The 144,179-nt window shown below is 39.2% G+C and overlaps 4 protein-coding genes across 6 annotated transcripts in view; 2 read left to right on the forward strand and 2 right to left on the reverse strand.

Annotated features, from left to right (window-relative positions):
* The window catches only part of shroom1 (shroom family member 1), a 32,631-nt gene extending 14,277 nt beyond the window's left edge, over nt 1-18,354 (forward strand). For 2 of the 3 annotated variants that reach the window (XM_062432676.1, XM_062432677.1), the window contains exons 2-9: nt 6,042-8,993; nt 9,083-9,257; nt 9,572-9,624; nt 10,078-10,755; nt 10,948-11,547; nt 12,191-12,299; nt 12,945-13,217; nt 15,529-18,354. In XM_062432676.1, coding sequence (XP_062288660.1) covers nt 6,268-8,993; nt 9,083-9,257; nt 9,572-9,624; nt 10,078-10,755; nt 10,948-11,547; nt 12,191-12,299; nt 12,945-13,217; nt 15,529-15,783 — 4,869 coding nt within the window. In that variant the 5' untranslated portion in view covers nt 6,042-6,267 and the 3' untranslated portion in view covers nt 15,784-18,354. The remainder of the gene's footprint in view (nt 1-6,041; nt 8,994-9,082; nt 9,258-9,571; nt 9,625-10,077; nt 10,756-10,947; nt 11,548-12,190; nt 12,300-12,944; nt 13,218-15,528) is intronic. The other variant, XM_062432678.1, reaches the window with a different exon arrangement.
* Nucleotides 18,355-22,872: 4,518 nt separating this feature from the next.
* On the reverse strand, nt 22,873-24,343 carry LOC133993540 (ankyrin repeat domain-containing protein SOWAHB-like). The gene is made up of 2 exons (XM_062432531.1): nt 23,801-24,343; nt 22,873-23,758 (listed from the first exon to the last, which is right to left on the reverse strand). Exons 1-2 carry the CDS (start codon nt 24,328-24,330, stop codon nt 22,873-22,875), a joined length of 1,416 nt encoding a protein of 471 aa, XP_062288515.1. The 5' UTR covers nt 24,331-24,343.
* A 1,883-nt stretch (nt 24,344-26,226) lies between these two features.
* septin8a (septin 8a) lies at nt 26,227-57,837 on the forward strand. The gene is made up of 10 exons (XM_062432686.1): nt 26,227-26,395; nt 36,075-36,189; nt 36,502-36,697; nt 39,359-39,545; nt 45,022-45,183; nt 47,115-47,211; nt 52,610-52,778; nt 52,975-53,107; nt 53,923-54,092; nt 56,324-57,837. The coding sequence occupies exons 1-10, from the start codon at nt 26,366-26,368 to the stop codon at nt 56,325-56,327; spliced, it is 1,263 nt and encodes a 420-aa protein (XP_062288670.1). The 5' UTR covers nt 26,227-26,365; the 3' UTR covers nt 56,328-57,837.
* A 1,356-nt stretch (nt 57,838-59,193) lies between these two features.
* Nucleotides 59,194-69,069, reverse strand: ccni2 (cyclin I family, member 2). Its single transcript, XM_062432687.1, has 7 exons — nt 68,779-69,069; nt 67,663-67,819; nt 66,528-66,662; nt 65,870-65,944; nt 65,614-65,754; nt 61,545-61,832; nt 59,194-60,860 (listed from the first exon to the last, which is right to left on the reverse strand). Exons 2-7 carry the CDS (start codon nt 67,774-67,776, stop codon nt 60,525-60,527), a joined length of 1,089 nt encoding a protein of 362 aa, XP_062288671.1. The 5' UTR covers nt 67,777-67,819; nt 68,779-69,069; the 3' UTR covers nt 59,194-60,524.
* Between the last annotated feature and the right edge of the window lie 75,110 nt (nt 69,070-144,179).

A 144,179-nucleotide genomic window follows, 5' to 3' on the forward strand; every position in this document is an offset into this window, starting at 1 on the left:
GCCATGACTAGATCATATTGCAAAGCCCCCCGGGGGGTCCTTAATAAAAAAGTAATTGTCTTTTCAGCAGCAAGTTTGAAAGTAATTTCAGGAGTTTATCATTTGCAGGCCTGTGTTCTGTTTTTTTCTTTTAAACCAAATGCTGCGAGGCATGATGTACTTCCTGGTTAATGGTTGACTGAGGAGGACGTAGAATGCTTGACTGGAGTTTTTTTTAATTTTTTTATAGTAGATAATTTTATGATTATACTATTACTGGCTTGGTTATACCCACATACAGCTGTCAGGCCTGTTAGTGATTTGCATCCCTGCAAATACAGAAGAAGCAGTGTTGTAGTTAATTGCACATACATGCATTCAATGTTCACTAGTGAAAACATCCAAATGAAGTCAAGTAGACTAAATGTTAAATATGTTCAAGTGAAGTATTTTGGCCAGGTCTGGGCAGGAATGCAGAGCTTATTAGAGTGTGACAGCTTGTCTTGGTCAGCTAGAGATTTTCGACACCGTGGCGAGCACTGCCCAGCAACATGTAGTTTCTCTCTCCTGCACTCACAGACACGCTGAATCTGTCTCTATTTAAACACACATCCAGGAGGAATTGCTCTGCAGGTGTGGGTCCCAACACTCGCATGGCAACATGGCTTTTCCTTTCCCGCTACTACACGCTTTGCTATGTCAGTACTGAACACCGGACCACTTCCACCTTTTCAAAAACAGCTTCCTGTCTGCTGCTGTTTGATCAGAGACAATGGGAATGATGTCTTTCAGGTCCTGTGGGAGCCTCACTGTCCAGAAATGAGTTCACTGTCGAGCATTTGTGCAGTTGTGACGCTGCCGTTGTGCTCGCATGTTGCAAAAGAAGGTTGAAATTCAGATTTGCTGATAAGTTAACAGTTGCGGCTCCTCTTTATTCAGTCTATAAAAATGATATGATAGTTAAGTAAGGAAAACAACGCAACGCCATCATGGCCCAAAACGCCAGTGGATCGATTTTAATCCTGTCAAAAAAGTATCTTAAATAATTTATATTGTGAGCAAGAGTGACGCCTCCTGACTAAGATTTACAGTAGATTGGCAACAATAAGTGGATTCATTTATTTTAGTCTTTTTTTCTTTTCTTTTTCGTTAACAATCAGCTGCTAAACTTAAACCTAGAACGCGGCCATTGTCAATCTTATCAATTACACGTGGTTTTCCTGTATGTCTGCACTAAAAAAAAAAAGTCTGTTTGTTGTTTTTAAAGTCAATTTAAAGTCTTGTTTTTGTCACACACACCTCTGATTTAAAGCAGCAGGGCTAACAGTAGTTTTTTTAAGGACACTGTCTTTATCAGCAGACTTAGCAGGGACAGCAGAGCCAACAGGGCCAGCAGGGCTAACAAGCTTAGTGGTTGTGGCTCGCTACTTGGTTGGTTGGCTACTACAGCACCAGGTGCTAAAGTCCCCGACCTGGCGTCTTCTCCCATCTGCATCTTTGTTACACCTCACCTGTCTCATATTTGTCTTCTATGTCATCTCTGTTTCCAATGTTACCCTTTAATTCTTGCATCTTTTTACCACCCTGTACTCCCTCTGTCTCTAATTCTATATCCTTCTATTGCTCTCCTGCCTTCTCAGACGCCTGGTGGTCCAGTCTCGTGGCTGCATGGTGAAGGTCACATTGGAACACACAAGCACTAATTAAAGAAAAAAAAAATCTGAAAGAATTTAAAACCCCTCCTCCCATCGTCCATTCCTCCCTCTCCCCATTAGCCTCCCCCTGAGCGCTCTCTCTCTAATCAAATCTTTGTTAAGATAATGTGTCCTTGCTTGACACTGTCCACCATGTTGGATTTTTCTTTTCTTTTTTTTTTTTAAACATATGGTCTTTAAATTCTTATGGCTCTTAAAGCTTACTCTTTCCTCCCTCTACCGTGATAGTAGTACTTAGCTCTATTGCCAGGCAGAAAAATGATCATGAGCTTATCCCTGTTTACATGTCTGTATTTAATGTTATGAATCATGTGTGGAGAGGAATTTCAATAAGTTAAAATCAAATTGACTTAATTTGCCACATCATGAGCAGGTTGCATTTACTTTACATTGTGTCCATATTTTACTGTCTTATCTGTGTGTTTAGGTTAATATTTGATTATTGGAACAGATATTAAACTTGGCAAGTGTCAGACTCAGTAAAACAAATAACAAAGTGAATTATAATCAATAATACCAATATCTGGCTGTAGTAAGCGCATGCATACCGGATTTCCTTTAATGTTGCACCAAGAAAAATAATACCAAAATGCTAATCATCATCATATAATCTGGTTCAAATGTCCTTCTCTGAGCCTTATATGTCCATCACAAAGAAATGTTTTATTGCCACAGAACATAAAAGATGATCAAAAAATGTTTTTATTTTGTACAGATCTCCACTAAAATCACAACATAATCATATTATATAACATAATATGTTTTTACAATGAGAATGAGAATAATGATGTAAATATTATCATTCCTTTTAATATTGTAAATTATATTGTAATTGCAGTATCAGTCAAAATAATCTTAATTAGATATTTTTTAAAATAGTTCAGCCCAAGTTAACAGTAGCAAAAAAGCCTGTGTAGCTGAGCAGCAGCACTGCCAGCCAAAATAGAAAAAACAATAGAGAGAGCAACAAGGGTCTTCGTCTGTCATGGGATAATCACAAGAGAGATTATAAAACTGATGGTGTCATTGAAAGAGAGCTTGACCAATGGAACAGTCAGATCAGTGTTCAAGAATTAATTTAAATGCTTGTTATGTTTTGTTATGGCCTGTTTATGTCAGGAAATCTTCATTTTGTTGTTAGTTTATCTTTGTACATTTCGAAAGAAGCCAATGATTGCTGGTATGAAAATTACCACATGAAATTAAAGCAAAGTTCTTGAAGTGAATTTTGGTAATGATGACTTTCATATCAGTGGAATATCTTACTTGCAGTAGTAATGAATAATGACTAATAGGTGTTAGAAATAAGAGAGAAAGGAAACTGAGGGTGATGGTGGGCGATAGTTAGTCTTTGTAACTGTGACTGTTGTTTCTTGGGTGGAGGCTTGGGAGGTCACCCGTCCACCCACCAGCCTCACCATCACCACTACCCCCTCCCCTCTTCTCTCCTCCCTCCTGCCTTGGCCAGTCTCCATGTGCCGGGCTCAGGGCCTTGGGAATGAATGGCGCCCGGCTCTGCTCCGTCTTTGAAGCCAGCCAGGAATGCGAGGCCTCTTTTTTTTTCTCTCTCTCTCTCCTCTCTCTCTGTTGTTCAGGCGGCCGGCAGCACTAGCAGCTATCTGCTGCAGTGAAATATTCCCTCCGCTGCGCTCATTGTGCACCGGAGAGCCGGACGTCATCGGCTGGCCAATCAGCGCACCAGCTACGCAGCCTCAGGTCTTAGAGGGGGGGAGAAGGGACTCGCTAGAAGTCTTCCCTCTAATATCTGGCTCTCCTGGTTACTTAGTCTGGTCCCTCTTCAGTGGACAAAAGATGTTCCTAAATGAGAAAGAAGAACGGATATCATTTGATTAAGTTGAAACTTAGGAAACTTATTTCTCTCTCAGATGGATATCAGGAAGGTCAGCGACTTAGACTCAAAGTTTGGGTGAGTTTCACTCTTCTTTTTCTTGATAGTGGTGCTCTCTAAAGGTCAGAAACATTCATTCAAGTCTGCAAGTAGTTGATCTCTGCGTGGTTCCCAGACTCCCTCACCATTGTGGCCATTAATCCAGTCTTATAACTTGTGTTCAGTTTTCCTGCTGTCATTGTTCGCTTCTCTGGTCTCTTGTTGTTGTGGTTTGCGTGTGAGGGTATTTGTCTGGACCGGTCACCCTCTGCCTCACCCTCCCTCTCTCCCTCTCTCCCCTCTGTACATTTTGTCACTGCCTGTCCCCTCCATCACTTCCACTTGAGCGCTCCCCTGTTTGGGAGCCTCTCTCGGTTCGCAGAGGGAAGAGGAGGGCTGGAAACCACACACACACACACACACACACACACACACACACACACACACACACACACACACACACATACACACACACCACAGATCAGAAGGCCCTTCATAAACACATGGAATCCCCCTTAATACTGTAGTTTGAAAGGCTTTTGTGAGGTGGGTTTTGTGTATATGCAAAACGACCACCTAGGATCATCTTTGATTCAGGTTTTTCAGCTTGGCGAACAGTTTTCAGCTGTCAGTCTGAGTTACTAAATGTTTATTTACTTCAGCATTTTTATATTTGTTGGTTAAAAACACAAAACACAAAATCAGTTGATTCATAATGTGCACATTTCTTGCAGTTCTCCCCAGTGACGTCCAACTTCAATACTGCGTCTCTGAGTTGATTAACTGGTTGGTTTGTCTTTGTTTCATTTGCAACATCGACCTTTATTTTAGCTTGACAGGAATGTAGCTTCAGCTTGATGACAAAGTCGTGGAAAGACACACACGTGATCAGAGAGTAACCTACATTTACTGTGTTATTAGACTCCAACAGAACTCAAACCTGTCATTAACTGGCAGGGGCGGGATAGCTGAGGAGGACAGCAATTGGTTTTACCACAGAGGACAAATGAGTACAATCTGCTTCACATTGCAGCTTCTATCACTATATGATAGACTGTAAATGTTTCTCTGATCATCTGATTATGGTCACAGTCATAGCGCTTGTGTGGTGAAGTCAAAGTTGAATTTTTTGCAAATTGTTAGATTTTACAATTTATGGATAAAGCAAATTCCACAAGAATTATAAGGGGAAAGGTAAGACTACTTTTACAGGCCACAGTGCTTTATAATAAGGCATTATCCGTCTGTCACATGACTAATCTGCCCATGTTTCTGTAGTTCAATATGGAATTCCTGACATTTTTTCATGTGTGCGCTGCAACGTGCGCCACCAACCTCAAGGCCCTTAATTAGAGGCCTTGTTGATGCAAAACGGCAGATAGACTCCTTCAACAGGTAGTTGACTATACTGACCCACAAAGCCAAGATGCTTTAAACCTTGTGAGCCATGGAACCTATAACTTATACAACTTTATGTTTGCAGGGGGAAAAAATTGCTGTTAGCAGCGAATTTTAAAGCATAAAATCAGATGAAGTCGCTTTTGGTTAAATGAGATCTAATGATTAACTTTAAACCAGATGAGAACGTTACTGCTGTCTAGTGAAATAAACTTTAAATTCTACATTGTCATCAAATTACTCAACATTGTTGCACTTTGGGTTTCTCTAACTTACTCAATTTCATATAGCCCTAAAATTAAATGTTTCTGGCTCTTCTAAATACCAAATGAATGAAGAATAAGTTGTAAAATAATCGTAAGTTCAATCATGTCTCCCTGGTTCAGCCATGTACCAGCACATCCACTCTGAAGGCTGGGCATGAACATTTTTAACTGACTACTGTAAGTTCACTACTGGACAAAAAGCAAAATAAATTAACATTTTTTTCAGTGAAGGGGTGTATGATTTGTCTTTACAGCATGTAACAGATGGTGTACACTGGAGGAATTTGACCTAGAAATGCCTGGCAATTATTTTTACTGGTGACTAACTGTTTTCTTGCACCTTAGTAGTGTTTGAATAGGATGCACAAAAATTGGCCCTTTTTTTAACAAAACATGTAGCTTTTAAACAATTTTTCTTTCATGTGTACATTGTCGATGAGATATAAAGATGTTTTTATTTTCTGGGGGCAGAGTAGCTGTGTGTGAGTGGACACGCTAAGTTGACAATTTGCCACAAACATGGGTGTTTGTGTTATACTGTCACGCCGTTGCAAAGCAGTCAAAATAGCTATGATTGTGAAGACAACACAAAGTCATGTGATGTATTGAATACAAGTCATTCACTGAAAGTTTCTTTTACATTTTCAGTTACTGTTTAAACATATATTATCATATATCATGTGAATGCATTTCAGCCTTGAGCAGTTATTTTCCACAGATCTATGACTGAGTTCTGAGCTAAGATTTCAGGCTGATAACATGACTGTGCTGTGTTTGTGTTTTGTTTTTCCCCAGGAGCTTCTGAGCAGACTGTTTCAAGAGGCTTTGAATAAACAAAAAGGAGGCAGGAAAATGACCTAATTAGCCACCAGTGTGACGGACAACCTGGTGCAAATGTGTTGGTGGTGGTAATTTCCCCGGTTTCACCCACAAGGCAAACACATGCATCAGCGCACACACTTGTACGGCACATTTACAAACCCTGCCCTTCCCTTCCTGCCACTATCCGCCCCAGTCCTCCATGGATTCCTACAACTTCCACTTTGAGAGAATGAGCAACGTGGACCTGCATCCTCTGAGCCTGCCCGTCAGCCGGCTCTCCCCAGCCAAGTCCAACAGCAGCATCGTCGACCAGTTTGCCCACCACCAACACGGCAAAGGAGACTCTGCCTACAGCTCCTTCTCTGGTGGGTCCACTGCCCCAGACTACCCTTCTCCCTTCCTGCCAGATGACCTGCAGTCCAGCTCCTTCAGCCACTATGCTGATCTTAAGTATGTAAAGTCCATTTACCACCCCACCCAGGTTCTGCAGTCTGACTCAAAGGCCATGGACCAGCTCTGTCGCTCTGTGGAAGCTATCTCACAACAATATCGCAATAATACCAGCAACAACGTAAACCACCACAACCACAATAGCAACGAAAATTACCATACCAACAACAAAGTACTCTCTAAACAAGAGGTGCCTTTGGGGGCTCCATCCCAAGGTGCTTACCCTGCTGTCTATCCTCCTCCAGTACCTGCACGCCTGGATAGTTTCATAGCCACAAAAAACTTGGAGAATAGCAGGGTCCACCACCATGGTACTGAATTTCAACCACAGCAGCCACAGCAACAGCTCAGACCCCACAATCGATCCCATGCACAGTCACATGGTCTGAATGCTCAGAGGACTGAGACTGCAAACCCAAAAACAGGCAACTCTGGCTTCAATTCTGAACCAGTGTATGCAGTTTGGAAGGGCTCTCAACAGCAAGAGCAGCAGCAGCATCAAGCCCGGCAGCCACCAGTATACCGCCTTCACCTCCAGCCTCATGATCAGACCAGGGCACCGTTGAACCCAGACTACCTTTTCATCACGGATAACAAAGCTGCCTCTGAGCAGCAGAAGTCAGCCAACATTTTAATCCGATCACCTCCCCGAGGCACAAGCCAGCCTGAGCACCTGAAACCCAGACACTCATCAAACAGTGATGGATGCAATGGAGACCATCATAACAAGCCCAGTGGTAGCACCGGCCATTTTGAGGGTCAGCGCAAAAGGGTGCACTCAGCACATGATTGGCTTGGTTCAGAGCCAGCCCGAGCCACTAGCCCCTGGAATGCTGGTCAGAGCTTTACCAACAGCAGCATCCAGCATAAGGGTCAATTCTACTTTGTCAAAGGGGTGTGCAAGCAGTCTGAATCTGGTATGAGGACATATTCTGCATCAGTTTGTGGGTCTGACGCTGGTAGTGAGAGCTCCACTGTGATCGAGAGACACCGGCTTAGAGAAAAAGAAAGATGCCACAGTACGATGGATGATTTGTTTAGGCCTCTCAAAGATAGTTCTCGCTCCTCCAGTGATATGATAACAGATGGGAGAGAGGCTTTCACTTATGAGAACCAGAGCAAGGACCTAATCTCAAGGAGCCAGGATCAGGAGAATCACAAGCCATCGCTCTTGATGCAGTCCTCTCAAAGCTTTGAATCCTTAGAGGACATCGACATGATGCATAGTCTAGAGATTGGCCGCCACACTGCCAAAAACCCTATATTCTACTGTGGACCTGACAGAAACTGCCCCCCACATTCAAGCACACAAACAAAGGAAGTCACATCACTGATCAGCAATGAACAGCCCAATGACCACAAGAGAGAGGAGCAGGCAAAGAGAGGGAAAAGGCAGCCATTGGGGGATGTAGCCAGCGAGAGGATAAACAAAGAAACAACTCCGCTTCTGTACCACCTCACTGGAGCCAGCAGGGCAGCATTACAGCCAAAAAAGGATACTGATTTCAGTATAAAAGGCAAGGAAGCAGTCCCAAACAAAACGGGTCATGGAGATGTGGCTTTCAACGATAATGACAGACCTCAACAAGGTGACACGAGCAAGAACGATAGAGAGGAAGTGATCTCTGTTGCCTGTAACACCCTGGATGACTCATTTAAAAAGTACTACAAAGAGAAGCTGAAGGATGCCCAGTCTAAAGTCCTGAGGGAGACTTCATTTAAAAGGAGGGACCTGCAGCTGTCATGGCCGCACCGAATCAGGCAAAAACCTGAGCTGCGGCCTACAGTGATTCACTCTTTCTCCTCATCACAGGACTCAGAGACTCTCATCCCCTCTGTGACCTCTGAGGAGACAGAGAGGGGGAGCATAAAGGAAGAAGTAAGGGAGAGTCAGAAGGAGATGGACAAAGAGACCGAAAAAGAAAAAGGGAGGCCAGCTAATGTGGCTCAGCCCCAGGTGGCACGCATCGGAGGCAGGAAGCGTTTAACCCAAGAGCAGAAGAAGATGTGCTACTCTGAACCAGAAAAACTCAACCAGCTCGGTGGTGCCCCCAAACACTCTGCTTGCCGCTCCTTTGGCAACGAAAGTGAGAGCCTGTTTGCAGTCGAGTGTGAGGGAGAGGAAGATACGCAGCAAGGAGAGCAGGGACTGGTTGCTGCACGGAGGAAGATGTTTGAGACGAGAGGTCGAGCCCTTTCAGCCTCTAGCGCCTCAAAGACAAACCTAAAAAATCTGCAACACAAGGCCCTGGTGGACTACATGGAGCGCAAGACGGGTCAGAAAGTGGCTGAGCCCCAGCAACCAGTGCCTCACCTACCGCCTCCACCCAGACAGAGACACTCTCTGGGTGAGAAACCATTTGACTGGGGTCCCAGACCTCTATCAGCATGTCCTGATGGCAAAAACACCAAGAAGAAACTCCACAGACCTCATTCTGCAGGACGCATCCTTGACTCCTCCACCAGCTCCATCAGGTACAAAAGAGTGAGAAAAGTAGTTGGATTCTGTTTTTGTGGTATGGTTGCAACATTTTAAGTATTGCATTTTCATTTTCACAAAACAGGTATGCCCAGTTCTTCTCAGCACAGTCTTGCTCTGGCCAGTCGAGTCAACCCGGATGGAGGGAGAGCCAAGGTCCATCTCAGGGGAAGTCTGCGTCAGTGGAGAGTCTCTTAGACCAACCAGAACCACCTAATTTCTTCAGGAACAGATCCACTTCCACACCACATGCATTTGAGGTAACTTTTTCACTAAATGCTACAGTTCTGTGGTTTATTTAATTGGGTAAAGTGTTTATGAGCTTTAGATTGGAAGTATAGTAAATAAACTTTCCATTAGAAAATGCATTTTCGTGCATCGCAAACTTAACCTTTATTCAAGCAATTTGAAGAAAAAATGTAATCAAAGAAAATAAGATGTTTTATCTGATGTCTGGTTATTATAGTATTTCACACTCATTCCATATTATTTGCTATTGAATTCAGAAGAAAATGTTTTTACAATATGAATTTAATTCATGTTTTGCCCTTTGGTTCCTCCTCTGTGTCTACAGGCGCATGACTATGAGACAGATCCATTACCAGCTAATACTATGGAAACCAGGAGGTATGTACCAGTGCAGCAGACAAATTGGGACATTTTACTGGGTTTTAGGTCAGGAGAGTCTTAGGTCAGTAATGTGTGCGCTGTGGCACAGACTATAAATCTTAGCTTGATTCATTGTGGCACTAGAAAGTCAACACCCACCTGCTCCAGCAAACCCACATTCCTTTCAAAAGATTTATGTATGAACTATTAAACCAGAATCATTGAGTAACCCCTTTTTCAAAGAGTTGGCCTATTTCTTGAAACTATGCTGTTATTTATAGCAATATCAGATCATTATTGCCATTCTATGATGCATTTGCCCTCAAAGAAATTGCATATGAAAAATGTAGCTTCAGCAGTTTTTGTTTTCATTCAGAGGCCAAGGCTTTTTGTCCCAAACCAATCATAGTTTATATGAATTGCTTAGCTCAGGCTACACGTTTTAATATAATAATGAAATGTCAATTTCAGTCCCCAGAAGAATGCGACTGAGGACCCTGTAGTAACATCAGTCCCTGAGAGCCAGCAGCGTGTCCGTGTGGTTGCACAGAGGGGGAAGTCCATGGAAGAGCTCGGGGCATCAAAGTTAACAAGACCATCAGCCATGAGTAAAAGTTCTGAGCAGCTGGATCAACTGTGGAGGCATTCGGGTGGACCAGGAGGGCCAGATAGAGATAGGAGGAATGTTTCATTCTTTGCCCAAGTCAGAGAAGCCCAGGGGCAGGAAAGAGAGAGTAAGAAACAATATGTGTTGGATCAAGCAGTAAAACAACCCGAGATCATTGGTCAGAAAAACACTCAGGGACAGACACAAATCCATACTCGGAAAAAGTCCCCGATAAAGCAGAACTCAGAACCAGCACTGGGTAGTGTGGAGGATACCGGGCCTCTCACCACAGTAGGAACAAGGAATTCAAGTAGATCCACCTCTCCGGCCTCCTGCTCCTCGTCTCGGGCCAGGGTTCACTCTGCATCTCCTGGTTTCCATGGCTCCGTCACAAATGAGATCAGGTCTAGTAGGCCGCCCAGTGAGACTTCTTCTAATCCACCTTCCCCTAGAGGTCAAGAAACCAGTGAGAGGGAGATCAAATCCACATCGTCAACCCCCATCCAGACAAAGCTTCCTTGTGAAAACAGGCTGAGCTCCAGGTAAGATTAGACACCAAAGCAATGCAACATATGTTTCCTCATTGATAACAACTTCCATTCTTCACATTATAATTTGAATGAATCACATTTTCTGCACCTTACAACACTAAAACAAACTATTACGGGTATTTCTAAGTCTAAAAATACGATTTCACCCCGTTGTGACTCGTAACCATAATTTGTTTATTTCAGTAGAGTCAGTACTTCCCCTTGTGTAACTGGATTGGAACGAGAGCAGTCAGTGGATGAACTGAGCAATGAGGCCCCACCATTTGATTCAAACCACGAAGTGTCTCTGAGCTGTGGTGTAACCACAGATCCATCGCTGTGGATACTCCTTCCAGATGAAGACATCAAAGAAGAAGTCCTGAATCTACCGCTGACAGACAACGTATTCGATGACGAGTCTTCAAGCTCAGCCCCTCCTACGCAGACAAGCGAAACCTCTGTGTCTCCCTGCACCTCAGTCTCTGACGCAGACATCAGTCAGCAGGTGGAAGAGGAGAAAAATCCAGAAATGGAAGATGAGAAGTTGGGAGAAAACCAGGAGATGGAGGAGAGGGGAACACCAGAGGGAGAGACAGAGGGCTTGGACAGGCCCGTCGAGAGACCTCAGTGGGAGGAGCTTGTAAAAGCGGTTGTCAAGGCGGATCAATCACTGACCAGAGTACTGTACCCGCTGGCTAATCGTAAGACGGCACTGATGCTGATGGAGCAGCTGCTGTCAGAGGACACGCTGCTGATGGAGGAGCACTACAAGAAGAAACAGGAGCAGAGGGGCGCTGTAGAAAGGTGAATATTAATGTCCTGGAATATTACACCAGCTGTGGTAGTCACAAGTAAAATCTCACTAACCATGACATGAAGTTTTACTGACCAACTGAGAGCAGTTTACTGCCTGAGTTAGAGGAGACAATGATGAATGTGATTTCTTCACAGAAAATAGCTGTAAAATAATGGAAATAGGCTTAAAAGTGGAAGATATCTTAATAGATTTCTTAATTCTTGTCTTTTCACCTTTCATGTGACTACATAATCTTGTAAGAGCTGACTCTAGCGTTGAGAACGCATATAAATCTAATTAATTAGGATTCCTAGTTTAATGTTTCCTCTATGAAACTTTATACTGTTTTCTAATGGCCAAAAAACTGGAGTCTACCAGGGCTGTGTTACCTAATATTGCACCACATGCACAGACACACCTGGCTATCTGCTGTCAAGCACTCAGATTTCTGCCAGTGTAAGCACACTTCAGATACAGAGAGAATGTGGTTGAGTTTTTATGCTGTGTAAATAACAAGTGGGGCATTACTCAGAATATACTGGTAATGATACTGGCACAGCTGAATCAAGAATTAAATTTGAGCATTTTTTATCTTATATTGTGATAACAGGGACCAAGTCAGCTTGACCTAAAAACCTCTTTCTCTCTCAGCACTGAGACCTTCGAAGCGGCTGAACCAACTTCCTGTCCTTCTGCTCCTGACAGCCTTAAAGCTCAGAGTCCAGAGCTGCAGAGCAAAGCTGATGTCACTGAGAAGAAGGTAATTATTAATTTATGCAAAACAGTGGACGGTTTTCATCTGAAGTACTTAACAGTACAAATAATGAGCCACTGTATGTAAGCTGATGTGGTTAAAATGTATAACTTTGGTCACGTCTTGCAGTGATGATTTTGGATCATGTCGCCTTTTGTTTTTTTAAGTAAATATGACAAGAAACCAGACAGGACAGCAGAGTAAAAAGACCTTTCTGAGCTGTAGTCTCCTTCTGTTTTTCCTCTTAATGGTGGTGATTTCATATTAATACCATCTGGATGCTATTTGGCCCATTTCAGGCTGATATAGTTGTGTCTCTTATCACATGATGTACTGTCTGCCTCTTATCAGTATTTCCCACTTGTCTAGTGTTTGGCTTAGCAAATAGCCTCCCTCATCTTCCTGACTGCCCTCAACGTTCACTCTTATTACTGTTATCTATGTTAGCATTGCAAAAACCTTAAGTATTGATCATTGGAAAAATGGGATACTACTCAACACAGAGTTTGTCACTTTATGTGAAGGAAAGAGGGATAAAAATGTTAATGAATGGTAATCCACTTTCAATATCTGGTCCTTGAAAAACTAATTTCTCCCACCACTGTTTTGTATTGTAAATGCCTAAAATTTCTTCTCTACTTGAATTTACAGCGTCTGTTAGTGTCCTTCATTGAGGATCGTCTGCGTTCACTCGAAGAAACACGTGGCGCCCTCGAAGCAGATATTCAGGAGAACGTGTCCAGTGGTGAGGCGCTGGAGGTGCTGGTCCAAGAGCACTGCCTTCCTGTGGAGCTGGAGAGGTACAACCTGTTCATAGGAGACCTGGAGAGGGTGGTCAGCCTGCTTTTATGCCTCTCTGCCCGGCTGGCCAGGGTACAGAACGCCCTGAGCACAGTGGACCAGTACACGGACGCTGAGGAGAAGGTGAGGAAACTTTTCTGACAGAGTGGTGTTAAATGTCTTGAGGCAGTAACCTCTCAGCACTTTGGAGTACTATCTTCCAGACAGCCTTTGTTTTCCAATTATTTCTGTATGCTGTGGAACAGCTTGCAAAGACCTGAAACTTGCCCTGAATGAGTACTTCACTGCAATTAAGAATTTATTGCATCTTTGTTTTTGGCAAAGTTGAATAATTATCTGGTAATAATGCAGTTGCCAGCAGGTTGTAGGTTCATTTAATGACCCTATAAAATCCAAGAGTTCTGCAGCCAGAGATAAACCTTTTTAATAAAATTCACATAAGCCTTTTAACAATTCTTTTCCTTTTTTTGCCTTTTGTTTGTTGTCTGGATTTGAATATCTGACAGCATGGCCTACAAGTGCAATGTTTTAAGCAGCCAGTTTTTGAACAATAATAATAATTACCATTGATTATTCATCATCTTACATCTCACAAGTTATTAAAAGCATGAAGCCAACACTTAAAACAAATAATTTTTCTAATCTAAATGTATCAGTTCCCCGTGTCCCCTGTGTCTGGACCTTCTCTCACAATAGTAAGCCCTAATGTATCATATCATTTTTAAAAATGAATATCATGATAATATGATAATATTGTGATTATGACAATATTCTAACTTATTGACGTAATGATGTTAAACCGATACGCACAGCAACAACATTCATGGCTGAAAATGTAAAGTTGCTATTGGCTCCATAACAACGAGCGACTTCAGTATTGTGGAAGTGGTTTGGTTACAAAAAATAAGATGTACAACAAACCACAGTAATATTTAATAAGGGCAAGAAGTCTAACAACGAAAGGGGGCAATACAATAAATGTATTTCACCACCTGAAGCAGAAGCACTAAGCTGAGAAAAAGGAGGGCCACAAATCCTGCGAGAACTATTTTTTCATATTGTCAAGAATATCATTATGGCAGAAATACCCTGATATTATTTTAGAGCCATGTCTCTCATGCACCTGTAGTGAGTGCTGCTATTGTGAATGAACCTGAGGCACACTCTTAATGGGGTTACAGGTCAACTGAATCAGTTAAATAAGATTTGATAAAAAATCAACAGATGTATTATTCTCCACCTCCATGTGTTCACATCCTTTTCGCCCTAAAGGTGTTTACACATACACACTAACGCATGTGTGTCAGCGAATGCTACTCGGGGTGGGGGGTATTATGTCATAAGACCAGAGCAGATCTCATGATTCACTGCAGCTTGAGTAGAGCTTCTGGCCAAAATGACTACCATGAGTGTTAGCAGTGCATGGCTGCTCCCATGCCCTCAGCTATACTCTCATTCTGTTTACTTAAGAACAGCAAACACACTGCTTGGGAAAAGTTGAAGGACAGCTTCAATGGAGTCAAGGTTTCTCACTGTGTGGAATTCAAAAAATGTCGTCTGGTTTATCTTTTTTTAATAGCCGATTTTTGGCTCATCTGTATTTGAATCTAATGATTAATGAGGCTATTGTAGATAATATTTGATAAACAGCAGCTTGATATCACTACAGTTTAAGAATTTGTTTTCACATGGTTTGTAATAATTACTCGAATTTTCTCAAGCTGCATTAGAGCATTTATTAGGAAATGTTTAGTGTCACAGGATCTGACTCAAGCCTCTGTGCTCTGCTTTGTTTCCCCCCTCTGAATATCCTGTTTGATTATGTGTTGCAGTATTTTCAGCATCAATTTATGTTTGCATGGATGCATTAGACATCTAGATTTATTGCTGAAAGGGCCCTTTGTGAGTTTGTCCATCTGTAAAAGCCTGGCTCAACGTGCTGCACACTGAGGGCTGTGTTGGAAGCTCATTTGTTTTCCTGCTGTTATCAGCAACACTGGTATTTACACTGACTCACCGAAACTCCAGCCCAGTTTCGATGACATTTGTATCTACCCTGCCCTCTGTTGACATAAGGAAACACTGCAACTCCTGTCCTGTGGCTGTTTGAAATGGTTTACCTATCACATATTCAGCATATTGACATGGTAAACGTAAATTAAAACAACAATATAACCATAAAATATGACATTTGTGGTTAAAAAGTAAAGCCTGTGGACATGATTCATTTTCACATTTCCTAGTAGAAGCCTTATGAAGCTTGCATTGGATATTTTGGACATGGGTCTAATGTTCTACAAGGCATCAGCTTCAGATTTCAAAACCAGGCCTGACATATGTCTTCAACTTGATTATGTAAGATAGTGAGGAGACATAATCTATGATCAGCAGCAGGTATAATATATTATCTTCACCCTTTCTCCTCTGTACTCAGCAATCTCTGGACAGTCGCCATCGTCTGCTGTGCAAACAGAGGGAGGATGCCAAAGATCTGAAGGATAACCTGGACAGGAGAGAGAACCTGGTTTCCACATTCCTGTCGCGTCAGCTGTCTGCCGAGCAGCTGCAGGACTACCGGCGCTTCGTGCAGACCAAGGCCTCGCTGCTCATTCGGCAGAAGGACCTGGAGGAGAAGCAGAGGCTGGGAGAGGAGCAGCTGGAGGCCCTTTCCAACAGCCTCCATCTTTGAGGGGAGGAGAGCTAAGAAAAAGCAATAATGGATTCTTCATTCTTTCTTGACTTGCCTTCAAAAAAAAAACAAAAAAAAACAGAGTTTTGACTGTACTTTTCTGGCTCAGTGTGCCACCTAAAGCCACAGGACATGAATGTTAAGTGGTCCAGCTGATATATTACTGTCAAGACTTGGGCTTTTGTCCTTTTAGGCTATACATGAGGAGAGCTGTAAAGACTGTTGAGACTTAAGCTCCTTGCCTATCTGTCATCTATAAAGCAGATTTGTTTTCAAGCCAGGGTGCCCAAGAAAGCTCACCCAAACTCCGCCCTACGCCGTTCTTCATCAGCACAGTCTGCATCTAAAGACTTGTACATGTTTCCTTTGACTTCAAACAGACCACTGAACTGTTTTTCTGTGTGCCTTGACATTGGTGTTGCTGTGGAACCGTTAGAGCTGCTGTGTGGAAACTTTGTGTCCCCCGCTAGCAATTCAGCAACTGTCCTTCACTTTTCTTTAAGTTTGTAGTGCTACAGCCCTTTATCTGCACCTGTGGAAACCTATTATAAGCTTTAAGATTGTATTTTGACCAGTGAGAAGGCTCTGGTGAAAGCGAGTAGCCTGAAAGAGGGGCGGTGTACTGTATTATGTCCGTAAAATGTACAATAGATGTAGTAAATTTAATCTTTTTTTTTCTTTTAAAAAAAAAAATGTACTTATTTTTAAATGTGTTTCAATTAAGGCACTAAAAACCAAAAAAGGTGAATGAAAAAAAGCACTTTGTAATGATACATAAATGCACATTTCTTCAAATCAGATTTGTTTTCAAAATCATGTTTTTTTCCATTTCAAGTGAAAGCCTTACTCCATCCCGTTAAACAATGTTTCTGTTTCATTTCTTTTTGTTTGTTTTTGTCTGTGATTTTGAATAGAAATGTGGAAAAAATGGTTTTTTTAAAGGGTACACGAGCACACCCAGGAACACTGATTGTGTACAGATAAGTTTCCAGCTAATTTCATAATTACGTCTTGATTATTTCATGCTGGAGCAGTTCCCCATATGGAATTGCCCAACCTCTAAAAACCAGATTATAAATAACAATTATATCAGAGTATTTTTCTCCCCCCATCTTCCCTTTGTCACAGAAGTGACACGTGATACTTGAAATGCTTTATTTAAAGAGGAAAGTCCACAAACTTCACTTCAGGTGTCTTAAACTAATTTTATATTCTCTACCTCCACATGTAGCCCCTTTTGACACACATAACCTTTAAATGTATTGAAATATACACAGTAATAGCCCTCAATCACATATAATGAAAACAAACTCTTTAAACATCTTTCCCCCCCATTTTTTAAAGGATCTCATCTTTTTCTAACTGTATTAATTTCAACACATTTTTCCTTTTCAAGAGCGATGTGAGCTGTTGCCCTACATCAGAATATGTGTTGTGTGTGCGTATGCTCGAGATTATGTATAATTGTGTGTGTGTGTAGTAGAGATTAGTTGCTGAACAAAAAGACAGAACTCCTCTTGGTGTTTGCTGTGTTAGTTTTCCAACCAAACTCCTATGAAACTTCATGAAATGATCAAAACGTTATCGTCCCTCAGGAAATGACCTGTTGGCTGTATTGGAAAAAGAAACTTATCCATATGTAAGTGAATGTGATGGCTGTTTTGTATATGATATTTATAACAGTGATCACACAGAGGAAGAGCATCATTAGCAGCCGGTACACATAAAAAGAATAATTTATTCACAAACTCAAAATGTCAAAGAAGTGGACAAAGTAGTAGTAGTAAGTTACTACAAACTGTTTTTTTCCCCCGGGAAATGGAAACAATTCCATGCTGAAAGATATTTCCAAGTTTTTTGCTAAACAGTTAAACATTTCTCCGGAGATTTACAGCTCTCTGTTTCAGTTTGCTAAACAAATGTATGTTTGTTTTGGCCTTAGTGCTGACGCAGGGCTGAAGGGTTTGAGGGACTCTCATGTTGTTCCCTGCAGCCTGCTGGAATTCCTAAAGTATGCAACGTTTTGGAAAAAGAAAGACGGGGGTAGAAAAAGAGGAAAAAGTGAGAAAATTGTTCCCACAGAGGAGCAGCACATGGACAAATTCCCACATTAATTCTTACTATGTGTATGTGTATGTGTGTGTGTGTGTGCGCGCGTCTGTGTGAGTGTGTGTGTGTGCATACAACAAACATTTGACAACTTCCTAAGTCATTGCTCGTTTCTGTCATCAATCAGTCAAAATAGTGTTTGGTTGTGGTTGCAGGAAAGGGGCCTGCTTGCGGAGTAGGATTATATTTGTTTAGTTGGGGATTTTCTTTCAAATACTCGAGGCTTGTGTGACATTGATAGGAACAGAATCCGTTTTAAAGCCAAGAAGGAAGGACATATTTCAGTCCTCGCCGGTGGAATGACAGCAGACATTTCTAAGCCCACTTTCTTTTTTTTCTGCTATATTTCACGTCTGTCTTCTGTTGAGAGTTTGAGCTCTGTCTTTCTTTTTTTTGTGCCTGTTTGGAGTTGTACATTCCATGATGTTTGTAATATTGTGAATAAATTAAGCTCTCCCTCTCTTTCTTGTGTGCCACATTTTTTTCAGTTGTCAAAATCAGAAACCAGGAGCAGTAAGCTGATGCGGATACATGCATCCAACCCGAACAATAACAGTTAATCAAGTGTAACAACAGAGAGACTATACATAGAACTACAAATATAGGCTACATGAAATATTTATGGGAAGAGAAGCATATGTTTGGTTCTACTATTGCAATATTCAAGCTGTGAGAACAGTGAAGAATGGATATTTTGTCATATAAATTAATGAAATTCAGTTATTTATTATGTTTTGGCTTTCCTCTACTAAAAGCCTTCTGTTTCCTCAGTGTTTGAGGCTTTAGTTGTTCCTCTCAGAGCTCGTCTTTGCCCCCTACAGGCAAATCAACACACTGCTTCAAAGAGTCCACTAATTTACCATCACTTAACCATCCTGGAAGAAGGAATAATGGTACATCAGTTTCCTCACACTACATTTTCAGATTAAACACTGTATTGAAGCCTGATTGTCCAAAAGAAAAATGAAAAGGGGGGGGGGGGGGGGGGTGAAATGTGGAGAAATGTGCCTCTCATTTGAAAGAATATTGTACAAAACTGGGTCATCTCTCTGTTTTTGTTTTTGTGAACTGGATTGTGTGAGCGTTAAAACTGAATATCAGGAATATTCCCTTTAGTGTTTAACATAGTATAAAATAAACAGTATATATTAGAATTACAATGTTTCATCAAAAATGAAATAATGTGTTAGTATATTCAAACAATTGGAGATATAATCCTAGAGAATGACACTAAATCTTTTGGTTGGTTTTAAAGGAATAGTCAGAGATTTTGGGAAAAACACTTATTTTCTCTCTTGCCAAGATTTAGATGATGTTTGTACATTCAATATGAATCTAGATTCAGCCACCATCGAGTGAGTGCTATTCTTTCTTTTTAAAGAAACAGGCTAGCTTATTCCACCTGCTTCCACTCTTTATGCTAAGCTAAGCTATCTGACTGCTGTTCCAGCTTCATATTGAACGCACAAATACAAGAGTGGTATCAATCTTCATATCATATAATTCTCAGCAAGACGGCGTGAGAGTGTATTTCCTGACGTCTGACTATTCCTTTAAGAAAAACTATAGATTTGGGGGCTCAGAATTAGTCTAAATATTTTCAGCAGCCAGTTCTTGTTTACTTTTTTGCCTCTCTGCCTTTGTTCGCTCGGCTTCAGTGGAATGCCGTCCAGTTTGTTTGTCAGCAACAACAAATGCTTTACAAAAGGCAAAGAAAGAACTGAGAGAAAAAATGGATTTCACATTGGCAAGTGGCAGAGCAAACCCCAGGAGGACAACAAGAGACACAACCGAGAGCACTTTACAAAGTTAAAGCACTTTTAAATCAGATTCCCACTGAAGGCAGCAGGGACATAAAACACAACTCAGGGATTTCTAAACAAGCGGGATCTTTGTCAGACACTAATTGCATGGTAATTTGGTTTAGCATCGTTACAAGGACAGTGTAAGTGCTGGCGTGTTTGGGTGCACGCTCAAGGCAACAAACAGGAGGGAACAGGATGGCCTGAACACTGCAGCAGCCGTCCTGTCACAGTGCCGGATAATGAGGAGCTTCAGCCACATGATAATCACTCACTGTGTCCTTCTATCTCAACACTGATGCAGAGGAAAACAAATAAATGATGGATTATGTAAACTCCAGTCAGGAAGCAACATTACATCAACATCTACACCTCAAAGGGGCAAAAAGTATACTTTTTTTATGGCTTCACGCTAACAAATAACTGTGTTAAATTGATTGTAATATGCAGTGCCTCCAGGAAGTTGGGAGGGGTTGTTTTTCCAAGACTGATGACTCAGTGATTACTCTACCAGGTGCTCAGGTTAGTGGCTTCAAAGCTCACTTTTCAATTTGAACTTTGAACTCTCCGCCCGCAGGAATTTCAGCAAACCTCCACCCTCTGACAGTTATTACACAGCTCAGTTATGATGAACACTGACCTAGCCTTGTTGTCAAGCTGAAAAAGCTAACTGTAAATCTACAGGCTGCACTGGTGTTACATCGTCATGATTTATAGGCCGCTCACTACAGGGGATGTTTCTGTTGGACAAAGCTTTGACAAAGCTAATTTAAACTGTGCTCTTAAGTATTTGACACACACAGGGGAGCAACAGTTTGTACTGAAAATGTATTTGAGACCATATACCTCCCCCTGGCTTCAATTAGTGACAGATCAGAAATTTGCAAGTTCATGTGGCACTAGCATCCACAAGTGTTGATAAAAGTCACTTATCACCTGGAAATGAGGAGCTCAACATTTTGGGAAAAATATGCATATTCTGGCTCAGAGTTGGAGCAGCATTCAGCATTCAAAAAAATGTAAAACTATTCCTTTAATCATCCATTAGTCTGATACAACATGCTATAGTGGTATTGGAAATATTCTTGATTGTTTTACCTCCACCACTTTAAAACAATGTTGCCATAAAGTAGACTTTTACCTATGTTTTTTTGTGGACTGTAATCCACCACATTACAGATAATTTACTGTTAGGTCACCTTGGAGTATTTAATGACTGTAGATTAGCATTTAATTGTTACTTTGCTGGCTTTTAAAAACGCATGTGGAATAAACGGTTTCAACCACCCAACAGTGTGGACAGATAACAGCATCAACAATCATAAATGGACCGATTTCAGTCTTCACTTTGATACTTAAGTACAATTCACTGGTCACACTTCTATATTTTCATTTTAACAAACACTTAACTGCACAACAACTTTTCTTAATAGTGTAATTTAACATTGTGGTATAGTGTTGCTTCTTTTATCTGAAAGATTTGAGGCCTTTTACACATTTCTGGTTGTAATTCCTGACCTTCTGTCAGCCTTTCGCTTCGCAGCGGCAGTTGCATAAAACAACATTTGCCTAATAAAACCCTTCTGGCTTGGAGATGAGACACTGTCATGACGTAAAGACAATGCACACTGCTGGAGAAGTGACATCATGAAAGAAACGGAGGGAGACGACCTGAGGCGGGGACAGGCAAACAGCGGGAGGATGAGGCTGACCACACAGGATGCAGATCATCTCTAAACACTATTTCTTCTTCTTTGATTCTTTTATGACCCAAACAAACTGCAACCTAAGATCATCTTGACACTCTCAAAGCCTCCCCACTATTCGTCTTTTGTCGACACACAGTCATACGCATGAACACAGCTCTGTTTTCATTTGCTGTGATTTGTCTTCATGTTGCTGCTCAGCGTGCCAGGGCCAGTGATACCATTTAATACGCACTTTCAGCCACACACACACATGCAAACACACTCTCTGCCCCAGTCAGCTGCTTATCAGGTTGAATCACAGCTGTCTCAACAAGCCAGAAGGTGGATCCAAACCACATTTCAGATAAGTTTTGGCACGTACAAAGGCTGTAATGATTTATTGAGCACCTGCAAACATCTTTATTGACACAACCTTTACTTTTATTTAATAAAATATGTTGTAATCCAGTGATGCATTATTAATCTAATATAAAATTCTCTTCAGAGGGACAAATATTTCAGAATTGTTTATTTATTGACATATTTAGTTGCCACTAGAGGTGTTCATTCACCCACAAGTCAACACAACCTCACTTTTTAGTTGAGAGCAGGTTTTCCTTTAGACTTACAGGAGGACGGCCTTACTGCTCTTACTCAGACATGAGCAGAGGAAAACAGGTCAAGTCTTGATCCCTCTCTAACAGAGTTTCTTTGTTTTTGGATTCCTGGTAATTCTGATTCTTTTTGTTTTTGTTTAAATCAAAAAAGAATTAAGAAGGATTATTTGAAAGAAAACAATTTAAGTTATCCATAAAAAGAGGAATGCAAAACATTGTGAAGACAATAAGAAGAATAGTGGGATATCTGATTTGATCCTTATGTTAGTGTGCACTCCTTTTAAAATAGAAATACAGAAATAACTGAACTGAAATGCTTTAGTGGAAAACAAAAAATTGTCTTAATTATGAAAAATGGTAAATGATCAATTAAACAATATAATGTTCAATTAAGCTCAGTTTTAATTTTAGAATTTGACTCTCTCTTTCAGCTGAGCCTCAGAGAGACAGACTGAAGAGACGGTGAGTAAGAAGACAACTCAGCACCTACTGAGACATTTTCTGACTCACGGCTGTAAACGATACCTTAAAACACAGGTAACATGTCCAACTAAACCACTACTAACTCAGAGTCAATAAACCAGGGTGTTCACCTGATGACATCATCAATTCAAATCTTGACTATTTCATTTTCCATTTTTTGAAAGAGACATCTGTTTTTCCAGATGTTGCTTTTAGTCTCTATAATCACTTGAATAGTACTGCTTGATTTTCCCTTTGACCCCACAACCAAACTACCTGTTATATCTAATAAGAATAATCATTTATGTCAGAAGATATAAATAAATCATAAAAACTATTAAGGAGTGTTTTTGTCATTGCTGAAGAAGGCCTAAAATTAGTTGGTGTGATTTTCAAGACAGACTTCTGCCTCTACATAAAAACATCTGATAGGAGTTTGGGTCTGAATATGTTGCTGCCGTCCTCTCGTTCCTCATTGGGGTCATCGCTGTGGGAGAACAATCCCGGCCTCTGCTTGTTCTTCTTCTTGTGGGCTGTCATGTGTGGCTGGAAGAGACGGCTTATTGTATGCAGGCCCTTGGTGAGATCCGGGAACAGTTCCAGCTCATCTTTCTCTGGCAGGGCCGTGTCCTGAGCCTGCTGGACTTTGGGTTCACCAAGCATCTCTCTCACACTCCCACAAACACCGTTGTGCAGATAGTGGTAGGCTTTCTTCCCGCAGTTATCCCTGATGTTTATATCAGCCCCGTACTCCCCCACCAGCATGGTCAGGATGTACTCCTGGTCGTGCAAGGCTGCGATGTGCAAGGGAGTGTATCCGCCGTGTGTTTTTGCGTTAATGTCAATGTCAACCCCTCCTTTCTTGGCTACGTCCATAATGTTAACAAGCATTTCACTCTTTCCACACTTGGCAGCCCAATGCAGAGCGGTGAACCCTGACATGAAGTCCCTCTTGTCTGCCAGCTGGTTGTCTCTCAGCAGCAGCCCGTAAACCTGGCTCCAGTGTCCTGCCGCACACTTGACCAGCCATTCATGCTCTGACTGCTCCAGGGGAACCATGGAGGAGACCTTTGTCTCGTTGGGTTCTTCTGACGCCTTGGTGCTCTTCACCAACCGCCTCAGCTGTGGAGAGCCCACAGTGCTAACCGTCTCCACTGAAGGCGGCCTCCTTTTGTTCCTGAAGGCACCTAATTTTGGACTTTCAGGAGGCTCATCCGGGTCCCCTTTAAGTTTTTGGATCTCAACCCTGGTGGTGGGTGGCATTCTCAAAGGCAAGGCGTATGGTTTACTCTGGTGGCTGGTGGGGGGTGAGTTGAAGCGCATTGAACCCTTTCTTGACCAACTGTCTGTATTTGTGTCCTGACGTTGGATCTCAAAATTCAGCATTCTTTTAACCTTAATATCTGTACTTTTGCTCCTCTGCAATGCCAGCTGTATAGCAGAGAGTATTTCTGTGGGATTTTCACCACTTTCACTTGCCTGTTCTTGATCAGCTTCAGAAACAGATGGGCTCCTTTTTTCTTCATCCTCAGAGTTCTCTGTCCTCTCTGTGCGCTCAGGTGGGCGCTGCTGCTCACCTGCCGGCTGAATGTCTTCATCTCCCGTCTTGTCCACAGGGCTGCCGTCAGTCTGGACCCCTTCCAGCGAATTATGATACTGTTTCCTTACGACAACATACCGTTCACCGTCGATTTCTTTGACGAAGGCGACTTTGTTGACGATGGTCTTAAAAAGGTGCCTGTTCCGTTGTCTTTCTTCGGTATCGTCGCATTCTACTGAATCTTTGAATTTCTGTACAAAGTCCGCTTTCTTTACTCTGCCCCCCTCAGCAATCAGCAAAGATAAGACGGATTGTTCTGTCAGTACCATTTTAAAAACTGTGTTAAAATATACAACTTCTAACACCGCGCAGGATCCTGCCGCACCTTTGTTCTGGTGTCAGCATGCAGCCCTTACCTGGCGGCGCCCTACTCTCCACCCCACAATGATCCTCTTTCCGGGGACTGTGCAAACGTGGACACAATTTGAATAATATATTCAGACCTTATCGGTAAAGTGGCTGTTGTCAAAAACACTTATCAGCTGCCAAAAGTGGATCCAGCTGCAGTTTATTCTGTCACAGACAAACATGAGTGACTAAAGATTCTGGTAATCCTGGATAAAAACTAACCTAAACTATTATTTAGAGGCTGGATGTTAAAAAAAATTATTTGAAAGACGTAATTTACATTGAAATCATTTGCATATACCTTTCAGGGTTATTAGAGCTCACGTGAAGAGTTATATAAGATATATGATAGTTGGTTTATTTGCTTTCTGCGGCTTGTGTGTGTGTGTGTGGTGGTGGTGGTGGTGGTGGTGGTGGGGGGGGGGGGGGGGGGGGGGGTTGGGAGAGAGAGAGAGAGAGAGAGAGAGAGAGAGAGAGAGAGAGAGAGAGAGAGAGAGAGAGAGCACCTACTCACAGTTTTGGTCACAATTCTTTAATGGCCAATTTTAAGAGATTTAAAATAATAATAATAACTCTTTAACTCAAAGCTTTACTTTTGGTAAAAAAAAAAAACTACAAGTCCCTATGCATCAAGGGCAGAGCTAGGGGATGGTTTATAGGGCTTCAGCTCTGAATGTTTTCTCAAAAGCCCTTAATCTATTAAAGAAAAAAAAGTCACTTTTTCTGAACAGTGACTTCAACCAGTTGCTGACCTAATCTAAGTGAGTTTATAACAATTGTTCTTAAGAGCGATACTTCTGAAGACATGTCAGTTGAGGCGTGTTAGAGAGTGAAATTAAAAATGGAAAGTATTTTTGTTTTCCTAATTCCTTACTGTTTTTTTCTATGTGCATTGTGTTTGGAAAATTATTCATAAGGACCACAAACAAATCTACTACTGTTACTACTAATGTTTACAGTAGTCACTATAAATACTATTTTGTATTTATTCATTAGAGTCCATTAGTAACAACAATAATATGTCTTGCTCTGATTGGCAGGTGTCACATTCTTGTTAACCTAATCTAGCGACCTCATTATTTCATTTAAATAACAATGCACTGAACTCGACACACCCACAGCAGACTGGGCTACACGCTGAAGTGATGATGGGGTATTTCAACACTGACAACACATACTTCCACACTCGCCCTGTCGCTCGGCGGTGCTGCTCGCTCCTGTCCTGGCTTGCAGTGTGTACAGCGTGACATTCCTGGACTGAATGGGAGCTCCTCACAAGTGGCCATATTGTAACGTATCTGTCCTGGACAAAGATGTCACCTTCACGCCAAGATAGTTCACACCCTGCTCTACCGTTGACCGTCAGAAAACCCAGAAAAAATCTTTCAAGACGACTTTTCAAACACTCCAAATTCAGAATATAGCAAATATCTATAAATAAACTTTAAAGTCATTAATACAAACAGAAGATGATTTAAATAAATTCAATGTTACGTTAAAGAAATTACACCGGCGCAGTGCGCATGCGCAACACAAGCCAAACCACCAAACTGTGAACTTGGCTAACGTTATCTATCCCACACTTTATATATATTTTTTAGCTAAATCAATGAAGACCTTTTTGAACTTTTAATTTAATCCCAGCCTAAGTAGAAACGAAGTAAATGAAACGCTTCAGCCTTCCCGAAGCGAAGCAGGCATTAACGTAGCAGTGAACTATCTTGTCCTTGAGCTCGTCAGTCAGTCAGTTGCCTCCGTCACCTCACCTCCCCTCACCTCCCCTCCCTCCCTGCACAGCTTGCAGCTCCTCTCCGTCTTCTATCCCTCTCTTCCTATCTCTGTCAAGCTCGGCTCAGTCAGTAGTTTAGCAGGCCAGCACAGAGAGACGAGGGCTGCTCCCTTTCGCCCTTTCTCAGTCTGCTCAGCACACCAACCAAACACCACACATTCCGCACCATGGCTGCCACCGACGTTGACGTATTTTCGGTGAGTAAACGCCACGACGGTCGTAATTTAACCATCTTTTTTCCTCCCTCTCTCTCTCTGTGTGTGTGTGTGTGTGTTATGGAAGTAAAAACATTGCAAGTGCAGCCACGGGAATACTTGGTGGTTATGTGTGTGTGTGTGTGTGAGGGAGGGAGGGAGGGGGGTATGTTAGCTATGAAGCCTCCCCCGCTTTTGGAGCCTTAAAATGTGGACTCACATTTGAGATGTGGAAGTGATTTCTTAAAGACACAAAATGAAGATGACGTTGCTCTTTGGTGACTGATTGTGTTTTATTGTCGTGGGCCTGTTAGTTTTTTTTATTTAGCGGTGGCGTTTCCACCCATGTTTGCGTTGGTGAACATATGGGGGGGCTGAGGGCGGTAGTAGTGAATGGCACTATTACACCACAGTAGAAGTGGCAGTAAACACAACACATTTAGGAAGGAGAGCCTTAATTTATCACATCACTGCTACTAGACTACACAAGATTATAACCTCTGTTAGCTAGCTAGCAGATTAAAACACCACAAAGTAGGAGATGGTCGCAGTTGTGAGGCAGTGACACGCTTGAAATCCTTATAAAAGATGTATAAAAAAGAAAAAAGCAAGAAGTGATCCTTTATTGTGTTAAACAGCAACACTGTTATGAATTAGCGGGCACCACTGGCTATTAGTGAGTCCAAACTATGTGCTGTCATGTGGTTTCATTTTAGCTTCCTGTTCAGGGATGTAAAATTAAACTTGTGGTTCACTTTTCTTGACTCACAATGTGATATTTACAGCTAAGGCTAAGGTCTGTTTTGCCAGCTAGATGCTAAGAAGAAGCTCTGGCTCCATTGCTTATGGCCTGTACTTCTCTATTCTCATATCACAGTTGTAGGTTGGGCTTTTTTTTGTTGTTGTTGGATGAATTAGATGAGAGGAATGCATCCTAGGCTATTGTCATAGTGGCAAACCCTGCTGTAAGTCAGGTGTGACCCTGCAGGTACAGTTAAGAGAAAATAATCCACTCTTTATGTCAGAGTTTATTATGAAGACTTGACACAGAAAGGGATATGACAATGCAGAAACAATATGTGTAGTGACAAGACAAATGCACAGGAGGGGATTTAAAGAGAGTGATTAACTTTTCAGCAGATGCCTGAAGAGATCTTTTGCTGTGGTGAATTGAACAGTAAGCAGCACAGAGTTGCAAGGATAAAGAGATTAAGAGCACACTCCGGGCGCCACTCCTACCACTTATTGGTGTAAGACACGTCTGTGAAGAATGGAAAGGATCCAAAGAGAAGTAAAGACATTTCAGAGGATATTGCACACTTGGCATTTCACAAGTTTTATAGGAAGGTGTCCAAGAGAATAGGGTGCAGGTTGCAGAAGATATTGCCGACTGGCGATTCTTCTTAAACGTCCCTTTTTGGAATACAAAATCGGAGGGGGGGGGTGGGGGTGTTGATTAATGAGAAAAATACGAAGAACGCAGTAAAACAGGCCAGCGTGCTGCCTGCCTGACTTCCTGTCTAACTTTCTGAACTAAGTGAGACCATATTGAACAAACTGACGTCCTCGCATGGCAGTTTTTGGAAAGGGGGACGCTGTTAATTATGTGCAGCTATTGATAGGGATGTGTGGTCGGTTGCATTGTTGGCACACGTCAATCCTGTCCAATGGAGACCATCGCTTAGGGGATACCTTTCTAGGCCACAGTCACATGAGGTGATCAATCTGATCCAACTACCCCAACAATTGTTTTCACTCATTGATTTGCACTAGAGTGAGCGTAGCATATACACACAAAGAGATGCAGTTCATTTAAATGGTTATGTAATGAAATGGCCTACAATGTATTTACCATGCTTACTGACCCCGAAGAGTTTCTCCCGTGAGGCCTGCATGCATCATGAAATTAGCTTCATCAAGTGCTTAAAGGCAAGAGACGTGGAATGTTGCATTATGGGGGCAAGTTGCTCGCACTGTAAAGCTGCAGCTAGCGTGTTTGTGCAAACAGTGATGTTAACTTGTGAATACATTATCGACATATGTGCTGCCAGATTTACAGATTTATGTAATGAATTCAGACTATTTGTGTTCATTATGTTCTAAGGACTTAAAGGACCAGTGTGTAAGATTTAGGGGCATTTGTGGTTGGAAATATTGGTGGGAATTGGATAAAATATTCATAAGTATGATTTAAGTCGTGTGAAAATGAGAATCGTTGTGTTACCCTAGAATGAGGCCAGAACAGACAAGCCAAACTCTGAATTTAGAGAGGGTTTTTCACGTTTTTGGCAGTTTCACGGCCACTGTAGGTTTGTATTTGTAATCTGCAGCCTCACTGCTATTTGTTCATTCTAAACACATTCAAGGTCTTAAGGGACCAGTGTGTAAGATTTAAGTGGATCTATTGGTAGAAATTGGATTTAATATTCATAAGTATGTTTTAAGTTGTGTATAATTCTGTGCCCTTTATATCTACATAAGGAGGGGAGTCCTTTTAACGAGCCCGCCATGATACACTGCCATATTTCTTCAGTAAGTGAGAACAGACAAGCCAAACTCTGACTTTAGAGAGGGTCTTTCACGTTTTTTGCAAGTTACATGGCCACTTTAAGCTATTTTATGCTCCCTTATTTGTAATCTGCAGCCTCACTGCTCGATGCCAATAATCCCTACATACTGGTCCTTTATAAATCACCTTTGTTCAAACCTCAGCCGGCATCTTCAGCTGTATGTTGTTCAGGTCAGATTGCAGGTCGAGTGCACAGACTGTTGTGTATAATATGTGACGTTGGCTGTATATAGAACATACAGCCCAGAGCTGCCTGAAGCCGACCATGTCCAATCCAGTGTTGTGGATGAATAATGACAGCAGAGCTGCAGCTGCTGAGGTGATGAGTCAATATTCATCTATAGAATAGGTCTGACTTTCTTAAAGACGGGGTTTACAATCTAAAACTGTGATGCATTAATATCGAAATAGCTTTCCAAATAATGTTGACATAAACTGAATGGAAATTTCATGCATGCTTGTTTCGATGTTGTAACCCCATCACGAATGAAGGAAGGATAGTTGAAAATATGTGGTCCACACTGAGGTTAGAGACAACCTGTAGGTCACGTTTGATCGAGAGACTCCATCAGCAGTCGCAGGCGTTGTTGAAAGTTTGGCTCTAGGGTTCAAAGGGTCCTAATTCGAATGTTTTATTTGCTTCACATGGGGATATCGATGTTGTTTTTCATCAGTGTGGACAATAAGAAGGCTGCACACAGTCACATTTTTTCCTGATCTTCTTGGCCACATGAATATTTGGATTGTGAGCTATGCAACTTGCACGAGGCTTGTATGTGACTGCTCAAATCCAGAAATCCAGTCCATCTTGGCTCATTCACCCCCCCTCGACTGAACTGAGCCAGTGCTGCCAGGCAGGACAGCGCCACAATGCAGAAAGTAAAACAAAGGAACGCTGATTTATCTGATTGTCTTTTACGTTAAAACGCCACAAATTCAGCTGGTAGTGACGTCTGTAAATGTCAACGAGGAAAGCTGGAAGCAGAGCAGGTTTCCTCAAGTCAGAACTGACTGATCAGTCCTGTCTCCAATGTGCAATAATAAGTCATTATGCATAAACTATGTTTTATCTTGTATTTTACACTTGTTTTTATTTAGTTTCCCCATTTTAAATATGTTTTTACTTTTATCCATTTTTACCTTTTTCAATGTTTTTATTTTTTTATTTAATTTTTTAACCCATGTTGTTTATTTTAACTTGCTCTACTTGTTTGTCTTCGTTTTATTGCTCTAACTGTAAAGCACTATGAGCTGCATTTTATGTATGAAAGGTACTATATAAATAAAGTTATTATTATTATTGTTATTATGAAAGGACACAAAACAGTAACTTCGTCTTAATTCTCAGAGATGCATATGTGACGTTTCCGTAGTAGTCATCAAATCAAGTTTGCTTCCTTGATGTTGTCTTTACCATTAGAGGTCACGCAGAACTGGTCTAGACCTTGAAACAGGAGTACTTCATTAATTTACTTTACACTTTATCAGCATGTGTGGTAGATTTTAGATGCATGGATGCGAGAGAGAAAAACTCATCAGATCCAGACGTTTAACCTGTAATCGGTAAAGAAAAGGCAAATGTTTTAGCTTTGTGTGTTCTTTCGCTCAGTTCAGTGACAGTGAGGGGAAAAAACGCTCTGTAAAGAAGAGTGTACTGTACATCTGTCTCGTAAAATAGTTCCTGTCTCCTGTCCTGTCTTTCCTGTTGAGCGTCAGTTGAGTGATGAGGCCGAGCAATTGTTGTGCCTGAGTGCGAGACAAGAGGGAGAGTGAGAGTACAGATAAGGTTTAAAAAAAAAAAAAAAAAAAAAAAGTGTTAATGTCCGTGCTTGTTGTTTCATGTTGTATGTATTGTCATAAGTCAACCATCAACATTTTTTTACCACATCCTTGTGAGCACAAGTGGCAGCAGGAGAATAATTGCACTATTGCAGCACACCAGGGTGAAATATGTAGGTGTGGTTAGAGCTGACGACACTGCAAAAAATATCTTCTTCCCAAATATGTTAATAGTTTGATGAGTTAACATTCACAGGACGGGATGGACACTCCTTTATTCATTATGAAACTCTTTCAGATGTCACTGTAGAGGACGTGAGATGCTATATTAGCACAAATCTACACGGCTGTTATTGGACAGGAAGCACCAGTTACCTTATCGAAGGAGTGTGACTTTTTGTGCGTGTGAGTTTGACATTGAGGTTTAAATGTGGCCTCCGCCCTTCACACATGCTAAATTGAATTAGGCCAACGGAAGCCCCTGAAAAGGACATCTGCTCTTGACACCAAATAAAGTATTTACAGGCTTAAAACTTCACAAGTTGCTAATCACTCACAACAGGCTAATGTGATGAGTCATCATTAAAAAAACACCATAAGTTATTTTTTTAAGTCGCAGATATACGTCATTAGTTTCATTTGATGGGTGCGTAAGGTTCATTTTTATGTTTTGAACCCCAGGTTAGAGGTGTGACTGTCAGCTTAGCTCCAGTCCTCCTGATTTTACTGTGTACTGAAGTCACATAGAGAAGTCGATGTTATTTACATGTAAAAAATGCCATGTGATGCGTTCAAAGACATAAAAATAAATCACTTTGTGAAAATATGGAGTACCACACTTCAGCTGTTCTTTCCCCCCTTTTTAACTATAATTTAGAAACACAACATTGAAAGCAAACCTGTTCACCACCTCAAGTCATTATAAAAATTTGAAGCCTTTTCATAGCCCTTCCCTCGGTCTACCCCTCCACCACACACACACACACAAACACACACACACACACACACACACACACACACACACACACACACACACACACACACACACACACACACACACACACACACACACACACACACACACACACACACACACAGCATCAGCCACAGCTGTGTTTGTGTGTGTGTGTCTCAGTCTGTCAGTTTGCTGCTGTCTGTCAGCTGACGGCTCACTGAGGCAGACTCAAAGCTTCAAAGTTAAATCGGACACAATTCAGGAGGGGATGGAGGCCAGAAGGCAAGAAGGAAGCTGAGGAGGGGATAGATGGACAGCAGGGGGGGGTCTGGAGGGGGGAGAGAATTTAAGGTTATATTTAAATGTGTTTTAGTGACGTGTTGGATGCTTTTAACAGATCCTGGTTTCAGCGTTTGTTAAAGTTTGATCTATGTCACATATTTATTTAACCTTTTCAGAAACTTGTGTGGAGTTTTGTAGCAGCTGATGTTGAGAGTCGTATGAGCTTACTTGCATGCTGACAGGATATTCACTTATTTTTTGTGGTGCTTGTTTCTGTTTGTATTGAGTTGCTGTAAGGATTAGTGTCACTGATTAATCATTTAGATCATTTGTTAAGCATAAACAAAAGTGAAAGTTTTCTCTAGACAGTTCTGATGGGAATTTTTCACTATTTTCAGACATTTAATAGACTAAACAAGCCTTAATTTAATCAGAAATGTAACACCAGTTATTATATAACACCTGTGGCTTTCTATGTGCTTTCTGTGAAAAGCCGGGTCACATCAGCTGGCTACAAACACACATTTGCGAACTAGCCTATATGGTTTGCGCCTCATTTCACTTTGAGCCACCTGGGGCCCCCTCCGTTCAGCCATTTCCTGTTGGCCTGGCGATACGGTGGCCTGGGAACTGTGTTGTTTCCTCACCCTGGGACACTTAACCAGAGGCTTTTCATTCCTGTCATACTTCATACTGCTGCTGGTCTTCTCTCTTCTCCTCTCTTCTGTGAAGTAGCTCGGGTGGACGGACAGATGCCTCACAGTTTCCCTAATAGCACTACCCTGCTGGTTATACTGTTGTTAGCTCGTGATGGGTGTTGTTATGCTCTTGTCAGTTAATGTAAATGTTTTAGGAATTAAGACAGATTTACTTTTTAGCTTTGGCAGTGTATTGGATTGTTAAATTAATCCATGTCTGTTTTATAACAGCACTTCAGAGGATGGAAAAGTTTGCATTTACAGTAACTATGTGATGTTTCAGCCAAAGTCAAAGCAAAAGCCAAAAATGGAGATAGCGGTATAAGATTTTTTACAGGATGATGTAGCTCTCACACATCTGCTCCAATACATAGGACTTAAATGTCAATGCTTCAAAGGCAAATATTGTAAATTTTTATTCACTAAATTTTTACAATTATATTTGTAATCATTTAATTTTTCATTCAAAACATAAAACGTCAGCTTCTGTAACAAGATGCATTGTTCAGTGCACAAAATCTGCTTCTTATCAAGTCATCTGATTCTGTAAGTCCTTAAAGTCTTACAAAAGAAATCTGTTCATGCGGACAGATTTTCAAGTTGTTTTCTAAAATAAAGTTTCATTTTTTATAACACTAATGCAGCGACCTGCCTCATTCATTCTTGTTTCAAGTGACAGTCAATTCTACAGCACTTTAAACAAGGTATTTAAAATAAAAAACAAGAGGCATCATATCTATAGGCCTATATTTAATAGACATCTAATGATTCACCATCAAACAAGCATTTTTCTGCTTTCTTTCTAATTTCATTATTAGTTTTATCTTTGATGCTGTGAGTATATTTAGCTGACAATGTCTTTGTACTTATTTGTACTTACATTTTACTTCACTTAAGGATCTGAGCTCTTCTTCCAGCACTGAGCCCCCCCCCCCCCCACACACACACACACACTCATCTGATCCTCAGAGATAACACTGTTGGTCAGGTCTCAGTCACAGGCACATCTGCCTCTTGTGTTCCCACACACATGTGTTATGTTGGTTTGATTCAGTGTAGGAGGACAACCAAGAATTATTTATGAGCCACAATCGTTGTTGTTTTTCTAAAGCTGAGTGTTCATTATTGTGATTCCTTAAGTCTGGATCAATTTCCACAGTAAAAAAAGATCTCCTTTTTAAGACACAAGAGAAGTAAGCCTGTGACCTGAAGTGTAAATTCCCAGACTTGCAAAAAACCCATTCTTACTTATGTTGTCAAGGTGCTTTTAAGCAAGTATCTCATGCATCAACTGTATACAGTGAGGCAGCTGCCATGTAAATGGATATGAAATGGGGTGTTGATGGAAAGCGAGCATGTAGGCCTGTATTTATCCTTCCCTGGATAAATAAAGGCTAATATAAATTGTCGAGTTTTCCTTTTTTAAACACCACTGAGGAATCCAGAGAGTCATTGCTCCGGTTTCCTTCCAGGCCTGATACCAGAGGCCACACCCTCCCCCTGCAGCAATCTATCCGAATATCTCCACAAGTTTCATTCAGCAGGCTGAATACCGGAGGGAAACATTAATGTTGTTTAACAAGCTCCGAGTGTGCAGTGATTAAATTAGCCTCATCCTGTTCCTCATCGCCGTCTACCTGCTTCAGAGTACCATTAACATTACATTACATTCATTTAGTGCATGCTTTTCCTAAGTCACTTACAATAAGTGCATTCAGACACAAAAGGAACAACAGATGTCATAAAAAAACTGGAAGTGCAACCTCTCTAGATAAACAGATGAAAGTGTGTTATAGAGCTGGAGCTTTATATGTTATTTCAGCACTTTCTTTATTATTCACACATCCTCACTTCCAGATCTATGAACACATTGTTTCATAAAGAAACCAAAGCAGTTTTGACCGTGACTATGTTGCCACCTGACTCATCATGAAATACATATCTTCAGCGTTCCTGGATGTTTGACAAAGAACATTTTACAACATTTCAATCACAATTACAGCTCGTATTGATTTTTCTTTTCACTGAACACAAGTGTTAAAGCAATAAACTCACAGCCTGACACAGCTCAGCTCAGTATTGCCGAGTTCAGCTCACAGCAGATTACTCAAGCAGTGCTGCCTGACGCTAAGTCCTGTTTCTCTTTTCCCCCCCTCATATACACACACACACACACACACACACACACACACACACACACACACACACACACACACACACACACACACACACACACACACACACACACACACACACACACACACACACACACACACACACACACACACACACACACTGCTCATCCTTTATTGTGCAGTTTAGTCAGGTTTATAACTTCTCCACTGTGTATGCAGAGCCTGCCTCCTCCTCTCCGTTCACTTCGGTCTGGTTGTGTTCAGCTGAGCTCTGCTCTGCTCTCAGGCTGCCTGCGTTCAGTGACATCAGCCTTCAAGTATGCAGTCCTTCGTGGCTGAGCCAGACGAGCTCGGTGGCCCCATTTATCTCAAGGTGCTGTCTGTTTCCCCGTTTACAGCTCTGACATGCTCTCTGTGACTGTCTCCCCTTCAGTCTGATGGCGAGATAAGAGAGATCAAAGGTTAAAATGCTTACAACTTGATTATTTTGTCTGTCTGTCTTTTTAGTGCGTCATATATGGGTCATTTTTGGGCTTCTAGTTGCAGGTTAGTCTCTCCTAAATGCAGATTGATTACAGAGCAGCTGTGCACGGTTTCTACAACAATTTACTGTTGCAGTTATGATTGGAGATCATTTTTGTTTTTGTTTACAGGTTCGTGTAGCGCAGTTTGTAGCACTAAATCTGTAACGGGGGAGACATGAGAATAGAGCAGCTTAATTAAGACAAATGGTTTTCCTGGCATTTATTCACATTGTTTATTGTGGCTGTGGTGATCCATCAGCGCTGAAGTCATAGAAAGGAGAAGCTTTGAAATGTGTAACCTGTGATTAAAACAACTTCTAGCTTTTCATGCTGGTGTAAGGCTCAGAATTTTCTTTTTTAATTCCCAACTGAAGATACTGGTGTTTTTTTTGCCATACTTCATATTAAATCTCTGAACGAGTTCTTTTCTCGCGTCTTTTAAAGTGCGTCTTTTAAAGTGTGTCTTTTCCCTCTTTGTAAATGTCTGTACTTCTCATGTTTCTGAAGGATTATTCTTGAAGCTCATCCTCACCGCAGGCCTCGATTACCTAACTCATGATGTTAGGCGGCGGGTTTTATATCTGCTGAATGTGTGGAGGGTCTTTTTCTGTTCATTTGCATAGGAATGTAAAGGCTTCAGCTCTTTCTACTTCTGACTTCTGTCTTTCCAGAATGTTTCTATGTTTCTGTCTATCCAGTGTGTTATTCTCACAGGTTTTGTTTTGTTTGTGTTCTTTCAGAATGAAGAGAAGCGTAACCTGAGTTTGGGCGGCCATGTTGGATTTGACAGCCTCCCTGACCAGCTTGTCAGTAAATCGGTCACACAGGGATTTTGTTTTAACATTCTCTGCGTAGGTAAGTTTAAAAAGACAACGTGTGCAGTGTGTGTGTGAGAGACAATGTGTTAAATGTTTTCAATCAGCAACTCACAAACGTGATTTGCCGTAACTACTGAACCAATCTCTACTTGATTTGTTTCTTTCTAAACACGTTTAACTACAGAAAAGCAGCAAATTAACATGTTTTCCCTGACATTAAAGAAATGCACAAGCCTCCACTTGTGTAAGAAGTCGTGTCTGAAAGCTGATGAATTACTCCCCTGTGACCGAGTTCTTTAACACTCTCTCCCTCTCTGTCTCATCTCTTTGTACTCCCGTCTATCCACAGGGGAGACCGGCATCGGCAAGTCGACGTTAATGAACACGCTCTTCAACACCATGTTCGAGAACGAAGAAGCGAGCCATTACCAGAACGGCGTGTACCTGCGGCCGAGAACATACGACCTGCTAGAAAGCAACGTCCACCTCAAACTGACCATTGTTGACACCGTTGGCTTCGGTGATCAGATCAACAAAGAGGATAGGTGAGGATGGTGAAATGATGATTTGATCAGTACTCATTTTTATGTCATTATCCTAAATCTCACTCCCCCTTGTCCTCTTTTACTACTGTTTACAGCTGGATTAAGCAAACTCTTGTAACTTCACAAACTTTTTAATAGTGATCCATGTATTACAATGGTGGATGTTCACCTGGACAGCCACTGATATAAAAACCATGAGGCAGCTGTTTGAGTGTGAGAACTTTGTCATGCCAGAATATTCTAGCCAATGAAAAATAAACTGGCAAGTATTTTAATTTATGTTAGTTGATGTCAGTAACAGATTTAAACACAAACTTCATTCACATCAGGGCATTATAATTCTTCTAACAACTGTTTTTCATCAACGAGGCCTGGACTGCTCGCACAATTTCCAAGAATGAGAAAAATTGATGAATGTGATGAGTTCTCTTTAAAACCAATCATGTGTACCATTTATGAACAAATCTGTTAGTAGGTGTGGCTCTTATGTGAAGCCCGTTGCATTGTCCCCTGAGGCAAATTCAGTTTATCATGCATAAAACACATGTCTTAGTTTGTTTTCCATTTGACTCAAGACGTTGTAATGATAGTTTTTCCTGTCAGTCCGTATATAAACCCTAGTATCTATTTGCAAGGGGACAACACCACAGATTTGCCCAAATTAGGTCCATGTTGCCAAGGGATACAAACGAGAGAAACAGATTCATTCTTCGATTCATGCACATTTTTCTTTTCTCAGTAGGATGGAAATAGGATGAGGTGGGACAGTAATAAAGAGGAAACAGTGGATTTTTTTTATTTAATAATTTTTTTTAAACATTCAGCTGTGGTATGGAGTGTTCATGTTGTGACCTAGCCAGCAAGCAGCACTCTCACGCCCTTTGATAGGAGCTTTCTCTGAAGGCCATATAAACCAACATGCTGAAGGAAAAACCCTGCAGCGAACTGCAAATGCACACTGAGAGAGCTCCAAAAGGTCAGAGTCGGTGCATTCCAGAGAGAAGATTGAAGATAGATGTGAAGGGAGAGGACAGATGACTGTAAACACGGTGTTAGTGGAGTATGCAGAATAGATTCTTATGTCTCACTCTGAGTTGTGAAATAGAATTTGGGAAGAGTCTGTGTTGAGATTTTCACAAAAGCTCCAAGTTTTATCTTATCTGTTAATTTAAGTGATAGATTTCAAATACTGCGAGATTGACTGGTGATGTTACTGTAGCAGACACTTCTTGACCCAATCTTGTAGGTGGCATTTCAGTCACTTGAAGCACTGGGGATCCCTGTGACTGATGTGATGTAACGAGGTGTATCAGATGTTTGATGTTGCTCAATCCACAATCATTTTTAAGCACTTTTGCTCATGGGTCCTTGAGTGAGAACTGGAGGAAATGTGCAAGCAGGAGTGACACCAGCTGGAACCAGTGAGGCTCAGGAGGTTTGTGGAGTTTCCAAATATGGCAACACAGCATAAGCAGTGCACATGTTTGTTTGGGAACTACAGCAAAGTCTGTGTTCTTTTTTGTGGCGTAATTTGGATGCAAATCTGGTGGAATTATGAACTATACTACAACTGCAAGACTTTTATAGATAGCAACGAATAAACCACCAGCTTTCCACTCGAAAAAGTAATTTCAGGCAGCTATGACACTGTTAAGTATGTGGCTGTCCTCTAATTGTCTTAATTTAGCAAGTCAATGCCGTAAACATCCGCCCCCCAAACAAACTTGGTGTAAATGTGGCCGAAAACATCTCAAAACTTTCTCATGATCCACCATAATCAGACTGGTGACTGTTTGGGGGTTGACAGTCATTAAGAATAGCTTGTGTGTTTTGTTGACTCATAGCCAGTTCATGTATGTTACAGTGCATTGTAACATCAAAAAATTGACATGAAATATAGGAAGTAGCAATTTGTTAACGCCATGTGAGGATTATTTACTATAGTAATCTAATTTAAAATGATGTATACTATTTTTTCAGTGCAGCTGTCTGCTCATTTCTTTGTAAGGTGAATTATAATAGATTACAAAAAGTTACAGCGAGTTAGGCAGATCTGCTCCAGCATAGACGGTTTTGTTGTCTAAAAAATTAATCAGTTTTTATCCTTGAGTATCAGACAATGTCAGAGTTTTTCTCCTCTAGAAATGCAGCTCATACACGCTGTTGTGGATATCCAAGACACGTGGACATTGCTTTTGACAAATTCCTATTAATCCATAATTGTGTTAAATTTGACGTACCTCTGTAGTCTTGCTTCTGTAGCTGCACATATGCACTCATGAGTAAATACTACCAAACATTGATGTTTTCAACTCACACATTCCTAATTTTGACAGATTTTTTATTGGTGATACTGAAGGCTACAAAGGCCATTACAGCACTGTGAGAGAGGACAGGATGTTTTGCAGCCATCGTGTTCTGTTTCAACCAAACTCCCACAAGCTGAACACAGATTTCATGCAGCACTATGCTCATACAGCTCTAAGCTGAGATCTTGGCATCAAATCAGATCGCACAGTTATTGAAAACATAACTGTCTCGGTTCATTTCCCCAGTGACAAGTCCATATTTCCTTTTGTATTCATTGTATGAATAAGAAGACAAACATTTTTGCTCTTACCCACAGACATAAATCTTTACAATATCTCTTTCTCTCCACAGTTACAAGCCCATCGTCGACTACATCGACACCCAGTTTGAAAACTATCTACAGGAGGAGTTGAAGATCAAACGCTCGCTGTTTAATTACCACGACACCAGGATCCACATCTGCCTTTATTTCATCGCCCCGACAGGACATTCGCTCAAGTCTCTGGACCTCGTCACTATGAAAAAACTGGACAGCAAGGTACACACACACACACACACACACACACACACACACACACACACACACACACACACACACACACACACACACACACACACACACACACACACACACACACACACACACTCTCCCGGCCCTTTCCCATTGTCTGTAAGTAAGTATCAGTGTTGCTGAAATCCTGCCTCCCTTTCACTGTGACCGGTGTGCATTTCACTGAAACGTGGAGATCCCTGATCTTTTTGCCAGAGCGTGGACTCTCTGTGCCCTGAAAGAAAAAAGCTATAAGAAACAAACCTGAAAGCTTCCATTTCAACATGCAGGATTTCAGGAGAAGTTCACATGGCATTCTTTCGTATTGAACTTATTTGGCTGTTTCTGTGGAAAAAGGATTTAGACTTTCTGCAGCTCAGATTTTGGGGGGGGATCTGCCATATATCAGCAGTGTCACACTTAAAAGCCCACATATTTCTTCTATTACAGTGATGTAATAAACAAAATAATGTAAAAATGCATCCTCATCACATTCATCTTACACATTCTGAGCTGTGGTTTGACATATATTCAGTTTACAGGTCAACACACAACAGTCAATAATCACATTCAGAACCCCATTGATCTGTGGCTGTTTCGATGCTCTTGTGCGAGTATTACAGCACAGATTACTGGTCAGTGGATCAGTGTTTTGCCATACATCCAATGAATGCAGCTCGCTGGAGACACAATCACTGGCTTGGCCTTAATTAGACCACTGGTGGAAAAAATCTAATCACAACAGCACTCGGAAAGAAATGTGTGGGGGGGAGGGGCAGTTAGTGTGGGAGTTAGTGAGGAAGGAGAGTCAGAGCCCTGGAACCCTGATTTATTTGTTATTGTTTTATTATTCATACTTTATTTGGTGACAAGTGTTCATTGCATAGGTTTTCCTTCTTTAGCCGGCTCTTTAGCTATTTTGGCTACTGCTATGTCCTCAAACTACAAGATCCTCTTTTGTGTAATCTAAAGAAATGTATCAACTCTCATAATCAACAAAGATTTTCTGTAGAACTGTTGATATACAGTACCAGTCAAAGGTTTGGAAACACTTTCTTATTCAAGGGGAATGAGAAGGTGTGTCCAAACTTTTGACTGCTACCGTAAAGGTTTTCTTTCTGCTTGATAACATATTGATGAAATGTTTTTGAAAACTGTCCAGTGTGAAAAGCAAAAGACATCGTAAGGTTTACTGATAGAGTTTTGTGGCATCAGCCATATTGATTTACAGCTATGACCCCCAGCGGTTTTGTTTACAGCCTACCCAGTAGTTCAGTTTATGGATATAACCACTGACGACATTATTGTAGAAGTGACTACATGGAAGATTTATTCCTGTGTGTGCAGGTGTCTGGCGATGCAGCGATAATAAATCCAGAACAAACCAGATGGTCAGCTTGTGACCAGAACCTGCTGTCTTACTTCAGCCAACTATCAATGCATGGCTGCAAATCTCTGCCAAATGTCTCCTGGTACTATTCAGAACAATGATTGGATCCCTCAACCAATTGTCGCTCTTAAGGGACAGTTAATAGTTTTATTAGGGCCTCAAAAAAATAATTTTGAGCCCCAACAAGTTTTGACAGGCACACCTAAATCCACTCAAGTGTTGATTTCAAGTAACCCAACCTCCTAAAACCTGAGGTTCAGATGGGCTCAGAGCGCTGAAACAAACAAACAAACAAATGCATCCCATAATACATTTCACAGAAGGATGACATCATCTTAAACATGCTCACGTCGCATCTGGCTCTAAAGGGTGAAGCACACAAATATTGCACCCAGTCTAAAAGGGATTTACAGGCAAGTGTTGCATCCGATGTGTAAAGATAGAAAGGGGAAGTTTTCAATTGTTTTCAAACCGTTTCAATTGTTTTACGTCATTTTTAACCCATCCTTACTACTTAGAATACCCAAATTTTGCCCAAGGACCATCTGTGTGTCTGTGACCAAACTTCTGCTGTTTCACAAACCACAGAAAGGGCTGAGATCCAAATTCTGGACTTCTCTTGCTGTGAGGCGACAGCACTGACCACTGAGCCTCTGTGCTATCTTTACCAGCCAACAGAGCGATCAAAACCTGGCACCCTGTGTTTGCCAACTGTCTCCTGATAACATGCAAACCACCACAGCACACACAGCCAACTCTCTGCACTCCCTGCTTTGAAGAAGATATGGTAGCTTACCTGAGCTAAATACAATACCTCTCTCACAGTACATGATCCACAGCGAAGCAGTTAACGTGCGCTACATGTATTTGTTAGGTGCTATACCCGTCTCTAATAGGAGGAAAAGCAGCTTACTATAATTAAATCTCACTTTTTATTCATATGAACGAAACTCTTTCTTGTGACCGTCGGGGACATTTTCACAGGCCTCTTTTAGTTTCACTGCGCCAGAAAGTGTTGAAGGTATAATATAACAACAATGTTGGCAGCCCCTTTTGTACAGAGTGATTTACAATACGGTGAGCGCAACAATAGATGGAACCACTCTGTTTTCGAGTGAGTGGGTGGCCACGGTCACCAACATTCTGACCTCAGAGGCTCCGTCCCAGACATCTTTCCACCATGTGAAATACGAGCACTGTTTCATTTGAAAGCAAGCCAGTGATGAGTGACCACAGTGTGGATGTGACACTGTTTTGTTTTACAGGCTTAATGGCCTTGTTTATGCAGTGGTCACATTTTACATAGCGTAGTTGCAGCAGCTACCATCTACACATTAAGTAGATTTATCTCTGTGATGTCTGAGCTCTAGATGCTTACATGTTGACTACAGGAAGTGCTTGTGTTGCTTCTGTAAGCTTAGACAAGAGCCCAATGAAGTCATAAATAAATGAGGGCTTCAACTGATCATTTTTTCAATGTTGATTAAATTACAGGTTATTACTGAAATAAATGATTTAATGTTTAGTCTGTAAAATGTGAAATATTGAAAAAAGTGGCAGCTTCAAATTATTGTTTTGCTCAACCCACACTTCACCACAAAAATCAAACAGTTTCAATTAATAATGATATAAAACTGAGAAAATGAGCGAATTGAACTAGTGTTTGTTTGGCTTTTTTTCTGGATAAATAAATAACTCAGATGAATTGATTAGGATTCATTTCTAAAGATTAATTAATCAACTAATTATTTCAGCACTAAAATAAGTTATACAAGTGATAATTCTCTTTATGTTTGAGTTACCACCACTCACAAATATCTTTGCAATGGGAGACATTTCATCGCGGGTTCCTGCTTTATTAGAGTAAAGTAATGGACTACGTTCACATTTTGCTTTTTGTGCTGAGTTAAATTCATGTGAAGAGGGGGGGGGGGCTATTAACTTTTATCTGGAAACCAGAGATAAATGAACATGACTGCCCTGTCTGGCAGATAGGACATAGACAGGAAAAACTAGGGAAGCAGACCAGAAACAGATTTTCCTTCAGTGTGTACATTTCGCTGTCAAGGCCAGACAATGGTGTTTTTCTTGTAAATGTGGTACGACTCTCTCCCCTCCCTCCCTGCAGAGGATGGTTGAAGGCCCTGCAGAGTGTGCTGGATAGAGGCAGGAATAGAGATAAGAGTCTGATAGAGGTCTCCTTTGTTTCAAATGTTTGGTCTTTTATTGAATGGGAGGAAACTATTACAAGCTAATTATCTAATATTAGGATGTAGAAGATTGATCATTCCTACTAATAAACTTTAAAATTGTTCTATGAGGCATAATTGTTGTTACTAGGGTGATAAAGTATTTTCAATATCTATATTTGGTTTGTTTTTGGACCAGATGATCTAGGTTTAATGCTTGAAAGAAAAACAGGCTATTTGAAAATCTGTTTTATTTTGGGGAGATTTATTGACTATCTTACATGTGAATTGCTCTGATGTAGTTTAAGCTGCCCATCTGGTGCTCCTACTTTCACAGAATAAACAACTATTTGGAAATACTATTTGCCCAGCTGGGAATACCCGGATGTGGGAAATGAACAAATATGACTTCCCCCCTCCTGCCTTACCATGTCAAGACACTCAACTCCCATCTGCTCCATACAAGGCATTCGTCAGCACTGGGTAGCAATTAGTGAACTCAGTTTGTTAAATAAGGGTTAAACATGATACTGTCTGCCCCACTGCAAATTAATGATCCAGTAAAGTATGATGAGCCTGTAATTTGACTCCTAACAAGCTCTGGCTCTTGCTCAGAGGCACACTGTGGAATTGATGAGTAAATCTGTGGGAATCTTCATCGTCCTCCCGGTTAGTGATTTGGGTAATGCAGCCGTGCAGAGGAATGCAGACAAACTCTGTGTTTATTTCTGCGCATCTGCTGCTGATTGGAGACGGAGCGTGGTTTGTTTTCATAATCGCTGTTTGTTTTATGTATCTGTCGGAGTTCTGACTGAGCTCATTCACCACTCAATGCATTGCTAACGATTCGATACATTAAAGATACATATGAAGCAGCTACCAATGTGATATGATATATGATTCACCCCGAAACGTGATGAGGTCATTTTTGGCCTGTATAAACACAATGCAACTCAATGTGATTATTTCTCTAGTACTGCAACTCAGTAAACATCTCGTTTAAGCTGTTTCTTTTGGACCTGTAAAAAAAAAACATTGATCTTTCACAAAAAGGCTATTTCAGGTAGTGTTCTCTGCCTCCTGTTTATGTGCATATGCTTCAAGACCCAAACAATAACTGTCAAAATAGTTTAATAATCCTCTTACCGTGATGTGCAGAACAATACATTTAGAGCCCGAGTTCCACCCAGAGCATTTTGGCAGCGCATGACTTAGCTGTAGCATTGCTAGCATGCTTTAGAAACAGTTCAGAGAGGAGGAATCAATCTAAATATAAAATTATTGGTCACATTAATAATTATATATAAAATAAATCAGATTTTACAGATGCAAAAGATGTTAGAAACGATGCATTGAGAGTTCATCTAAAACTGTATCTGGTGCACACTTTTTGTAATCAGGTCAATTGCATCGTGAACATTCATGCCAGTGCACCGATAATGAATTGGTGAATCTTCCCATCCCTATTCCTCAGCTATTTTTAGCATTGTACTTTACTTTACTGTATTTTGCTTTTATTAGCTTTTTCACGTGTTTGTTTACGACCCGATGACTAAGGGAAGATAATTAGTCTAGTCTGTAATTCGGTGAGAACATTTGGTTGATACCCTGTTTGTGTTCTCTCATCATAGTGAGATCAACAGGTAAGCTTTTTTCCTGCCAGCAATGATCATCATGCGTGAAGTTTCATGTCAGACCAGGCTAAAACAAACCATTACATAAAATTTCCATGTGTACACTCTTACACAAAGCAGCTTTCTAAACAGGAGTGCATACATTTTCACGGTGTGGGTCTTGTGAGGCTCAAACCACAACAACAATGACAGCATAATGCTCTACACATTTAAAACTATAACCCTCTTCTGTCTGTCATTTTTTCCCTTAGGTCAACATAATTCCCATCATTGCCAAAGCGGACACAATCTCCAAGAGTGAGCTCCATAAGTTCAAAATAAAGATTATGAGTGAGCTGGTGAGCAACGGTGTCCAGATATATCAGTTCCCAACAGACGACGAAGCAGTCAGCGAGATCAACGCCTCCATGAATGTAAGTAATGTTGTGAACACTCCAACAAACTCACATTTTCTCATGTACTCTTTAAAGAGGGTTCATCTGTGAGAATGTCTGTCTTTTTACTTCTCCTTATCTTTCCGCACTGTATGTGTTTGATGTAGACTGTAACATAGGCTCAAACTTGTTGCTTGTCCCCATGGCAGTAAAGACATGTTGCAAAATAACGCCAGATGTTCTTCCCTTTTTTACACACATACACACTTTTGTGAAAAAAATTGCTTTTATAGGCCTGCAACACTCACAATTTTCAGATTTAAAAATATATCTAGATGCCTCCTGACATAGGAACATTGTGTTTTAGCACCACATGTGTTACACATCTGGTAATGGCAGCATATGTTGACACCATTTTATTTGCTTTTAACACATGCCTTGAAAAGTTAGGTTTCTCTTATCTAGCCACAGATCGCTGACTCTATACAGGGGGAAAACACAAAAAATATTTGCTTATACTAGCTGACCCCGCACATGTGCTTGGACATACAGTGTATGCAAACATTATATATAATGTAACAAAGAAAACTGTGACCACAAACTCAGTCGCACCAACTCCCCAGTCCTCCATTCTTTCCATAATAGAAAGAATTTATGAACTTACTGGCAGTGCATGCTTCCTCCCAACTGACCTCATACTGTATGATCATTTGCACATTTTCATTGTCAAAATAAACCTGCTTATTAAAGATACTGAAAAGAAATAATATGCAGCACCATAAGCTAATGACCTGCAAGCACAAAGACATTTTCTTCAGAATATTACCGGAAGCTTTTTTTAGTTTAGATTTCATAATGGGGATGAGGTTTAATCACGCTGTGCTCAAACACACACCCACACATGTACAAATGCAAAAACAGTAGTTTCACACATGGATGAATAAGCCTGCATTTGGTTCTTCCAGGCACAGTCTTTGTACAGTATCCCCCATCTATTCCTAGTTGGTTACATCAGTGCCCACACTCACCAACTCGTTCCTCTGCGCTGCAACCAGCCAGCTGGCTTCAACCCGCCACCTAATTTTTGAGGTTGCATGTCGGGCATGTTTTCCCAATGATGCCTCACTGTGGATTCTAACGAGGCGTAGTAGCTCTGAGAGCAATAAGAGAGTGTGTGTGTGTTTAATCACGTCAACAAAGTAGGCCTCTCAACCTCAACCAAGCCACATGTTGAACTTAAAACAGAGCTCTGCAGCTCGTATGTTAACAAGTACACACTTTCCCTCTGGTGTGGTCTGGTTCTGAAAGATAAGAGAGATGACAGTCACAGTGACAAAGGTTTTAATTACGTTTTTTTTCAACCTTTTTGTTGGTTTATTGAACATGTGTAGTGATTTATAACATGTGAAACAGTTGCTGTGCTGTGAATATTGGTCCCTTTACATCTTGTATTAAAATGCGTCTCATATTCAGATGTTTATTACATTTACATCTGGTATTAACATGTGTCTCCGGTGTCCACATTGAGATCCGATTGAGATCCGATCACTTTGTCCTGCTCAAACAACCAAATGTCACATCCTCCTCCTCCTTTCTTCACCTGGGCAAAACGTGGGTCGATCACCCAGCACTGCAATCCGTTAATTAAAAAAAGGGACAAGTTACCCTGCCCCCTCCCATTTTCCTTGCATGTACTCTTCTCTTCAATGTGAGCACAATACACCCCTGATCACCTCCAGAACTTCCTCCTGTACTTCCACCTCCTGTACTTTCATGTGGTCAAGCACAGATTGTAATCAGATCACCCAAAACACATTTTAATGCAAAGTGTAAAGGGGGCCTAATATGTATGAAAAAAAAATCTTTAAGAAAGTATAATCCACAAGCCAGCGGGAGCCAGGAATCAGCCGCTCCAGTTACATCTGTGACTCTTTGACCTTTCTGACTCTCTGACTTTTGTTCCTGTGCAGGCCCATCTGCCTTTTGCTGTGGTTGGGAGCGTGGAAGAGGTCAAAGTGGGCAACAAAACAGTGAGGGCCAGACAGTACCCCTGGGGTGTCGTGCAAGGTGAGAACTTTTCATAAGCAAGTTGATCAGGGTGTGTGCGGAGAGTGTGTTCAGCTTTTTCCCAGAATGCCACAGAATTGGTCTGAAATTGGTCAGAATTTAAAGGCACAAGGCTGAAATGTATTATTAACATTTATCGAAAGTTCATTGGACAACTAGAAACAAAATCTTATGTTTTATATCACACACAGAGAAGGAGTGCCATTAAATTGAACAAGTGCCAGTTAATTATTACTCAATTACCACTAACGGCTGAGAATTTGACTGAGCTCTGCTTGGTTACAGTCATGTCCTCTCTTGCCCTGAATAGTTGTAAATTTTTGGCCTGTATAGGTGATGATGCAGGTTAGTTTTTATATAGACTATTGGCTGGTGGCCGGTGTTAGGTTGCTAGGTTATGGGTGCAGGTGTATGAATAGGTAAATAAGGTGGAGTGTAGAAATGTGAGAAAAGAGCTTCTCAATTAATGTCACAACTTTACAACATAAACATTGTATGAAATATAATGTATGGTCACATTTGGGGAATCTCATTCTGGTCTGGTCCACTCCAGTTCAATTTGTGCATTCATGTGTAGGTTTCACTATATTATGTTCGTGCTCAACAAGGTGGTGGTGAGTGGAAGTGACAATCAAACCTTCTAACAGCAAGTCTGTACCGGTAAAGATTTCCCAAACACTGGTTAACCCAACATGGACGTGCTGCACAATGGAGGATATGTTGAAATGTACTTCTACCTTTCCACTTTGCTTCTTTGCTTCAAATGTTCATTACACTGTTTTTTTTTTTAAAACAGTGTTTGGTATATTTTATAGGATATATTTGTTGTTTTGAGGATGTTTTGCATTTATTGTAAAGAATAACATCTTAATTAACAGCTGGGCCAGAAGGCATCTTTCAATTTGAATACTGCAAGATGAAAGAGAGTAGCGAGTTTGCCTCTTTATTTATACCCTCCCTCTTGATGTGGAGTGCCCCTCACAGCTGTGAGTGACAGCGCAAAATGAAGGGCGAGTGGGTAGAGATGAGTGGGTCGAGATTGTTTTGGAAAATTGCCTGTATGTGGACATGTATGGTTTAAGATGTCTATCTTTGTGTGCATGTAATGTGTGTTTCTCTGCCTTATTGTGTGTGTGTGTGTGTGTGTGTGTGTGTGTGTGTGTGCGTGTGTGTGTGTGCGTGTGTGTGTGTGCTTTGCCCACAGAGACGTCACCTCGTGTGTCAGACATGTTTGTTTCCCACAAATCATTCCTCTGTGCTTGTCAATGAGAGTAAACAGTTTAATTTAATAACGTCACAAAGAGATGTGCTGTGAGCATATTACTGCTCACTTGGGAGTTACAGTATCTTTTCAGGGAAGCTCTCTGTGTCTCACTCCCTCCCTCTATCCCTCCTTCTTTCCCTCCTTCTTTCCTTCCTTTCTTCCTTGCCTCCTCCCTCCATCTCTCTCATTTTCTCCCTTCGGTTTACTGCTCTTGTGTCCTCATCCTATCCTCCTTTCCTCCCTCTCTCCATTATCCGCTGACCACTCCCATTCCCCAACCCTCAGAGGACACTTCATGGTTATTTATAAATGCTGCTGTTTGTCTCCTGGGTGACGGATTCCTTTGGACTTCATTAGTCATCATGAAGCCTAAGTCCAGTTCAGTAACAGACAGAATAGTGCTATCTGCAAAAAAGTCACACAGGGTTTGTTTTAAGCTCTTTTCTTTCGGGTTTGTCTCAATCACAAAAGAAACAAAAGAAGCGTCCCTCATTTTGTCATTCCTTAGTTTCAACTAATTAATTGTAGATGTTAAAATGAAACACTGTTAAGAATACAACTGTATTAAGGGTTAAAGAAATGGGAAGATTTATGGTAGCATAATAGTTGTCACAAAATCAGGTCTATTTAGTAAGAGTTTAGTTTTTGTCATATTACATCAATGAGGCTTTAAGTAACAATATCAGTTGGATGATGCAGCTGTGTTTCCATGGGCATCTGTAGATACAAGTCTGGACTGATTGGATGTAGTACAAGAGGAACACTTAGCATGTACTCAGGCCTTCATGCAAACTGATGGCTCACCATTCATGCACCACACTTTGTTACAGTATCCGAGGACAGACGTCTCTGTGTTTTTACGACATTCGGGCCAACTGAAAGGAGGTTGTGTGTTAATGGAAACAATTTGTATATGCCAGATGTCATATAGATGGGTTATGGTAACCTCTCAAAGAGCCATGGGAAATTTCCATTGAGTTGAGGGAAGACAGAGGAAGGCCTGTCAGCTGACAAAGTGTGTGTGTGTGTGTGTGTGTGTGTGTGTGTGTGTGTGTGTGTGTGTGTGTGTGTGTGTGTGTGTGTGTGTGTGTGTGTGTGTGTGTGTGTGTGTGTGTGTGTGTGTGTGTGTGTGTGTGTGTGTGTGTGTGTGTGTGTGTGTGTGTGTGTGTGTGTGTGTGTGTGTATTCCATCAGGATCTGGATGCTCTGTTACCTCTGAACTCCAGACATTTCTGGCATATAGCAGCCCTCTTTTATTTCTTCTCCTCAAGCTGCTTTGTGTTTGTTCACTTGAACACACATACTCTATAAATGTTTGTATTTTAACATGGATTTTATTTATCAATTACTTTGTGTTTGATTCCCAGTTGTCACAATATTGCAAATGCATGTAAAATCCCATAACAGAAACACAATTCTTCACATGTAAACCATAAACTTCAATTAGTTTTGTTAGTCTTTCATTTGGATTTATTTGAAATAATTTAGACTGAAAGCTGCTGAATGATATTCGGTATCGCTTAGCTTAGTGGTCAGCTTGCGTGTTAGAATCAGGATAATGAAATCATCTTTGTGTCCCCTCTAGCTTTATGTTATCATTTGATCCAGTTATTTTAAGCACCCCTGCTAGTTTCAGATGCACACTGATACATATATACCTTTTCTTAGAAGACAGATATGGCTGTATCGGTTCTTGAGGAAAGAGAGTTTAGTTGACTCTTATGAAAGAACAAATTTGTGCTCTGAAGTTCTGAATGCACAAAAATAGTGCAATGATTCAAATATTACATATCTTAATAATAAAAGAAGTGTGCTGTTGTGGAAACTGAACGACACAGTGTTTTAATATTTGTTCTGTAAAGTTTTGCTAATAACAGAAAACAGGCAGACTTTGTCATATGTCATAAAACATTGTTTACCATGTAGCTTTAGCTTTAGTGTGGTCACTATCTTTTTTGGTTTGTTTGTCTGACACTCTGCCTGGGACATGTGGATAACTTTTATGTTCAGTTAAATGAAAGGGGCAGTTTGTCTGCAGAGTGTTTTCATATAATTTCATTTAGTACGTTTGTCTATTTTTATATATTTTTGATAACTGCTGATTTATGTGACGCCATGTCTCTGTTCCTCTTTATTTTCACGTCTCTGTTCTTACGTTGGTGTGTCTCACTGGGTGTATCAGCAGAGCTCAGTGCTGCAGTCATTCACTGTGTTGGACCTCATTCAACCCTCAGCAGGGGGCCAGTACAGAGAGACTATTAGATGCCAAATGAACAGCCAGTCTCAGTAGCCTGGATGCTGCCTCATGTCTTTTTTTAGCTCCTTTTATTCTCCACTAATGATGTGGTTAACCAGCAAATTTGTGTAAAAATAAGAATGAGTGATTCATATAGATGCATCACCATGATTATTTGAAGCATGAAGTAGACAGGGGCGACTGACAAGGGCAATGAACCTACAATGATAGATGTTAATAATACACTTCAACCTTCAGACTTGTGGCTAAATATTAATTCTGTAGCATTTTGCTTTTTAAAACTAAGGATAATCTTACTTTTTGGCTGGTATGTTTGTTCTTTAGACACTTTGAATTTGTTTTGTTTCCTTTTTTGATGCCACACTGTGCTTCACTGCAGGATGATTGCCAAGCACTTCTGAGGAGAAGCTGAATGCTGTGCTAATTGGGCTTCTTCAATGTAATTATTGGCATCTTTACCTGCAGAGAGCTCACAGGGTGATATAGATTAAACATAACGTACATCCCATTCCTACTGCCACTGCCACCCTGGGGTTCATGCTATACGTTCCACCCTCTTAAAGATCATGTGCCCTCCATCTATCCAAACATACTACATCTGAGACAACAGAGAAGCTCTTTATAGCGCCGTCCTGAGTTATACTAACAGGTTGATCACATTAACTTCCTGAAAGGAGGAAAGTTATTTTTTCCTCTGATAACACGTCTTTTTTAACGAGTCACCCTTTTCTAGTTTTGCCAAGGTCAGCCAGCCGACGCATCAAGTTCTGCTCTGAACCACAGCTGCTCCATGTTGTGCTCCAGCTTTTGACTGCTGTGCAAAAAAATTTAGCACTCCTATGTGTCCTTCTTCAAAAACTGGAGGTGATTGAGCGTATCAAATAATTAGTAGTTTTCCAAGTTTCCACACAAACTATGAGGATATTATCAAGTCTGCAAATGGGAGGAAAAATATCGTCAAGTAGGAAAAACTTATTTCAAAAGGAGGAGCGATTATTTTTTTCCTTAAAAAAGTGCAGAATGAGACAGGCAGTAGAATATTATATATATATATATTCTGTCTAACTATTAGCACCATTATTATAATATTACTAGCCACTTGTTTTATCCAGACTACTTTTCTTAAAGATTTATTCACAGTCCACACTCTGGTCACTTGCTCTCTAAAGAAGCAGAAAAAATAAATATGTTTTTATTCACAGAGCAGGCCATATTGTTTCAATGGAGTAAATGAGGTGACCTATGAGTAAAGGCTTCAACAGAATGGAAATGACGCCTAAGGCATAATCACCCCCCTCCTCCCTCTGCTGTCAGTCTGTCAGGCAGGAAACACTTCCTGCCCTTTCCTCACCATGAATTCATTTAATTGTAAGAATCACTCAGACATGAAACTGAAGTGAAGTAGTTTAAGTCGCTCTAGAACAAAAAATGAACATGAAAAGTGCAGAATATTAATCATCAACTCCTGTCCGTTGGCAAAGTGTGATAGATTTGGTTTCATTTAATTGCAGACGATGCCAAATGTGATTTATCCAGTGTGCAGACTGCTTCACATTCCTTTAGAGATGTGGTATGATTTCCTGCTTTTGAGAGAGAAAGAGAGATGAAGAGGGAGGGAGGGTTAACCAGGCGACAGATGGGGTGTTAAAGTAAGTTAGAGGCAGTGAGAAAGACAGCCGGGCACAGAATGAAAGAGAAGTAAAGACTCAGAACTTAAAACAAAACATGACTGCACATTTGTAGCTCTGACGTGCTGATTCATTAAACAGTTTTTTGGCACCAAAGCAGAATTTGATTCTGAGTCAAAAATGGGGGCTGTTTCAGAAATAACCTGACAAGCCTCTGCCATCTTAACTCTGGTGTATGTTCTCCTTTTAGTGGAGAACGAGAGTCACTGCGACTTCGTAAAACTCAGAGAGATGCTGATCAGGGTCAACATGGAGGACCTGAGGGAGCAGACCCATGCCCGCCACTACGAGCTGTACCGACGCTGTAAGCTGGAGGAGATGGGCTTCAAAGATACAGATCCCGACAGCCAGCCATTCAGGTAGAGACGGACAGTTACCACACATGCACTGTGTACACGCAGAGTGAATACATACTGGTTTTCTTCACAAAATCCCATACCGCATAAATACTCAAGTGTCAACAGCGGGGAAAGTCTCTATTGTTTAGAGACAATACCTAATCTATTTCTGTCTGTTTTCACACTCCCCCCTGTCCTTTTCTTTTCTTCTGTCCAGCCTTCAAGAGACATATGAGGCCAAAAGGAAAGAGTTCCTGGGGGACCTGCAGCGTAAAGAGGAAGAAATGCGACAAATGTTTGTCAACAAAGTAAAAGAGACAGAAGCAGAGCTGAAAGAAAAAGAGCGAGAGGTCAGTGTCGGCGAGTGGAGCTACAGTTAAAGATGCACTATATTTGATATTTTAAAAAAAGTCACAGATATGTCCACAAATGGTGTGATGACACTGGACAAAAATAAGCTTGTGCTGTCTCAGGTCTGCAGACAATAACTGTGTGTGTGTACTCAACAGCAGTGATAAAAACATAGGACATTGCATATTCTGTGCTGTGTCAGTACAGGTGAATGATAATACACACAAAATATTTGTATAAAGTATATAGTTTTTACCAGTGATAGATAGCTTAACTGTGCAAGTGTCAACAGGACTGGTGCTATGGATGCCTTACATACCTTGTGCAATTACTTTACCATGTGACTATAGAAATATGCTTGTTAAAACATACTGTGTATTGTAATAGGTCAATCTAACAGGTCTTAAAGTCCCTCTCTACTCAAAAAGGGGTACTTTTTTCACTCTGATGTTTCACTGTGCAGAATGATGTATGTGCAGAGTTTGATACTAAAAGACAACTTATACAAATTCAAACCTACTCATTAAAACAGACTTTTTAGGGAAATAGGAGACTTCTGAGATCTTGTGTCAAGCAGGAGTAAACTATATTTGCATATTCATATATTCAGGATTTTTTTAATGAAGGAGAAGGAGTAGATGTATATTTAAGAAATGTTGAATTATTATTCAAGCAGGAGTATTTTTATAGGTCTTAAACATTTGTCTGGAGGGTGTCTTTTAAATGTTAAATATTTACTCTCTTCCACGCCTGAGGGAAATATCTCTAAAACCTATAAATGCTTCATTATATTTTCTGTCTGTAACCCTCTCAGCTGCATGACAAGTTCGAGCAGCTGAAGCGGATGCACCAGGAGGAGAAGAGGAAAGTGGAGGAGAAGCGGAGAGACCTTGAGGAGGAGATGAACGCCTTCAACAGGAAGAAGGTGGCAGCCGAGACACTCTCCTTATCTCAGCCCCTCAAGAAAGACAAGGACAAGAAAAAGTAAGCCAGCCCTTTCTTTCCATCACAAACTCACTTACACGCCCCGTTCTTCTTTCCATAGCAGGAAGCTGCTTTTTCCAACAGGGCTTCTTCCTTTAACTGGAGCTGAATTCACACCAAATCAGGCGTTGTGGTTTAGGCTGCAGAAAGTTGAGTCCTAATCAACTTTTGGAGAAATGAAACCTGATTTCTCGCTGTGGTGGCCAATCACATCCGCCAATCAGACTGATCAGAGCTGTACAAACCCGCCATGAGGGAGGTCAGACATTACTAGCATGAGGGGAGGACATTTCTTTTGGTTTAATAAGGTTAAAAGTAAAGTTAGGCTATGCTTACGGCTTCGAGAGAGAGAAAAGCAGAAGAGAAACTGGAGAGTGAATGAAGAGAGCCAACAGTGGTAGTGAGAAAACCAGTGAATGAAAGGAATAAAACGTTATTTTCTGATTGTTGATTGTGTTAGGCACACCCACACCTCCACACAACCCTGCAGAGCTGCACCGCAACGTCTGATTTGGACTGAATACAGCCTAATCCTGTCGTCTTTATGCTGTGCTTTAAATCCTGAAATGATTTCCTTTTGGATATTTGCTTTCTTCACCTCTCTCCTCTCTTGTATTTTTGCTTTTTAACCCTGTTTTTTTGTTTTTTGGTTGCTAAGATCTGTGACAAAGTGTCACATATATGAACCTTTAATTGAACGTTGATGTCTGTGCTGTTGTCAGCCTATCTCCAATACACAAGCATTTCATCTATTATAAAGTTCTGGCATGTACTAAGGAAACTTCCTCCCCTCTTTGTCCTGCCCAAGCTGAACATTTCCTGTCCTTTCACTCTTTCCTTTTGCCTTGCTCTAATTATTCAGGACACTCAGGGAGGAGGCAGTGAACTCACTCTCTGAGGCAACCAAAAGCTTTGCTGTTAAATAGGTGATGCAAAGTACAGCTCACACAGGGCAAACTGATTTTCAATGGGAGTGTAATGATAGTGCATACTGTATAGTGATGATGTCACACAGGTTTAACTAGAGTACAGATTTGGCTGTTCATGTGATAGCTCGTTAACTACAAATCATGCATATTTCAGTGCACTGCAGACCATTTTAAAAGGTGGAGTTTCTTTATTTTTTTAACTTCCAGACAGGCAGTCATTGCTCATTTCAGGGAGCAGGTACAGGAGGCATCATTCAGTTATAATGTCTACTTTCTTGACAAACTATATGAGTAACATCTGGACAAACCTAAACTGGTTAATTAATGGACAAACCAGATTCTCCGCATTCATTTCACCACATCTGTGTTTGATGTTTGTACCAACAGCGTACACTGCAGGGTCAAATCTGTAGATACATCTACCCACATATCTTTGCATACCTTTGGTCTGGGCCTTTTCTTTACTGGTTTGGGCGAGGCCTCGTAGTTCCCACTAAGGAAATCTTAATGCTGTAGCACAGAAGGATATTTTAAACAATAGAGTGGCTCCAACTTTTTGGCAACAATTTAGAGAAAACCATTTCATGTTTTAATATGACAGTTTATCAATGCACAAAACTAGATCCATAAAGAAATAGTTTTCCCTGTTTGGTGTGGAGACTTTGAGACTTTTTCAAGACTTTTCAGAAAAGCAGCTGCTCTGAAAATGGAGAACTTAATGTGTAATTTTGACTAATTATATATTATATGGTAAAGCCAGTTTTAAGTGTTTACAAGTTAATTTTCAATCTGTACTGAGAATAAGTGAAGTTAATGGCTGCCTGGAAGGTTGGAAATGATCTGAAAATGTATGCTAAGCTGATTTTGGATGAGTCTGCAGTGGCGTGAACTGTACATGACTTATAGTTAATGTATTCTCATTCATACTCGCTGAGGTTTGAAATGTGAGGGCGTCTGGCTCCATCTAGTGGCTGCTCACACACTCTGCCTGTTGGTGCTGCTGCAGGAATCTGATATTCCATTTTGTGATTTAGTGAAGGAGGTTCAACACAAGTCTGACCTTTTAGTCACATGTCGTAAAACACTCTCTATTTCAGATTTAACGAAGCATTTCTGAGGATACAGGTTGTAAATGTAGAGCTAATTCCTGCTGACAGGTCAACTACATCATGTTGAATGTAGTTTCAACACTTTTTATTAGTCTATCAACTGTAGAATTAAAATGTTTGTTATTTATTACTTCCACAAATAGTTGTTTGTTCATTTAATTTATTTTGTTTATTGTTTATCATTGTTTTTCAGTTAATTTATGGGCGCTGTACACCCCTCCCACACACGACCATGGATTTGTCCTCCATCACCATAGCAACGACAACATCTGTTTATTGTTTTATTTTTGTTTGTTTGTTTTTTGTTTTGTTCTGACATTCCATCTTGGCATTGTGCACATGGACCAAAAGACACTGAGGATGATGATGATGAAGCCACAGGGGTGAAAGATGGTGAGAGATCATGAGGAAAAATGTTCACTTTGCCAACAGTGGCCATCTCATTTATTCAGGATCTTTCATTCTATGTTTGTTTTTGTTTTGTTTTTTCTTTGGACATTTTTTATATATATATATGCATTATGTTTTTCTGTGTTGTGATTATAAAGATTTTCTGTTGTTCTTTTTTTTGTGTTATGCAATCAACTATTCACACAGAAACAAGAGGTTCAAACCCACTGATGAACATTCACCTTTGGTACTACAGTGTAACGCACCGCAGGCAACATTAAACTGTTTGAAACTGCTCAACAAAAGAGGAGGGTGCAGTTTATTTCAGATATTTCAACTGCTCAAGTTTTTTCAAATACTTGAGCAGTTGGAAATATTTTACTGTGGTCCAGGTGTGGTGTGTCTGTTAACCACTTTATAATCAAGAGAAGCCCAAATAATACTTTTAAATATCAATAAAACTGAGTACCTGTATACTGTATAAATTACTGCATATACATAGGTACTGACAGCCTAAAACCTAGTCTTAAATCTTAGTAAAAAATTATGCAATATTCTGGTGCTAGTTCATATTAACGCAATAAATGTATGTGAATATTTTTAGAGCTTACCCAGCCTAATATGCAAAATGTACTAGTTTTTGAATATGATATTATTGTAAGAAGCACATATGACTGTGTACATTGTCCATAAGTGATATATTGGTAACTTTATTGTAAATCATGAGAGATCGCCTTGTTGTGCGTGTTGTGACAGTGGACACACACGAACATGAAGCCAGTATATACACACACACACACACGTATAGGATTCAGGAAAACATGAAAATCCTCAGCTTCGCTGTAGAAGAGTTCACACTCAGAGATGGAAAAGAGAGCAGCTGTATTTACTGTCTGTCGTTGGAAATAAATGCAACCCAGCCCCCACCTCTCCTGACTTTGATGTGTCTCTGCTCTGATTTGTTTGACGATATTCAACTAGGGGAGGGAGATGAACGTGAAACACAAGCAGGTGAAGAGACTTATCCACTTACACACACAGAGGCTGTCGGCCTCAACCGTAACCCTAACAGCTGTCAGCTTGAGATGCAGCGTTTCCTGTTTAGCAATCCTGGACTCGAGACGAGCGGAGTGATGTTTGCCCAGTCTCCACATAATTCATCCCTGCTTTCCCCACTATGCTGCTGACCTCAGCTGGGTGTGTACAAGACGTGTTTGCCAAACAGTGAACAGGAAGAAGATTGTGTGAAATTTATTAGCTTTCAACATACAGTTTGTCTGAAGAGGAAGTGTGTGATAGGGAGATTATGTTAGCTAACTGTGTGGGTGTGTGTGTGGTTGGATGTTTAGAAACCAAATGGCTGCATCTCAACATTCAAACTACTAGTATGAACATTTTCCAACCAAGGACGAGGTAATCTTAAAATTCGTGCTCATTTATGGTCAATATAAGTTATTCATTAAGATCAAGGAAATAAGAAGCAGTGTAACATGTCATGAGAACACATTTGATATATTTTGTGTCTAATGACCCTTACATTTAGTTACTTCCCTTTTTAGAAATAATTTATGCTTCAGTACAGTTTATTTAAGCACTCAGTGATGTGTGATTCATTGAAAACATACAGAGTAAGCCACGGTACAGTACTGAGATCCTCTGTTAGTGAAGGTTGTCTGTTTACTGTGAGGACTCAGCCAACACTATTATTATTCTGTCCACCACCTGCAGGCCTGTCTGGATCTTACCCAACAGCACAATCTGTTCAGAGCTCTTTTCTCTCCATCCTTCAGCACACCAAAATACTCTGCTAGCACAGCTGAGTGATAATGGTCGTGATGAGTCTGTTCTACACATAAGAAAACATGATTGAACTCCTCTTACAGGCTTGAGGTATAATGCTGTAGTAGTCTGAAGTAAGAGGGTTTATGGTCATTTCACTTAAACTACTGTATGGAGGTAAGCTCAGCTTAATAATACACTGCTGTCTTGATATTAAATACTGGACTTTATCTCTCTGGTGATTATTGAAGATCATTTCTGCCTGAAAAGGAAACAAAATTACCACATTTTGACATGGTAAGTTAAGTCAAAATTTGGACTAAACCAAAATAAGATGCTATGATGTTTTTAAACCATTTTATGCGATACTTTTTCAAAACGTTTGGCCTTTGGAAATCAACATTTGAAGGTAAAATTCAAGTTCAGTTTTGAGTCTCAGCAATGTGTCAGTTTTACACTTCGGTTTTTGTACAGATTAAACAAGGAAATATCACTGTAGTTAGTGAGCTTTAGTGGTGTTGGTATACGGTTTTTAGTTTTAAGAGTCAGCTAAGCTGCTTCTCTCAATGTCCAGACTATAAGCTAAGAGTGGTATCAAGCTTAAACAACTCTTGCAAGAAAGTTTAAATTTCTCTAACGTGTCCTTTTACAACTAAAATCATGTAAGTATAAATGTTTTTTAAAGGGGGCATAATAGAAGAAAAATATAGGAGTTCTTCACCATCTCGCTAAAAGGCATTTTATCTCTAGATAATAATAGGAGGGAGAACAAGTGTTGTGACCTTTAAGATTTCTGCTATCTGGTGAGAACGAAACCTGACAACCTTCTAGACAAAAAGGCAATGGGGGGTGGGTGGACAAAAAGAAAAAAACAGATCAGTTCCACTGTTAACTTTTGAAGTCATAGCTTTATTTCTGTGGTTGACAAAACAATAAGATATAGCTGCCTCAGTATTTGAAGAAATATGAAAAACAAAAACCCTTTGCACTGGTCACCAGTGCAGCATCCAGCTCAACTGGATGAATCGAAAAAGACTTTACAGCTGGGAGGACAGTAACCAGTTCACATTATGAACATCGCATTGCTGAGATTGACATTCGTCTGAACACAGTACTCGACTGTTGGGCAGTGCAGGTGAAGTCCCTCTGGTCACACTGCATATTCAGTTTATGGAAACATTTTGTTACCTTCAGTAACGAGATGAAACTTCAGCATCAATAATGTGATAATACTTTGAGTATGATTATTGATGCCTTCATACAGTATGCTCTTAGAAAATATTAGAAAACATTGATGCTGTTTGACTAATCAGATAATCTCTTGATTTGAAAAATGACTGTTTTGTCATTCTGCTCTAGTGTTGAACAAAATCTCACAAAAAGGTGCTCTTGCTTGATATGTAACAATTGCATAAAGTAAAAATCAACATAGGCTGAAATATCAATGAAATAAAAACATTTGCAGCATTTACTTATGAAATTAAAGCTTTTTTGTAAAATGTAAATAAAAAAACACTTAAGGTAGCACAAAAATGTTTAGTACAAGTAAGTAAAAGTTTCAAATAAAAAAAAATATTTTGAAAAAATATTTGCATTTTTAAAAAAAAGTATGTCTTTATCTCAAAGTGCTATGTGGCTCTGGGAGGAACCCTCAGCACCAAGATACCTCACGACAAACAATATCAGGATCGACTATCAAACATAAAAAAAGCCATTCCTGACCTCAACCACTCAGAAAACACACACTCACACACAACTGCCTAAATCTTATCCTTTACCTCCATCTCTTACACAAAACCATTTGTGGTGGATATAAAAGGACAGGTAGGTTAAAAGTAGAACAAAATATGGCATTATTTATAGGCCGAGAACTTAAAATGGACCGAAAGCCCTGCTCACAGAGAGACATTCAAATCTCAGTTCAGTCAATATCAACAATTCCCCACAAACTGCCCGGCTGTCAACACAGAAACCAAGTTATGGCATAAGAATAACTCAAAGACTGAGCCACACACACCTCCAGATTCACATTTGGGTGTAAACAAGTGCACAGACCTCAAGAATTTGGTCTTAAATCTTCGTTTAAATCCATTCTTAATAATTACGGTATATGAGTAACATCTGGAAGCTTACAATTGTGGGTCTAAAATGTGCTAAATAACAGTATATAGGATTGGGAGCACTGTGCACTTGTAAAAGGTGGACGGTGTGAGTAAATTATCTTATTAGTTGACAGCGGGGTGCAGTGGTGGGCAGGGGGAGACGTTCTTCTGCTGGGAATCAAACAAACCCTTGACATCGCCTCTCCCTGCTTCCGGGGTCGACTCCTCATTATACAAACGCCTAAAACCGTCGTAATACTCGTCTGAGTCCCGCAGCTCTTTGCTGCCACGCTCCCTCCTGGCCTGTCGAAGGCGCAGCGTGGGGCTCCAGACTCTCTCCTCCTCCTGGATCCGGGTGCTGTCGAAGATGTAGACGGCGTTGGCCGGCAGGGAGAACTCCAGGCTGTGTAGGTACTCGTCCACCATCTCTTTGCAGTGGATGAACTCGCCACTGTCAACCTGGGAGAGGGCAACAAAGGAGTAAAAAAAAAAAAAGTTAAAATGGGTGTTAAATAATAGATCCAACCACAGATTACCTTTAAGAAATTGCAGGGATCAATCTGTGAGTTTTGAGTTTCTGAATAGACGTATGAATGATAGATTTAAAAAAGGAAAGAATGCTTCTCAACTCTACTAAATACTGACATTTCTCAACTGAAAGTACAGGATTGTGTGCTCACACTTTAAGCTGTACAATTATGTGACAACAAGTTCTCCAAAACTAGCCTTCCCTTTACTCTTTTCCTAAATGATCATTATTCAGACAATGTTTGATCTGTGAAAGCAGGCAAATCTGTGTCGCGCATCATTTGGTCACCTGAATGTGCTTTTACTGTGGTGCCTTTATCTGAAGCACCCTCAGTTATGAAGAAAAATGCTAGTACTGCACTGGGTAAAAAGGTGTACGGTCATATAGGGCTTTGAAAAATGGAGGAATTTGAGGCATTTGAAATCCACAGCAGATTAACAGACATGAGTGTAAATCTTAATTCAAACTTGAAAAGAAGACATCCTATCCATCTTCAAATAATCAATACATAAATCACTAATGATGATTGGAGAGAGCAATATAATATAGATTCATAAATAAGCTCTTATGGAACTACAATATCAGCACATGCTTTTTATGTGCATTTCTCTTACTTGTGCTTTCTTCAGCAGGTCGGTAAACACGGGGAACCAGTCGGGCGTGAGCGCCTCCAGCTCCAAAGTGATGATGGCCAAGGCCAACGTGGAGCCCTTGAACTGCCAGAGCTGGTGGCAAGCCATACAGTGCTGCACCTGCCTGGTCCACAACGCCGCCTGGAAGACCGGAGGCGTCTTCTGATGGTCTGACCTGGCGGGAAGCAAAGCGGGGTCCGTTGCTGAGTCCCAGCCGACACCGATGGACGGAATGAGGTGGGGGTGGCCGGAGACGAGCAGGGCGTGGAACTAAGATGGAGATGAGCAGAGAATTTGAAGAGGAATGAGACCAAAATGTTAGTGTTATGATGTCATTGTTGTCTCATTGTCCATCCCCTACTACTTCATAAGTCACATCAAATATAACTGTGCATCTTATGTACAGCCATACATATCTGACAAAAAAAACCCCCCAACCTTTATCCTCATTCACCCAGGACATCACTCTGCAGTCTGTGATTCTCTGCTCTTTTCCAGTGTCCACAGCTGCATTATAAAGCAGGAGGATACTTGGAGTAACAAACAGAGAATCTCAGTATCAGGTTTTACTGATAAAGACCCCCCCCACCCCCGAGGATTCATAGTAAACTTGTTTGTATTGTATCATATGTGCAGTGCTTTTCTGTGCTCCCATTTGTAGGCAGGAAGCATGAAACATGACCTGAGTGGGGGCTCATTGTTAAAAAGACACAATGAATTTTAGTTAAAGAATTTCTTAATGAAAAGCATCTGCAAATCAGTTAGCTTTATTAAAACCAAGACAGCTAGCTCTGCTTCGGTTTAAATGAAGAACGCTAACAAGCAGCTGTGGATAAAAATCACACACACACTAGATTTCATAATATCAAGGCATTTCTCTGAGGTTCGTTTGTCACAGTAAAATGTCTTACTTTTCATTCATGTACATCATTTGCTTTCGTTTGTCTCTTACTCTGTAGCAAAAATAAGCCATGCTTTGTGAAGAAAAAGAAAAGGGGGATTTACTGAGAGGTAGATTCAACAATGTGATGCCAAAGTCAAAAGTAATCCTTACAACAGTCACCCCTCGACTTCCTTAAACCTTCAGTCCCTTCCTCCTCCTAAAATCTTTCATCCATTTTGGAAAAGAAGGGAAACGTAGCAAAAACAAAACAATTAATCTGACAGTTCTGATACAGTCCCAGATGTTTTTTGCATCACATAGCTGATTCTGCCTTTCAAAAAAAAAAGTTAACTTTGATGTTAAAGCATATCAATTGACAAGGCATTTCTGTAAATCCTTTTATTTCATATGAAGTGTTATGAAGAGTCTGTGACAAATTATTGATAGATTTTATTGATTGCTGTTTTATAGACAGAAGAATAACTATTTAGGATAGGTAACACAGAGTCGCTTCTTCAGGGGGAATGTAATTGTGAGATACTTAACAGTATAGTCAAAAAGTATTTATTTAAAAATATTTATTTGAATAGTATAAAAAAAAGACTCTTTATTTTGTTATTGTTTTTTTATTAATACATTCTGTCTCTTTATTTTAAAAGTCTTGGATTTTGTAATACCTAAAGTGAAGCGCTAGGACAATAATAGGTTCACAACAATAACTCCACACACTGTTAACCTGTGACACAGATATTAGTCAGATCCACTAAATGCAATAGCAATGCCATTTTATTTGTTTTTGCAGAAGGAGCTAAATCAGTCCAGTCTGCTGCGCCTGTGCCAAGCTGCTTTTTGGTTTGTGGCTTTAAGAAAACGTATCGGTTCTCCACCAATCTCAATATCACACTAAACTAATGCTGTTATGTTTTGAGTGAATGAAGGTTGTTCTTTGATCTGGGCGGAGATAAATGACTCACAGAATGCACGACAACATTTCACAGATCAACGGGGAGCAAGTCAATCAATATCTTCTAAATAAAAGAAAATCACTGTCAGGGGTATTTTACAGAAGACATGTTTTTTTTTTAAAAACAGACTCTTTTGAATAGTGTGGATTACTCCAGTGTGCAAACCTAAAAGGCTGTATTCATAAAGCATCTAACTGCTGGCCCACAATTGTTTTTGCTTCTTCTTTCACAGTTACATGTTTTTAACCAAGGTAACTTTTTGTTGAACTTTAAAGATTTTTATTTGGTCTAAAACAAGAAAACACAGGATATCTGCGTCCAATCTAGAGTCGCAGCTCAGTTTCATTATCAATTAATCAGCCAATTATTTGATTAATTGTCACTATAGAATTAGTTTTTGGCATTTTTGCTTGAAAATGAAAACAAAACCATGCAACGATTAAATGATTATCAAAATAGTTGCAATGACATTTTATTTAGATGATCTAATGGATTAAAAACATACTAATCATGGCAACTTCTCTCTCATCTCATATCATAAAGTTGTGGTTGAGCAATAATTCAATATCATTCACTGGCTTTCAGTGGAATTAAATCAGTGATATTATTTTACCATAATGTTATATAAAAGTTCTGTTGCCTAAATTATTTAGTTTATTGCACTTAGTTTGTTAATTTATTAAAATACATTTTTTAAATACATTTGCCATACTAGATATATTTTTTAAAAACTGTCCTTTCAGTCGTGTTGCTCAGCTAAGTGAAACCCTTCAATACCAGTTTGATACCAATCTCTAATCATTGATTCTCTGTAAAAAGCATTATGAATACAGCCCTGGGCCCAGAAGCATAATGGGATCTAAAATTGTGTATGCGTGTGCGTGCGCTTGTTGATAGTTCAGTCAGTGGTTACTGCCTCGGGCAATGATTTGTTTTTTTAAAAGATTTTTTTCGGCATAGAAACTTTTATTCAACAGTAGACAGACTGGAAACATGGGAGAGAGAGGGGGGGTGTGTGACATGCAGCAAATGATTTGTAAATGTTTAGCAATTACATGACTGTGTACAGATCCATGCTGTGACACAATATCGTGCCATAAACCAAGTAACACTGCATGGGATTTCTGAATAGTGACAAACTTGCTTTGATGTTAGAAACCGTCTTAAAAATCCACAGCATGTTATTGACCCATATTGTCTATGTTTTTCTTCAGTTAAGTTGGCACACCCCCCATGAGGGCAGCAGGGTTTGGGTTTCTATTGTGGGGCCGTGGGTACGAGTTAGTCAGAAGTGCCTTGGCCTGATCTGCACCACACGCCTGTTATTTACTGGCAGCTTGCAACAGCAGTCTTACATGGTTAGAAGAATCTCACACGATGCTCAGACGTCATGCTGAAATGTGTCTTAGTTGCTTTTGGCCCACATACGCGCAAATACACTGAGTTATAAACTTAAGTTTGTATAATGTGTGGTTTTCAAGTCAAATACTGTCACTTTTACACGGATGCTGCAGTTAGCCAACAATGCAAATTTTGGAGTGGATAAAGAAAAACTCAGCATTTAGACTATGATTAGGAAAGCAGTGACTTTTAGGGTTAGAAGTTATTTAAAGCAATGACATTTATTTCATCCATTAGATTGGGCTTTAAAATCAATGTATAAAAACACTAAGTAAAGAAAATCAAATGCCTTCAGGTTATCAGGCTTCAGGCTAATGGTTTTATCACAGCTGAGGTAAATTATATTATTGGTGGATGAAATTAAGTGGTTGACAGTTGGAAAATAAAATGTAAATATTCAAATCAGACTCTTGAGAGGCATGATCGTATTTGCAGTTATTGGCTGCAGTGATTAAAAGTGTAGGAGTCACTCCAACCAGGACAGAATACAGTGTATAATATTAATAATTGCACAATGAGTCAAATCAAGTAAATGCACAATCTCTCCATGGACCAATTATTTACTTTTAGGGAGGCAGGGTGTGTGTGTGTGTGTGTGTGTGTGTGTGTGTGTGTGGGGGGTTTGTAAGCAAACATGATGGTTTAATGTGTGCTTTTTGTACTGCTGCGTTTTTAGGCACAACCAGGACGTGAACTGGCCAAGCATCTCACAGTCCAGCCAGCTCACCGTGAGATGCTCTGACCAGCTCAGGTCCCGCTCTAAAAACAGCCATGTCTCTCTGTCTGTTGAAATTGAACTTACTATGTGAATGAAGTCGACTGGTGTTGCCGTGTACAAGTCCCAGTGCAGCTTGTCTAGAATGATCCTCTCCATGCGAAGAATCTCCGCTGTAGAAAAGTTGCATCCGCTCTGCACAACCAGGTCTCTAACAGAGCCTATTACCTGTTTAAACAGACACCAATGAAAGGGAAGCAAATAAAAACTTATTGTTTTGAAATAGCACAGAAGTGAGTGTTTTTCTTAAAAGGCTGCTGTTGTCTGAAGTTACTGATCTCACCTCATCTTCCTCATTGATTTTGGCAGCCAGGACCAATGAGGTAAAAGCAATGCATTTCAGGTATTTTGGCTGGGCCTAAAAAAAGAAAAGAAAAAAAACTTCATTTAGTTTGTCTGAGGAAACAAGAAGAAAATGATTTGGGATTCTTGCTCCCTGCTTTTACAGCTTCTGAATATCAGAAACAAAAAAATGTAAGCCGTGTTGTGCATTCTTGGCTCTGAAAGGTCAGTGTTCAAATTATGAAACACAAAGATGTAAAAAGGTTTGATTTAAAAACAGTAAAGTGGCTGTTCTGAGCCAAAATTTAAATACACTTTGCAAGTAAATTAACTGAAGTCAAGATATGTTTATTCACTGTGCAGACCTATTCAGTACAATCTGACATCAAATACAGATTCAGTGTATTGTTTTCACTGAACACAAACTTGGACCATTAGCTTGGTGGGTTTAATGAACCAAAGAAGAAGAAAACAGAACAAGACATCCATTCGTCATGAGTGAAAATGGTAATTGTGCTTTTATTGCTGCAGTGTGCAGTCATTTGTAAAGGTTTTTAGGAATGGGAAACATTTCCATTACTTATATTTATTCTAAAAGAAGCAATTTCAGACAGATGAATGTTGAAAGCATTGTCTTATGTTATGTTGTAGTCGTCTACCTTGACAGCCGACAGCAGTCTGTTGAGGACACACACTCCCAGTGCAAAGGTCTCTGGACAGAAGTGGAACAGTTTGTTCATTTGGCCGAGCCAAAGAATAATTTCATGGTGCTGAGATGAAGAGATGTCAGCGCCCTGATTGGTCAAAGGAGAAAAGACTGGTTAATAAACGACAGGCATAAAGAAGCTAGAAGTCAGAAATAGGAATAGGAATTTTACAGCCCGTCACCTGGAGCTTCCTATAGCCTAAACTTTAAAGAACCCATAAATCTATGGTGCTCGTTCCTGCCTTACACTTACTTCATTTCACTAACCAAAACATTTTGAGTCACTGAGAAGGTGACATGATAAATTAAAAAAAAAAAAAGAGATATCAGGACAGTCACTTTTATGCGCTGCATCAAATGTGCACAAGTGCAATTGTGGAAGAGACAACTTGACTTTCAGTTGGTTTCCTTTCACATTTACACTAGAGCTGAAAAGATACTGATTACTAAATTCACAGAAAATAATGTAAAACTAATATATAATCAATTAATCAAACATTTATGGTTCCAACTTCTCCAATGTGCTGCTTTTTCCTGCCTTACACTAGAGTAAAAAGCTGTTTCAAGACATCACCAGGAACTAATGATATTAATTAATGTATTTTTCTTAAGTTTTATAGACCAAACAATCAGTTAATCAAGAAAATAACAGTCAGACTAATCAATAATCAAAACAGTTAGTTCCAGCCCTAATTTGCATCAATAGCATTAAATTAAAGGAAGGGCCTCACCTGCAGTGGAAGGCAGAACTCTAATTGTGATATTTCAGATACACCTAAAACTACAGTGACAGTGAGCTCGTATAAAATTGCTGAAATCGATGGTGTTTCTCAAAGTGAATTTGTCTCCCATGAATCCTGTCAGTTCCTGTCATATAAGAATTGTTGCGGTCTCATTTTACTGAGGAATATTATTGATTGGTCTATTGACCTCAGTCCCTCTCTGTTGTCACTAAAACCTTTCAGCACAATCCTAAGTTTTATCTGACCAACACTGTGAAGTTATGATCCTGTCATTACTACTTATAAACAAGCTGTAAATGCAAAAACACACCTTGTTTTAATGCATGTGCCCACCACTTTTCTCACCTGGATGCATCCATTCTTGAAGACAGGCGCCTTCCAGAGGCGAGCTTCCCTGACCAGTGCGGCCTCCAGCAGGCCGACTAGCCGCCGGCTTTCTGCAGCTCCTGGGTTCTTCATCACCAGCAAAGCACAGGCCAGGCTGCACCCAGGGCACACACACCTGGTGGAGGAAGAGGAGGAGAGGGGGAAGAGAAAAGAGATTACAATGGGAACACAATGGTTTACACACATCTGAACATTCACTAAAAATGCCTTTAACATGCCCCTCATATAAGGGCCTCTTAATGCATTCACTCAAGGGCCAAACAATACTGATGATTCATTCTGTTGTACATCCCTAAAAATGTTCCTTATTTAATGCTTATTTAATATAAGGCCGCAACCAATGATCATTTTCATTATGGATTCATCTGTCAATTAAATCGATAAGTATAGTCTATAAAATGGCAAAAAAAACAGCTGTAATCAGATCATTTGAACATTATTAACATCACTTATCAAGGTAGTTTAACGGTTGACAAATCGACTAATTGTAGCGCAACATTTCATCTTATTACAGGTTTGATGAAGGTACAGGTTTCCTTTCACAGGCGTAAATGAAACTCAAGGTCCGACGACAGACAAGACAACAACAAAGAACTTACAGACAGAAAAGTTCAGAACTGCCAAAGCATTTTTCTGTAGCCCAAAAAGAAGCTTCTTTTTAATGGCTTAAACAAGTCCCAATGTCCACAATTGTATCGGTTTAGGACGCCAGTTAGTTTAATCTGGTAAACAGGAGCTGCTCTGTGCTGAAGGAGCTAAATATGCAGCAGGAAATACTGAAGCCTGCGCTCACTTTGTTCAACAATAACGCCATTTTTCAGACTTTGCAGGCGGGGCAACCCAAGATTGACAAACTGAAGTCTTATATAAAAAAATGCACGGTTTATAAATGTGGTATATGACTTCTTTATATGTGCTGTGAGTGAAAATAGAGCAGAGAAGGAGTGCAGGCGGGATAACGCTGCAGCTGCTGCAGCCTCTTGCAGACTCGCTGCAGCAGACGCACAAAAAAACCCAACAACAACAAAAAAGAAACAGTTCCTGTTTTGCTTGCTTTGCTACACACAGTCTTACCTCTTGGATTTCAAAAGATGAATATCTCTTCGACGGCAGGTGCATTTATACGGTTTTCTAATTAGTCCATATCCACCGAAAGCAACAAAAAAACAAACACCATCAAGATGCTGTTAGTGAAAATGATCTCGGACGAAAAAAACCTGTTTCGCAAAGAATATCCGGCAAGCAGCCACATTATATATAATATAAAAAAGAGCGGATAAAACAAAGGTTAAAGTAGCGCGAAGTAGCTCAAGTAACTGAAGGGGGGAAGAAATAAGCGCAAAAAAAGGAGACACAGGAAGCCAAAAATCAGAGGGGATTGAGGGCAGCTGTGTTTTGAACGCTCCGGACTCCGCCTCGCCGTGACGTCAGCGCGTCTATTAAACAGAAATGTGTTAGTGGGTCAGACATACGGGACCCCTCACACAAAATGGTCGAGCTCACACTGGAAATGGAAGATTTATTTAGTTGTTGTTGTTTTTTTGCACTGTGTGGCCTCGAACATATGTTTATTCAGCTGCAGGAGATTTATTAAAGTCTGCATTTGTGTTTATCTTCTCTCTTATCTGTGATGAATCTCTATGGGAGAAAGATTTATGTGCTCCTTATCTTCCTCTGCTTCAAGCTGATTATTCCTACAATAGTTCTTCATTGTTTGCAGAAACACAGCCATATATGTGTTATAAGTTACCTGCTAGGAAGAGTTTACTCATTCACTCATCATTGCAAAGGTCTTGAATTAGGATTAAGCTGGCATATTAGTCTTGTTATTGGTACATGACAAAACAGTCACTATTAAATTACTTTGTGGTAATTTGGATGAATTACAATTCTGTTTGGTAATACTGTATGTAAAGCACAATGTAAAAGGTCTCAGGGCAGCTCCTGTGTTACCCTGATCTTTAGGCTTTGTGTTGAAGATGGGCCGTCTATACTAGTATGCTTCATGGTGTCTATTTATAATTGACAATATTTGTAATCACATTACTATTAGACACAGAAAATCTATGACCAAGTCACATAGTCTATCCCAGCTCAGTTTACAGGTTGGTTTTAAGGCAAAATGTAATGAACCAGGTTGGGAAGGTTACTTTGGAAATGTAATAGGTTACAGATTACTAGTTACCCTATTTAAATGTAATAAGTAATGTCACTATATCAATAACTTAACCAAGTAATGTAACTTATTACATTTGATTACTTTTTGAATATTTATCAAATTTTCTAACAAATGTTTTCAAATGCTAGGGTAAGTGTAACTATCCATTAAACCCACCAAAATCTAAGTTCAGGTGTTTTTCATGGATACTGACATGATTTATAAGCGAGATCATTTCTTATAAAGCAAGATTCATCTCTCATTTGAAAATGTATTCATTTGTTCATGTAGATTTTGGAATATAAAATAAAGATATTTTCTTAAAAAAGTCAAAAGTCTGGCATGTGTGTTCCAAATAAGCCCACATCATGATTTATTTGCAATTTAAAAGAGCAAAATATGTTTTCAGTAACATGTTAAATACTAAAAAATGAGGAAAAAACCCTCCTGAGCAAAATCTTAAAGGTCTAACTTCAGATGTAACCCCCTTTGTAATCATCAACATTTTCATGAGTAACTGTAATTTAATTACACATTTTTTCTCAATAACTGTAACGGAGTAACGTTACATTTATTTTGTAATTAAATTACATAAAGCCATTATATGTAACTAATTACTTCCCAACACTGGTAATGAAGCTGACATGTCGCATCTACCTAGCCTTGCTGTGTGCTTTGATGCGTACATAATGGCACCAGGATGCACAGGAACAACAGGGAGTCAAGGAAAGGGGGACGGTCAACGGGGGCACATAACTGTAGCGCAGTTATGTCCCTGGGCCTCCAAGCGGGATCAGGCCCTGCCAGAGGCTGACAAAGTAATCTACAACGTATCCTGATAAAGGTTGTGAAGTGTGAGATGTTCTAAAATTACTACCACGGATATTAAACCCTTTTGATTAACAACATATCTGTTCCTTTGCTCCTGAGTGGCATATTTATGTTTGCAGTGCTAGTATGTTAATGTTAATGTCTTTTAACAACTTGACTAAGCAGCCATAGTTACATTTCTGCTAGTGCAGCTGAAAAGAGCCAGAACCAGATGCACCTGAACCACCTACTGCACAGAAACTCTAATGCCATTCATCATAATGAGCACATTACACACTCATCTAATGCATTATTTAATAAGTATGTCTGTCAGCATACTTACTACTACTGTATATTGTAAGCAGTAGTAAAGCATTGGAGATGTTTTAAAAAGGTGCAAATGTATGGATAAAGGTGTTCAACAATGTATAGTGGAAACCTTAAGGCCTAATCCAAACCCACTGACATAGCATAAAGCTATAATAGATACCATGCCATGTACCATGGTAGGATAGGGCACAAAATCTTTTTTTTTTTTTAAACTTTCATTCTCTTTTTTCTCTGCCTCAAATGAAAAGAAAAATAGTGTCTGACATGTCTATTACAGTGTCACATGACTGTTACCATGGCGCCACAGCTCTGACTTCACCACTTCCTACAAGTGTTTGTTTTTACCTGCTGCACCCACATAACCCAGTTATGTGTTTGTGTGTGTGTGTGTGTGTGTGTGTGTGTGTGTGTGTGTGTGTGTGTGTGTGTGTGTGTGTGTGTGTGTGTGTGTGTGTGTGTGTGTGTGTGTGTGTGTGTGTGTGTTTGTGTGAAGGGGAAGTTAAAAATAAGCGATCAAATTCAAAATGAAATGAAATAAATTCCTTTTAAACTATGTGTGTGTGTGTGTGTGTGTGTGTGTGTGTGTGTGTGTGTGTGTGTGTGTGTGTGTGTTTGTGTGTATGTGTGTGTGTGTGTGTGTGTGTTTGTGTGAAGGGGAAGTTAAGAATAAGCGATCAAATTCAAAATGAAATGAAATAAATTCCTTTTAAACTATGAAAGTAAAGTTTAAACTTTCAACATCCTCACATTTAGCACAACAAATGTCACGACTGAGATTGCAACACTGGAAAATGTTGCAATCCTTACCTAGTGTTACACAATAGCCACTGTTTTTTTTTTTTTTTTTTTTTACAGCAGCTGTTTTTTCTCTGTTTCTCTGCTGTTCCTTTTTGCTCACCACAATCTGTTAGTACCACTCCTGAAGGTTAAAAGGAGTTCATGGATTAAAACACACCAATACACACACATACAGTATGTGGTCATACTTTTCTCTGCAGTTTTATCCAGTTTTTTTATACATCAACAATAGCCAGATGCCCCTCAAACCTTGACATCTTTCATCACAAAATATCAATTAAAATACTTTAGATACATAACTAAATTGTAATGAGATTATTTGGTAATTTAAATAAAGAAAGACATCTAATGTTCACTGCTTGTGACAGTAAGAATTCACACAACACTTTCTATTTTGACTTTCCTTTCCCTTCAGCCACTGAAAGTTTGAGAGCATTCATCAATATGTCACTACTGGCAGTAGGATTTTATTAAATGCAGCTAATAGGCATTTTGAATGGTGGATGATTGATGGATGATTGGATTATTGTTTGTATTTGTGGCATTTGTAACTTTTGCGCTCCGTTCAGTCTGATCTGGCAGTGAGGTCTCTGAAAATAAAAATCTACATGTTGTTAGAGTAGATTTGTTTCCTCTCCTCTTTTGTCGAGCTTGCCCCTAGATCAACGAGGGTAATTACAAATCCTAGAGTCAAATTCTACTGTGTCTGCCTTTGTGAAGCGTCTTTAAGGAAGAATATGGGATGTTTTTGGACAACTGACCTCTGATCGGAAAATACTGTAGAGGAAAGCTTTTGAGTTACTTTAAGGCTGGTATTTCCAATAGAAAAATGTGTTTAAGTTGCATATATGAGCAGAAAGGCTGTAAGTATTAAAATAATGTTCTTCAGCATATTTGAAATTAAACAGTGACAATGATGTGAAAGTGCTGGCTCTACTTTTTCATATGAGGGTGTTTGCTGCCACATCAGAGGAACAATGTAGTGATTTTAGCCTGTATTATACACAGCTATCCAATTTTAGGAGACTGAAAGACAGTTCTAAGCACATAGGAGGGTCTGCCCACCCAAAGCATTAAATAACTATTGTTCATTTTATTTCGTTTTCTAAACCTGAACATTGGGGGAAAAGAAAGATTGAATTCACTGAAAAATGAAGCTGTTTCGGCTATGCCTTCTTTAGTGTGCAATTGGTTGATCGAGTGATTGGACTCTGAAGAAGACGTAGCCGAAACACCTTTTTTCCCCCCTGTGTTAAAGTTTGACGAAGAAAATTTCTGTTCTTTAAAATTTGGTCGTACACACCCCAGTGCCCCCTTTTTTATGTTTGGTTGAGCGCAGTATTTTGTACTTTTATCGAAAGACCGACAGAAAATCATTTATACAAATTAAGTCAAATTGGTCACGACTCACACTTTAATTTCCTCTGTCAGGCTGTACTGCAGCCATGTTTGAGGGGGGCATTTTGCTCTTTGTAGGGTCTGGTCTTCAGTAAGTGAAACACATTATCAGAGTCAGACTTGACCAGTAAAGAACATTCCAGTTTTGTTTACTCTGGCTTTTTACAATATTTAGAGAGTAGGATTCCTACACAAATTCCTAAATGTGATCAACCTCAAACACAGTTAAAGCAGCAAGTTAACATTTTATCTTTCTATCAGCCACTATTCTGGCCATGGGTCACTTGGACCATGTGGAACATTTATGGACTACATAGTTACATGATAATGAACATATATTGCTAGATTAGACTGTTGTCTTTTTGGTAATTGTTGTCAAAATGAGTGTACAGTTGTAGAAATGAAAAAAAAAATCAATAGCACAGTATAGAACTGAAACCTTAAGTATATGATGCTTTCACTAGTATGACAGCTCATTATTGTGATAAATCTTTGAAAGCTGGGTAAGTGTGTTGCAAGGGCCAAACAGTAGTCCATTTGTTTTTTATACATGTAATCCAAACAGAGATACTGTAAAGAGAACACATTGTTACGTATCAGGCCAGCATAAAGTGACAGCTCCAGACTTATAATCTGATATGTGTGAGCATGCTTTTTATGTGGAGGCCCCTTAGTGTTAAAGGATTAATTGAATTGAATTGAATGCAATGCACAGGAGCAGAGCCAAAACAAAACAAAATCTACCACTGTTCAAATACATATGTGACATATCAGCATGGTGTTATATAACCTCTTTGGTAATCATGAATGTTGGGATTTTTGCTCTTATTAGCTAGTTTACTCATTGTTATTGTTGCAATATGAATGCACAGACAATTAATCTGTGGCAGAGACCTGTCAGCGTTGTTCTAGTTTTTCATTCCCTGATGGAGGTCAGTAGTAAATAATAGATTGCTTCATGCTACTTGAAACTGACCTTTAGGGATTGGACAGCTTGTTGTGCAGATTGTAGACTGCCCAACAGTACATTTATAATATTTGCAAATTTTGTTTAATCACTGACTGACTTGATTAAAACCGCAGAAAGAGAAAATACACACATGGGCTTCACAGTTTCCTGGCTGCTTCTGTGCTATAGGGGTTCCTGTTAGGCTGGATCTGTCCATATATACAGTCAGCAGACTTTACCTACAGTAACATAAGTCAACATATGTCAGCTGTGGGCACAGGTGATTGATTTCCACTCTCAGTCACCACACACACCAGTGTGTCTGAGCAGAGGTCATGACTGGACTGTTGATAAGGAAAGACAGTCACAGCATGTTGACATAATGTACCAACCAGTGAGAACACAGTAGCTGTGTACTGTATCAGGTCAGGCTGTGTGTGATCTACACATTTAGTTTAGTCTGTGTTCTTTGAGTTCTTGATATGAGAATGGTGAGTTTGTGCCACTTGATATCAAAAAGTTCTTCCCACACATTCCTGCACATATCTGTGTCCTTTATCATCCTGTCTCACTGTGAGTCTCTTGCTCCCATCATTTGTCTCCATTCTGTGTCTCTTGCAGAATGTCATGCTTGCTTACTGCTTCTGCTGATCGGACATTTTACGTGTTTGCATAGTAGTGCGTGTGTTTACATTCCATTGCTCTCCAATCACCGATGGGAATATGGCTGGGCAGAAAAACTGTTTATATTCAAGGTTTTGAGTGTAAAGCTGCTCTCTGCGGGTACACAGTACCAACACAAGTATCCCTATCTATCAGTTTTTAGGTGGATCTGTAACATTTCTTTTCCCATAAAAGTGAACAAGTGTACAAAAGCGAACAACCCATTAAACAGTATGTTGTTAATTTGGGTTTAGACTTTTTTTTTTCTTCCAATAATACCTATCAATTTAAAGATATGGCTGACAACATTGTCAAATACAGTATAATTTGTTCTTATTGTAAACAAATATCATAAAAAGACCAACATTTGCTATCATGATGCTATTATCCTGTGGCTCTCTGCCCTAAGCCTATTCATCCCCACTAAAAATAGAAAACTGGGCACTGTAGTTTTTAGTAAAAATGACTCAAACAAGAGTAAATAGTGCATTTGTTGGGTGCTATCTATCTATCTATCTATCTATCTATCTATCTATCTATCTATCTATCTATCTATCTATCTATCTATCTATCTATCTATCTATCTATCTATCTATCTATCTATCTATCTATCTATCTATCTATCTATCTATCTATCTATCTATCTATCTATCTATCTATCTATCTATCTATCTATCTAGTGCAACCATTTGGTGCACTAAGGTGTTTTCAATAAGTTTTGAACGACAATTGATCTCAATGACTGAGAAATAAGCAATATCTACACAGAATTGTTGCTTTGGTCTGTTCATGGGATTTATTGACAATAAGAAAAATACTTTAAAAACCCAGACTTACTGTTTCATTTAAGTTATCCCTTTAACATGTGATCTCTTGTAGTGGTGTGCTCCGTAGATCTATAAATAAATCAAATAAAAACTGATCAGGCAACACAATCAATCATTGTTTTTTTTAATAAATCTCACAATAATGTAAGATCATAAATAATATTACATGCAAAAATATACAATTTAATATATTACTTATACTTATTATATCATCATAACAAATTTATAATTAATTGATTTTTAGAATTATAACTCAATCTGCAGAAGAAGATAGTAAGTGGACCATAATTTTACATAGCTACATTAAATCGATTTTTTAAAAGTCTGTTGATTAATCTTGTTTATAATTTAATCAGATATATATGAAATATTTGCTGAATGCAGCTTAAAATGGTCTGGTAAGAGTTCTATCTTTCTTGTCATTGTAATACTTTTAAATATGTTTTTCCTTTAGTTTTTAATTTTCCAAAGATTAACATGCTGCATAAATATTTATACTATATTATTTATATTTTCTTTAGCACATCGTCCTATTGTATGAAATGTTAATGATAAATCCTAATATAATATATACATTAAACATGAATTTCCCCAAAAGGAATTCATAGCCTGTATAATCATATACAATACTGTATTCACAAGGGAGCTGAGCTGGACTTGAAGAGATGAAAACACTTACAGAGCCTCGGGGTTACACTGGCTTCAACGTCTTGGATCCTACAAGTATGAAACAGAAAGTAAGACTCTACATCTTTAGCTTGATGTCTCGGTGATGGTTTGAGCTACGTCTGCTCTGATCAGTTTAACAAGAATTTACAACGTGTCTGCAGACCCCCCTGTGTCTCCTCTCTATCCCCGTAGCCAAAGAATGCTCAGCACACCGTATCAATGTCAACCCTGAACCAACTTTGTCCTGTCAGGAGAGGTTTGTGCACTCGGCTGAGCACATTATGTTCCTAAAGTCACATCTGATCTCTGACTTTGATCACTGCCTGTCGGGCCAAACTGAGATGTTTTTTCTTTTCTTTTTATCTTTTGAGGCCCCTCTCAAGCATTGTCGCCACAGTGTAGGCTTAGCTAAACTTGAGTACATGTGTGCCTCCAGTCCACTGAGGCCTGTTCCGGTTTTCAGGAATTCACTGTTTGAACATAATGTACTGACTGCACTACTCATGGTATGGATCCCTATAGATAACGAGACAAGAACAAGACTTTCATCCCATGTTCTTAGATCACATTCACTGTCAGATCAATTAAAACAAATCTCACTTTAATGCTTTTGCTTGACAGGTGCAGAGACGGGTTATTAGCATCTATATTTTTAATGATTTCTCTGCCTCTCTACTGCCTCCATACTATTGCAAATAGCCATGAAGAGGAGCCTTTACAATTTCATAACATGTTTTCTGCTCTTGAAAGGTGTCTGCACATCCTTTGTGTCTCGCACACTTCTATATGCAATAAACATCATCATATGAAGATCTTAGGGCTGAAACATCACTTTCATCACTTTTTGGGGAATTTATGTCTTTTGCAACCATTTTCCACATGTTCATTTTAAGTTCTAAGTGTTTATCACTCTTTCAGTTGCTTTCTCAAAATGATTATGCCATCAAATTAAATCAATTAGGGCTGTAACCAATGACCATATTCATATAACTATAAACTATCTAAAAATATATACATTTTACCTCAATTAATCAAATAATCAGTCCATAACATGTCAGAAAGTTGTTCAATTTACGAAAAAAGCAGCAAATCCAAATATCTTAGAAGCTTGAACCAGTAAATGTTTCTTTAATATCTGACTTTAGTGATTACTTGACTATATTATACAGTTGAACAGTAATTTTCTGTCAATTGACTAATTGTTTCAACACTAAAATTAGCACTCAAAATTTAAACAATGCTGTAAACTGCATGCTTACATGTTTTGATATCATGGATTGCTAATAAAGGCACCCAGTAAGTACTAATGTGGTCATTTGTAGGTAAAAAACATTGTCTAGGTTAATACTGTGCTAAATTTGCTTGAAAGATATAAAAATATATATCGAGGTTACATATATAAGTTGCTTCAACAGCATTTCCGTAAGTACCTCTTCAGATTGAAATATAGAGGTTAGGTCATTTGATCTTATTGAGCAGATTTCACAATAACTCATGAAAACGACAAGGGGGTTGAATGAAATTGTGTCACATTTTGTCAAAAAAAAGGAGAAAGTAACTACAGTGTCTTTGTAGTTACACCCTTTGCTGTGTGTTTGTGTGTGTGTATTCTTTTGGGGATGCTGCAGCAGGGCGGAGTCGTATTATTTAGCATTCCTGGTCAGTTTAAAGCATCTGCTGCACAAATACAGTAAAACTATTTAAGCAGATTAGCAGATGGTTCCTGGCCAACAGGCCGGACAGTGTATTCTGAAGTCATCCATTGACCCCTGATAGTGCAGATACAGAAAGAGTGCCTGGAAATTGGCCATCAAAATGCTGCGGGAATCATTAGAGGCAGACAGGCTTACTTCCTGCCAGCTGACACAATAATTAACATAAATATCTTTTAAAGATTGCTGGGTCTCCCAGCTGCCACTAGAGGGAGACAAAGTCCAGATCATAGACATTAAGAGAGGCGCTAGCTGTTTAATAGCATTCCTTAATCCCCCAGTCATGTTCTGTTTCATTTTCTGTGATATAAAGATGAAATGATGAACTGCATACCCTGCATTTGCTGCTCATTAAAAAAAACAATTTCTGTCTTTGTTCCTCCTCTGAAGAACCCTGCTGTGGTTGTCTCTCAGATGTCAGGTTTCACCCCTGCCTGTCTTGAAAAGCTTCAGTGAAGAATTTCCAGAGGGAGAGGCTTCACATCGTTAGGGTGAGAGAAGAAAGACAGACATGAAGATGTGGGATAAGGGAGAGCCGCCCGTAACTTGACCATTATCAGTTAAGTGAGTCCGAATAATACAAAACATGGTGTTCCTTTCTCTCTGCCTTCATGTCATTACTGGAGGTTGTACGCAGAAGGTGGGAAACACTGAGATAATATTATTGAGCCCAGCCCAATCAATTTCATGGTCTGTTTAATGGAAAGGTGGCAGGTTGTCTTATTACTTTGCACATTCAGTGTGTCTGATGTGGCATAATGGATGGAGATATAACAGTGGAGAGTTACACCACCAATCCACATGTCTTATTAAATCTTGGGCAAGAGGGACTTCAAATCCATAACAGCCTGAACACAAAGCAGGCAAGACATCAGAAGGGATGTCCTGCTTTTTTAAGTGATCATTAATTTAAATTCTGCTCACAAGAAGTCTGAAGAGAGACTTTACAGCCACGTATGAAAGCTCAGAAATGGTACAGATGCTTAAGTAATAGATGACTGGGTTATATGTAACATTTTCTTTTCTGGGAAGTAAATGTTGGATAGGAGGAAATTTATGAAATACACTTTTTGCTCCAGGATTGACCACTACATGGTCATCTTCTGGCAAGTCAGAGGTGCATCAGACGTGATGCTGGGATTGTTTATTTAATCAACAGGGGGCAGTGTGGTTACACAGAAGCTGTACTCAGTATCCTCTGCACAAAAGCTCTCTTGAGTACAAAGAGAGGAAAATATTATATAATAACATCATCTTGGAAGCAGAGCAGCAGTCGCCTAGGAATTTCTGGAAACTTAATATTTTTTATTGTCTGAGTTTCTATCTCTGATTCTTGTGTCACCGTTTGCCTTTCAAACACATATTAAAACTATCTGGATGCCGGGAAAGAACTTTTCATTTTGGTTATGGATATTGAGTTTAGTTTGTGTGTACTGTCGCTTTCTCAGCATGTGATTCTGTAATTGGAGCGTAGACCTTGGATGTTTAACTTTAGATTTTCATTGGAACCTTGTTCAAATACTCTTCATGTGCATCCAACAAAATTGTCCCTCACTTTTAAATTTAAGAGAAAAGAGTCGGTGAAGGTGATTTACTTCAGACTAGATTAACATCTAATCCCAAATATCCACACTTGCATTTTATAATTCCAGTGTTAAATGAACAAACATTTGGTTCCACGTGTATTCCTGAAAGGCTGAGCCACACTCGCAGTCTTTGTATAAATACCTGTTAAATCTGAAATTAATTTCCAATCACGAGTCTCATGCAAGTGCTTAAAGGGGAACAAGCAAATTTCCATTTAAATCACTTTGGGTGAAGATTGAGTGTGGGTTTACTTCGGGCATTAAACAAATTAAAATTTATGGCAGATTACTTGGCTGAAACCACCCACTGTATAATAATCATTATTGCACAGCTAATTGTCCACCATTGTACATATCATTATGGTAGAAACACCTGCGTGGGCATTCTTTACTGTTATTCTGGGTTCATTTGAGATTTGGCTAGAAATTATGCTCATTATGGGAATTATTATATCTACACTGAACAATGAAATCTCATGGTCAAAATGACTTGTTAATATGTGAAGTAACCACAACACCAAATAGGTGCATAATGTACTCTCCCTTTATGAAAGTGAGCATGTTGAAATATCAAAGCACCTTCTGATCTAATTTTGCTAAGCTGCAGAAGGAGTTACAGCTGCTGATTTTTATGCTGCACCACAGCCATCTCCGACTGTCTCTCATCTGCTCGCTTTGCCTCGCTTTCTTATGTAAGGAGTCGACTGCACTCGTTCACAGCCCTGGAAATGTGAGACACAGCTTCTTGATTGGCTTCAGGGTTTTTCGGGGCTGTTTCTGGAAGTGGAATCACATTTTTTCCCTCTTTTTTTAAATCAAAAGCTGCTTGTTCGTCTCTTACTGCAGGGTGAATAGAACAGTGGGCCCTAACTCTTTGTGTGGACATGAGTTTTGAGTAGTTCAACCAAAAAGTGATGTTCTCTCCTCAGATTGTTCTTTTATTGAAGGGTTTAGAGACCTGAAGATATGAAAGTGTCAATTTTTGACAAGAACAAAGCAAAAAATTGGAGAAAAGCTGGAAAAACTCCATTTATTTTCTTTCTTGTCACTTTTATTATGCTGTGAACCCTAAAATGGATCTTTGGACATATTGAGGAATCCTGAATCCCAGGGTGGGGAACACCAGTTTAATTTCTTAAACAAAATCCATTTATTTCATTGTTAAGTGCTCCCACCAAAGAGCAAAGGAAAATGTCATCCTCAAAAGATTTTTTCTGTAGGTAGGTGTTTGAAGGAATATTCAATACACAATGCACAAACATGCTCCCACGAGCATTAAAAGAATAGATCGAACAGCATCTCACAGTGTTGTAATAACCATGACAACCCGTTGGTGAGTTCATTACTTCTTGGAGAAAAAAAAAAAAAAAGTCACTGTGGGAGTTGTGTTGAAGAGAGCGGCCAGTGTGTAGGTGGTGGAGGAGGAAGTGGAGGCAGAAGACAAACCAAGCGTCACCTTCCTGCGGAAGGAGAACACATGAAAGACAAAGAGGATTCAGGCTTTTCTCCTCAGAGGCATTAAGCTGTGAGAGACATATGAACGGCTGGTTTGTTAGGCCCACTTTATAATTAGACTTTGGGCTGCCATCATCATTTCTCATCTCTGTGGAAAGGAGAGCACCAGCCCTCATCACAGCAACCTGCCTGGAAGGTGCTCATTAATGAAGTCACACACACACACACACACACACACACACACACACACACACACACACACACACACACACACACACACACACACACACACACACACACACACACACACACACACACACACACACACACAGAAATACACACATCTACACTCAGGAGCCCTTTCTACTGTATTTACTCCAACAGCTCAAATAATTGTTTTTCAGCCAATTTTAAAAGGAGCATAAGTTTTTAACAGCTGAGAGATAATTCCTGTCCCAGTAGTCTGAGCATGATGGGACACACCCACAATTTCTGAGTAATGAATACTTCAGGCGCTGAAGTCTCGTCTTACTGGTGGTACACAAAACGCAAGCAATGCAACATACAATAATGTAACATAAAAGTGGATAAAATACAATTAAAAGTCACCTCATTACCCATGATTACTAACCAGGCTTAGACAGCCTGAACAGAAGGGTTTTTTAGACTTTTTTCTTCCGTGTTGCAAACTTTATGCAGGAATATTCTCATTTCTAAACTTTCCAAATGTCACTGCTTTATAATGCTGCAAATCTCTCACATCAAATATTTCAAATCAAATAATTTAAGAGGATTGTGCCAAGAAGCCAATTTCTGAATATTTGCAAAGGTATTGTCTGCAAATGAAACAAAATGATTTGATTTGAAAGATTTTATGTGAAAGGTTTGCAGCATTATAGAGCAGTGACGTTTGGAAAGTTTAGAAATGCCAATTTTATGGATCACCGAAACCAAGCTGGCATTAAACTAATCTAGTTTTTCAAGAAATTCTGTTGGATTAATTTGTCATAGAACAAATAATTAACTGCTTTTGTTAGAAATGATAAGAAACAGTCACATTTACACATGATAGGGATGCTTTTCTGTTTTCTATTCTGAGATTAATTAAAGGTACAGCGTATTACAGTAGAAGCATTCATAATGTGGATATACTGTACTTGCATATGTTCTCATACGTGTCAGTATAACTGCCAATGTCAATATTGTACTTTGACATTTTGATCACCTCATGTTAAAATAGGAGTGAAAGTATTTTTAGCATTTGTTGAAACAAACAGCTTAAACCTCTGTACGTTTGGGGTCAAGGACTTGCGTACATACATGCCAACTGCTGAATAACACATATGCACACAGGCTGGATGTGATACAGTGCTGGACAGTGCTGTGACCGCCAGCAGCACTCATCCATGCTAATGTGATTCACTCCTGTTCGTCTCAGCTGTGATGGTGCCAATCTCGTCTCAAGTGACTGCCTCCCGGTAAGTGTATTTGGGTTTGTATTTGTTTTACTTCACGCATCTTTTGTCATTCCTTTGCTCCTCCCACTTACAACACAAAGATTGATACAGTATGTGAAGATCAGTCAGTTTGCTTTAATGTGATGCATCATTGTGTTGGATGCTTCTATGTGAAGCTGTCTGTCCATACAAACAAAATCTTATTTAGTATTTTCCTCCCATGATGCAGATCAGTTATAAAAAAATAGGATGTGAAACAGTTTGCATACTGTCTCTTTAAATGAAACCATAAATGTGTGCATGAACAGCAAACAGCTTTTTAGGACAGTGTGAATACAGATCAACCAAATGATGTGTGAGTGTATTTTACACGCCCAAACAGTTTTAACTTATTACACCAGCTTCGGGTATTTCATTAAGAAGCTTTTCAAATAGGCGTGTTATTTTGGTAAAATTGGAGCTCATTAAAAATATCACTGGTTTTGCTGGATTTATATCATCTTTTTACAGTCCCATCAGTTCAGCTGCAGGATCCAATTACGGAACAGATTTCCAGCTCAAAGCCCAGTTGATGCCTTTGAACTGACTCGTAAAACATACATGGTCCTATGGTATATACAGTATGTATGTTATGGGTTTTCTAAATGTAAATTACCCATTCCAAAAACATTGATCCCTTCATTTTTTGAAGATTACTTTAAAAAAAGAGATTTCAATTGTGTCAGATATCATGTTTATATCTGATATTTTCACGACAGTTTGAGAGTACTCCATTGATTTAATATATTTATTTTAATAATGGGTCAATCTCCAAAAACAGTGGGTCCTAAACTTTCCATTATGCCACTTGACAGCCTCTTTCAGTAGACACTCCTAGACTGGTAAATTCATTTTGATTATAAAAATCCACTTCTCCATTTTATAATGCAGGCTTTTTGTTTAAAGATTGTCAAATATCGAGCCGCTATTATTCAAATAACATCATTTTCTAGACTTTTCATGCTCATCCAGAGCTACAGGAGACATTATGCTATTAGGTAGTGTAATTATCTGTGTGACTAGTAAAATGTAAGACATGTATAATAGTTATAGTGCCTCTTTAACTGTGATGTACCTGTGTATAGTCACTCCAGCCTCCTCCTTCTTGTCTGGTTAGCATTTTTACCAACAGTAATGTCTTTAAAGATGGTGGACCTCGACTGATTTCTGCATCACGTGATGGACAAAGGGGACACAATAAGACCAGGGTGCGTTAATAGAGAAAAACTGTTGTCAGAAAGAGACATGGGACCAAGTATAAGCCGGGCTAACAGGGAGATAATGGGACATGTGTCTGATGTGTTCACACGGGTTGGGGAATTACGTGTGGTAATTGGGAAACAGGGAAGGCAGTTGACAGATTGTATTACCTGAAGGACTTACACACATAAAGACACACACACACGCACACACACTCAGACATAAAACAACTTGGGCTACAACTCATGGGACTTTGTCTGTGTGTTTGTCTGAGAGCTGATAAGCCCACAGTAGTTTGATCTATTCTCGTTAAATCCATAGAAAAGGGTGGATGGATTACTATATGTTACAGAGGAGGTTAGGTAGTTTTAGTCTTAAGCGTTAAGTGTTAGGCTGCAAATAGTCTCTACTTGAACCACTTTTACACTTCACCTGAAACTTTTTACACTTAATATTTACTTGTATATTTGCACATTAATGCCATTCTGTTTCTCCATATTGTAATTCTACTACTGCTTTTTGTGTCTATTCTGCAGTACCTAAGTGTTAATCCCTACAATAGCTCTCATGCCTTTTCCCCTTTTCTCTACTCAATAGCTTTTTTGTGGAGGTTTTACTTACATAAATCAAGTGTCTAAGCATAGAGAGTGTGATTTTAGTCTATATTGATTAAACTGACATACCATGCACATTTTCAAGTCTATATTTATATTCTGGGGTTCTACTGGTATATCTTTTCATGATTTATCATTCAAAAACTCTTTACTTATCTTATAATGGCCCTTTATGCAGTCCCTCAGTTCGGCCTCTGTCTGAAACAGGTCGTTTTGGCACCTGTCACTTTAAAGCCCACCTCCCCGAAGCTGTATCACAGTAGACAAGAGACAGTGTGCCCAAACTTTTAACAGGTACTCTATATGTAAATATAAATAACCACACTTATCTGTTACTGATTTTACATATTAAATCTGTAGCTATTAAAAAGAAGTACATGAGGATAAAGATAAACAGCTTTAATGAAAAAGTACTATTAGGCTTTGCACTGAAGTAGTACTTTATTATCCGAGACAACATAATCTAGAAAATAGTAGCTAAATAAGGCCACCATGATGTATACAGGTCATCACCACACAGCCTGTATTCATGCTGTGCCATAATGTATACATTAGAATTAAAAGACTCCGGCATTACTGTTTAATGGCTCTGAACCAAATTAAACATTTAAAAGGCTCCACCATCAAAGTGATGTAAAGGGAAATAAATATTGATGAATGAACCAACACTTGGTTCAAAGGCTTAGAAGCTAGGAAAATTAAAAGGGAGCAGGGGTCTACATGAAAGATGCTGCATGCTTAGTGGGGAGAGATTCCCCTGATACCACACATATATAACCCAATGTATGCATTCATGTAACTGTGAGGCATGTTGGTTTACAGTACATCTGTTACAGTGCACCAAACTGAATAAACTGTATGTGTTCACAATCTGTCAAGATGTGAGGCATGCAGTCATACATTCATAACAGTTCCTTATTTAATGTTTCTTTTACCCTTGGATAGTCAAAGTGCTTTACATTAACAAATCACACCTTAGTATGTAAAGGCTTGCTGCAGGCAAGAACAGTCCTATTGATTTGGTAATTTGCAGCGACGCTGTTTCCTATAGGCTAGTGGATTCCTGCTAACTATGTTCTCAAGCTGACTAGGCCCCCCTAGAGAACAGATATTTTATTGAGGATAAACTTGATCTTTTTCTCGTTTTCAGATAATCTTACCATGAACGCTGTGATTGCCACAATAAATAATTGTGTGGTACTTTATTGATCATAAAATGGGTCGGGCTACAACTGAGCAAACTACAGATCTACCTGTCAGAAATTAAAGTCTGGTTATCTCAAATCCTCCTTCCGTTAAACTCAGCTAAATTGGATATTATTATCTCATCCCACAAAGCTCGTTTTGATCACCTTATGAAATCTGTTGTCCAAGCCAGCTACCTGCATGTTCATAACATTTTCAAAAATCATTTAATTGATATTTTTTACCTGTTAATTCATCCCATATACTGTATATGGGATGTAATAAAAGCATGTTTATGATATACATTACTGCACCATTATATACCCCAGTCTGACTCACTACAACATATTTAGAACACTGCAGCATGAATACTCACAAGATTCAACTGAGGAATCCACATAAACCATTGTTTTCAAGCTTACATGAGCTACAGATATGAACATGAACTCACAGTGACTTCCCATTGGATTTGTCCTCACGCTAACCCCGTTTGAGGTGAACGGGAAAATAGGACACCCAGGCTGTATTCTCCAGTGACCCACTATCTACAGTATGTTAGCTTGAACAGATAAAGCTCCAGGTTTTTTTTTTGTAACTTTAGTTAAGATACTGCATCCATAAAATAATGTATGCATTTTGGAGTGTGTTATGCAAGAAGAGTGCTACGGTTTTAGAATAAATTTAAGGATTTGCATTCTTGGGGGTCAAGATTTAATTTCCTACAATCTGATATGTCATATAGGGATTACTGTAGAGCTCAGAAGGGTTTGAACTTTTGCTGCTGATTTTTCCTTTTTTAATTATTTTATTTTTTGAAGGAAATTGTTTTTGTTGTGTGCATACATAAGACCATGACAAAGAAAGTGGGAGACGTATTTTTCAAAAGTTAAAGTAATTTACTAAAACATACATAAAAATACAAAAGCACATTGCACATGGAGGAATCAGTAGCGCAGGGTGTGCATGAGTGGGGAAATAATGTGTGTAGTGAGGTGCTGTAAACAGGTGCCTGCAGGGATGGAAAGAGGGAGACTGACAGTAGCAGCCATTACTTTATAGACTGGGAAAACTGGGAAAAATGGGACCAGGTGTTCCCAGTTGGCACTGATGATACCTTGCCCCACCCACCAGGTATTTGATAAAAAAGGCACACAAAAGACAGACTGACAGGGACAGGAAGGGCAAGGGTTGTTAATCACTGCCACCTAAACACCCACAAAACTGTCCACACAGAGCATCAATTCTTTCACCAGCAACTTTTCCTGAAGGAAATATCCCTCACCAGCACTTTTCAACTCACCCACTGGATGAACATGATCAAACATCCCAGCAAGAGACGGGTCAGCAAGTCGCTCCTCCACCACCTCACTGCAGGAGACAGACAGAGGGAGATCAGACAGAGAAACCACAGCCTCCAAATCCAGACTCTGACTTGGCTCTGGCACAGCTGGAGGTGACTGAAACTCAGCACGACTCTGAGTGTATGTCACTGTGCATGTCGGAAACACCTCTGGGTACTTGACTGTGCTGTTGTCCGGCTTCACTGATGGTAGCAGCACAGCAGTAGCGACAGGAGACATTGGCACATCATCAGGCCAAACTTTGCCGCCAGCTAGATCATTACCCAGGATTAAAGCCACCCCATCACAGGCAGCACAGGAAGCACACCTACACCAACCAGCCCCTTCACTTTGCTGCTGCACATTGACACAAACCCCTCAGTGATAAAAGGTTTAATATTATAGCTGTTAGTTTCCACTTTATATACATTGTATATTCCTTGCAGAGATGCTATAGCAGAACAACACAGGAACAAATGTACCCTGAGAGCCTGATTTGACATAGCCTGAATATCTAGATTTAGACCTGAGGACAGGGCATTCATCCTCCCAATGACCCAATCCGTGACAATAATGGCAAGACCTTGCCACATCAAATTTAGTACATGTGCTTCTAGCCACATTCAGTGCTCATACTGGCATACTTTTATAATGCCATATTTATATATGCGTCAAGACATTATTGTCATCTAAAGCTGCTGCTTGCAGAATATTAGTAACGTTATGTTTATTCAAATATGTACCAATATGATCTGGCATGTATTCTTAATTTTTTTTCAAAACAAGCAAATCAAAAAGACTTTAAAAAGACGTCACTCTTGCAGCAGAAGAAAAAAGCTTGAGGTGACCCAAAGGGGGAATGCCACTAAACGCTAACTTGGAAAACTACTAACCACTGCACCCTAAGATGAAAATGCTTACCTTCTCCTGGGACCATGAAAATTCACTTCACCAGGATAAAACAGATGCTTCTCCTAACCTTAGCTGCAAAATATGGTGTATCTCCCAAAATCCAATCATGCACCAGGACCAAATCAATTAATCTGGACATCATCAAACGTACCAAACAAATCAAGAGGCACATCCTATTTCACACAGATTGCCATACTCACACATATTACATTTCCTGCAAGTCCCCAATTTATCACAACGTGGCTCATAAGGCCATGACAAAGTAATTTAGTAATTTAGTAAACCAAATGAGATTAATCAAATACATGTAAACAGGAGGGATTTATGCTGAAACATAACCAAACAGGTGCCTGCAGGGAAGGAGAGAGGAAGTATGTCGTCTTCTTTTTCTTCCTGTTTAATGGCGAATTGCCAACATGCATAGCACTATCTCCACCAAATGTTGAATTACATAGTTCTTAAATCTATGTTATTAAACCCGTGCTTTGTAGATAAGTGAAGACATGTTTTAAAATAGAATTTCCATAGTCTTTAATAGCTGTCTTTATCTTGTATTTTTGAGACATTATCCACAGTTCAATATGATTGCAACAATTGAACATTCTGGTTAGATAATTCCCAATGACGTGTAGAGATGAGTTTAGTTTTGTGTCCAGTCTTAGGAGGGAGGCTGGACTTTATATTCTGGGAACACTGGGCCAAGGTGTTCCCAGTTGACACTGATGATCCCTTACCCCACCCGTCAGGTGAGTGTGAAATATGTGAAAAAAAGCTGACAAAATATAGACTGACAGGGAAGAGCAGGGGCCGTCACTATATACCAATTTGTATAAAAATAAATGTTGAATAAAAAAAATTAACACAATTTTTACAGAGTTGTCTCTGCCAGGTTTGAGAGTTCTATTAACATTAACATTTTTATACTACAAATTTGTTTTGCCAAATGTTTTGAAGGAAATGTAATTGCTGTCTAGGTTATGTTTCATGCATCATTTTCATGCACCATTTCCCCAGTCAAGAAAGTGGTACATTTGTCTTCTTGAGCGAGAGAGTAGTTGTTGCTATCGGTGAACATGCTGCATCTTGGCAGATAAGTTAATTAGAAATGTTATTAGGGCCACATTGTCATTACCTTTAAATGTATTAGCATTTTCAAATTTGCAGTATATAATGAGTAAATATAAACATCATTTCTGGGGTGACAAAGTTAGGATTATGTTGTGTTGTGGTAGATACAGATTTGTGGTATTTCACCTGTATGTACTGTATTGTAGGCCAAAGTTCATGCTGTCATAGTAACATTAAAAACAATAAATTACATGTTGTAGGAGCCCAGTATTGTGTATCTCCAGAGAAAAACAAAACAAAAAACCAGTGACCATAATTTCAACTCCACGAAGCAGAATGCATTATTTAACACTATTGCTAAACTGTATTTCATGTCAGTGGAACCTCATCCGTCCTATGTACACTTGTTTGATGATTTATTCACTCAGTGCTGGCTTGTTAGGCGGACACATCTACGATCGTCCATGCAAGGAATCTGGCTTGTAAGGAGGAAGAGGTGGAGAAATGTGTGGATTTCATCATGACCTTGTGAACAGGCATTTACTCTTGCTTTTAGAGAGGCCATAGTTGTCAATGGACTGTAGACCGGGGTTAAAAGCCATTTCATAAGCAATATCTAAATATTTAATGACCTCAGCATGATTTCAGCCCAGCTGTTTCTCTGCAGGCTTCTTGTGATCAAACTGATCTGCTGATTATGTGAATGAAGCTTTTTTCTGTGGTTTCTCATCGAGGCTTTTGCTGCATATTTGCAAATTTGTACAAGATGGCACACAAGATACAAATTGTAGCTTGCATTAATAAGATGACCTGGGATGTGGGGCTTTCAAATGAGTTATTACGAAGGCAGATTACCTATATTATATTTGGTGTAATAAAATAAATTGAATTTTCTTAATGTTGGGCATATTCCCCATTATTTTCTGGTTGGCATAATCATCTTCAACATCAATGTTCTCGTGCTGTCTCATTTTTATTTCCCCTCTATCCTTCTGTCTTCCTCCCCAAGCTCACTATTGTCATTGCCTAGGATTTAGAAAATATTTGCCAACTATCCAGCAAGATTCCTATCTGCTTGTGTTTTAAATAGACCATGATTTAAAGTACTCCCCCCTTCTGTCTCAATGGCCCTTGAGAAGTAACTGATGCTGTGTTATTCTAAAATAGCAACCAGGGAGTATTTGTGTTTAAGGATTATTTGCTGCCATTAAATGAAGGTTTATATCATGTCAGAGTTACATAAAGAAACACACTCATCCTGGTTTGAAAGTAGAGGTTGTGTTCTTGTATTGTCCGAATTGGAGTTTCATACCATTTATATACTTCCAATCAGTGTTTGACTGCTGTGTTTTTTTTTGTCTGCTGTTGATGTAGCACTTGTTATTGTATTCTCGAGTGTTTGTCATCACTGCAATTTTTTCCAATTACCCGATAGAGCAATTGAAAAAAAGAGAAATAAGAAAAAAATATGACTCGCCTGGGATGAATGCTCATTGGGTAGAAAAAAGCAATAATAATATAGTCTGTTGAAATCATTACCTGCCACCACGAACACCATCAATGAAGTCAATGCAACGAGGAATGAAGAATAAAAAGCCTGGTAAGGTTTGCCACTTCAGAATATTAAAGAGAGAACAAGTGAACACATTTTAATAGATAATGTAAAAAAAAGAAAAGGCATGAATAGACTATGGATGGGTAGTTGCTGTATAGGTTTGAAGCTGTTACCGCTGTGAGAGTGGATGGGATGGTGCAGAAATAGAAGCAAGTCAGGATAGGGAAGAAAGAGACTGTTACATTGTGTCTCTTATACAGGGATGACGTGTGTGAGTTTTTTTGGTTTTGAATCCTTGTGCAGAAGTGATTGCTCTTCACTCTCTGAACTGCTTGTCAAGTTTCCTTGAGCATGACATTTAAGGCCTGTTCAGTCTAGAAAAAAAAGGTGCTTCAAGGTAACAATCCAAAATGAATGAGGCTTGAGGCATTAATGTCCATGAAATGTTATAAATGTCTGTGAATTTAAAAAACAGGGGACCACAAATGTCCCAAGTATTTAAGGGCAGCTCCTATACCCTGATTTATTGAAGCTGTGAGCTGCCCATCAAGCAGTGCAACTCAGATTTTCTGTTGATAGTGCATGGATTTCTCTTGTATTCTTATATTTCTCTGTTTAAATGCTGACAAAGGTTATAAATATGGATGTTCTTATATGTTAGAGAAATAAAGCATAATTAGTAACAGCAAAATAGTATTAGCCTAACTGTTATGACCCGACTCTAGTGGCCACAACAAAAGGGAGAAACACCATGGCAGATGATTAACAAAATATATTTATTCAAGCCAAAATAAACCAAATTAAAGTTGTGCCAAATTAGAGTAATTAAGTATGAAGCATGAACATCAGTTGTGTAAGAACTGCATGATGGATGTGTGAATGTGTGTGTGTGTGTGTATGAGGGTGTTGTGAGGTGCAGAAAACAAAATAACTACAACTAAAGCTGCATATCCAGGAAGTAAAACCAAACCAAAGATGGGGCCTGTGGGGAGAAGCAGAGGGGAGACGGTTAACAGAAAGGTCTGAGCTCTCACACAGCCTCTTCATGAATGAGAAAGGAGTCACAAATAAGCTACAGGGCATTGGGCCCAGGTGCCCTGAGTTACTGCAATCAGCCTTCACCTGCAGGGGAGAGAGAAGTTAACTACACCCACACATGAACCCACAGGGGCATCACATTAACAAAAACTAAGATATTATTGGTGATATGTCTTACTGATGCACAGTTTTCAGATTGCAATAGTTTATGTGTTTGTCAAGTTAAATCTGTAGTTCTCAAGCTGGGAGTCAAGACCATCCTGTGTGACAAAAATACCTGAATATATACTATACATGACAAAATGAATTAAAAATAGAAAAATGTAGAATGCGGCTACATGTGTAGGCGTAAACTACAGATGAATGTGCAAACAACAAACTTAACTGTACAAAAAGGTGTAACAATGTCATATTAGCATGCTAACATGTTCACAATTATTTTAATGTTCACTATCATATTCGTTTAGCCTCTTAAATACAGCTGAGGCTGATGGGGACATCACTAGTTTTTAAAATATTTGGTCATAAATCAAAGTATTGGACAAACAAATCACCTTATGATGGTTTTAGACGAATAGTAAGAGCATAATCAATTCATCCTCTGGGGATCATATATGTATAAAATACCATGACAATCCATCAATATTTATTGAAATACAGCATTCTGAATCAAAGTGGTGAACCAAGAAAGAGAAAGTCACATCAACAACATCAGCAATCGGAGTTTACAGCAGTAGATTGAGTTGGAAGTACCTGATGACAGTGCAAGATAATAACACTTGTCACTTTGCAGCACTGAGAGAGGAGTTGGCTGTTGGCCACATGGAGAAAATCTGTTGCTGAGTGTGCACCTGTGTTCCTTTGCAAGGAATTAAGGGTATGAGTGGTATTGGCCTCCCAGGCATTTGTAGTCATCCACCACCTCTCTGTTCGTGCTTTTGATGGAGACATGGGATGGGAGCTTCTTCTCTTTCCCCAAGTCCATTGCCAACTCCTTTTTCTCAGTGATGTTGAGCTGCAGGGGGTTTAACCCATACACAACACTCAATAAACCTGTTCACACCTCTCAATTCAGTCTTTTGGACCCTGCTGATACCCCCCCCCCCTCCACACACACACACCTCACTGCAGCATCTTACATACTGAACATGTGTCACATACTGTGACTGAAGTAGCCTGTAACCCAGGACACAAAGTGAAGGATCTGCCTATGTGTCCAAGAAAAACATTTTTCTGCTATAGAAATGTATGTTTTTTCTTTATTTTCTCAAATCTTTTTCTCACACTGAAGGGGACTATTACTTCATCACTTTACTCAGAGCTCATAGCAATATGCAACGTGTGATAAGGGCCTGTGAGTAGGTATTTGTTGAATCTAAATGGTCACAATCCCAAAATGTTGGAAACCAGCAGTATAGATGATAAACTATTTTGAAGTGACCACGGCATCCATTTGTTAAAAATCCATTTGTGTAAGTCACTCCTGGGCTGACTGAGATTAATAGACGTTTGTGTTTTGCTTGAGAAAAAATTAAATGTGCAGATGAACTTCAAATATAAAGGTATTTCATTTTTGCTCCTTGCCTTTACATTTGCATATAGAAAACAAAAATTCTAAATCTATTATGATAAATGAAGGTGCATAATAAGCAAGCAAGATCGTGCAAGTTCAAGGTCTGAAGACTGAATATTTTCCTGTCAGCCACACCACTAGGCTGCAGCAATTGTCCTTTAAAGGAAAATCAACATTAATAAACACACACCGCACACACAGTACAAAATGGCCAGTATATAAAATTAAAGAATGCAAATAAATGCAAACCATTATGCTATAATTTAGAGATGCTCTATTCACGCTGAAAACAAGAAGTTTAACAGAGTTTGGATTTGATTCTAAATAAAGTAAACTCTAAACTTCTCCTCTGATAAAAAATCTAAGGTAGTTTTTGTATCTATACCCTTATATGTTCAAGCTGCACCCAAAACAGATGAGATATTCCTGCATTGACACATTTAACACTGCTGCATCCCACTTGTGTCATCATTGTTTCTGTTTCATCACAGCTTGCTTGTGTCACCCTCTTGGAGTTTTGCAGCTTCTAAAATGGCCCCTTTTCCCTAAATGAATGCAATATAGTCCCATATGCAAAATAAATGTGGAGCTTGATGTAATTGCCTGAGGAGCACAGTCACTTCACAAATGAAAAATATGCTAATTACTACACACAAAGCAGAAATGTAATTTCTTTCTAAATGAAAACGACAGTCACAAGCACACCCACGTACACAAAGGTTATGAAATACATACACATACATACAGTAAACAAGCACACAGAAGAATAATTAAATTCCCTATAGGCCCCATTTCACCTTTTCTTCTCAATTGATACTGTGTTCTGATTGCACAAAGTATAAGCTAGATGGAGGTTCTGCTCTTTGTCCCCTTTCTCGGCATCCTTTCTGAATATACACATAGGATGTTTTCCAGTGGCAAATATCAACATTTCAAATTATACATTGTGTATGGATGCTGCATCCTCAGCTCCAGAGATGTATGTACATGTGTGCATGGGTGCATGCATGTTGTACATGCCTGTTCACACCTTTACCAAGTCAGCCTGGGATCAAGCTCTATTACAGCAGCAACCAGTCTGATGTTGTACTTTTGGGAATGAATCTCAGCTTGTATACAAATGAGCCCTCTTCCGCTGCTGGGGGAACCATTTTTGTTACTGAAACTATAATCTGACCTTGAAATGAAGAGAATAAGTAGAAGGAAAAGCCAGTTCTTCAAAGGTAATCAATAAAGTATCAACGTGGCATCCTCTGCATTAAATGATTGAAGAGTGAATCAGTGGAGGGGAGCTCCTCAGAATTTTAGTTTACTGAATAAGTCAAGGTTTCACCCGGTGAATCCTTGCAAAGACAGCATTATTCACGTATATCTAGGATGTTTGAATAAATCAGAAGAGGACAGACTTTCCAGCAAAAGTACTTAGAAACAAACATGCCACTAACATGATTGATCTTTTATGACCTTTAAATGTATCATTAAAAAAACAATTTGACACACTGCATCTGTATAAACATCTTCAAAAGATCTTTCTTAACAATAAAGTGTATGATCATCTTCAGGCCAGGCTGAAATGATGCTGTAAAAACCCCTAAAAGGAAACTTAATAAACCAGGAATAAACCAGTGTTGAGTGGCTAGCAGCGGTATTCTATCTACTAATATTTGGGATTAAAAAGCAACAAAGTGACAAAAGGAGATACTTTTCCTATTAGTTAGGACTTGCACAGTGCTTAAAAAATCAATTAATGTTGCTTTAAATGAACTTTAATACTTTAAAAGTCTCCCTCTATTAAAAAATATGTTTTTATTCTTGTTCCGATAACTGAATGTTTGAGCTTCGCTGTGCCTGGTGATTTATGTGCAGAGTTTGGCACTAGAAAGCTGTTTTCACATTCATCTGCTGACAGTGGAAAGTTTCTCTGAACTCACTGAAAATACAATTTTAAGGTGGGCCTACAAGCATGATTTGTGTTCACAAATAGTTTGCAAGCTGATCCTAGTCCAATATTCAACTTACAGAAGTGTGATGTGGAAAACTTAAACCCTCCAGAGCACAAACACTGAGAATGGACAAGTGTATGTGTGAATGTGCTTAAGATTAGATTCTGATGAGCAAATTGGCACCCTGCATGGCAGCCTCTGCCATCAGTGTATGAGTATGTGTGAAAATGGGTGAATGTTGACATGTATTGCAAAACGCTTTGAGAGGTCGGAAGACTAGAAAGGCGCAATATAATTGCAGTCCATTTACCATCATTATAAATTGGTTCCAGTAGATGCTAAATCCAGCACACTTGACCTTTAAACTTCTGAAATGAAATATATTTGCATCTTGAATTTGGAATTTTTAATGAAGCAAGAGGATGTAATTTTAAGGATTTTAACAAGGTAATTGAACTTATTTTTTGCAGAGAAAAACATATCAGGTTAACATTATAATTTTAAATTATTATTCTAAGTAGAGCATTTTATATACATCTTTAAATATTTCTGGAGGGGAGGCTTTTTTGATTAAATAAATAAAAAAATGCACTGATGACCTTTCTGAAAAGTTGGGAAAAGGAGCAAAGCCTGTGAGCTGGATCAATTCAAAATGCGCCTGTGACATAAATCAAACGCTCCTTTGCAGTAAGGCGGTACATTCAATCTGTCAATGGCCTGGCTTGCCCACACTTTCCCTCTGCCAGCCTGCTGCTATCTTGCTGCTTCACAGCTCATTAGCTTGCTAGGTAGCTAAAGGTTGCTGGGCATTCATCATATCAGGCCTTGAATGTACACTCAAAACTGGAAGCAGAGATTTTTGGTCTGTTCTTGGCAGTATATTTTCCACTGAGAAGGATTTACTTTTCCACTGGGGCAGGAATCACCCCTCCAGTTCATCAAGCTACCGTGAGTGTTTGCTACTTGAGTTAACATGTTTATGAGTTGTTGTTTTGGCTCTGTTCAGTTAGTGTTTGATGGACAGTTTCAGAAAGCCATGAGCTGCTGCTGCTTGTTTTTTTGAAGATGTATTTTCTCTGTCTGGCTCCTAATTTCTCTCTTGTGATTGAGTGCTGTTCTTGCATCGCTAAAAATGGGCCTTTTTTCACAGCAGGAAAAACACAGGTGTAATTAATGGCCTTAGCAATGGTGGTGTCTTGGTAAGTGGACATACTGTGGTTTCTATGTACAGCAGACTATACATGCACTGGGGACATTTTAAGTACACTTTGTTAATGAAGTCTCCTTCCACTCAAACATGTTTGGCCTATTATGCCTTCACTTGAATATTTGAGCTTCACTTTGCAAAGTTTGACATTCACAGGCTGTTCTCACACTAAGCTGCTGGAGGAGGAACGTTTCTCTGTGCTCATTGAAATCTGAGGTTATAGAGTTTACTTAAAAGCTGATTTTGTGACATTGCAACTAGTTTAAAATGTAATGTGGAATAATGAAGCCTCAGTCTGAACTTTTTAGTCAAGTAGGTGGCATCTTTTATCCAGCAGAACACTTTTGAAATGAAAAATACATGCACAGTTATAGATTATGGATTTGTATTTAACAAGGGATAATTTTAAGGATTTTAACTCCTGCAATAGATTTTTTTTGGTGGCAAAACCAAACAGCAGTGTTTCTCTTAAATCTTTAAATAAAGTATTACCCCCTGCGGTGCTGATCAACTCACTCCCCTATATGGTGCTGCGGCCGCCCACCATCTCTTACTGGAGATGCTTCAATAATGCTCTTAGTCATTTAATATGCTGAATTTGATTATTATAACTGATGTGTTATCCCACTGCTGTGTACCAGATGAAATGGATCGCTTTAGATTTATCTATGTCATTTCACAAGATTGCTCCCACAATGATTGGAGGGGTTTTGATTGAGAGCGGTCATGCTGTGTGGGTTGGTGCTCAGTCCACATATAGCAGATTGTACTTAGTGAAGTGAGAGACTGGATGCCAAATATCAAGTCTTTACATATTCTATACTCGCATAATAAAGCGTTCAATCCCAGTGAATTGCCTGACTTTGTTGTGATAACTTGAATATCACCTGTTTACCATATAGGTGGTTACATGGATTTGAACAAACTTCTTGACATAAAAGCCAATACAAGACAAATGATCCCTCCGTTATGTGTTCAGCTAATCTAAGTATTTCACAAAATCTAAAAGTGTCTCTGTTTTCTAGACAATTAAACAAGAAGGTTTCCATCTCCAAGTTCAGAGTCCATTTAACCAAATTAGAGAACAAATTACACCAGTAATGAAAAGTAATTGAGCATCCTGTAATTAAAACCAAGACAAACGGTCTAGTCACCTCCACATTTTTTCAGCGTTTGGTCATATTTAAGTTTTAATTCCTCCATTTGTCAAATCTTCAAGGCCAACTCAGAATTCAGAAGATGTGGAGGGAATAGGCCTGAGAATCATAATTATTGATTACGATTCCGTTCAGTTGATTAAACGTGTGTGTTTCTGGATTGCTGAATTAAGAAATGACTAGCTGTGTGATCAGCATGCTGAATTTCTACCTGAATCTCGTGTTTTGTTTTTTCTTTCATTGTTGTTCATTGTTAGTTTGGCGACACTTTCCAGTCTTATTCATGTTAATGACTTGCTGACTCAGCACTTCACTGACCCGATGCCTGCTTGGCTTCACAGCGATGTATCTGTTTAAGTGACAGACTGATTGATCTGATCAAATACATTTAAGCATCTGAGTGGCAGATGTGGCGGCTATTATAAAATGTACAGCTAAGCTCTGATAGCAACGCTCACATATGGTATGTTGATTCCTCTATGACCTGGATATAATTAAGCATTTCAGGGACAATTGCTTATAATACTCAGACAGCTTAAATGTTATTGCTTGCCAGTTGCTGCAGAATGGCAGTTGTATATTTATGACTGTGTGAGTTTAATGGCTTGAAAGTTGACAATTCATCGTTGTATCCCTCTCTCCACGGAGCTATTTATTTGAGCTGTGTGTGTTTTTTTTCCTCTTGAACGGTGCGAGAGAAAAACAGACGGCGGGCAACAGCTCTCCTCCCTCAAGATTGTGATGAATTCCCTGCACTCTGATTAGGCTGTGCAAGTTTGACTGGCCATTGCTCTCGAAAGACAATGGGCCCTAATACGCTTCGCTAAATGGCCAGAACTGAGTCAGTGGGGAAGGATGAAGAGGTGGGGAAAAAAACTGTCATAAAATAAACAAGATTGGTAGAGAGAGCGAGAGATTGAATGAATCAGTGATGGAGTCTAGTACAGGGGAGATGGAGAGAGAGAGTGTGTGTGTGTGTGAGAGAGAGTTGCTTTCTGCACTAAGTGGCTTTAAATGGCCGTGGAATACAGTTAACGAGTCTGACCTGGCGGGGAGCCATGAGAGTAGGTGGCTGTCCGTTCAGGAAAGGCAGTCTTCTGGGCATATGTGAGTATGTTTGGGTTTGTGTGCAGTGTTTACTGGTGTGGTGTGTGGTGTGTGCCTGTGTGTTTTTATTTTTTTTTGACTCTGGTAGCCAACTGTGACAATAATAAAGAGTTCGCCTTTCGATTAAGTCTCCAAACAGGACCTGCACTGTGCCAGTCACAACTGGGCTATAATAACCTCAATAATCGCTGTAGGGAAGCCTGCTAAGGGTAACCTTAGTGTGTGTGTGTGTATTAATAGGAGATGGACATACACTCACATGTCAGTTTCACTTACAATTGGACATTACTTGTGCAACTGATTTAGTGTCACAGGCATACACACCCACAAAGACACACAAACTACCTGCAAGTACGCACTTTTACAAAACCACTTTTGTCTGCCCCGGATTGCAATTAACCTTCAGCAGAACAAATGTGATTTGGAAGTGCAATATTGAACACTTTACCTTCTACCTTCCACTCTGTTCAGCACATTCTGGCTTTTCATCACTTTTTCGTCTTGTTCTGCTGGGGATCAGGCTCCTTGATGAAATGAATATCACTACATAGAGTGTGTATAATACCGTTTAATTGGGTGGTGCCGTAAACTTTTTCATTTCCTTGTGATGAACGTAAGGCCAAAAGGCTGTAACCTTGGGAAATCAAATGTATTCAATAATTTATAGTTGAAATACATTTTTTTCACATGTAAATTATTAAGCGTGATTTTCCTCTCATGCATACTGTGCAGTTGCCTTCAGGCTGTATAGCACCTATGGACTTCTTCCATTCCTGTAATATATAGACAGTACATTTCTGCATATTACTGTTTGTTAACATGTCTCTGGGCGATCCAATGACACAAAGGTGGTTGATTAAAAGGTGAGTGCTGAGTGGATAAAATCAGCCACCCAGCACTTTGAGATTTTCATGCTGCTAGAACAAAAAAAAATCATTGCCTAAAGTTGTGCGTTAATTATCACTTAAATGAAAAGCATCCTTTCTGTAAAAGGGGGATTTTGTTAATGTTAAGGAAGTGTGGATGCCAAATTCTTCAACACTTTTTTGTTAATTAATAAAAAACACAAAAAGACACATTTGAAACATTCATAAAAACACTTGACATTCTTGGTAATAACTTGAAAGAGCATGTGTAACATTCAATAAGCACAAGCAATTACAGGGGAAAAAAGAAAGATCATAAATATATATTGAAACATTAAAATGATCATCGCAGGAATGCAATGGGAGCAAATAATGAGCATTGTGCAGTCAGGTCGGCATCGTTTTCTCCCTCCTTATTCAGAACCGTGCTACTCTTGCTGTATTATAAGTGGCAAACAACCTCGGAGTGAAAGCGGTAACAGAAGTCCTTGTCTGATCATTAACATCTACACAATAAAGTCTGTTATGAAATGTACAAAGTGTTCCCTTGTTTTAAAAGAAATCTTTCTCTAAGGTCACACTGCAGACTCTTGTAATCCATTGATTAGACTTGGGTCATTGAATGTGCTTCCATGTTAAAGCAGTTACACGTTAGGCCTACAACAGACAAAAATGAATAAGTGTACATAATCCATTTACAGTAAAATCTTAAGGGCATGTACAGTATGTAGCGAACATAATTTAGCTTCTCTCAGAGCAAACACTTGATGTTAATGTGGAAATCAATTCCACTTTAGCGATGATCTGCAGCTTTGAAACTGAGTACCAATTTCTTTATCAAATTTGATACAGTTATCATGCTTTTTGGAATCAAAATAGTGTAATTTAACGGGCGTAATGTCCTCAACAGCCAATTTTACTGTAACAATTTGCATATGGTATTCATTATTTGTGCCAGAAAACATCCTGACCCTCTCATATGCATCTGATTGTTCTTTCTTTCAGAGTTTTCTTGAGAACGTGCTAGTAGTTTATCAATCAATAACGACTAACCTCTTTCATGTTTACTGTGGGTTATTTAATGGTAGACAGAGTAGTTTTATTTACTTGAAAACCGTTTCCTTAGAAGATCATATTTATATACCAGTTGTTCAGAATCTTTAATTTGACTTCCTCTATTGACCATCCACTGTTATAAATCTCATATTGTCTTGGGGTTGTCTTACTGCAGCACTTAAAAAATGCATTTTACAAAGTTTTGAATGTGACACTAGAATACATTTAAACATGGGGTAAACACTGGGTAGCTAACACTTTGTGTGCTTGGTGGATTTGTGTAAAATTCATTTAATGAGCCAGATGGACAGCTGTCAGGTTAGAGTAAGTAAAGTTCCACCTCAAAATCCAGTCTCTAACTGCTGGTTTCCAATCACTGACAAGAATGTGAATGTACGGTTTTGTTTTTTTTCCTTTCTGTTTGTGAGTGTTTTTGTGTCTCCATGTGACTGACTGAAAGGGACTGATTGTTAATTCATGTGAAAACACAGCAGAACGTTTACTTACAGAATGCATTTGTGTGTGTGTGTGTGTGTGTGTGTGTGTGTGTTTGTGTGTGTTTATCACTGTGTATACATATATTCACAAGAAGTGGGTAAACATATGCACACCTATTTTGTTTACGATTTGACATTAATTGTGACGCTGATTCAGTTTGACAGAGGTAGACACGTAAACATGCTCCAAACAGCTGCATGAACATGCTACTTACAAACCATTTGTGTCTGCCCTAGAAAACAATTAACCTTCAGCAGAACGAATGGAATTTGGAAGCAGAGTATTGAACGACGCGTGCAGAGTAAGGAGTTCCTGCTGTTGCTCATTAGTGACGTGCAATACATGATGCGCAGATATGGAAGCATGCCACATGCCACATGTTTGCATAAACAATGAAGGCTTGTACTGTTCAACAAAATCAGCTGTGCTTCTATACTTAGACAATGTTTATGTATGAGTCACATGCTGATGGATGGCCCTATTCCATGTGTGCAGTTCAATGCATCGTATATCATGATGTCTATACCTCCGTGTTGTTGTTTTTGCATCTTAAAACAAAATAATTTGTCCTCAGTGATTCAACGGATTACTGATTAAACTGGTAAACGGAGTGTCATGCTGTCATCAGATTAATGGAAGCAGGGTGTTCTGGATGGAGGTCGAACTGATGGGGGGAGAGGAGACAGAGGGCGGGGCTGTTGTCTCATTTTCAGAATCTATAAGCTTCATCAAGTCCCCATGAGATCCCCGAAGAAAAGCACAAAGGACAGATGGGGGACGAGAGGAGTGTGTGGATCAGGTGATGAAGGAGGGGAAGAACTATAAGACGGACAGACGAGGAAAGCAGAGTTGAGTTGGACTGAAGGGAGCGGTTGGAAAAATGGGTCGTAAATACATAATCTTGTCTCTTAAACTGTGATAAAATTGTTGTAAATGCATGAAGGTTGCTCCCATCAGTCACCTTCAAGTGGAAAAAAATGATCATCAGAATACAGACACCAAAATCATCATGTGTCCTTGGTACAGTTTTTTGCTTTGGTGCTCACAACAATAATACTGCCTTATATTAAACTGGAGTTATTATTTTTGTTAAAATCTGATTCCAGCTTGTAAAATACGAGCATTTTCTAGTTTATTTTGTCTTCTATGATAAACCAACTATCTGGGTTGTGGACTGTCGGTTGAGACAAATGAAGGCTTCTGAGGGAAATGGCGATCGATTTTTGTCATTTTTGGACATTTTATAGTCAAAATTACTAATCAATTAATAATAAAAATTATTGTTAGTTGCTGCCCTAATTATTTTTCAATATGATTATTACATCATCCATTATCGCCCGTTATATTTAAGTGCCTAAAGTCATCTATTAAAGCAGTTATTGCACGATCAGGTTTTACTACATCTTTAACAGATTTGAAAGGAATTTATGAGTTGGTCCATTTTAAGTGGTTATTAAATGAAGTGGTGGTTATTATTTGCTACAGGGTTTCTTAACTGTATCTGACCATATGCTAGGGTGTTTGACGTCATGTTAATTTAATCAAAACTAAATAGCTGACAACATATGGTTTAAACTGGGCCTTCACAGGAGGAAGAACATGAGTCAGATTGCAGTTTCGACTCTCATTGTCAGTTTGGCTTTTGCATTCCCCGTGTTGCTCCCACACACTTGCCCACAGGTGTGAAAGCGGTTTGTAATTGCATTGACCCTGTAATTTGCCCTTCATCTTGAAAAAGCATTACATGGCTGAACAAAATAAGTAAATGGGTAAGGGCAGTGAATAAAATTGTGATCTCTAGATCTCATATTTAAATGAAGTCATACACTGGTACACTCTTTAAATTGCTTTGGATTGCAGCATTAATTGTAAATCTATTTTTCAGAGGGCGTTAAAGCAATGTTTTCCCTGCATTCCTTAACAAGCTTAGCCAATTTTAAAAAAGCAGATAAAAGCTACACACAGCTGACTGCCTACTCTTGTTCTTTTTCTGCAAACACAGGGATTAGACATCCGTGAATGTGTAGGTGAAATTAAGCACCTGGATCAAATTAACATTCAGCAGCAGTTGTGACTGATTTCTCTGACCTCATTACCGTTTGTTCACCGTTCAAGTAATTATCTCTCAATGCAAAGAAGAATTGCATGTCTCACAATAGTGAAGGATGGTGCAGCCTATAATTATAACAACAGTATAGACATTAACATCATATTAAGTCACTAGAATAACTGCATTATTGATAGTTATGTTGAATTGATGTTGGTTTAGTCAATCATGTAAGCACGTGTTAGACTGAACTTTGCTACTGGAAATAACATAAATTGATTGTTTTCCGTAATCAGCAGTAATGAGGGTAAATTGTTCTCAGAAAGTCAATCAGTAAACCCAAATTACTATCGTGCTTGTCAAGAAGCAATCACATGATCACATGAATCACATGACTGGTGAGAGCTACACCACTGTCTATCCCTGTTCATGTGTTCACGTGTACAGTCTGTTGACTTCTTAATCATGACAGAGAAGCTGATATAGAGCAGATTGTAATTTTACATTGAATGCAATTTTAAACTCTAACCAGCCAATCCATTGTTTGTGTTTTTATGTCAATCCAAAGCTAATGTTTTGATGTTTAAATGTTGGTTTTGGGTCGAGTGTGGGCTGAATGAATAGGGGTGAGTTTGGCTGGGGCCAATGCAATATTCTGAAAACAGAAAAAACTGCACATTTGAATTTACTTCACAGTATAGGTAATATTATATTACCATGTTAAGATATATTGTGGTATAGTAAATGTTCAGTAAATTCAATGTATATCACGTAAATGTCTTTGATCATAAATCCAATGTTGCAATGCAGCAGTTCTGCTTATTGATTGCCTCACACATTGAGGCATATATTACTTCATTCCTGCAACAGCCTAAGGGTGTTTTCAAACCTGCTTTTTGCTTTTTTTAGCGCAGATGAATCATACTCTGCTTTGTTTTCCCCCTTGGTACGATTTGTTTTGGGCAGATCTGAATTCTAGCAGTTGTACTTGGTTTGAGACCCTTCAGAGGGAGTGGTCTCGGTATGGCAACATATGAATTGTGGAGCGCTTTGTGGTGGGAATGTAATGTAATCTCATTCTGACCCAACTCCAAGGTTTGAGCTAAACTACTCTTGTAGCCAGGAACACTTTTGAGCAAAATCAACAGTTTCTAGCAGTTGGCCAAACCAAGGGGAAAACACAAGTTTACTGACTCATCCACTGATTTGGATTGAGTAAAAGGTTTAAAACCCCCTAAAACTGCACAGTAAGAATGAGCACTTCTTTCAACTGAGACAGTCCTTTTCAAAGTGGAAAAACTTGGACCCTGAGAGATGCAAGTGTGTGCCAAACTTAATCTGCCAGCATAGAAACAGGTGGGAGACAGTGACAACACATAAAATCCAACTTCGAAACTGTCAGCATGCTGTGCCAGGAGACAGATACAACACAGCAAGCATCATAACCAATGCCACAGGGAGGCTTGAACAGTTGAAAGAAAAATACATGGGTCTTTAGCCTCTCCTCTCCTTTCTGCTGGCCCATCCACCTACACAAAAATACTGCAGAAAATGACTGATTGAAGTGTCTCGATGGTCATTAATTTAACTGTGTGAGATCCTATACAATGTACATGAACACCATATGTGTTTTTTACCGAGTCTAAACAGTGCTGCGAAACTGTAGGCTTGAGACAGTCTGAGGCAAAGAAGTGCCAGCCACAGAACGCCTCAACTACTCCTAATTTTGCAGCATTGTTTACCATTCGAGACTTAAGCTACTCAACGTCGCATCTCTCCACTAAACTGTCACTTGCTGCCGGCCTGCTGCTTGCTACCGTTAATTAAATAGCTTTCATGTGGCAACATTTACAAGGAGAATGCCAGCTTTTAAAATGAAAAGAAGGATGAAGCATATTAAAAAAGGAAAATTTAGTGAAAAATGCAGGTTTAGAGATAAGAGTTTAAAGAGGCTGGTCACAGTATGATGCTGAGGCTGTGGTGATGAGTTGTTATCTGTGTTTGTATTAATCATAACCCCTTATTATCTTTATGAAATGTACTGAAACAAATGTATACGTGACACAAAAAGGCAATTTATTATTTTGGCCGGTAGAAAATATGCTTGGCTGGTGGATCTTTTTTCATCCACCAGTCTCCTTGGAAGTTCAGTCAAAAATGTAATTTCGGACACTGACCACAACCATCAGTCAAGATTTGAATAATTGACCCTTCCATCCATAACGTCATACCATAACATCCACCTGCTATGCCAACCCTGTACTCATTTTTTAATGAAATACCCTTGAGTAGACCTGCAAGCGCTGGCTTCTGCATCACTGTAATAAGGTCTTAAGAGAGGATTTTTCACGGTACCTCCAAAGGTTTAAACATTCCCAAAACTGGTCAGTGTGGACATCTTTTGGCTCTAGAGTGTTCAGAGGGAAATTGTTCTTTTTTCACAAATTGATTGGACTTAACATCAGTCCTTGTCTCCATGCTTTGCATGCTGAGAATATTTGTTGCCAGGTTACCAGACAGACTGTGGTTTGGCACTGCATGAATATGCTGTGACTTTGTGGGTCTTACCCACAACTTTTCTTTGTGGAGAGCCTTTAAGTGAATTAAAAAGAGCACCCTATAGCACTAAATATACTAATCTAAAGTTAAGATTAATTAATCGCATTAACTAACAAGAAGAAGCCCTAAAGAAATAATAGTATGTTTTACTTCATTTTACTCCAGGTCCTGTTTATATGACAAGGCACAGGAAGTGGTCAAATGTTCTGCTGTTAGGTCTATAGGATGACCACTAATCACTAACGGTTGCCAATCAACAAGAAAAGGATGCTGGCTTCACCTGTGAGCTTAAACTTTTCAGCTGAAGCTTCACTAATCACTGTTGGTTTCAGGTCATTTAGGTTAACAGATAGATGCAGATTGAAGCTAAACCAAAATATGTCAGGTATGAGGCTTGTTGATTGTCCTTCACAGCCTCAACAAATATTTGCACTGTGCATTCATCTGTAGCATGCCATTCTGATGTGTCCATGTCTCTACTATCCGTTTTCTGGCATCTATCCTCAGACTGGCTCTGTGAAGGCGAAGTGAAACTCGCATTCTTGACATTAGCAACCACTCAAAAATGATAACAACTGATTATGTGACTGCTATTATTATTAATGATTCCTGACGGCCTTTGGTTATTTACTGAAGTTTCATCTTTGTCCAATACATTACCTGCAAAACTTATGACATTCTTAACAGCCTCAGCTGTAAGTTGTATTTACTGTTAATTAGTAAATGTATAGCATGCTAACATGCAAAACTAAGGTGGTAAACATTAAACCTGCTTAACATCAGCATGTTAGCATTTTTCTTGTGAGTATGTTTGCATGCTGATGTCAGCATTGAGTACGGCCTCAGAGAGCCGCTCCTGTGGATGAAGACTCTTTGCCTCATTTATCTTCAAATACATGCAATATGTAAAAGGAAAGGCTGCTACAAATGCATTGCAAATGTTTCTTCGCTACATAATTCAAGTATTAAAGAAAACAATCCACCAAAAAACTATTTTGAATCAAACAATTCCTACTGACTTGAAAAGTAGTTTGTATGCTCATTGTGTTCTCAACAAGTATAACTACACAACTTCTGTTTGTCGCTAGGGTTGTTCCCATTTCAGTCTTTCAGCTTCAGTTTTGAACAGCACCTGCTGCTATAAGTGGTCAGTAAAGCAGCAGCATACTAATAACCACGTTTGGATCAGGCTGCTTTACTTCTGAGGCACCTGACTTTATTCTGTGTCTCTCTGCAGACTCTCCATTTTTCCCTTGTATCTGAGCATGAGAAATGAGTTCTGAATAGTCTTCGTCTCATTTTTCTTTTCCCAACACTCTCCACTGCTCCCCTGCTATGTGCTTTGCCTGTGGGGAGTCTCGTCAGTCACCCAGACCTAGGACATCTCCTGACAAGGTCACAGAGGTCTGCCACTCTGAGATTAAAACAGCTTCATCCATCCAGAGAGTTGGCCCGCTGGGCAGCCATTATCATAGCAGATCGCCTTGCCAAAAAGCTCAAATGGATATGTAGTGCACAGGATGTGACCTTCCAACAGACTGCTGTCATTTTCAGATCTCTGTCTTGTGAGATGGGGATGGTTGGTGGTTGGTTTAAAACAGGAGAATAGTTCATCATTTGATATTCACTCACATTCTCAGTGTGTGGGTGAGAACAGAAGTCACCTGAAAAATGTATACCTCATCTGCCAATTCTCACGTTGTTTGTCCTGTTTTTGGTGTTTGTGTGTTCATGTGTGTTTGTTATTTATGCATGTGTGCAGCATCAGCTTGAGCCAAGCCAACAGCAGGGATGGGAAAGCAGCCTGGTTAAGGTCTCAGCGCCCAGAGGTTTCTCACAAACACAGCTGTCAAAACTGGCACACAACCCTTATTAGCGCGATACCAGTGTGCATACATTTGCTAGTGTGAGTTTTGTTCACCTCATGGTTCTCGCCGTGGGAGTAAAGGGGCAGGCAGTCTGGCACGGGGACCTCAGAGCACTCAAGCTTTTATCCATCCATCAATTATTTCTTTTTGGAGATTAAAAATGAATCTTTCTGTGTAGAGAAGAAAGGGAAAAATATATCAGACTCTACAGTCCTACAAAATAGATTGTTGGTCCGTGCACTCCAGAACGACACATAAAAAACACTTTCTAATCTGATGCTCCTATCTGCAGGATGATATCATGTCTGCGCCTTTCATTCTTTTTAAATGTATTTCGTGTTGTGACAATGCTGCGGTTACATCATGGTTTGGGTTAAAATGACTACTTCATTATGGACCTTCATTGTTGTATAATAATAACCACATGGTTACGGTTATAATTGCACTTGTGGTCATAGTTTAAAAGAACAGTGCAGCAAAGGGGGCAAGAGGGCTGTCATTGTTGTATCAGGACAATTGCTGAAATTAATAATTTAGATTCCTCTTGGAGGACAGTCTCACTCATGCTGCTATTCTACTGTGTGTATTTTTGGAAGAACACAAAGACAGATAAGGATTGATAAACTGATAGCAGCAAATATGCAGCCAATCAGTCAGATTGGAAAAAGAAGTTGAGATTGTCTTTTCAGAGTAGTGGAAGTAGAATAGTTGTACATTAATAGTTATAGTTCATTTTTCTACTTTAAGATGTTAAATAATCTCACATGCAGGCATAGAGCAACCCAACAGAGAATTCCTGCAAAATCTGTCCTGGTGGCACACACTTTAAAATGTAGCGTAGAGGCATATTGAGGTGATGGGTTGTGTTTGTTTTATTAAGTGCACTAATTACTGTAATTATACTAATGTTTCTTAATGGGGTTATAATGTATTGATATTTAAATGTGACACAAAGCACCATTTTTAAAGGGATGCAACATTTATTTGGATAAATAATTACGTGATTAGCTTATCATTTGCTTCAGTAGTTCTATCTCTGTATGCTCAGTTGTATGGGGCAGTGACAGTTTTTGCCATTGTCTTTGCACAATAGACCTTTTTAAATTGCATTTTAGCTTGCTATTTAGGGGTGGTGGGAACAAACTAACAAACATAGGAACAAACAATTCAGAATTGATTACAAGTTTGCATGTTCTTAATACTGTTATGGGCTCTCATTCTGATGGCACAGCACAGCTCCAAGACTGACATGATCAAGAGTTTGTCTTTAACGAGGGCAAGCATGTCAGTGTATTTTATTATCTTCATAACTAACTTTGAAGATGAAGGTGAGGTATTTTGATTTTGATGATGTACGGTGCATCTAGAGACTAATGAATGATGAGCTGGAAAACCAATGCACATTGCACCATTTCACAAAACTTGCAGCCAACTTTGATCAGCTGAAGAAAATAACTAGGTGCATTGCCCATTTCATTTGAAGGACCTGCCTCTGGTACAGTGCTGTGGATAAAGCTACTTGCTGGTAATAGCAACTTTAGAAATGGCACAGAAAAGCACTCCACAACTAATAGACTCATTTTTGTCTATCCAAAAGAACCTAGGCATTCTGCAGTGGTGGTCATCAATAAGTACACTTTAATTTCATTATTCTCATACTGACAGAAGACAAGCATATTTTCAAATCATTTAAATTACTTTTTTCAAATAAAAAAGCGCCTTTCCCCGACATTAATTTCTCTACTTTTGTGACCTCAAACAAGAACCGTTAGATGAACCGCCAGTTTCATATTGCTATTGAGTGGACTAACAACATGAGTGAATGATTTAGGCACACAGTGCCCTGGATAAAAGCCTTCAAATAGCACTCAGTACTTTATTCAACACAAATTTGAAACTAATTTTCTCACCACTCAAAGGTTAGTGTTAGAGTGTTTTGTTTTTCAACAGCAGGGAAAACTACTGTACCACTACAAATATACCTTACAATTTTAGGAAATGCTCTTTGACATGAATATTGAGCTCAGGAAACATTAGAAATTGTTCAGACCTAGCACCTTATGACTAAAAGCAACGCATCTATTTTATCTCATACAGTGAATCACTTGATCTGTTTCCTTCTCTTTTCTTCATCACCGCAGCTCATTCCATATTTAGACAGCATTAGATCCGAATTGATGAGAGAGGGAGTTGTGTGTTTGTCTACCCTACAGCTACTCAGGGTCTAGTGGGGGCAGGGACATGGGTACGGGGAGATTGTGGGATCTAATGTGAGTGTGAGGATAGTGTGTGTTTGTGTATGAACACTGTAAGGTTGCCAAGGCTCAGGCAGTACCCGGAGGGTGAGGAGGACTGAGATGTATTTGTTTGCAGATAAATTCACGCAACACACACACACACACACACACACACACACACACACACACACACACACACACACACACACACACACACACACACACACACACACACACAAAGCACCTAATTGGCAGAAGACAGCTGCTGCCAACCAGAAAACCCATGTGAAAGTACTCATCGTACTTTGGCCCACAGGCAACCATGCCACACTTAGCAATTTAGCCTCATTGTAATGAGCGAAAATGTGCAGCGAATTAAAGCGTTTTATTTACAAGTGATATAGCAGCAAAAGAGCTAACAACCTTTGGTTGTCATAATCTTCTCGTCATAGTTATGGAATATTTTCTTTGCTATAACACAAACATTCATAAGACTGCTATCAAGTTAGCAGAGTTGGGTTCCTGAAGAGACAAGAGAGAGTTTATACTACTTTATACTACTGTTATGGATTGTTTATTTCCACTACATTGACAAACATGCACACTGTAACAATTCATAGTATACATGAATTGTATATCAACCAAGGCTGTGTGCCACAACACAATGTCCAAGTTCGCACTGTGTCCATGTAAAAAAGTAGAAACCATTGCAGCAGACAAGATACAATTATGATGTTAAAGATTTACAAGAGCTGTAATGTGTGAACTGATTAGGAATAAGATAAGAATCGTAAATCGTTTTCCAGCCCGAATTACTAAAGAACTAATATTAATCAATGTAACTAATCCCAAATTTTCAACCTCTTGTCCACATACTTTGTTCGTTTAACATCCTTAACTTGCACAAAAATATAAAAATATAATAATAAAAAATAATATATAAATCTTTCAGTGTGAGACATTATGTACTCATGCATGAGGAGGGATGTGTTTGTTTTGTGTGGAAGAATCTCAGAGCAGTGAGAGCAAAGTTAGTGAAAGATGATGAGCAGACAGATTGTTTACAAAACTCAGCATGAATCGTAAATCGTTTTCCAGCCCGAATTACTAAAGAACTAATATTAATCAATGTAACTAATCCCAAATTTTCAACCTCTTGTCCACATACTTTGTTCGTTTAACATCCTTAACTTGCACAAAAATATAAAAATATAATAATAAAAAATAATATATAAATCTTTCAGTGTGAGACATTATGTACTCATGCATGAGGAGGGATGTGTTTGTTTTGTGTGGAAGAATCTCAGAGCAGTGAGAGCAAAGTTAGTGAAAGATGATGAGCAGACAGATTGTTTACAAAACTCAGCATGTGTCATAAGTTAGTAACTCATTAAAGTGATCCTTTCACTGATCTGAAATAAGCTCTCACTGACACAAGACATATAAGCTGTCTTAGAATATGATGCCCCCCCCCAAACCACAATCTCACACCCACGTCTCCTGGCAGTTCCCCCTTTGCCCAGTAGATGGAAGCAAAGCTACACAGACCAGAAAAAAAAAAAAATATATAGTATGAGTTTCTTCAGATGGTGAGTGGCACATAGGAGCTCTTGTGCCCTTCTTTCCCCGAGCGGGGAGACAGGGCCTTTCAACTCTCTTCAATCAAGTTTCCATAAAGGCAGAAAGAGACCTAGTGCTCCTTACAGCCGGGGCCTTGCGAAAACTTAATTCCAAAGTGACAGATACTGCGATTTCAGATCCAAGCGACCTGGACCCTGACAGCGGGAGCAGAAGTGGGAAGAAAAACAACAATGGAGAAAGGGAAGTGAGAAGGAGGGTGCTGGCATAAAAACACTACAGATTTTTATTAGCAGATGCAGTTTACAGGATACCCTGAGGTCTGTAAAAAACAAATGAAATCAAAGTAGTTGGTTGACTCAGGGATTCTGTGCATCTTCTTCTATACTGGCCCTTGATCCAATACTGAACCTGCATTTTAAAGCCTTGGGTGTATGTAATACAGGTTCTCTCTTGTTCGCTCTCCTACTCCATCTCTCTCTCTAATTAATGCTCAGCTATGTGAACCAGGATTAGATCAGGCCAGGGAAATCAATGGCTGACAGCACAGAAAAAGGAGGAGGAGAACAATAAGCAAGCCGTCACATTTTAATCAGGGTGGGGTGAAGATGAGGAAGTAACAGTAGCAAGTTACTCTTTGAGGTTGAGTGTGTGTCTGTGGACACATGTATGCATGCGACACACACACACACACACACATAAACCAGTGTCAAAGGTAGCTTAGAGAGGCGGTACAATGTCTGTGGGAGAGTTTGGATCCTGAATTTCCCACAGAAGGACCAGCTGATCTTTGGAAGTCCTGGAGGCATGCACGGCTCTGCAAGACTGCAACCTCAGCGGTAGCAGTCATGGGAAAGAGGGCTACCCTGCAGGGCATCTTAACAAACAGGCCTCCAATAGAAAAACAGAAAAAACATCACCCTCAACTCTCCTTACAGAATTTCACTAGGGTGTTGAATCCAGCAAATGAGAATCAATGAAAAGAGAATCCAGGACAGCAGTGTGCTTAAAACATACTTTTTAAAGAAATGTTGCCCTTACCATAAACCCCACTCTTCAACTTTAATGAGAAAAACATCGGAGCAGCTCAAGATTCATATTAGTGTTTATCTCGGGGGCATGAGCCAGTTTTCCAGTGATCTTGCATTGATGGCTCTAGAATACAGCAGATCTGAGTTATAATAGAGTGCTGTGGTTATGCCTCAACAATAGCTGTAACAGTGGGAGAGTAAATTAAATTCAACTACATTATTTTTTTTTTACGATTGCAGTTATATTGTGATGCACAATTTAGATCCCATTCAGTCAGCAGACCACCCCCCTTGATGTTTATGCAGATTCACCCGTTGTTATAATACTGAATTCTCATGTAATGTAAATTTTCACTATAAAAATAATGTTTGAAGACAGCACAAGTCATAAAAGTGTTTAAACACTATAACATATGCTGAGTTGCCGAGCTAAATCCAATCCAATACAACAGACTTACAATAAGTCTGACCTTTTAACTAAGCTTACCATTTAGTTTTTTTGGAGGGCTGTTAGATAGGTGTTGATTTTGGTTTTATTTTGGAACTACAGTTGGTGATGGGGATTTGTATTACATCAGTATGTACAATTTATCTAATATTTATTATAGTTCTGCACATAAAAAAAACAAGGCTGGGGCCTTTCCTGTCCACCTGGCTTAAATGAACTCCAACTGAGCAACACGTTTGTTGTTCCGGATGAACTTACCAGATGGCCGCTCTGTCGACCAGATGCCGGACTTGTTTCCTAGGAGCTTGACCACCAGGAAAGTTGATGCTTGATTCCATCTCTGCCCCTGAGACATGTCATTTATCTTAATCCCTGTGTTTTAATAAGGGTGCTGCTGGTGATAGAGCTCCTGCAACTAAGCAGTCCACTCACTTCACCTCAAGCCCGATACCCTGAACAGCTGCTCCAACGTTTATTCAGTTATTCTCCACGATTGGACAAATGACATTTCTTGTCAGCAGTCATCACTATTAAAGCACAACTTCTGTCTCTTCTTTAATGTTCTTTTAAAAATGCGAATAGGCATGCTCTGTGATCCAAATCCGTCAGACTCATCACTGAATTTAAACAGTTGGTTGACATCTATGTGTAAAAGTCATAATCTGGACTTTATAGACAACATTTAACTGTTCTGTGAATTCTTTTCTTTTTACATTCCTGTCTCATGTGTCATCATGAGATTTGTTTAAAGCCTTTGGAGAAAGCAAAAAGCTGAAATCTGTCTCTAAATGATCTCCCCAGTGTCCAAGCCCTTTAATCCACAGTGCTGGTTGCACAAATACACAGAGCCATTTTTCCTAGAGCCTGGGTCATGTTCAATAAGCCCCAGTCCCTGCCAGCTTGTACCTGTATGTGTCAGTATCAGAGAGTGTACAAGCTTATATACCTGGCAGCACTGTCAGAGTCTCACTGTTGGAAACTGAACATGAACCACATATCAGTTTTTACCTACAGTGTTAGAGTTCTATTTCAGAACTTTGTCCCTTAAAACTGCAGCTGTCTTAACTCTGTCCAGCTTGTTTGACAGGTTTGGGACCCAACTGTGATTAATAATCAATAAAACTCTAAACTTCTGCTTACAAATGACATTGACATGCATGAACATGGACGAAATGAAATAGCATTACCTGAGGTAGATGTTGTTTCTAGGTGTACCTAACAAACTGGGAACTCAATGTATATGACATTGCCCTATTCATGAACCAACCACTGCAGTTGCTACTTGAATTTCCGCCAACAGTAACTAGAAAATACTTAAAAACTAAGTGGAGTTCTTTTTACTTTTTTGAGTAGTAGTTGTTCCTGCATATAATATTTTCTGCCTGAATTATCTCTGCTGTGTATTCATTGCTGCCAGCGTCCTTTCTAAGGGGAGGCTCCTGAGAAGAGCCACTGCTTTTTACAGTTGACTTGCTAAGCAGTGTCCTTCCATTTACCGTGTGATTTAATGCAAACCAGTACATGTAGCAAGGCACCTCAGGACATTGTTCCCTAAGGCAGAACACTCTGCTGGAAAGGCAACAGTGCACTTTTACATCAAAGATTTACATTGATTTTGTAAGGGTTTGCAAAGCAAATGATAGCGTATTTAAATGCAAGGAGCTTGCTTAGAGAGATGGAGAGTTGAGGTCAGGTACTGCAGCTGAGAGTGAAAGAAAAGGCCCACCGTCATACTGTAGTGTTTACTGGAATAGCACAAGCCTCAGGAGCCTTTTATTTTTCAAAAATGTAGATGAGCTGAATGTGCAGATTAGAGCAAACAAATACCTCACATCTCTCATATCAGCAGTTGGCAGAGCATTGCTTATGCCTTCTGATGTTGGAACAGGCAACACATTTTTTTCTCAGGTTAATGTATTTGTACTAAATGAATAAAGCAGTATATATGAGTCATTTCGAATATTCCTGGCTACAGTGACTCATTTTAGCCAACATATTGTTAGAGTAAAGTGTGATGCAACAGCAAGCAGGCATTTAGATTCAGAGACGAGGCATGACACGAGTCAGAGAAAAGTTCTGCACAAAGAGAGAAGTAGACAGTGATAACAGATCTTTCAATCAAGACTGGACACTCTGACGCCAAGTCTAGACAGAAAATGTAGTGTTAGCAGCATGTTTAGCAGATGAACGATGATTTTATACACAGGAGAAGGTCAGGTACATGGTTAAGCTTGAGTCATCCATGTTTTGGAAATGCTCGGAGCCCAATACACAATAACTGTATTTTAGCACATAAAACGGAGCAAATATTTTCCACAGGCTGTTCAAAACCAGTTTTGTCTCATATATTCTGAAGCTGCACCAGTACAGACAAAGCACAAATCTTTGGAGCGAACATACCCACTCAGATCTGAACTAAAGGCACAGAAAAGAGGAATGATTTAAGAGCCCAATGTGAACCATCCACTTTTTTATAGGAGGCATATTTTTTTATTCTCTAATGCAGCCCTTATTTTACTTGAAATGAGAAAAGAGCATTCATTTAGTATTAGAGTACTCGTTCACAACATCTGTGAACAATATAATGTTAGTTTCTTTCATGTTGTTAGTTTGTATACTCATTCACATCACACATCAAGTCTATTCAATTTTCTATGTGAAGTAGGCCCATTTTGAAGAGGCCTATTTTGAACGGGCACTGCACTAATGTGTCTAAATGAAAGAATACAGATACGTTGTTGTGCAGACAGTCAATCCACTGCAGGTGCTGCTCTACAGTTTAGGAGGAGGGGAGGACAGGGACAAAAAAAGGCGTGAAGAACAAACAAACAAAAAAGGAGACAAATGTGAAAGGAAAATAAGGAGAGGTCTGAAAGAAGGAAACTAATTAAGAATGATTTTTTTAAATTATTGTGTGCAGGTAAAAGACAGAAGTAGGTATGAATAGCAAAGTTACTACACCAATGGGACTGAACCATGATTCTGCAGGCTCTCATTTAAACAAACACTTGCTTTCGATATCTGGCACATCCAAAGAGAAGCAGCTGATCAGTAACATCAACCTTGTTGCAATTAAAACCTCCTGACTCCGGAGCTTACACGAGTCCACACCTTCGGCCTCCAGTTTCTATCGTCTTTAGATTAGACGGATCTTGGACTCAGAGGATGTGCAAGACTGATAATGGATGAGAATGAAAGATAAAGAGGGAATGGAAACAGGGAGTGAGCTAGAGTGTGGGAGTACACACTTGAAAATGCATGATGAAATGAGAATAAAAATGGGAGAGAAGATGAAATGGAATGCAGTAGCATGCAGTGTTATACTTGGCTCCACATTTTGGTGTTTGATCAAGGCAGGACTCACTGATTGACAAATGTAGCTGAGCACAATTCGAATTTCAGTCATATTGGAGTGAAATAACAGTAACAAACATGTTCGCCATATGCATACTCAGACACCAGTGATATATGTACGTCAACACAGTGATAGCCCTTTTTATTTTTTGCCAGTCTGATTCCTTCAGGCTACTATTGTACACTGGTGATTTGGCTTACAGTGAGGTCAGAATCTCTTAATTTTCTAGCTATAATGCAGTCAAGAATTAGTGGAATTTCGAGGAAAGGCAAAATAAATGATTTAAATAAATCAGATTTAAATAAAACAGCCACGGGAGATATTTAAAAGACATTTTCATTCCAAACTTGGATGAATAGAAATAGTTATTTTAGGGGTTTATGATCACACTAAAATGGTAGATGAAATAGTACAGTAGCAGAAATGTGTGTGTTTTTTTTTATAGAAGTTATGAAAAGTGTGCTGGGAAAGAAGGTGGGAGTTAAAAGACACAGAGGAAAAGGAGCAGTGAGGATAGGAAATGAAAAAGAGAGGAGATGTATTGCAGGACATTAAAGAGCCGTGGGAAGACGGATATAGGAAAGGAGTACCAGAGGAACATGTGATGAAGAGTGAGGAGGGACTGAGATGAGGAAAACAATCGAGGGGGAAAAAAATCGGGTAAGATAGTTACTCAGTGTGAAGCAGGCGTCCCTTAAAGGACCAGTGTGTGAGATTTAGTGGCATCTAGCAGAATGGGCTCATGTTTTTGTTACTTAGAATGAGCCCTTCATATCATGAACATAGGGAGCGGGTCCTTTTCTACAGAGCTTGCCATGTTGCACCAGCATGTTTCCATAGTAGCCCAGAATGGACGAACAAAACACTGGTTCTAGAGAGGGCCTTTCAAGTGCGGAGGCCACTGTAAATTCTTCTACATGCTTGGGAGGGGAAGAGGGAGGGGAGGTGTATTCATTTAATCTGCAACTTCACTGCTAGATGCCACTAAATCCTCCACACTGGTCCTTTAAATGTGGCACACATGCTCAGCAGACTGAAATTAATTTAAAACAAACACAACAGCTCACTCATAAGGACAAGTTCTACAGTGGCATTAACTCTGAAGTTGTTTGTACTAAATTAAGCATTGCAGTGGTGCCATGGAGGAGGCTAATGATGTGTCTCCACTTTTTTCCCTGAGATATGTTTATTTGAGGTGAGTTGTAATCAGTGAAGCGTCTTGTCAGTAAGTGAAGAATGATACATTAATATGAAATGAATGATCCATGAAGAATATGTCTGTATAGCATTCTATTCTGTATCATTGCCAATTCTGCCTCCTGCTTAAAGCTCCAAGCTCCCCTCCTCATCACAAGGGGCTGTTTTTTTTCTTATTCTCTTCACCTTCACACTGTGGTTTCTTATTCACTCCATTTTCTATCTCCTAACTAACAACACACTCACTGTAATTGTTCACTCATCAGATGGATTGTCAAAGAGGGAATGGGCAGACAAAAAGACTTAAGCTCCACTGCCTGTGGGAAACAGTGTCACTGTCAGCTTTCAATCTCTTTCTCAGGACGGATCAATAAACTTCACATCCAGAAGTCAAGTTGACCCGGCCAAGAAAGAGAAACAATTCAATACAGGAGGTCTGAGGGATGTCACCTTTGTGATTTTGACAACACAAACATGTCTTTGTTTTTGGTGGTGAAAACTGTAATAAGCAATATTTACCTCGGTTCCAAACAGCTTGTCATACAAATATATCTTACAGTAATATAGAAAAACAAAAGCAAAACACACACTTGGATCCTGACCATAAATTCTTTTTGGTTTGCATTTTTTTACGACTGGTTGCACACAAAGTTCAATAATAAGAATGAGGCATCCAAGCTCCAAACACAGTCGACACAACAGCAACAATTGTTGACCAAAATGTGTACACACACACACACACACACACACACACACACACACACACACACACACACACACACACACACACACACACACACACACACACACACACACACACACACACACACACACACACACACACACACACACACACACACACACACAAAGCATTCAGTGACTAACTGAATAACTTTTTCACTCAAACACAACCAACAAAACACTGTGGATCTGCAGCCCATTTCACAAAAGCTCACATACTCAATTCAGAACTGCCAAATCATAACAGCATTGAAATACATCTATATGCAACCAGCCAAAAAAACCTAAAAAATGTTTTCCTGCAGTATTTCTGTGACTTGTTCCTGTACAATATCCTGTAGTGCATTCTATATAAAGGTAGAATTCTTACTGTATTTTGTAATATTGTCTTACACTACTAAACATTTAAAAAACTGCTATTACTTCAAAGACTCATTTGCTGCTTGCTGCTAGTGTTTTTTCTCTCAGTGTGTTCTTATTGACACAAGTTACCCCACAGTATGTTGCTAAAGTTGACATTGTAAACAGATGAAGCAATGGACTCAGTATTGAACCATGCTTGTAACCAATTGTTAAAGAAAACTGTAAATGATGGCTGTACAAATGATGTGCTCTACCCAGAAATTCCACTAACATTAATGCTGAATTATGATGTTTGATTGGCTTATCTTCTTGATAAATCGAATCTACAGTAATGAGTTTAAATGTTGCTTTCACTGAGCGTCAACTCGGTCATCCAAGTTCAGCCTATGCACAGAGTGATGGTGATCGACTCATCCCACAGAGTCAGAGGTAGTACTGGTTATTAAATGGGTTGGAGGTTTAAGAAAAGCCCTATAATTTAGTACAATGTGGATTGTAGATTTGTAGATGTAGATTAACCTATTGAAGGAAAGGCTGAGGGGTTTGAATGTCCTGTTTATTTAAAAGGGCCTACTCTAGATGATACTGTAGATCAAAACCATTCCCTCAAGAGTTTTACTGCATTCAGTGAGCAAGTGAGCAATTGCACAGTAGTAATATGGGTCATATACTGTACTGCAGTCTCCAAAGACATGCCCCTCTGGGCTGCGCAAAGTTGGTGCAATGCATTAAAAGTTCAACCAGCCGAAGCAAAAGGAAAGAAGGACAATCAAGATGTATCATTTACTGCGACTATATACATATACAGTTTGAAGTAAACTGTTTTTGGTCTGCTGATATTAAGCAAAATACTCAAAAATCCATATTCTGTATAGTGCAGTTTGTGTCCATTCATTTTATGGTCTATGAAACTAAACCAATAAAACCCTCATTGGGAGTATTAGAAATGAGTCACCTTACCCTTCTGAATCCCTGCTGAATCAGCGCTCCCTTAATCAACTGAGGACACACCTCTTCACATCTCCTGCCAACCTGCAATCAATCATCTGGTCAACTGGAGTACATGAGGAGGGCAACTGACAGGAATCTTATGCTTGCATTACATTGCCGTATGTCTTTTGTTATAAAGGAAAGATGGAAGGAAAAGGAAGGTATATTGGAAAAAGTTGGAAATAGACATGATTTGGTTTTTAATACCAAATAAAAAATAAATGGAAATAAATGTGTAAACGAATGAATAAATATAATGGTACTCCAATTACCAGCCAAGTAACGAACCAACCAACTAAATAGCCGACCTACCTAATAATAACAAAATAATGAACCAACTAAATAACCAAACAAACAAAAAAAGATACTGTAACTAATCAACCATCCAACCAACAAACCGACTAAATAAACAACCAACTTACCACATAAACAAATGTTAAACAAACCAACTAATAAATCAAATATTCAACCACAAAAGTAATAAAATAATGCTGATACAGATTTTCTTTTCCAGGTGAGGCACCAGTAGGATTTTTCAAAACTTTGTTACTATTCTTATCTAGCTTGGCGGATTTCTGAACTGACCTAATATATGTATTGACTATCACAAGGAGGATGGACAGCCTCACCTCTCATTGGTCCACCAATCCCATTGTTCAAAATTGTGGTGGAATTGAGAGAGGTCCAAAAAAATGCTGGAGGACGGAATGTTTATAGCATAAATAAGTGCCAAACATGAGGTGATTAGTTACTTTTGCTATAGACTGCTTAGTGCCAAATTGCTTGGAGAATGCGAACATCCTGTAATTGAGCCAAAGAAAAGTCACCTCATTTTCCTGCTGAGTCAGCATTATCACCACAGTGTGAGATGTCCACGCACCTTCAGCCAACCATCAATCAATACATACTCTCATCATTGTTTGAATAGCACCACAGTTTAATCACCCAGCTCTGAATTCTCTAAAGATCCCCATTTAATGGCGCATAGATCAGCTCTTTTGGATACAGGCTTGCTTGATCTAAATCAAGAGCCAATTTCATCCTGGACCTGCTGTTATGAAGCAAGGGCAATGATGCAAAAATGAGTTATAATCATATAATGTCAGAAGATATACTGTCTCCTGACAAATACCCTTTTAAACTGAGTACTGTTGTATCACTCAGTACTCGATACACTGAGTCTTTGTGGCTTCTGTAATAGTTCTACAAATTGTTTTCAGTTACGTTTCAGTTCAATACTTTGATTTAAGATGTCATTTTCTGCCATGTAGGAAATTAATATGATAAATTATTCAATTGGGAATGGATGCAAACTGTTTCAGAAAGAAATTATTGAAGTTAAATTGGAATGTGAATAAGTGGACATTTTTTCACACGTTCATTAACACAGCTTCAAATAACCCAGAGGAAAATTGTCTCCTCCTCTCATTTACTTGCCTGTTTCCTTATGCAGTACTTCTTAAATTCTGCCCTTAAGAAACCCTCAGATCTTTTATTTAGTGTCTTGCTTCTTATTTGGGTCATTTTTTTTCATGTCATTTAGTTTAATGTCACTTTCCTGTGTATTAAAAACCCCCAAATGCTGTTTCTCCCGACTTACTGCAGTGCAACAACAGAAAAGATAAAGCGATATATCTAAAAATTCCTTTTAAAAACAATGATATAAATGTATTAATCCCATGACAAAAAAACTAAAACAAAACAAGATGAACAGTTAAAAGCGCAGTGCATTAACGTGCATTTAGAGAGAAAGTGCATGTCTTAGTTCGATGTTGACAGCTGGTGCATTTCAACAAGTTACCAGCACTGATGGCAGGGTTGTATAATTCATTTTACTGTTCAGAGAACAAACAGTAGACAGCATGATTGTTGGAACTGCTGGTTTGTATGGGTTAGCAGTTAGTGTAGCTTGCATTCCTCCGCTGTGTCCATGGTCTCCTTTGGGCCTGCTAGGCGTAGCAGACCAAGCTTGCTGATATAGCTGATTTAGTTCTCCCAGTATTTCACATAGCAAAGGTTTTTGTTATGCATGTCCAAAAGAAACTGATGATCATAGACATATTTCCCTTGTGCTCCACACGATGACAAAGACATGGACAGAGACGCTGTTTAGTTCGAACTAAGAGAGGCTGCCACAAATGTCAGTCACGCTGCCATCACACCAGCTCATAGAGGGAAAGAGAGAAAAAGAGAGAATGCCATCAAGGACCCCCTAAGTTCTCTTGCCTTCACAAAATAACTCCTCTGTTAGCTTCCCCAGTGCCGTTTCTCTTTTGGATTGATGGTAACAGTGGCAGGTAGCGGTTAGCAGCAGGCAGCTTGCTAGTTGTTTTGTTTTTCAAAAATATATCAAAAGATAATATTTCCTCTTCTGTCCTTGCTGGTTAATGTTGTTCTCTCTTCTTCAGTCATTTTTGTAGATTACTTGAAGGTTATGTCGTGAAATGTTCAATTTTTTTCGGGTCCAAGTTTGAGATTGAGGTTTCAGGAGCCCATCTGTGGAACCTTTTATTTTCTTCTTTGATAGTTCTCAAATGTGGTATCCTGTGCTCTTCCTATTCGTTAATCCAAAATGTTTACGCATGTCTCAGATTACCCTTCCAGCACAGCCTGTTAGTTTTCTTCACTTTGCATTAGTGCAAGGCACAAATGGTTGTAGACTGTGAATTTTGAATTTACTGGTCAAATATTGAATTTTTCCCACAAATTAAAAAGAAACCTGATAGCCCTAGCTTGGACTAAATGTGATGCAAGGATGTTGTTAACCCCGTGGAGCACACAAGCATATGGATGTAAACCCCAAAACACATTGATGATGTAAAATATCAATATATTTTAAGATCACACAGATGGTGCACACTTTCCTCCCAACAGTAATATATTATACACATCCAAAGTCAGATGGTCCTTTTATTTAATTAGACTCATAAACACTGTAATTGGTTAGATGTCACTGCCCTATGAGGCTAGCAGACCCTAACAATGTTCCCAGTAGTGACAATGAAATGTCCATTAAGGGTACATCAGTATTGCTCACTTTACAGCTCTCTGTTACTGCTGAGCTTAATGGCTAATAGACAGGACCAGCCTGGACAGCTGCTGAAGACTGCTTAATCAAACATTGCAAGCAGCTTGGGTTTTTTTTTGTGCTTTTCTCTTCTTGAGTTCGAGACATAATGAAGTGTTGAATTTGTGTATGTCTGTTGTTTGTCCAGATATGGGTTTTTTTATACACCTCATTAGTATCATTCATAGGAGGAGAATGTATCTTATTTAGAAAAATTGATAAAAAATAGAAAGAAGTGGATAAAAAATAGCAAATGTCACATAGCGTAGCGTGATAAATGCATGGCTGGATTAATCTGTGGGGGAAAAACTGAGCTGCAGGGCCCCTTTTACCCCTTTGTCACTCCCACTCTGTGCAGCATCAACTCTTTTTTTTAAAATGCTGCAATACTGGCCCCATGCAGGTTTACTGTATCGAAGCAGGAAACATTTCTAAAAGTTTCAATAAAAAAGAGCCAGCCAGCCAGCCTAGAGCTTTGTGGCCCCAGGGCAGTGACCCAGTTGGGTAACAATATCATGAAGGGAGACATATTGTACAGTGCTACACCTCGAAGGACTTATTTGTCTTCTCTTCATCTTATTGCCACCACCCCATCAACTGCTGGTCATGTGGCAAGTGTAGAGGAAGTTTGTGTGTGTGTGTGTGTGTGTGTGTGTTTGTGTGTGTGTGTGTGTCTGCATGTGCGTGTGTCAGTGTGCATTGCGTTATGAATCACAAATTATCAGTCACCAAGAGCGTTGACATGTTGTGATATGGTTGATTTATTGGCTGTAGCCTTGATGAATGCTTTAAGGCACAAAGTCGTTAAGATGGTGCAAGTGTGATAGGGAAAGAAGGATGGAAAACAGTGACAAAGTTAGTACAGATAGATTTTTCTAACCTTGATGCGACCTCTGACGGCTTACATAGACTTCTCACAGTATGGTAGCCCTGACTTGAATCAGTATTTCAACAAGGCAGAAATGGTCACATTAGTTTGTACCTCAGGGGCTTTAAATATATTCCCCAGTTTCGAAAACAACGGCTCTGTAACAAATAGAGATGTCTAGGGCTGATCAGTGCATATTTTAGTGAATTTGATCTCTGTAGTTCCAACAACTCCAAGAACAGAGTAATACAGAGGTACAGACGTCACTATTCTATCTCTAGAAAATGTCAGTTTCTGGAGTCACTTTATCTCAGTTAAAGGGGATGTATCATGCACTTTTCCAGGTCTATACTACTATACCATACTTTTGCATGGTTTACAGTTATAAAATAACTAATAAATAATAAACTCTTTCTTAATCTAATGCTAGACCTTTATGCAGCCTCTCAGTTCAGACTCAGGTCATTTCAGCTCCTGTCTTTTTAAAGGACCTACCAGTGAACCCACTCTGCTCCGAATGGCCGGCTTCTGCTCCTCGGGCTGACTTCCGGCGGCCTGGGAGGCTACATAAACAACAATAGTAGTAGGTTTTCCCTTCTTTTTCTCTTTCTTAACTTAAAAAGGAAGCTTCTCAAATACATCCATATTTGAAAGAAGCAGGAGGAGAAGGCGAACAAGCCATGGAACTCCCTTTGCAATAGCAATAGCAACAAAGACTACGGAATACATATATATACATACACAATCCGGTATCATCACAAGGAGGAATTAGAGGTTATGTTGTGAATGAAACATCGAGAGCAGGCTGAAGTCCTGGCTTTTGACTTTCAAGTTGAGGAACTTTGACGATGTTTAACATCCAACATTAAAATCGTGTAGCAAATCACAAAAAACATATGTCCACTTTTACCATGTTTAATATTTTCAGCTAAACTTAATAGTTTTGATGTAGTACACAAAATATATGGTGTGCCAAATTTACTGCTATTTACTACTACATATTTAATCAACATTTATACCCAAATACCCAATATTAAAGAACACAGATTGGGATCAGGGCGAGGAAAAACAAAACCGAACAAACTTCAGAACATTCTTGGAATAAAGCGTCTTTTTAAAAGGAGTTTTCAACTCACTTAATATTCAGGGGTTTATGCCAACAGCCCAAGTAGTGTACCACCTGTAATACACATGGTACTGCATTTTAGACATTTAGCACCTGGTCATCTCACTGAAAGAAGATGTTAATTTATTTGATTGACACTGTAGATATCGAACCTGCACCTGACCTCTTTGTGGAACTAACCAGAACAACCTACTGACTTTAGACCTTATCATATTTTCTATAACAGATGCGTACATAAACTTGTGATCTTGGAGTATTTTTCGGAGACTCTGCTTGGCAAAGCATCAAGGACAGTGACAAAAGCTCCAGCTTTTATCTACTGCTGCCGCATTTGACACAAACATGATTGCTGAAGGTTGAGGAAGGTGATGTCAACTCAAGAAATAATGACTTGCCTCAATATCCACCTTCTTCCCACTTTTATCTGTCAGACTGCAGGTGTGTTGACCCTGATCTTGCCAGTCTTTCTGTTATATTAATGATCTTTCTCTGTTTTCCCTCCTTGTGGGTTTCTCTGAGCAAGCATAGTATCTAAAATTGTAATTTTAAGATAAGTTAATATAAACAAATCAGGTGTCTCACCAGTGTATTCTATCTTGTAAGTGTAAGACAAACACATTTTGGTACATGGTGACAACCCTTTATTTTTTATCAAGAACTTCCAAACACAAACCATCACCTTGACAATATTAAATCTGGCCATTCCTGTGAAAAAGGCAGAATTTTCTTACTGCAGTATAATCATGCAGAACATTGTGAAGCAGACTGTCAGAGAGACACAAAATGGCTCACACCTGTGTCTTTCATTTCTGGTCTCCGCTTCCCATGCCCCTTCTGCCGCCTGTCCTCATGCTCTCCCCTCTCCCCTCTCCCCTCTGCCCTCCTGTTCCCTCTCTGCTCCTGCTTACCCTTGCCCTCTCCCTGAGGATAATGAGTTTAATTTAACACTTGAGCTTCATAGGCCAGGACAGTGGAGAGACTAAGAGGTAGTTGAGATAAAATGCTCAGGCAAATTCTTTGACTGTCTCACATCTTCTCTTTTTTTTGGGGGGGGGGGGTTAAATTACTCAAACTCCTCTGTGACTCCAGAACCACAAGGTTAATCACAGCAGCAGCCAACGTGTCCATCTCTGTCAGTCTCTCATCAAGTCACTGAACCCCCACGAGCTCTGCAGTTGACTGACTGTGAACTCCTTCTGGTCCCTCCTAGTAAAATCCATAAAGTATATACTAAACTACATCAGTATTCGTACAAGTAAGAAATATGACTCTGCAGTCTTTAAATAGGTCGTGAGAATACTTCTAATTCCCCCCAAATAATTTCCAGAACTAATTTAAAATAGAAGATCAGGTTTTCACATATTGCATAAATCATTTTGCCTCAAGTAGGTTTGAGGTCATTTCTTGGTCAAAATTAAAATTACATAAAATACAAATAAAAAATGTATTAAAAGGAATTATGTGTAGCTTTTTGAGATGAGTCTAGAGGAAAAACTAGATGAGTTAAAGGATAGTTCAGGTCATCTATCCAATAAAATAATAAATCAAGGAAACACAGACCATATATGTTGCTTTGGGAGTATATCAGGTTTCTGGGGAAGGTACTGTAGGTGTTACTTTATTTCATTTTTTCATATTATGTTGGTATGTAAATAAAAGATGCTTTCTCCTTTTTCTATTTGTTGGAAGAACCAATACAAATTTAAGTAAAAAAAAAAAGAAAAAAAAAAAAATACCCTAACTCATTTCTTGGTGTTTTGGTGGCAAGCTAGGTGAGAAAATATTCTAAACTCATATTGTTTACCACAGTCCTTCTGTTTTTTGTTTTTTTTAATTCATGATATTGCTTTTACTTCTTCACTCTTGTATGAATTCTGAATTTCCTTTTGATTTAATTTTGATTATATTATTTTTCTGCCTTTGTTCTTTTCTCCTCTTTTCTTTTCTGCTAATGTTTTGTTGATGTTTCTGGGCCAGACTCATTGTAAATAGTGTACCGATACAGCAAAATAATCTACTGTATAACTTTTATCTCCAGTATGTTGTGTTTTGTCCGTTGTTTTTATACTGAACTTTGCAGCCTTGCAAAATCCTTAGATGGTTTATTTCAAAGTTTTAATTCCAATTCATGATTACAGGAACAATCTTGTTTTTATTTTATTACTATATAAAATAAATTCTCTAAGGATTTATATGCATAGCATCTTGTCTATCTGGCATCATCAGTCCATTCACTATGCAGTTCACCCAAATGTATCTTGCTCAATGCTGGCTGGTTGATGTTTTCCCAAATAAACAGGAGCACTGCTGCATTGCATGGACAGTATACTGTTCATACCTTTTTTAGACGGGTGACAAATTTAAGGAAAAATCTGACTCAATGAGTGAAAAAAACTTACTGTAACAAATGCAGATGCTTCCACTGACTCTCTAAATGGTTTCAGTATACAAATGATTTGAATCATATGCAGTCACCAGATCTCCACCCAGTTAAACACCTAAGGGAGATTTTCAAAACATCTTTTGAAATGATGGTGTTTATCAGTAGAGTTCAGAATCTAGCTGCTTGTGGTTACCAAATACCTTATATTTACATGTAATGGTGGGTCCTCCATTAAATTATCTTACATCTGTATGCTTATACAATATATATAAAGTTATATTTTAGTTATGTTGTATCTGGACTTATCTTATTTAGACTCAGCAGTTTACACAGACAGTTTCTCATTCACTTCACCCCTTCAGATTTTATCAGCCCTACCTTCTGGCCCTAAAGATACTTATGTAAAATTGAGTGTGGTGGAAAGCTGGACTTTTGATTTTTCTATTTTCCATGTGTTCTTACCTGCCTTGAGGCTCTCTGCTGGAATACACCCCTCTGACAAGTTCCCTGCTCTGTTTCTGTCTTCTGCAAGCATAATGTCTAACAGCGTACCGATGTTAGGCTAAAGAGCATCCCTTCTTGACGATATACAACACATGTCATAATACGAACACACACACACATACACACACACACAAGCACACATTCTGGTTTGTGCAAGATGTGCTAAAAGCCCGAACGGGCACGTGCAAATGTGCAGACATGACATGCTTGTTAACAGGTATGTATTCTCTATCTGTATACATATTCACACATAAACAAACACGCACAGTGAACACACTCTGATGCACTCACACAGACACACTGGCTGTCACGTGAATCAGCATGTGAGTTTGGAGACTCAGGGGAAGAGAAATGCAAATGCTCCTCTCTTCAAGTCACTGACATGACATCCATGGGGAGATGAATGTGTGTATGAGATGGAGAAAGAGGGAGATAGCAAAAGGGAAAGATTTAGCGAGAGATGGTGCTGATTCACTGTGTATTCACCATGTCTCCCCATGCCCTGACGCACATCGCTCTGAAAGAACATGCTTGTCAGGCAGCGAAAATAGATGACACAGTCTCTGGAGGATGTGGTGTCGCCGACAAGCCCCTCTCTCTATTTACTTATGTTTCTCATTTCTCTTTCCCTCTATCTCTCTTTTCCAATGTGACATGCCTGCACCGTGGTCGAAGACGGTAAGCTATAAGCATATTTTCTTCCGTTTTTTTTTTCAGTTCCACCTCAACCCTGCTCGTCTCTCCCAAGTCCCATGCTGCTTTTCTTGAATAGTCAGGTTGCAAGTCGTGTGAGAGCAGGATTTGCAGGAGCACATGCGCGCTGGCGAGACACCGTGACTGACCTGATTGTTGAGAGAGGGACAGACAGCAGAAAGAGACACTGACACGATACAAGAATAGTTTTACAAATATATCAGTTTGGTTATTCTCTTCCAATGCAAACAAGTCGAACTTTCAAAAAAATAAATGATCTTGACTATTTTGATTTGAACTATGATGGTAAGCTAGCCTTGCTAAGAACAAGATGGCAACACCAGATCTAGTCTGGTGAACACGAGATTCTCCAATCCTACAAAGGTGGTCTTGTTATGAAGCTGAGTTGTAATGAAACGGCTCTTTCCTTGAAGGATCGAGATAGTTGTAAGCGTCTACCAACCAGTCAATTTGCAATTTACATTCATGTCTGTAAACTCATATAATATTTGTAGTGAAGACCCTGAAGTTATTTAAGAAAAGGTATAAAAGGTAAAAGTGTATTTTTTGTCAAAATGGAAGTTATCACAACATTGACAATGTATGATTACAGTGAATAATTTCCAAAGAGGAACATGTCGTCTTTACTAACACATTTTGTCATATTTAGCCTTTGAATTCTTGAGGTATGGCCAAAAGTGTGTGGTGTGATGTCACAGTGACTTTGACCTTTAACCATCAAAATGTAATCAGTTCATTCTTGAGTCCAAGTGCATGTTTGTGCCAAATTTGAACAAACTCCCTCCAGGCGTATTCTGAAATATCATGAGAATGGGACGACCCGAAAACATAATGCCTCCGGTCATGGCTGTTGCCGACACAGAAGCATAACAAAAACCTCTCAGCAAAGGGACTCACATTATAAAACAGGATTAAAATAAAAATCCTTTAACCAGCTGCATAAATAAGGTAAATATTCTCTGCTTTCCCTTTCCTGTTTCACATGTCAAGGAAGTCTCTTTCTAAGTTCAAGAGGAGGTTATTGAAATGCCATGAGCAATTTACTTACATCAAATGATTACATATTGTTATTTGATTCTAAGTTTTCTATTTTATGATTTAACTAGATACTTAACCTCACTGTCACACAACAGGTACTGAAGTAGCAGATGTTTGTTGAAATAATTGGCCTGATACTGGTTGACTGAACTTTCCTCAATATATCATTGCCTATTCATGCATTCATGTATAAAGGCAAGCTGCCAAAATATTAAGTGATGAAGTTTTAATATAGCGATTCATATCAGTCGTTTTCCAAAATTGACTTTGTTTTCATTCCTCTCAGTAAAACCACAGCCACCACTGCTCATCAGTTCTCTCTTCATTTCGATGCTCACCTCTCAGACTCATTTCAATCTTTCATGCAGTCCCACATCCATAATATAAAACCAATTACTTGTGTTTTTTCCAGTACTCCATTTCACTGTGAGCTAGACTTTGCCTTTTGCTCTTGCAAAGAAGAGACTGAGGTCCAGTCCTTGATATTTGCTTTTTCTGCCTGTAGCAAAAACCAGACGCAGGTGGTGGGACTGAGGCCAAACTCATCAGGGATGTATGTGAGTCCGGCGGCAGGGACATTAAATATTGTACTATCTCAAGGCACTTACCTTCTATTACCCTGCTACTTTCTCTTCAAATCTGTCACCTTTTCTATCCATGTCTTTGTTTCTTTATTGCTCTCTATCTCTTTCACACTCCTTAAACTCCCATTTCTTTCTCTTTATTCTTTCTCTTTATTCTTTCTCTTCTTCCTTACTCTTCATCTAGAGGCTGTGGCTGTGTCAGGCTTACACTTTGACTCATTCCGGCTGCATGGTGCTGTCTCCTTCTGAAGTGTGTACTGTTTGAACATCCAGATATGGTTTAGTAAATGGGTTATGGGTTAATAAATGTATAATATGTATAAAGTTACAAATTTAGTCTATTTGTTGATGTGTTTTTTATGTCTTAACTGATTCTAATCTGAAGTTACCAAAGGATTGTGAAGATACATAATGAATCAAAAAGCTGGAGTGTTTATCGCTTGCAGTGACATCTCCACTCACTACACACTCTTAACAGAACAACAAAAGAGATTAAATGTGCCTTCAAATTGTACATAAATATTTCTGCGATCTGTGTTTATTTGTGTCAAACAGCCAATGCACTGATGGTACAGATAGAAGCTGTAAAGTAACTATAAAAACTATTTTCAAAAACACAAACTTCATTTTTAAAAATGATTTCAGACTATTTTCTTTTCTCCTTTTGTCTGTTAGGTCCTGACATGGAGTTATATACACCTTTTTGAAAAAGTAAGAACTTTTTTGTTTGAGTAAGCTGAAACTGAAAATTCATGCTGCCCATAAGGAATCCAAATCTTGCTTGTGTCCACTCTTTCCATCCGTCTTCTCTTTTATCGGATTATTCCATTAAAGGAACAGCTTGTTGCAAATTTTGAATTTGAAAATATCCTTACAATATTTTTTTCCAAATTCAAATGCTAGTTAAACTGTTAAATAAGAAGTTACATCTAGGGTGTAAACAGACAAATGGGTTTACCTTACACCATTCAGCACATCATTAAGTGTTCGTTCATTTACCTATGCACGTGCATGCTCTGTGTATTGTGTTTGTGTGCACATGTACTTTTACACACTGTGATGCAAGCATGTGAATATTTGTATATGTTCCTTTCCCAGAGCAGAGGTTTGTTAGTTCAGTCAGCCTTCCTGTTCACCTGTGGTACCATATATCTCAGCTCCTTAATCTGATTTGACTGGATTCCTCCAGCTTCTGTCTCTGCCAACAGCCCTCAGTGTGACTCTGTTGTCTGGCACAAAGTAATGAAAACACATAAAGCTCTCATTACCTGCCAGTTGCTGAGGGGCTGAACGGATAGTAGACCTTTATGCTCACAGACACACACAGGAGAGACGACACACAGATGAAGAGCGTGTTGCATACTACAGACATGCACACAGTACACACAACCACAGCTACACACACGCCTGAGGCATTCTGCAGTTTAAATGACCCAGCTGTCATCATGCTCTGATTGATGGTTCTTTCTCTCATTGCTGTTATATGATAAGCTGTTATTGGCCGTGTTTGGATGGGTGGACAAGCTGATTTGGTCTAACACTGAGGAGCAGTTTCACATTGATATACAATAGATTATAGCTACTGTACTGGAAACTTGGCACGATTTCTCATTTTCAGTACAGTGTTTTTTTTTTTTTTGGAATATTATACCAACGACAATATTTGTTCTAAAGTTGAACGGTAGGCATAATCTTATTCTTACAATCTGGAAACTTGCAGACATGAGCCATTTGATTTCATCTACTGAGTTACTACTTATTTAGGAGGAACATATGCTAAGCTATTCTTAGCCTCCCCACATACAAATTACCCCAGATGTACACTCACAGAGCACTTTATTAGGAACACCTGTGTATTTTATTGCAAGTTCTTTTCAATAAATTCTACTTTTACAAAGCTTATACATTTTCAGTTTTTGTTGGCATTGTCAGATAGGTGATAATTCTACTTTATGTTTATTATTGAGGTCATAATTTGTTGTGGTGTACTGATATTGAAAAGTGTTCCTAATGTTTTTTCTACCCCATTAAAATACATTAGGTTTATGGCAGAGCTATTGCATTGGATTGCACTAAATTGCACAGGTGTCCCTAATAAAGTGCTTGGTCAGTGTATATTATGCTCTATTTCAATTCTGCCCTCATTTTCTGTCATATGCATACCTAACCACGGAGAGATGTGTGAGCTGGCCAGTAGAGCCACAGTCTTTTTACTTCTGGCCATTGTGCAGCACCAGTGGAACAGTTTGAGGTTAATTAACTTCAGTAATGGTGCTTTAATGCAGCCATTGTGAAAAGTGGAACTTTTCCAGTCGTAATTCTCAGGAAATTGAACCATCCACCTTCCCATCGCATAGCCGCTTTTTATCGAGGTTCCTGCTGTTAAATCATTACTTTTTACCTACTGTACCGGAACCCCAAGTGTGCCATTGTTGGTGCACATGATTAGCCTTCACATGGAAATGATTAAACATGCAGACAGCCACACACATTTTCTATTCATTCCAAGCCCATTCCACTATCGTCATCCCCGTGTGGCCTTGTTCAGTAATGTCACTATTCTATAAAGGACCCGAAAGGACAGCGGAGGATGGGTGTGTTTGGACTTTAATCTTTCAGAGAAGCACACAAGGCAAATGTGGAGAGATAAAACAGTTACAAAGGAAAGAGGGAGAGACACAAAGGAAAAGGAGGAGAAACTGAGAGAAGTACTGTAGATACTGTTGCACTACCTGATTCCTACACTGCATTAAACCAACGTGAGCCTGCTCGTAAGCAGGGGTAAACAAGGGAGAAATCCTACAAAGCAATTGCTGCGTCTTTTATCTGGGCTGTCATAAAACATTTCTTTGTATCAAGATATAGCCAGTCCTGGACAGAGACACAGCAGTACACAGTGCAATATTGCTTACAGGACAGCATTTCTTGTATAAGACAACAAATCATTAGGGGATGTTTTCACCCCCAACATCAGATAGGAATGTGGTCTCATTGTAAACAAATGACCTTGAAGATGGGACACCTAAAGTACATGTCTACAGCTCCCCATGGCAATGTTCCTTTAATTTATTTCTGCTCTTTAGTCTTTTTATCTCAGACTTTCCTGACCATTATTTCTAATCAGCATCCCCCTTGGTGTCTACCATCAGCAAATCCTCCTTTAATTCACATTTGGCTGAATATCAGCTGCCTTTTTTTGTATGGGGCTACTTGCATTTAGGCTGCAAGGGTTTTGCCAACAGCAGTGCCACAATGGCCTGCAGCGAGAAAGTTGATCCAGAATTACCTTTTGGGGAAACGCAACCCGACGTCATGCTGCGGTGGCCAATCACAGCCTCAAATCAGACTGATCAGAGCTGTACAACCCTACAATGTGGTTGGACAAAGATGTTACTAGGAGTAGAGAGGATGACATTTCATTTGATGATGCTAAAAGTAAAGTTAGACTTTGCTGTTAACTTCCTGGCTCACTTTAAAAAAGATGAGAGAAAAGAGAGAGAGAGAGAGAGAGAGAGCTGAGAGCACCAGCATGCAAGAGTGAGAGAGCAACTGTGGTCAAGTGAGCTGTAAAATGAATGAAGAGAGGGAGTGGTGGTTGCAAGAAAGCCGATGAATCAGATCAATAAAACGTCATTTTCTGATTGATTCACAGTGGTTACGTTCTAGAGAACAAATAAACATGCTCACACCCCCACACACCTCTTTACAACCCTACGGCGGTGCACCACAATGCCTGATTTGGCCTGAATATAGCCTTACTCTCTTGGTAGTCTTTCCACATCTCTCGTTGCACTTCATCCTTCCTGCCTTTGAAATGTTTATTCCCAGACGCTCATTGCCACCTGTGCTGACCTGGAGATTTGCCAGTGGTACGTGCTCTGTGTTGGATACCACTTTGTTTCACAGTGCACTCTCTCAACTAGTCTCTACCATAGATACTAGATGGTTTGCTCTGATCAGCACATTGCACAACATCTCCTGCTGCTGCCATGGCTTTAACACTTTAACACTATTTTGACGCCAAGATTGAAGCTCATGTCTCTGCTCTCCTCAGTATCTGCAGCTGGAAATCCATCTGCCATAGTAAACTCAATCTAGACAAGACTGAGCTGTTTTTTTCCTCCTCAATGAAAAACCTGCTTTCTACAAGGCCTTTCCATCAGAAGAGACAATACTGTTATCCTGACTGCCAAAATCCACAACCTTAAAAACTCCCTGTGAAGTGAAGGTCAAACTGCAATCACTGCCTGATCCTACACGTTTGAACTCTTAGAGATATCCTTACCATCAGCTCAGTCCAGTTATTTATTTAAGCCCTGAACTCCCTCCAGCTTACCTCCTGAAACAGTCCTTTACTTTTTCACATTGTGGGCTTGCATACTGAGTAGAAGGTGATAGTTCTTAGGGAATTATTTGATCCAGCTTGTACCAAATCCCAGTTACGGCTGCAACTAATGATTATTTTCATTACCAATTAACATATTGATTATTTATGTATTAATCTGACTTGTTTCATGTATGTTTAAAAAAAAGTGACAAATGTACATCATACGTTCCCAGACCCCAAGGTGCCACCTTCAATTTTTTTGTTGGCTGGACTGTGAGAGATATATTTAAATAGTAATTTGATGTATTTCTTGTATGTATTACAAATATTGTTTTCAAACTAAGGGGTCTATGTTTGTTCTCAATTCAATATAATGGTAATGTCAGTGACACTGTGGTAAAAGAAACCCTACTCCCTACGCCAATTGTACTCTTGAACTTGTTTCTTTCTGAGGGTTATTTACTGACCAGTTAGCTAGAGCCCTATTCACATAACACACATTTTACCTGGGGGACCCAACCATGAGGTGCATTCGAATGGGCTCATAAAAGTCTGCATTTACTCAAATTTACTGACTGTAGTAGAAGGTGTACAATGTTATAGGAAGGTTGTCTGAGAGAGAGAAATGCCTTTTTTCTATTGTAATATTGTATCCCTAAATGTAAATTGACTAAACAATCCCATCAAAAGGAGCAAAGTGGTAGCTAAATTGAAATGGGACCACCAATGTAGCATTCATGCAAGAAGCTCGTCTATCTTGTGCTGAAATGAGACACTTAAAAAACAGTGTTTTTCTTTTCCTCACATGAATCAGGGAAGAAAGGGGGAGTCACAATAATACCAAATTCAATAAGTTTTGAAATAATCACTGAAACAAAAGACAAAGATAGTCAAGATGTTCAAGACAACGGCAAACTTGAACATAAGGAATTTACACTATTAAACATATATGGCTGCCAAGAATTAATAAAACCTTTTTTTTCTTTTTTTAAGAAGATATTTGATTTAATAGCATCTGAAACATATGGTATTAGTATTCTAGTATTTGCCTTATACTAGTATTTGGATCTTACTAGTATTTAGAACTATACTTTGTTTGACACAACCAGCAGAATAAGGAAAAGGAGCTCTTTAGAGGTTCGGGTGACTGGGACTAATTGATATATGGCGAGACTTGAATAGATTTGACCTAGATTTCACTCTTAACTCTGTTCTTCATAACATCTATTCAAGAATTGACTACTTTCTCATGTTCAGTAATGACAGGCTTGGCATTATGGACTGTAGAATAGACCAGAGGGACCTCTGGGACCACTCTACTATATGAAAACTGTGGAGGCTAAACACAGGTATGCTGAATATTGTAACATTTAGGGCCACAATGGCAGAAGGACTGAAGACCTTTCTAGGGTGCAAGGATAATGGAGAGGTCAGTCCGGCTATATTGTGGGATGCAGCAAAAGCTTTTCTCAAGATTATAGTTCTAACAGCTTTCTTAAAAAGTCAAACAAATTGCTTAATCTGAAGCAAATTTGGACCGGCTTCATAGTTCTACTAATGAGCCATCTTCCCTTTTGAAAAAGAGATCTGTTAAATAGGATATATATAAAGATCTACAATGAGGAGTTTGAGAAGAAAATGAGATTTATGAAACAAAGGTACTATGAGGCTGGTCCAAAAGTGGCAAAACTATTAACCTGCAGGCTCTGCAAGCAAGAAGCAGAAAGGTCCATTTATAAAGTTAGACACCTTATAACAAATGAAACAAGAACCAAACTAGAGGGAATCCAGAAATAATTTCAAACGTATTACAAACCACTATACACTCAACCAGAGAAAGTTAATGAACAAAAAATTGAACAGTTCTTGAATTCATTAGATCATTCATCTCTTGGCAAAGAGGTAATGAAACCTCCACTACCTGGACTGAGGCCTTTACTTCTGTAACACCAAAAGAGAGCAAAGATAAGGTGAACTGTAAATCATATAGGCCAATAAGTTTCTTGAATACAGATAATAAATTGTATGTTTCAATTCTGACCTAGATCATGGAAAAGGTGATGCCACTCTTGACGAGGATTATGTACAGAGAGCTCCCATCTTATTGATTATGTTAACAGAGGGAAAAAGAGTGCAATTCTTCCCAGTTTATACACAGAGAAGGCTTTTGACTCTGTCAGCTGGGAATTCCTATACCAAGTAATGGATAAATTTGGATTCAGTAAAGGATTTATACAATGCATAAAAACACTATATTCATCCCTGACTGCTAGGATAAAAAAATAATGGTAATCTCTCTCATTCTCTAGTTCTACACAGAGGGTGCAGACAGGATTACCCCTTTAGCCTGACCTTCTTTAATCTCTGTATTGCACCTCTGGCCACAAACTATGCATGAAATAGATTTGGAGGGTATAACTATTGGAGAAGTAGAACAGAAAGCCTGCCTGTATGCAGATGATTTATTGGTGACACTACAAAACCCAGGTCCTGGGTTACCTTTTGTTGATGAGTATGCATGGGAGTTACTCTAATATTCACAAAACACAGGACTTGACATTTAACCATACCCACGCTCAAGAAATAGCAAATAAGTGTAATTTTAACTGACATTTTCCATATATTGGGGTTTATTTACCAAAAGATATGTCCTCCATGAATGCCATGAATTATAATCGGATTAACAAAAAAGATATAATGTCATAGACAGGTGGGCCTTGCTCTCCCTTGATATACAGTAGGTGAGACAAGAGTAACATCAATCAAAATTATAATGCTTCCCAAATTATTATATCTATTAACAGGTCTGCCAGTAGAGGCCCCTTTCACATTGTAACACATTTCTAGGCTTATATGGAACAAAAACAGATCTAGAGTAAAGTACCCTTTAGCTGACACACCAATACAGTCGGTTCTGGGTTGTCTTGACAGGGTGAAAGAACTATTTCTATTAAGATGTGGCCATGGGCACCCAGTTATACTTAAAAGTGGGGGGTGCAATATTAGCGACAGTCAAAGGGAGGTATGGCAGGAAAGTCTTCATTTAATTAAAACTTGAAAGTGCCATTTCCCCGCAATATAGAGTCTTAATCACGATCAATAAAGCTGCTCTTTCACTCTAAAGGTCAGTTCATATTGCAGTATATATTCAAATATTAGTTTTTCATTGCACTCTGTACTTTCAACAGTGAGTGGCAGAAAAAATGTCGGGCATATATTTCATAGTTTTTGGGACTTGATTCCACCTCATGTACATTTCACTTTCAAATCCACAAAATAAGCTTTGTTTTATGTTCTTCAATCTCCTTTCAAATAGGTCTAGTTTTTGTCATTAATGATAACTGCAATACTGAAACAATGATAAAGAGAAAGAAAGACAATTATATCATATATCAGAATTTTATTGTATCACAATAATCATTAGGCAAAATATAGTAATCCTCACAGCACTATGCACAAGTAAAAATTTAAGAACTTTAGACAATTTAAATGATACTTTCAATAATATTTCCACTTTGTTGTGTCTTGGTTAAAAAAAACCCCAATGTGTCAACAAGGAACACTAACAGGGTCTTATCAGCAGAAAATAAAGGTTAAATGAATCCCTTAACAATACACATAGCTGCAGTGATAATCCCACTTTAGACTTGAGTACCTGTTTCAGCCACTTTATGCCCCCTCATGGATGGTCATTTTAAGCAAAATGCCAGTTTTGTGGAACATTTCTCTTTTGTGTAAATATTACCATAATTTGATGAGCATTCAGACAATAGCTGCTTTGAGTTATACCTGTGGTCATAAATTTGGGTTATGGTTGTTTTTTGACTTTTTCTGTATTCACAGAGATATTATACCAGAAGCTGGTCTGAAAAATCATCAATCAAACTTTGTAATTCATATGCAAACAATTCTGCTGTGATGTTGTTTTTTGTGCATCTGTAGTCATCTAAACTAGAGGGAATATCACCATAATAGACTTCAGAATTGTCTTTGCTGAGAGTGGGTTTATTCAACCCATTAACTGGATAGGATATACAGAAAAGGTGCTTATACATTATACAGAGGCTATTTAAACAATAACAGCCACAAATAATGACATTAACATGTCTTTATGATTCTCCACATACAGTATTGTCTCTGACAAGAATATACTTTGAATGCAACATGTTCAAGTTTGTAAGTCTTATATCTTCTTAAGTAAGTGTTGGATCATTGCTGTTCAAATACAACTACCGTAACAAAATACTGAAAAAGGTATAAGGTGTACCTTGTTTAAGGTATATTTTTTAGAAACCTATTGAAAAACAAATTTACATGTGATCAGAGTTCAACTGAGACAACAGTCAGAGTTTGTACATGACTTGGATCTTTGTGGACAAAGTTCTACAAAATCATAAATGTCTAAGTCAGAGTCTAGACTACCTCCAATCACTCTTTCTATTTGTGAAGTAACATAAAACTAACACTACTAATGTATTTTGAATGCCTCATTTTAACTTAATGCTGCTGCAATGAAAGAAAATCAAGAAGCGGCCAAACAATCACTCACCTTCTTATCCATCCTTTGCATTTTGACTCTTGCCTTGGTCAGGGTACTTCTTAAGTATGTTTTCAGTCACTATCACCCTGAAAATGACCTTTCGGTTATTTCTGAAGATTATTCTGGTCCTTCGGGAGGGTCCTGACCCTTGCTGAAGAGGCAGGCAAGGTGACCTAAGTGGTTGATTGCTGTATTTGCCAATTTCAACATTATGTCAGTTGTTGAGTCCACCACTGACACTGGGACAAGGAACATGCTCAAGCTGCACTATGAGCTTGTTGACATCAGTGTGAGAGGAATAGTGCTCCACCACAGTATCAAGGTCTTTAAACAGCCTTTTTTTGTTCTGATGCTGTCCATAAGTAGTCTCTCCATACAGGAAACAACAGAGGTCATCCACACTGATAAGCCGCCTTTTTGTTCTTTGTAGGCTGGAGATACTGACATCTAGACCTTCCGCCAGCAGGACACACTGTTGCCACAGATCTGTAAAGCATGACTCCAACTGTATGAGCAGTATGCTTGTTTTGAGGCAGCCTGTAGCTTTCTTCTCTTTGCTCATTGTGTTTATTTAGTCCTGAAAAATCTTGCTGACCATCTCAGCCTTTGACACTCAATGACTTGAGCTGTTTCACAAGTCCACAGTTCAAAGAAGGCTGCTTGGCTGCTCCTCTTATTCTTGCCTCAACACTAGAGAACTGGCCAGACATAAGCACTGGCTCCATCATAGTATTGGCCTCTGCTGTTCTACAGGGGTATGTAGAGATGCAGTAGGAGGTACAGTACCTTATTTCTTTGGTCAACGTAGCAGCATAAATCTGGTCAGTGTTGTATAATCCAAGTAATTAGTGGTTTCATAAACAATTAATGAGAAGATTTGGTTGTTGTTCACTTCTTCTGCAATCACATGCAAATTTAAAAATGAAAGGACAGTACTGTTTGTTTTACTTCACCAGCTGTTTAAAACTTACAGGTATTCAATCACAATTATATTCAGCAGAGGAAAACAGCAAATCCACACATTCGAGAATCTAGAATCTAGTGAGTGTTTTGCATTGTTTGCTTGAATGATACGATCAGTTTTCAATATTGTTGTTTATTCCTTTGCAATCTATTTGATAATCAAATAATTGACTATTCATGTCAGCAACAGTCTCAGTAGTTGTCAAGTTAATTTATGACTGCAGAGACACCGTTGTATGGATTTCCTTTGCATTTATGTAAGTCTGGTAGGTTAAGTGAACACATATATAGTATATATGTATATTTGTGTGAGCCTCAAGTGCATGTGTAATTGTGTGTATGGTTCTATGAATATTTAATGCATTTATTGATATACGTGAATGAGCAACATCCAACAACTCTTGCATCAAAACTGTCATGACTGAAACATAGAGAAACACTTCCCCCTCCCTTCCTCTCTTTCTGCTCTGTCTCATTTCCCCTTCCTTATTCCCTCATGGATGGCACACATGGTCCAACAGCTGATGTACTGTACAGCGTTTTGTAGTTTGCTGCTCACTATGCGATTCAGGTTGTAGACTGAGGCAATGGATGTGCGACAGGGAAATGTACCATTTAAAATAAATAAATAAATCAAATAAAATCCAGTGAGGAGAAAATACACTTCAACTGTTGAGCAGAAAGTCGAATACCTGTGGGGAAAAAAGGACAAGGCTGGGAAAACTAAAGTGCTGTATTTGTGTGTGTATAGAGTGAGAGGTAATTAATTCCTCACTACTGCAACGACATGTTTAACTGAGCTTTGATTAACTCTTCAGTGTCTAGAGGTAAACTCTCAACTCCTACAGCTCTGAAAGTGTTTTCTGGGCACAAATTAAGAAATTATCCTGGAGTTGGATTTCCTAATTGAAAAGGCTTTTTAGGCAGAAAAGATACAATTTGATCTATCCATTGATTAACTATGAATATTGATGTATAAACGTTATCATATACTGTACATGAAAAGTCACTGATAAATGTGTTAAAAGTGGATTTTAATGTAATTATGAGACACCAAGACTAAAACCAGAGAAAATGTATGTACTTCCGTTTAGTGTGCAATTTCAGTAGTATCAGTGTATCAGCTGATTTGTTAAGGATATTTATGCATAGATTTTTTTGTGGTTTGGGCAAGGCCCCTTACTTACGATTAAGGTCATTTTCAATGCTACAATATAAAATATTTGAGACAATGCTTCTAGCTTTTTGGAAGTTTGAGGAAGGCCAATCCTGTCTCAGCATAAAAATGCCCCTATTCACAAAGCCATGTCCATAAATGTTGGTGTGGAAAACTTTCCTGCACACAGCCCTGAACTCAACCCTATCCAGCACCATTGGGATGAATTTGATTGACGACTGTAAGTCAGGCCTTTTCACCCAATATCAATGCCCGACCTCACTAATGCTCTTGTGGCTTAATAGAAGAAAGTTCCTGCAGCCACTTTCCAAAAAGGAGAAAAGTGGAGGCTGTTTTAGCAGCATATTATTTCCCATGGCTTTGGAATGAGATGTTCAACTACCCCCTTTTTAATGTAATATTTGGATATCTAAATACTCTTAGCCATGTAGTGTTTAGTTACATTTAGCCATTACTGACTCAAAAATAATGGCACTTTGGCATCATTTGGCAGCCTAATGCCGAAATTATTTCATTAATTAGTGTCATAATTCACCTCAATGTCACTTTAATTTTACAGATTTATAAAACTCATGAAACTCTTACAACAATTTTGGCCAATTTAGGAAAAGCTAATGAAATGAAGACCTGTTAAAGGAATAAGGCTAGGTTAGGGAATGGTTGTGGTCATGGTTAAAAGAAACCAATAGTATCCAATGCTGACTGGGGTCTCCTTTACATAAACATGTTATCTTGCTGAAACAACTAGTTCTGTTGTTTCTCCTGGGAGGACATTTGGCAAAGATGCAAGCGAGGGTACAATGCAAATATGTTTTTTGAGGTGACAGGAAGTTCAGAAGTCTTTTCATCAGTGGCACAAACTTCTAAGTGAACTTTACTTTACTTTGAAAACCCTTGCTAATTCATGTGAAACTTGTGAGAATTTAAATCTCCAGTAACTGTCAGTGCTTCTCTCTGATCAGCCTCCCTTCCTCTGGGATGGCCCTCAGGGTCCTTCCTAATCCGCCAGTGAAACTAGCTATCGTCGCTTCCCTCTTCCCCCACCTCTGCCTTCCCAATTTTGTTCTGTCCTTCCAACCTCCCCCCTATCTTGTTCTTCCTCTCTCTTTCGATCAACTCAGCCTCAATGTTGCTGGATTCTCAAGCAAAATGATCTGACCTTTAATTGCTTTAATATGATTCTTTCTTTTATCCCTGTCTTTCCTTGTATCAGTCTCTTTTCTCTTCTTTTCAACTGTCCCTCTTCTTGCTCTCTCCCTAAGGGGGTCATTTAAAGCAGTGGTCAATTTATTCATTCTCTCCTCACTACCTCCTCCTACATTTTTTCTCTTCCTTTCAGTTCTTTATATCCCACCTTCTTTATTCATTCTATGGTCAATTTGCTTTTTCTCTCTTTCTCTTCAACTTTTTGTTTGCCCGCTGCATTTCCCTTTGGGCCTCTTTTTATCCTCCAGCTATCCTTCCTATGCATTTTATCTCTGGCAAGCATCCCCCCCCCCCCCCCCCCCCGTTTCTCTTTTGCTCAAATTTCTTTTCCATCCCTTTACTTTTCCCATGTTTTGTAGTCCTCCTATCAACATCCGCTGTATGTACTACAGTACTGTACTGTACTGTATTGTGTGTGTGTGTGTGTGTGTGTGTGTGCATGCAGCTGGCATCTCACACCACCAAGCCCCCATTCCCTTGACAAGAAATCTATTATCTTCATGATGTTCTGGGACTTGGAGGAAATTGAGTTACGTAACCCTATCGACTTTCGAGGACTTGGAGTGCTTTTACCCCGAACTAACTTAAGTCTCTTTTTGTCGCTGTCTGTCTATCTCTCTTGTGCTCTTTCTCCTTTATTTGGTGGGAATATTGAAGTCAGAGAATATCATGGATGATAATTTTCATTCAGATTTGAAGATAGTCACATGAGTGTCAGTATTGTGCATAAAAAACAATCAAAATGCAATCAAAAGGAATTCAGTCTCATCTGCAATTTATGCTTGAAGAGAAAGCTAATTCAATGAGCTTTCTATATTCACACCATTCTGAATCTATTGTCTGTTTAAATACTTTGTGTTTGGGTAGATGATTATTTTCCTGTTCTTTGACAAGTATTCTGCAAGTATTTTAACTGGGTTTTAAAACATTTCAATTGGAAAAAAAATATGCATCTAAACATTACAACATGGTTGGTTGGTATAGCAGCACTCTTCATTTCCTTCCCTCCAACCAGAACTCATCTTATATATCCATCACTGGCCCTTATGTCTCTTATACTCACATTCAGTGAAAAACAGGCATTAAAAAGAACATTCATTAAACTGAGTGCAGGGAGATAAGCATGTCAGCATGAGCAATCATATAGTTTTATCTCTTCCAAAGGTTAAATGCTTAAATTTCTTCAAATGAAAAATAATACATCAAAACTAATAACCAGGAGATGGAAGAGGGATGATAGGGAGGCGTTTTCTGCCTGCGGCCTGAAAGTGAGGCAAAATGCCTCTCTGTCTCTTAGTGCGCACCAAAAATTTCAATTAAGAGACTGGGCTTCAGGCTACTATTAAGTGCTTTAGAGGAGTTATCAAGACTAAAACACAGTTAACTTTGGATAGAAGTCAGCTTGTTTTTCCAAACTCAGGTGAGAAATCTGTTGATGTTTACAGACGATGGCTTGTGGCTTACCCTAATCAACTGGCACGTTGTTTCTTCTTTATTTAGCTGTTGAGATTTCAAACGTAATTTGGCCCTTTCAGCTGTACAAATAAAAATTTCAATCAACTCCATTGTATTCATTTGGCAGTAGAAATCTCCTAGAAAAACCTTGGCGCACATAATAGAAAAATCTTTTTCCACTTAGAATGCTAAATAGAAAAATATGTTTTTGTGATCTGGGCGAATTGACCCTTTTAACATCGGGAGAAAACACCACTGACTCGTCTTCTCTGTATTACTGAACCAGAAAGATTCATGATTTGTTAACAACCAAAAGGTTAACGTTCTAAAAAGATTGAAATCAGCCAATGTTTTCGTCACATAGTCGGGGCTAATTTACTGACAAATTAATCTGAAAAAACAGTAATTACATACGCAATCAGACCTCACAGGGTGCATCCGAGTACCGGTGCTGTCAACTCACAGGAATTAGATTTGCATAATGCAGATCCTGACACGTCATTCACAATAGATGACTTGTGAATGAACCATGATGACATGAACAATAATGATTAAAATTATGGACTATTGTTAAGCTTGGCTAGATGTAATTAATTTCTTCTAACAAGTTGCACCCGGGCCCCCTGCTGATGTTGTCTAATTGGTGATGTGCTGAGTCTACTCTCACATCTGTTAACATACAAGGATTTGACAACTCGCAAACCCCGAAACTAACAAATTGAACCAAGCTAACAAGCTCCTGTCCATGTTTTTCGCTTGCTCTATGAGTCATGAGTGTTGAGTTGGAACTTGGTTTTGAACAGGGGTAAAAAGATGAGAGGATAGACATCTGTGAATGTAGTTTAAAAAGATGAAAATGTCCCTGTTTTATTCAGTCCGTTTCATCCCTGGATTTTTATCTCTGTGATGCATGGCTTAGAGAAAATAGAATATCCTCAA

This window comes from Scomber scombrus, chromosome 14 (genome assembly GCF_963691925.1).
Source record: "Scomber scombrus chromosome 14, fScoSco1.1, whole genome shotgun sequence".
NCBI classification, from domain to species: domain Eukaryota; kingdom Metazoa; phylum Chordata; class Actinopteri; order Scombriformes; family Scombridae; genus Scomber; species Scomber scombrus.

Bases quoted from the DNA above. Each gene is read 5' to 3' on its own strand.
- LOC133993540 (XM_062432531.1), bottom strand. From the start codon at position 24,330: ATGGTACTGACAGAACAATCCGTCTTATCTTTGCTGATTGCTGAGGGG. The intron at 23,759-23,800 runs GTCAAGAAAGGG...ACCCCCCACCAG, and splicing joins GACACAAATACAGACAGTTG to CCACCAGAGTAAACCATACG.
- septin8a (XM_062432686.1), top strand. From the start codon at position 26,366: ATGGCTGCCACCGACGTTGACGTATTTTCG. The intron at 36,698-39,358 runs GTGAGGATGGTG...TTCTCTCCACAG, and splicing joins CAGATCAACAAAGAGGATAG to TTACAAGCCCATCGTCGACT. The intron at 45,184-47,114 runs GTAAGTAATGTT...GTTCCTGTGCAG, and splicing joins AGATCAACGCCTCCATGAAT to GCCCATCTGCCTTTTGCTGT.
- ccni2 (XM_062432687.1), bottom strand. From the start codon at position 67,776: ATGAAGAACCCAGGAGCTGCAGAAAGCCGGCGGCTAGTCGGCCTGCTG. The intron at 65,945-66,527 runs GTAGACGACTAC...TTCTTTTTTTAG, and splicing joins GACTGCTGTCGGCTGTCAAG to GCCCAGCCAAAATACCTGAA. The intron at 65,755-65,869 runs GTGAGATCAGTA...CTGTTTAAACAG, and splicing joins AAATCAATGAGGAAGATGAG to GTAATAGGCTCTGTTAGAGA.